This window comes from Lithobates pipiens, unplaced genomic scaffold (assembly GCF_037356315.1).
Source record: "Lithobates pipiens isolate NorthernLeopardFrog02 unplaced genomic scaffold, aLitPip1_a1.2 Scaffold_8, whole genome shotgun sequence".
Lineage (NCBI taxonomy): Eukaryota > Metazoa > Chordata > Amphibia > Anura > Ranidae > Lithobates > Lithobates pipiens.
Genome location: NW_027507903.1, coordinates 655,968,046 through 656,112,224, shown reverse-complemented (window position 1 = coordinate 656,112,224; position 144,179 = coordinate 655,968,046). Strand labels below are relative to the sequence as shown.

The 144,179-nt window shown below is 46.6% G+C and overlaps 1 protein-coding gene across 1 annotated transcript; it reads left to right on the top strand.

Moving 5' to 3' along the window:
- Nucleotides 1-32,822: 32,822 nt before the first annotated feature.
- On the top strand, nt 32,823-92,620 carry LOC143961736 (asialoglycoprotein receptor 2-like). The gene is made up of 9 exons (XM_077471077.1): nt 32,823-32,878; nt 39,099-39,179; nt 44,849-44,920; nt 55,434-55,505; nt 62,347-62,385; nt 67,329-67,397; nt 76,692-76,843; nt 87,448-87,554; nt 90,617-92,620. The coding sequence occupies exons 2-9, from the start codon at nt 39,131-39,133 to the stop codon at nt 90,762-90,764; spliced, it is 708 nt and encodes a 235-aa protein (XP_077327203.1). The 5' UTR covers nt 32,823-32,878; nt 39,099-39,130; the 3' UTR covers nt 90,765-92,620.
- The last annotated feature ends 51,559 nt before the right edge of the window (nt 92,621-144,179 follow it).

Below are 144,179 nucleotides of genomic sequence, written 5' to 3'. Positions count from 1 at the left end.
TGACTTCCTCCTGGGGGTTCTTATTATGAGGGGATCACACCATCCCTGTGCTGTGCTGATTTTATCCTGGGGGTTCTTATTATGAGGGCATCACACCATCCCTCTGCTGTGCTGATTTTCTCCTGGTCCTGCTTATTATGAGGGGATCACACCATCCCTGTGCTGTGCTGACTTACTCCTGGGGGTTCTTATTATGAGGGGATCACACCATCCCTGTGCTGTGCTGAGTTTCTCCTGGGCCTGCTTATTATGAGGGGATCACACCATCCCTGTGCTGTGCTGACTTCCTCCTGGGGGTTCTTATTATGAGGGGATCGCACCATCCCTGTGCTGTGCTGATTTTCTCCTGGGGGTTCTTATTATGAGGGCATCACACCATCCCTGTGCTGTGCTGATTTTCTCCTGGTCCTGCTTATTATGAGGGGATCACACCATCCCTGTGCTGTGCTGACTTCCTCCTGGGGCTGCTTACGGTGCTGCTGTCAGTGCTGTATATCATGGTGCTGGTGTGAGTGCTTAATGTCACGCTGCTGATGTCAGTGCTCTCTATCACGGTGCTGCTGTCAGTGCTGTATATCACGGTGCGGGTGTGAGTGCTTAATGTCACGCTGCTGATGTCAGTGCTCTCTATCACGGTGCTGCTGTCAGTGCTGTATATCACGGTGCTGATGTCAGTGCTTAATGTCACGCTTCTTATGTCAGTGCTCTCTATCACGGTGCTGCTGTCAGTGCTGTATATCACGGTGCTGGTGTGAGTGCTTAATGTCACGCTGCTGCTGTCAGTGCTGTATATCACGGTGTTGCTGTCAGTGCTGTATATCACGGTGCTGATGTCAGTGCTTTATGTCACGCTGCTGCTGTCAGTGATGTATATCATGGTGCTGGTGTGAGTGCTTAATGTCACGCTGCTGCTGTCAGTGCTGTATATCACGGTGCTGCTGTCAGTGCTGTATATCACGGTGCTACTGTCAGTGCTGTATATCACGGTGCTGATGTCAGTGCTTTATGTCACGCTGCTGATGTCAGTGCTCTCTATCACGGTGCTGTTGTCAGATGACTCTATCACGGTGCAGGTGTCATTGCTGTATGTCACGCTGCTGGTGATCATCTCCTGCAACCTCTTCTTTGCCTACCCTGGTCCCTGACCTTCCCTCTCCTCCATTGCCTTCATGCGCTCCACAGTCCTGAATTGTCACAACAATTTCCCATATAAAAAAAGAATGCTTGTAGTTGTCGATCCCAGATTCACCTCATACATGTGTTATGTCATTGGCCATGTGGTGGGACTATGTTAGCCCAGCTAATAATTATTTTGTGGCTGCAAATTTGACCTATAGGTTTGCGAAGTTCGCCTCCCATTGAAGTCAATGGGGCCCGCCGCAAACTTTCCGTTTCGCAAACTATCGGCCGCATTCGCGGTTCGCGTTCGCGAAACGTCCCGTCGGAAGTTCGTCCATCACTAGTGGTTATCAAAAAATAGATAAATAATCCTGATCACTCCCCCAGAGTAGTACAATGTCATTATGGGGACATTGGACTACTGTGATGGAAGTATGTATAAAAAAAAGTTAAAAAAATAAAAAAATGTTGAGAAATTAAATATAAAATTATTATTATTATTATTTTTATTATTATTATTATTTATTTTTCACATACAGTAGCCAGTTAGAATCCCTGATCACCGCCAACACCAGTCATATGCTGATGCTAAACTGCACTGGTAACAGTATGTAAAAAAGCAACAAAAAAAAAAAAAAACAATTTTATTTTCCCCAAAACTGTCCCTAAAAAAATGACAACTTCAGAAAACTCACCATAACTCTTATGTAATACCTTTGGCTTTCTACTTTCCAAAACGTGGTCGTTTGGGGGGTATTTGCACTCTCCTGACATTTTAAGGCCTCAAAAAAGAGATAGGGGGCCATGACTAAGCTCTTTGGATGGAGTGAAATGCGTTGGGGCGTGGCCTGGTTGGAGCTCAGGGCTGAGGCTGTTATACACCTTCTTATGGGGTTTTTCAGAGATGTGCGACCTTCCGGGACTTTTCTCTTTTCCATTAAATGGCCGGTGTCGTTACACTCTCTCCCAGTGCTCTGTGACCATTTACCCCTCCTCTCTCCACCCCATCATCCATCATGATCAGTGTCTGCTCTGCTCCTCACCCTGAGAAGATTCTCTCCCCCCTCCCTCACGTGACTAGTATAGGTGATGGTCCACACTTAACCACTTGCCGCTAAATTACGTACCTGTACATTATGGGCTTCAAGTGGTTGTACCGGAGTGATTATATTCAGCTGCAGGTATCGCCCCGATACCATTCTTTAGAGGCCGATGGTCAGATCTCTAGTAATAACAACCAATGAGGTATCACCCCGGTACCATTCTTTAGAGGCCGATGGTCAGATCTCTAGTAATAACCACCAATGAGATATCACCCCGGTACCATTCTTTAGAGGCCGATGGTCAGCTCTCTAGTAATAACCACCAATGAGATATCACCCCGGTACCATTCTTTAGAGGCCGATGGTCAGCTCTCTAGTAATAACCACCAATGAGATATCACCCCGGTACCATTCTTTAGAGGCCGATGGTCAGCTCTCTAGCAATAACAACCAATGAGGTATCACCCCGGTGCCATTCTTTAGAGGCTGATGGTCAGATCTCTAGTAATAACAACCGATGAGGTATTGGTGCGGTTATGTGGAGGTATTGTGGATGTTTGTGTTTGTAGACCTTGAGATACGTTTGGTGTGCAGCACTTACTGTAATGGCCTCAGGGTGGAAAACTGCGAGTGTTCTAGCATGCTTCGGTTCATTTTACATTAGTGCTTTAAGGATATATTGATGTGCTATGTGGGAGGGTTGTTTAGTGCTCCTAACGGTGGAAGATCTTAAACATCTAAGCCCTTGTACACACGGGTCAGACATTCTGACAACAAAATCCGTCGGATCTTTTCCGACGGATTTTGTCCGAAACTGTTGTGGCATACACACGGTAGGACAAAGTTGTTGGAATATCCGATCGTTCAGAACATGATGACGTTCATTCGTTAAAACGGGACTAAGTTCAGGCTAGTAGCCAATAGCTTTGGTCTTTGATCTGAGCATGCGTGGCACTTTGTCCGATCGGAATTCTCTACAAACGATCGGACAAGGTCCGATCGGATCATGTTGTCGGAAAATTTTATAGCCAAGCTCTCGAACTTTGTCCGTCGGGTATTCCGATGGAGCCCACACACTGTCGGATTATCCGACAACACGGTGCGATCGGAAATTTTCCGTCTGAATATCTGACCGTGTGTACAAGGGCTTAAACAGAAAAACATTTGTAACTAGTAAACGGTATTTGAACTTGGTTTAAACTTGTTTTAAGCTTGTCCACCTGGTAGGGTTGGACAGTGATTTGCAGGATACTTCCTGTCTCCCCTTTATGTGCTCGAGGGTAGTGATGGACGAACGTTTCGCCCGGCGGTCGTTTCGCGGCGAATTTCCGACATTCGCGGTCCGCACGTTCGAACGCCTTTTTCCGTCGTTCGCCGCGGCGGACTTACGTGTTTAATGTATACAAGAACTTTAACCTTTGGTGACACGTTTATCATGTGATACAGGACAGCCAATTGAGACATGACAGCACATGGACACTTGGACATTCCCCCTAACCTATAAATACACCCGATCCGGTGGCCATTTTACATTCTTTCTTCTGTTACGATAGGGACAGGTTCCTGTGTGGAGTAGGGAGAGATAAACCACTAGCTATTTGGTACACAAAAGTTCTTTTCAGGACTGGTATAGGTGTTAGGTGTTGATAGGTTTGCTGTGCTGCTGATTCTTGCAGCAGCCTGAGTGTCTTTTGTTAGTTTAGAGAAAGGGAAAGGACGGTGTATGCTACAGGGACAGCCAGATTAGTCTTTCATCATCATCATCATCATCATCATCATTAGCTGTTACTATCAAGGTCCACAAAAGAGCTGTTCCAGTAACCACTAATCGTTCTCTTTTTTTGCCAATTTGTATAGGGACAGGAAGGAAGCAGTGTTGTCAGGCAGTGAGGGTAATTTTAAAGACTTGCTGTTATTATTAGTTCCACAAAGGTTCTTTTCAGGACTGGTATCAGTGGTACAGTAATAGGCTTGTACATGTATAATATTCTTTCTTCCAAATATAGAAAGGATATTATACTTGACTGCTGCCCTTCTGCTGCAGTCTGCTAAACATTCACAACTCACTTGTTCCACAAAAGTTCTTATAAGGACTGGTAACTTGGTATAGGGTGCTACGGTACATAGGCTTGAGTGCGGTACAGTCTGCTGTTCTGTAAGGACCGCTATCGGTCCACAATAGATAGGGTTGACGTGCACCACTGCTGACCGCTGCCCTATACTGCAGCAGTCCTTCAGCGGTATAGGGACTGACGTACAGTCTGCTAATCACTAACACACAACCTGCTTGTTCCACAAAAGTTCTTATAAGGACTGGTAACTTGGTATAGGGTGCTACGGTACATAGGCTTGAGTGCGGTACAGTCTGCTGTTCTGTAAGGACCGCTATCGGTCCACAATAGATAGGGTTGACGTGCACCACTGCTGACCGCTGCCCTATACTGCAGCAGTCCTTCAGCGGTATAGGGACTGACGTACAGTCTGCTAAACACTAATACACAACCTGCTTGGTCCACAAAAGTTCTTATAAGGACTGGTAACTTGGTATAGGGTGCTACGGTACATAGGCTTGAGTGCGGTACAGTCTGCTGTTCTGTAAGGACCGCTATAGGTCCACAATAGATAGGGTTGACGTGCACCACTGCTGACCGCTCACCTATACTGCAGCAGTCCTTCAGCGGTATAGGGACTGACGTACAGTCTGCTAATCACTAACACACAACCTGCTTGTTCCACAAAAGTTCTTATAAGGACTGGTAACTTGGTATAGGGTGCTACGGTACATAGGCTTGAGTGCGGTACAGTCTGCTGTTCTGTAAGGACCGCTATCGGTCCACAATAGATAGGGTTGACGTGCACCACTGCTGACCGCTGCCCTATACTGCAGCAGTCCTTCAGCGGTATAGGGACTGACGTACAGTCTGCTAAACACTAATACACAACCTGCTTGGTCCACAAAAGTTCTTATAAGGACTGGTAACTTGGTATAGGGTGCTACGGTACATAGGCTTGAGTGCGGTACAGTCTGCTGTTCTGTAAGGACCGCTATCGGTCCACAATAGATAGGGTTGACGTGCACCACTGCTGACCGCTGCCCTATACTGCAGCAGTCCTTCAGCGGTATAGGGACTGACGTACAGTCTGCTAAACACTAATACACAACCTGCTTGGTCCACAAAAGTTCTTATAAGGACTGGTAACTTGGTATAGGGTGCTACGGTACATAGGCTTGAGTGCGGTACAGTCTGCTGTTCTGTAAGGACCGCTATAGGTCCACAATAGATAGGGTTGACGTGCACCACTGCTGACCGCTCACCTATACTGCAGCAGTCCTTCAGCGGTATAGGGACTGACGTACAGTCTGCTAATCACTAACACACAACCTGCTTGTTCCACAAAAGTTCTTATAAGGACTGGTAACTTGGTATAGGGTGCTACGGTACATAGGCTTGAGTGCGGTACAGTCTGCTGTTCTGTAAGGACCGCTATCGGTCCACAATAGATAGGGTTGACGTGCACCACTGCTGACCGCTGCCCTATACTGCAGCAGTCCTTCAGCGGTATAGGGACTGACGTACAGTCTGCTAAACACTAATACACAACCTGCTTGGTCCACAAAAGTTCTTATAAGGACTGGTAACTTGGTATAGGGTGCTACGGTACATAGGCTTGAGTGCGGTACAGTCTGCTGTTCTGTAAGGACCGCTATCGGTCCACAATAGATAGGGTTGACGTGCACCACTGCTGACCGCTCACCTATACTGCAGCAGTCCTTCAGCGGTATAGGGACTGACGTACAGTCTGCTAATCACTAACACACAACCTGCTTGTTCCACAAAAGTTCTTATAAGGACTGGTAACTTGGTATAGGGTGCTACGGTACATAGGCTTGAGTGCGGTACAGTCTGCTGTTCTGTAAGGACCGCTATCGGTCCACAATAGATAGGGTTGACGTGCACCACTGCTGACCGCTCACCTATACTGCAGCAGTCCTTCAGCGGTATAGGGACTGACGTACAGTCTGCTAATCACTAACACACAACCTGCTTGTTCCACAAAAGTTCTTATAAGGACTGGTAACTTGGTATAGGGTGCTACGGTACATAGGCTTGAGTGCGGTACAGTCTGCTGTTCTGTAAGGACCGCTATCGGTCCACAATAGATAGGGTTGACGTGCACCACTGCTGACCGCTGCCCTATACTGCAGCAGTCCTTCAGCGGTATAGGGACTGACGTACAGTCTGCTAAACACTAATACACAACCTGCTTGGTCCACAAAAGTTCTTATAAGGACTGGTAACTTGGTATAGGGTGCTACGGTACATAGGCTTGAGTGCGGTACAGTCTGCTGTTCTGTAAGGACCGCTATCGGTCCACAATAGATAGGGTTGACGTGCACCACTGCTGACCGCTGCCCTATACTGCAGCAGTCCTTCATCGGTATAGGGACTAAGAGTTTTGTCACAGGGTCATTTAAAAAATGACAGGCAGAGGAAGAGGCAGGCCCTTCCGCAGGGGTGGTAGGGGTAGGGCAGGAGCAACAGGCTTGAGCCAAAGTGGGAAGTTGCAGAAGGTGCGTTCAATTACTTTAAAGGATGCACCAGACTTGGTTGAGTGGCTCGCTCAGCCTTACTCTTCTGCACCCTCCTCATCCTCTCGATCTGCACCCTCTTCTTCACTCTCTGCTATGTGCACCCCCAAAGACACTACCACCAACAACACGACCACCACCACCACCACCACATACCTTCCGCTTGAGTCACTGGAATTATTTTCCGATCCATATCAAGAGGACATTTCTGATGCGCAGCCACTCTTGGTATTGGATCAGGAAGAGGAGGTAGCAACAAGCGCTACTCAGCAGTCTGACGCCAGTACCCAGATCAGCCCAAGGAGGAGGTTGGTCCCCGGTGTTGCTGCCTACTCCGAGATCTCTACTTATAGCGGTGGGGAAGGTGACGTTGATGATGACGTGTCTAGTGATGTCACGTGGGTGCCCACAAGAGAGGAAGAGGAGGGGAGTTCAGAGGGAGATATGGACCAGCAGATAGGGAGGAGAAGCAGCAATGACTTACATTGCACAGCAGGGACAAAGCAGACTGCAAATGTATCAGGAGCGAGTCATCGACCATGTACGGTCACATCTGGCGCTCCCAGGACACCGGCACATGGCTCCGCAGTGTGGGCTTTTTTTAACGTGTCCGCTGCTGACAATAGCGTTGCCATCTGCAATCTTTGCAGTCAACGCGTTAGTCGCGGTAAGCCCAATACTCACCTAGGGACGACCGCCTTAAGAAGGCACATGAGCAGCCATCACCGAGCCCAGTGGGAGCAACGGAACACACAAAGCCACACTGCAGGCTCTCACCGTCCAGCCTCGTCTTCTACTTCTCCTTCTCCTCTCTCCTCACAATTGTCCTCCACTCCACCTTCCATCACGCCAAGCTCACATTTTTCTGCAAAAAGGCAGGCTTCCGTGGGCCTAATGTTTGAGCGTAAAAAAATGATGACGCCGGATAACCCTCTTGCCCAACGGTTGGCGGCTGGCTTGTCAGAACTCATAGCCCGCCAACTACTGCCATATAAACTGGTGGACTCGGAGGCCTTTCGCAAATTTGTGGCCATTGGAACACCACAATGGAAGGTCCCAGGAAGGAAGTATTTCTCAGAGAAGGGCATCCCAGAGCTATATGGCCATGTTCAGCGGCAAGTGAATGTATCTCTGGCACACAGTGTCGGTGCCAAGATACATCTGACCACAGACACGTGGTCTAGCAAACACGGGCAGGGAAGGTATATCAGTTTTACTGCCCACTGGGTGAACCTTCTGACGGCCGTCAAGCATGTAACCCGTGGCACCCGTGTAGATTTGGTTTTACCGCCACGGATTGCATGCAGGCCTGACTCTTCTTCTCCTCCTCCTACTCCATCCTCCTCCCTCTCCTCCTCAGCTGCCTCCTCCTTTTCCGCTGCTAGCGTCTCTTCCACTGCACCGCCCAAGCTCCCCAGAACCTATTCCACATGCCAGGTGAGACGTTGCCATGCCGTGCTGCGTCTGTTGTGCCTGGAAGCAAAGAGCCACACTGGCCCGGCACTCCTTTCAGCTTTGCGTTCACAGGCAGATGAGTGGCTAACACCGCTCAATTTGACAGTTGGTAAAGTGGTGTGTGACAACGGTGCCAATCTGCTTAGCGCATTGAAACAGGGCAAAATCACGCACGTGCCGTGCATGGCACACGTCTTAAACTTGGTCGTGCAGCGATTCCTTGTCAAATACCCTGGTGTCCAGGACATCTTGCGGCAGGCAAGGAAAATCTCGGCCCATTTCAGAAGATCTTACACGGCCATGGCTCGCCTTGCTGACATTCAGCGGCGACACCATCTGCCGGTCAGACGTCTTATTTGCGATTGCCCGACGCGATGGAACTCAACCTTCTATATGCTTGATAGGCTGCTCCAGCAGAAACGTGCAGTTAACGTCTACCTGTATGAACTCTGCGAAAGAAACGGTTCTGGGGAGCTGGGTTTTTTTTCACCGCGCCAGTGGCTGCTCATGCGCGACACATGCAGACTTCTGCGGCCATTTGAGGAGATCACCAAACTGGTCAGTCGCAGCCATGGCGCCATCAGTGACATGGTACCTTATGCCTTCTTTCTGGAGCGTGCATTGCGTCGTGTCATTGATCAGGCTGTGGAGGAGCAGGAGCGGGAAGATGAGGAAGTCGCAATGCTGGATGAATTCCCAGGGGGGGCTACTCTATCTGAGACAAGTCAACAACAGGAGTCTGATGAGGAGTCAGAGGAGGATGGTGCCGGGGCGGATGAGCAGGAGCAAGAAGAGCATGCTTTAAACCTTTCTGGGATCCCTGTTGTGCGAGGATGGGGAGAGGAGAATGAAGAGGACGACATTATCCTGGATGATGAGCAGGAGCCAGGCCACCACACCGCTTCCACTTTAGTGCAAATGGGGGCCTTCATGCTCCAGTGTTTTAATAGGGACCCCCGTATAAAAAGCATGAGGGTCAAGGACCAGTACTGGGTGGCAACGTACTTAGACCCCCGGTACAAACACAAAATGGCGGAAATGTTACCGCCGTCGCAGAGGGCTGTCAGAATGCAGCACTTCCAGGCCTTGCTTCGAGAAATGCTGCATTCTGCTTTTGCGTGCGCTGGCAGAGGAGCAATTCCCACTCCCAGAGAAGGATTTGCGGGTACCAATCCAACAGCGCCTGCAAGAAGAGGCCGGTTTGAAGATGTGTTGGTGACTTCGGATATGAGGTCATTCTTTCAGCCGACCCATCGACAGGTGTCATCCGGATCCAGCATCAGGGAACGCCTAGACCGTCAGGTGTCCGACTACATTGGGTTAACGGCCGATGTGGACGCTCTGAGGAGTGATGAACCCCTAGACTACTGGGTGGGCAGGCTTGACCTCTGGCCAGAGCTTGCCCAATTTGCAATCGAACTGTTGGCTTGCCCCTCATCCAGTGTCCTGTCCGAAAGGACGTTCAGCGCAGCAGGGGGGATTGTGACCGATAAGCGTACTCGCCTAGCTCACCACAGTGTTAACTACCTCACATTTCTAAAAATGAATGAGGCATGGATCTCGGAGGAATTCAACACATGTGACCAGTAGACCATGTATATGTCTATAAACTATTTTTTTAATCAAGCACACAGACCTTCTTAATTCATTTGGCTCACTTCCTTGACCCAAAAAAGCACACCGTACTATATGCCCCTACCCTCCTCTTTGAAGAGGTTGAGCGGTGTCATATTTCTACTGGGGCTGCTTATGATATCCCTGTGCTGTGCTGACTTCCTCCTGGGGGTTCTTATTATGAAGGGATCACACTATCCCTGTGCTGTGCTGACTTCCTCCTGGGGGTTCTTATTATGAGGGGATCACACCATCCCTGTGCTGTGCTGACTTCCTCCTGGGGCTGCTTACGGTGCTGCTGTCAGTGCTGTATGTCACGGTGCTGCTGTCAGCGCTGTATGTCACGGTGCTGCTGTCAGCGCTGTATGTCACGGTGCTGCTGTCAGCGCTGTATGTCACGGTGCTGCTGTCAGCGCTGTATGTCACGGTGCTGCTGTCAGCGCTGTATGTCACGGTGCTGCTGTCAGCGCTGTATGTCACGGTGCTGCTGTCAGCGCTGTATGTCACGGTGCTGCTGTCAGCGCTGTATGTCACGGTGCTGCTGTCAGCGCTGTATGTCACGGTGCTGCTGTCAGCGCTGTATGTCACGGTGCTGCTGTCAGTGCTCTGTATTACGGTGCTGCTGTCAGATGCCTCTATCACGGTGCATGTGTCATTCCGGTATGTCACGCTGCTGGTGATCATCTCCTGCACCCTCTTCTTTGCCTACCCTGGTCCCTGACCTTCCCTCTCCTCCATTGCCTTCATTAGCTCCATAGTCCTGAATTGTTAGAACAATTTCCCAAATAAAATAAAAATGCTTGTAGTTATCGATCCCAAATTCACCTCATACATGTATTATGTCATTGTCCAGATGGTGGGACTACGTTTTACCCCCTAATAATTACCACGTGGCCGCAAATTCGACATGAAGGTTTGCAAAGTTCGCCTCCCATTGAAGTCAATGGGGCCCGCGGCGAACGTTCGGTTTCGCGAACGTTTGGGTCCGTTCGCATTTCGCTTTCGCGAAACGTCCCGTCGGAAGTTCGTCCATCACTACTCGAGGGGCAGTGGATTGTTGTCAGTTACAGGTATGCTTATGATGGTCTGTCCCGCTCATATGTTTAGCAGGCACTGGGCTGGGCCCACCTTTTGGTGGGGGTGGGGTAGGACGTATTTCTTGCAGCACACAAAAACCGGTTGTTATAAATACACACACTGAACATGGTATGAATTCCTAAGCTAGGCTGTCTGGCCACGTTATGTTTCAGACCTTGTTTTGACACCTTTTAAACGATTGCTGGATCCAGGTGTAGTATTCTTATAGAGGCTTTCTCTGCCTCTGGCGATGCGGACGCTTATGCGAGTCTCTACCGCTCTTTGACCTTGATATATGCGGATCGTTCATGGTAGTTGGTTTTGTGTTCTGTTTATTCTGCTGGTCAGCCTTGTGAGTTATTTGTAGTGAATGTTTTCTATGTCCATGTCCCTTTGCTTATAGCGTTTGTCCTTGGCATAGGTGTCTAAACAATCTCACAATACACCTTGTTAGCAGTCTGACCATAGCGCAATGACTCTCGAGATCATATAGTGTTTGACTGTGTGTGTGTCAGTATCCCACCTTGGTTTGGGTGTGTTTGTCAGACAATGGTGTGTTGGGTACATCCTTTCCATCTTTTAGCTTGTTTTAAAGGTGGTATGTGGTTATGGGCTTAATGATTGGTTATTTGTGTGTCTTTTGTATTTGCTATAGTTTGAGGGGGAGATATAGTTGGGAATCAGCAGACGGATAGGATGTACGCCCTGCTATATACCGTAGAGCATGTGTGATATATCTGCTCATTCCATATACACTACTTCTCTGTGTCTGCCTAAGCGAGTATGGCTATATCACACTGCTGGGCTTACAGTTCTAACTGGGTCAGGACACAACAAGGGGATTTATCTGACCATGGTGTATCGAACATGGAGGTTTGGGTCCTTGAGACTTATTTGCATAGTTCGGGGAGTCTGCTTTTAGGATCGTTCTCCAGGTGCCTATGTGGTGTTCGTGCCAGCGCGGAGGAGTACCTGTTCGTTCGGTGCGCATGTGGGTACAGAGGTGCCCATCTTCTAAGAGAGCTACAGGTTTTGTTCTTACCTCTGCACTAAGGGTTGTGTACCAATACTGTACCAGGTGGTTGTTATCGTGTTGATTGTTTTCAACTTCATGGCGGATGTGTATCGTGGAAAGTTATTGTGTGGATCTTCATGGCATTTGGGGGAGCTGGTTGCGTTGTTTAATCTGTTCTGGCTTTCCCGTGTGGCGGTGATGCTGGGACACTTCCTTCTCTTGGGGACCGGCAGGTAGGCCGGTGGAGGCGAGAGACGTGGGGAAAGTCGGCGTCTTCTGGTTGCGGGTAGGTTTTCTCTGTGGATGCTTCCATTGGTTCCTCTTGTTGTCTGCCTTCACCTTGTGGGTCGCGATTCCAGTCCTGGATTACGACTGTTGGGATCCCTAAATTGTCGCAGAATGCATTAGCTTCCTCTGGGTGATGCAGGAGACAAACTCTGCCGCCTGAGCCCACTTGTAGGCAGAAAGGAAATTTCCCCCTATAGGGGATGTTCCTGTCTCTCAATACATCCAGGAGCGGGCGCAAAGCTCTGCACTTTTGTAAGGTGATTTGGGACAAGTCGTGGTATAATTTAATTTCTGTGCCCCGGTATAAGATGTGTCTCCTGAGTCTTGCTTGCCTCATTATTTCTTCCTTTATTCTGAAGTTGGTTAGACATCCGATAATGTCTCTTGGGGGGTCTGTATCTCTGCCCCTAGGGCGTAATGCACGGTGTAGTCGTTCCATCTCCACCGGTGTGTCGGGTGGGTAGCCTAGCAGATCATTGAAGATGTTTGTCACGACATGAGGAAGATGATCAGAATCAATCGATTCAGGGGGTCCCTTGATTCTGATGTTTGTGACGGCGACCCCAGTTGTCTAAATCTTCGATATGTCTCTGCATCTCTCGGATTTGTGTGGAGTGGGTGCCAATGGAGTGGTGTGCTGCGTTTATCGCCTCCTCACGGCGTTCTGTGATCTCTTCCACCTCCTCTAAACGCCCTGCAACAGCCTACAAATCTAGTCTCAGTTCAGCTATTGCAGCTGACAGGGTGTTTTTTTTTTTTTTCCAAAGATTTTTTATTGAATAAAGAAGAGGGTACAATATCAGTAAACATACATGAAGATATAAAAAAAAAAAAAAAAGTTGGTACAGCCCGCATGGTACAGAGATAATACGGAGCATAATACAACGCAAGATAGAGTCTAGTATTGCATTAATAACAGTACATAACTAGTAAATAACAGACATATCTGTATAATAGGGTCCTGTCGGTACAAGTTGTTGGGACCAAAAAGAGTCAGCTGGTCGAGGTTCCCATTAGTTAGAACTCAAGGAACAGGACCAAACTAATGGTGGGAAGGGGGGTGTATCGGCTATATTCAATGCATGGAGCATAAAGTAGTACCCGTAACGTGAATGGGGATGGGATGGGTGGGAAGGGGAAAGACAGAGGGGTAGTAGGGGTTGGGAAGGGGGGGAATTAAGGGTCTGTTCACCGATGTTCTCCGTGGTAAGGATGGGGCATATAGAAATGTACATTATCATGCATCAGGTCAAATCCTTTGTGGCATAGGTCTGGTCAAAATTGGTAATAAAAAAACGGTTAATTATGGCATGGGTAACATGATAGAGTAAATGAGTACGGGTCTTAGTGGTACTGCCTGAATGAACAGCGAATGTCAAAACAAGGTTTGACAAATTATACTAAGTGACTTTGTATGCGGATATATTCGGGTGTAGTTTTAAAGTGTTTCCAACATGCCCATTTTGTGTTATATTTACCAGGGGTATCTCTTGCTATGTGGATTAATTCCTCCATTTCTGAGATTCTGTGTATTCTATGGTGCCAATCTTTAGTAGAAGGGACGGTCTGAGATTTCCAGTGGATCGGTATGCATTGTTTGGCTGCATTGATCAGGTGGATCGTTATTGATTTGCGATAGGACGCTTGCGGCAGAGTAGTGTGATGTAGCAGGAATTGGGCCGGTGTATAGGGTAGTTCGTAGGTCGTTATGTCCTTAATCAGCTTATGTATAAACCTCCAGAAAGGTTGGAGCAGGGGGTAGGACCACCAAATGTGAAGTAATGTACCTCTATTCTGGTGGCACCGCCAGCAACATTCCGGGGTAGAGGAGTCCCATTTGTGTAGTCTGTCTGGTGTTCTATACCATCTCGATAGTACCTTGTAACCATTTTCCTGAGTGGACACGTTTATAGAGCCTTTGTGGATATTGAAGAAGGCTCTTTCCCAGTCTTCTGTCGTAAGAGTGATATCTAGATCTTTCTCCCACGAGGTGCAAAATTTGGAAGCCGTGGGGTCGTGGTCCCGAAACAGTAGGGAGTGCGTCTGGGAGATAGTGATAGGGGTGTAGTCGAGGAGCAAAGGGTCTCATAGGGCGTCAGTTGACGGGAACAGTCTGTCTTTTTTCTTACTGACTGTAGGTAGTGGGTGATTTGTTGGAATGTCCAGGTAGGTATAGGGGGTTTCTGCATAGTGGTAGCTATTTGGGCTCGTGTCAGTGGGCTTCCGTTCTTGTAAAAGTGTTGCAATAGAATTTGTGGTTGTGACCAGTGTGGTTGAAGAAAAGTTTGGTGTAATCCCGGTGGGAAGTCGGGGTTCATTTTCAGCGGTGTCAGTGGCCCTGTGATGGTAGAAAGGGTGGAGTGTGTGCACAGTTTTCTGAAACAGTGCAGTGTTGGAGCTAGGAGTGGGTGTGTTTTGATTTCTTTGAGGTATAGAGAGGACTGGATCCATGGTAGAGATCTGAGTGGAAGAGTCATGAATGAGGATTCTAGGTGTACCCAGTCTTTGTTGGTCGCGTGGATATTCCAATCTATGATCCTTGTCAAATGTACTGCCTTGTGGTAGTTGGAGAGATCTGGGAGTCCTATGCCGCCGAGATGTTTGGGCAAGGACAGTTGGTCATAGTTGATTCTGGGTCTGTGGGAACTCCAGAGGAATCTGATGCACATGCTTCTATAAGATCTGAATAGGGTTTGGGGGAGGTGTATCGGCAATGCTTGTAGGGTGTAAAGGATTCTCGGGAGCACGTTCATTTTTAGTATTGCGGCTCTACCAAACCAGGAAAATGTTGGTTTATCCCAACGTTTCAGGTCAAGCGTGAGTTGTCGTATCAAGGTTAGGTAGTTCCGTGCATAAAGATCTTTTAGATCTTTTGTAATTTTTATACCTAGGTAGGTGATGTGTTCTTCCTGCCAATGAAATGGGAAGTTGGCTTTGCAAAGGGTGACGTCGTCTGGGGGGAGGGAAATATTGAGGGCATAGGACTTGGCGAAATTTATCTTGAGGTTGGATAATTGGCTGAAATTTCGAAATTCTTGCAGGAGGATCAGAATTGTTGTGTGAGGTTGTGTTAGGAATAGTAGAATGTCATCTGCAAATGCAGCAAGTTTGTATTCCTTAACTTTAGTTTGGATACCTTGTATGTCAGGGTTTTGTCGTATACTATTCAAAAGTGGTTCTAAGGTGAGTATGAAGAGGATGGGGGATAAAGGGCATCCCTGTCTAGTTCCATTGCGTATGGGGAAGGCATCCGACGGGGTATTATTGACTCTGACTTTGGCTGTTGGATTGTGATAGAGTGATTGAATGAAGGTAGTTAATCTAGGTCCGAGGCCAATGGTTTGTAGGACAGCTTGCATGTAATCCCATGCCACCCTGTCGAATGCCTTCTCCGCATCCAGGGATAGGAAGAAACCCTTTTGCTTGGAGCTTGAGATGAGCTGATGTAGGTTAATGGCTTTAATGGTATTGTCCCTGGCTTCTCGGCCAGGGACAAACCCTACCTGGTCGTTTTTGATGAGTGCGGGTAAAAGGGGAAGGAGTCTGTTGGCCAATATTTTCACGAAGATTTTGATGTCTACATTCAATAGGGAAATGGGCCTATAGTTGGCAGCTTGTGTGTGATCTTTGTCTTCTTTAGGGATAACTACAATGTGGGCCTCGAGCATATCAGCATTGAGATCACTGGAGGTGGATAGGGAGTTGAAAGCTTTCCTAAAAGGGAGTTGTAGAATGTCGGAGAAGGTTTTGTAGTAAATTGATGATAGCCCGTCTGGGCCAGGGTTTTTACCAGACTTAGTTTGCTTGAGTGCCGTATCCCATTCCGATTGTGAGATAGGGCTATCAATTTCCTGAAGTAGTTCTGTTGGTGGGAGTTGAGGACAGTATTTGCGCAGGAATGTCACAATGTCACGAATTCTGGCCTGAGTAGGATGGAGGGGTTTATGTGTCCCATCGAGGTTGTATAATTTGGTGTAGTAATTTTCAAATTCCCTAGCAATCTCTGTATTCTTCGTATAGGTATCACCTGAGGAAGAACACAGGCTATGTACAGTATGTTTCGTATGCCTAGAGTGGAGGGCCCTGGCCATGAGGCGACTGCTTTTATTGCAGAATTCATAGAATTGCTTTTGGGAAAGCATATCGTTTTTCCTGATGGATTTACCCAGTTCTTCCTTGAGGGATGACCTGGTTTCTAGTAACTCCTGAAGGGCCTGCGAGGCTAAAGTCCGTTTATAAGTTGCTTCTAGGATTTTTAGTTTGTCGAATAATTGTTGGAAGGCGATTTTTTTTTTCTTTTCTGATTTTAGCGGACATTGAGATCAGCTTTCCTCTAATTACACATTTATGGGCAGCCCATTGGGTCATATTGGATGTGTCTGGAGTGTTGTTTTATGTAAAGTAGTCTACCAGGCATTGTCTGAGTTCTGTCGTATGTATTGTGTCTGTAAGGAGAGTGGGGTCTAGTCGCCAAATTCGTGTATGTGTCTGCAATTCTGGGAGTGTTAGTGTGACCGAGATAGGGTGGTGATCTGATAAGGTCATTGGTTCTATACTCGATGTCGTCAAATATGAGAGGTCTGGTTGAGTCAAGAAGAGGTAATCAAGTCGTGAGTACCGGTTATGGGGGGTAGAGAAAAAGGTGTAATCTTTCTCTTTAGGGTGCATAGTGCGCCAGGTGTCATGTAGAGAGCTTTTGGAGGATCAGTTTTATTTGGCGGAGGGCACTGTATGGAAGGTGAGAAGTACCTGTTGAGGTGTCCATAAGTGGGTTTAACGGGGCGTTAAAGTCTCCACCTAGTAATAGTATTCCTGACTGGAAGTTGAGCAAATTAGTGAAGACTTCTCGGAAGAAAGGCACTTGTGCTTTGTTGGGGCTGTAAACATTAGCAAGGGTTATCGGTTTGTTGTGCCATGTGCCTTTGAGGAAGATGTATCTACCCTGTTTATCAGCTAGAGTATCTGAGATTTGTATGGGGACGTGTTTTGATAGTAATATTGATACGCCTTTAGATTTAGAATTTGGTGTTGTTGCATGGTAGCCGTGTGGGTAGTAAATATTGGAGAATTTTGGTGTATTTTGGGTGCAGAAATGCGTCTCTTGCAGAAATATTACATCTGCTTTCAGGCTTTTCATGTGGATCAACGTCTGTTTTCTTTTTTCCGGGATATTTAGACCCTTTGCATTTAAGGAAACGTTTTTAAGCGTAGGGTGGGTGGAGGTAGTGTGGGGTGAGGTCATTGTGGCAGACCGGTATCTTTACCTAATAGAGAGCAATGCTATCGGAGAACAGCGCAATGCTATCGGAGAACAGCGGAAAACAGTTGGGGGGAGGAGGTGGTGAGAAGTAGAGGGTGAGGTAAGGAAGGAGGGAGAGGGAGAGACGTGTCAGGGAGCTCCGCTGGAGCTAAAGAGGGCCCAACTGTGTATTCGGAGAAGTACACAGCTGGAGAAATATACAACTGGGGTCGGGGTAACTTGACTAGTTACACCCGACAAGGATTTTTCCAGTTTGGGTCAGGGAAATCTTAAATAAAGAACCCTGTGGGTGGGGGTCATTGGTGTTGAAGTCGAGTCAATTCGGTGTCTAAGTTCCCGTGAGGTCGAAGTGTTAATGTATACGACTTTCCAGTATACATAAATTGGATAATGTGGAGGGGAGTTTGGTGGTACTACTGTAGACAGGTTGTGGGAAATGGGGGCAATGAAGGTAGAGCCGTACAACAATAGAAAGAGGATACGGAGGTCTGAAGCTCAACATGTCTATGGTAAGTTTAGACCCCTGGGGTTACCGGGGGGAAAGGCCCGCCCATAGTTTATGAGTGTGGCTGAGGAAGGTATGGCGATAGGGGGTATACGTTTAGTTGCGGTCCAACAAGTCAGAGAAACCAGCATGGGTTCCGGGTATGTGGGTAGGGTGGGGTGGCATGTATGCGGCAAGAGGATGCCACTGTTTGGTGCACATCTTGTCAGTTAGTGCACATTAATAATAGGATCGTGGGAGAGTGTCGTGAAGTAGAAAGTTTGAGCAGAGCGAGGCAATCGTGAAGCCTGCAAACATAGCCGCATCTAGATTAAACAGCGGGATTCTTAATCAACGTATCTTAGTCACTAGGGATGCACCGAATGGGTTTTTTGGTGCCGAAACCGATATCGAAAATGAAAAATACACTAGGCCAAAAACCGAAACCGATACCGAAACAGCACCGAAACCGAAAATGGCTTTTTTTATATATAAAAAAAAAAAAAAAAGATATATAAAATCGCCTTATATAGTATTATTCATTATAGTATTCATATTCAACTGAATCATTAATTTTATGAATAAAAGAATAGTCCAGTAATGGAAAATAACAGTACTTTAATAAAGCAACCCAAATAAATTGGACAGTGGACACAGAAGATAAAATCATAAAATCAAATAAAATACAAAATTAAATGATAAATTACTACCGCATATCCTACAGTGTAGACTGCAGTCAGTGCACATTGAACCATAACAAAATAAATAAAAAAAATGAAATAAAATAATATAAAAATAAAACGACTAAGACTAAGTCTAAGAAGACTTAATGTCTTAGACTTTATTAATTTTCAACTTAAACCAGAAGAACTAGTAGTAATTCAGTTATCTCTCCCTAAGGTGTCAGCGGCTGCATGTGCGATAAAAGTGTATGTATGTAGCTGCGGGTTACACACACAGTCATACAGTAGACCACACTGTTTTCCGGCCCCCGGGTATGAGCAGAGACATCCTGGAACACAGTCTACAGTCTGGTCTACAGCAGCGGTGTTCGGGCAATCACAGCAAGCAATGTAGACTAGTCTGTTTCTGGAAGTCTCTGCCCATATCTGGAACATAGTGTGGTATAGTGTATAGTACTGGAATATGTAGACAGCCACAGATACAGGACATACAGTTTTGCACATGCAGCGGGCTGAAAGCTTAGGGAGAGACAATCAATGACTGACAGTTTTGTCCCAACAACAAACTATAAAGAATAACAATGGCAGAAGGCTGTTATTCTGTTTCACAGTAATATATAAGTATGCTAAATGCAATAAATATTTTCCAAACCGGGAGAACTGTAGTAATTTATTTTTTCCCCCCTAAGTTCTCTCCCTAAGGTGTCAGCGGCTGCATGTGCGATAAAAGTGTATATATGTAGCTGCGGGTTACATACACAGTCATACAGTAGACCACACTGTTTTCCGGCCCCCGGGTATGAGCAGAGACATCCTGGAACACAGTCTACAGTCTGGTCTACAGCAGCGGTGCTCGGGAAATCACAGCAAGCAATGTAGACTAGTCTGTTTCTGGAAGTCTCTGCCCATATCTGGAATACAGTGTGGTATAGTGTATAGTACTGGAATATGTAGACAGCCACAGATACAGGACATACAGTTTTGCACATGCAGCGGGCTGAAAGCTTAGGGAGAGACAATCAATGACTGACAGTTTTGTCCCAACAACAAACTATAAAGAATAACAATGGCAGAAGGCTGTTATTCTGTTTCACAGTAATATATAAGTATGCTAAATGCAATACATATTTTCCAACCTGAGAGAACTGTAGTAATTTATTTTTTCCCCCCTAAGTTCTCTCCCTAAGGTGTCAGCGGCTGCATGTGCGATAAAAGTGTATATATGTAGCTGCGGGTTACATACACAGTCATACAGTAGACCACACTGTTTTCCGGCCCCCGGGTATGAGCAGAGACATCCTGGAACACAGTCTACAGTCTGGTCTACAGCAGCGGTGCTCGGGCAATCACAGCAAGCAATGTAGACTAGTCTGTTTCTGGAAGTCTCTGCCCATATCTGGAATACAGTGTGGTATAGTGTATAGTACTGGAATATGTGGACAGCCACAAATACAGGACATACAGTTTTGCTGCCATGCAGCGGGCTGAAAGCTTAGGGAGAGAGAGATATAGTTTGGCCCAACAGCAACAAACTATGTATGATGTGTGTGACTGTGTACAGTACTAAAACTGGAGATCTCTTAAATTGAAGAAGTGCAAAAACTGTAGAACTACTACAATGAACAAACAACTAATGGCAGTATGGCACAACTAGACAACTGGAACATACTGGTAGTCAGTCATACTATGTTGTATGTTCCAATTGTCCAAATAGCACAGTCCAATGCCAATTCATTTACTATGTTCAACAACATGGTAAAGGAATTGGTCTATGCTACGGATTTATAAATCTATTTCAGTATAAGTGGCAGATTTCGCTTTAGGAACAAAAGTTGCTCCGCTTTCTCACAGGAGAGACGGTTTCTCTTCTCGTCAAGAATATGAGATGCTAGACTGAATAGTCTCTCACTCTCAGTACTGGTGCTTGGGGCAGATAAATATCTGCGTGCAATCTGTGCAAGCAAAGGAAAACGTTGTTTGTTGATGCGCCAGTACACAAGGGGATTGTCACTTCTGGCGATAGGCTGTTCAGCTAAATAAATGTCCAGCTGTTGGGTAGCTGCACTTGTTGTTGCACTGCTATGGACCGGGGTGCATTCATGTAAAATTTCTTCAAACATATCAGATATGGAGGGAGCGTGTTCCTCTTCACTTGTATGCAACCGTTTCTTCTCACGTTCCTCTGTGCTACACCTCAAAACTCCTTCACCGGATGCTTCCACCACCTCCATTTGTGCCTGTATCATTTCCCGTGCACGCTGCTTTTTCTCAACATTAAAATAATGCTCTTTAAATCGAGGATCTAGAACTGTTGCAATGCAGTACAGAGGGTTGGACTCGGTGTCTTGAAACCGGTTGGTAACAGCCTCCAGTAGAGTGGTTTTAGCCGTTTTTACGCCATGGTCTGTTTCTATCTCTTTTCCTAGCAGACGCTTCAGTGCGGCAATCAAGGGAATAACTTCAGAAACGGAAGCATTAGTTGAGCTTATTTCTTTTGTTAACTGTTCAAATGGAGATAGAAGAGACAAACTATTTTCAACTAACATCCACTGATGTGCACTCAGTGTTGCCGGCAGCTCGTAATCTGCAATGTATGCAGCTAAAACACGCTTTTGTTCAAAAAGACTTTGCAGCATATAGTAGGTGCTGTTCCAACGAGTGGCTACATCTTGCTGCAGTCGTTTCGGTGGCATTCCAAACTGTATCTGCAAAGCTTGTAATCTGGAATAAGCAAGTGGAGAATGCTTAAAGTGACCCACAATTTTTCTTCCTTTTGATACAATATCAGATATGGTGCGCTGACTCAGCAATCCTTCATTCACAGCCAATTGCAGCGTGTGTGCCATACACGGTATGCTTTTAAGTTCACTGTCCTCCATTGCCTTTGCCATGTTCCGCGCATTATCTCGTACAATCAAATGCACTTTAGACTTCTCAATGTGCCAAGTGTCAAGCATGGATTTTAAAGTGTCAGCTATTGCTGCTGCAGTATGTGATCCAACAAACTCACGTGCGTTAAGTAGGATGTTTTGCAATTGAAATTTGTCATCTATCCACTGCACTGTCAGGCTAAGCATGCTCGTTGGACTGACGTCTGAACTCCAAATGTCGGTAGTAAAACTGATTGCTATGATGTCGGTAGTCATGAGCTCTTGAACGTGTTTTCTAACACTGCAAAACAATTCAGGTAGACAGGTATCTGCAAAGTAGCGTCTGCTTGGTAGTGAGTAACGTGGCTCAATATGTTGCATAAGCCTACGGAATCCAATGTCCTCCACAACAGAGAATGGCTGGTCGTCTAATGCAATAAATTCCATAATTTTATCTGTTATGGCACGAGCTTTGGGACTGTCACTTGCAAATTTTTTAACCTTTTCAAAGACCGTGGCCACAGATGGTGTTGAGCCTGAGTCACTTTTTGGAAGTGGCACTGTTTTCTTGTAATCTGAATGCTGAACTGGATGTCGTGTTTTCAGATGGTGTATCAAACCTGTTGTTGAAAAATGCCTTGGCACTGTACCCCCTCTTGAAATTTCTGCTGAGCAAAGACTACAGATTGCAAATTTGGGGTCTTTATCAGAAACTTTAAAATATTTCCACACTGCAGACATGGTCCACCTTTGCTGGTAGCGCAGAATAATAGCATAGAATGATCTATAGTGGGAGTGAAATCTGAGGGGGAAAAGAAAAAAAAGGACGAAATTAATTTTAAAGCTAAACCCCAGGAGGCAGCTTTAAAAAATAACAAACTATCACTTTTTTTTTTAAACGCTGCAGCTCTTGCCATGCAAGGTAGTTAATATGTCTGCACTGCAGTATATCTCCTGACTTGTACCAAAAGATAATATAATTGCACTGATTAAATTTCATTGCAAATGGAAAGGATTGCTTGCATGCAAATTGCAATTGCAATTTCATGCTATATTTAATTTTTTGGGCGCTATTCTGCAGTATAATATAATACTATAACTTCATGTGCTTGTTGTTGTACAATAAAATATATAATATATATATAGTTGTTAAATATAATATATTATATTGCGTACTGTCATGTTTTAAAAAAATGATAAATCATGTCATGTCAGTGTGCTATACTATACCAAATGACAAATTCAATGACAACAAGGGCATACATTTTATAGTATACTAGTACTACAGAATAATGAATAGCATGCCATTCCATTTCAAATCAGTTTACATTTTTTTTTTTTTTTGCTACGATGTACTGTAAGACATTTAATTAATACCATACTGCATGGCACAAAAGGCACAAAGGCGTAAGTAATACATGTTGTTTGACTGCTATGACAGTTTCAGTAGTATAGTAAAATAAATTAGTTGGATTGTTTGGCAGTTTAAGGCAAAAAGGCAATGCATTGCTCACCGGCGAATAGTAGTAATGGTAGCCATCCAGGAGGGACAGTGCCCAGTGCCCACTGTTGTACTTTCGGAATGTGCAGCCCTCTATGAAGCCGTCTCGGGTCCCAGCAGCGTCTCTCGGGTCCCAGCAGCGTCTCTCGGGTCCCAGCAGCGTCTCTCGGGTCCCAGCAGCGTCTCACAAGCACGAGGAGCGTCCGCGGGGAAGGTGCCAGCGTCTCAGCAGGGAACGTGCTTACGAGTGCGGCGTCTTATCCGCGAGGAACGTGCAAGCCGCCCACAGAACGGGTGATGTCATCCGAAGTTTCTCCCACCGCTACTGCGCATGCGCGATTTTCGGCGCCATTATCGGCAAGAATTCTCTTTCGGCAAAATGCCGAAAAGGCCATTTTCGGCCGATATGTTTCGGCGGCCGAAATTTCGGTGCATCCCTATTAGTCACTAATCTAAACTATGAAACTGCATTCTTCTCACCACACCTGCTTCTCTTAGTTATGTCGCAGAAAACATTAACCCAAAACAAAACATCATAAGGCATTCAGAGTATATAAAAAAACAGTTAACATAGGATATACAACATGTAGCCTAGAGGCAGTCGGTCTCTCACTATAGGTAGGGAGTCGGTGGATCAAGGCTCTCCCCTAAATGAGAGAGCTGGAAAATTAAATTCCCAGAGAGAGGGGCTGTGACTCTGGGTGTCCGGTTCTAAAGCATATGTCCCGGTGTAAGACGGGCTAGTTATGAGTGCGGAAGTAAGGGCATGCTGGGGTCTGCAGTACATGGAGGGGAGAGAGACCGAATACCCCGGGGCTAGTAGCTAAGGGATGATTAAATGGAACTCAAGGGAAAAAGAGTTAAGAGGGAGTTGGAATAGCGAGGCATAGTGGAAGATGGTCGTGGCAGCAGTATGTCCGACAGATCCGGCATATTTCCACGAACGTTAACTGGATAGTCTCCTGAGATCATCGTATAGTGTCAATTGCCATCCCGAGGTAGGGCTGACCGAACGACTAGACTGCGTTCGCCGGGGGAACCAAGGAGGCGTCTAGGCTTTCTGAGAGGGGAGTCAGGATACTGGTGGGGAGCAGAAAGGCTTACTCACCGATCATGTCGGGGAATTTAGTGAAGGTTGTTCGGAAAATCTGCATCAAGAGGTGCATGTGGGAGGCAATGTAGCAATCGTGGAGGCGCTGTATTCTTATGTGGAAACCGAGTAATCGTGAAGACAGTCGAAGAGGAGAATGTGGATGGTCTGTTCTATCGAATTTATCGACGAGTGCCAGGGGATTTGTGGAAGTTCAGGTAGAGCAGACTTGCGTTGTGCATGGGATCTTCCTGAGGTATCTTACGAGCGTCTTTGTCTCCTATAGTCCGGAGAGGCCGAAGGGCTCTGGTTTCGCAGGTTGCCTGATGGACGTGGGGAAGTTGGTAGTGGGTGTGACCGTCGACGGCGGCCGATGTTGAAATTTCCAGCTTCATTTATACCATCCATGGAGATAGCCCTGTGTACGGTAGGTAAGCGAAAGTCACTGTACCAGTCCGAAACATCCACTGAAGGCAGGTTGAGGATGGTACAAAAGTGATCCAAATCCTCAGGCACCCGGAGATTCACAGTGTGACCGTTGGCTTAGGCTGATAGGCAGAATGGATATTTCCAACGGTAGGGTATAGCTCTGGTCCGGAGAACATCCAGTAGTGGTTTCAGTTCCCGCCTCCGTTGGAGAGTGATGGAGGACAGGTCCTGGAAGATTTTTATTTCAGCTCCATGGTGCAGTATTCTGCCTCTCTCTCTCGCTTTTCTCATTATTTCTTCCTTTACAAGAAAGTCCGTGAGGCAGCATATTACATCTCTCGGAGGTTCTGCTTCCCTTCCTCTGGGGCGAAGAGCTCTGTGAATACGCTCGAAGGCAATCACTGTATCCGGTGGTCTGTCTAGCAAGTCGTTGAAGATGAGAGACTCTTCGTGGGACAATTGTTGCGTCTCAAAAGATTCTGGGAGGCCTCTCACCCGTAGGTTGCGGCGTCTCCCGCGATTGTCGAGGTCCTCCAAATGGCGGTTAATTTCTCTGAGGTGAACCGCATGTGATTCCGAGACTTGTTGGACTTGGCAGAGTGCAGAATCTTGGCGGGCCTGTGCTTCTTCCACTTCTTCTACCCGCATAGCCATAGCATGGAAGTCCGCTCTGAGTTCAGAGATGGTCGCAGAAAGCGTGGATTTGATATCTGCCACTACCGCTCGCAAATCCGTAATGCTCAGAGCCGGGGATGTCGGTGGGATAGGGCAGGGGCCGGAGGGCTGCGGCTCCGTGATCTGTGTGCGGGCCTGCTCGCTTGTGGGGGCCTCATGCGCTGCGGCCTGTGGATCCGGCGCGGTGCCTCTGGATCTGGCCCTGAATATCTCAGGTATATGCTGGTTGAGCGAGGGTTCTTGGCTCCTGGGTGGTCGGGAGCTCGCCGGGGGGGTGTTTTGCTGTGTACTCCCCATGATATTAGTCGGGAGGGTGTCGTAGCGATAGGATGCTGGACCTCTGGGAATGGGAGAAGAGATTCAAGCGTCCATCTTCTTCAGGCACCAAGCCACGCCCCCGACAGGGTGTTTTTTATATCAGTGGCCACCGCTCTGAGGTCTTCAATGCTCAGGCTGTGTGCAGCTGGAGGCTGGAGCTCACATGCTGGTATTCCGGGCTGCCTCGTGGGGCTGTGGCTCACCTCCCTGGAGGCCTGCATGGCCACGGCTGTCTTCCGCGTTCTGGACCTAAAGATCTCCGGTATACTGCTGGAGAGTTGTGTGTCGGGGTCCCGCAGTGAGCGGGATCGGGTGGCGGAGGGATCCCGGTCCGTTTTGCCCATCTTCTTCTTGCTTATTCTCCCGTGGTGCGGATGTAGGGGCCGTTGAGTAGCAGAGCTGTAGGCTTAGGCTGCCATCTTCAGCCGCATCCAGGCCACGCCCCCATAATATTCAAATGTTAATCACAAGCGAATGAACTAATGAATTCAACTAATAAATTAAATGAACAAATTATTAAATAGTTTAAGTGAGTGCTATTACATCCATAAAGTTGAATAAATAAATAAGTACCTTTGTCCGTGTGTGAGTGTTGAGATAAGGCCCTTTGCCACACGGAAACAACCACTTAATAACCTATCTGTAAATAAATCGGTTATAAACCTCACTACATATCTCATAGTGTGTGTGAATAGACTTATATCGAGGCATATGAAGACATGTTGGAAGGCTGGCTGTAGGCCAGCCTGTATTTGTGGGAGGAGTCAGAGACTATATAACCCTCCTCCTCTGTCAGGGCCAGGGTTGGGGTTTTCTAGGTGGAGGCAGCTCATGGGGAAGGGCTGTCCATCTATCCCCCACCACTCGCTTCTCTACATTCATGCTGGTGGAGAGGGGGTGCGTTCCCCTGTCCTGTTCCAGTGTGGGGAGGGGGGGGGGGGGGTGAGCGGCGTTCGGCCGCCCCAGCTCCTCTCTCTCCCCACGTTTGCCATGTCAAGCCGCCTGTTTCTTCCAGTGTGGGGAGAGGGGGGGGTGTTATCGGTCGGCCCGGCTCCTCTCTCTCCCCACATTTGCCATGTCCAGCCGCCTGTTTCTTCCAGTGTGGGGCGAGGGGGGGGGTGATCGACGATCGGCCGCCCCAGCTCCTCTCTCCCCACATGTTGCTCCGTCCACCCGCCCGCCCCGTCGGGGGCGTCGGTCCTGTCGTCTCCCCCCCCTGCATGCAGTGTGCCCGGCCGGTTCTCCTGGCGGGGGGAGGGGGAGGTGGTCGGCCGTGCTGGCTCCCCCTCCCCCCCCCCCGCCGTGCGGTGCATCTGCCGGTTCTCCTGGCGGGGGGGGGGGGGTGGTTGGCCGCGCCGCCCCCCCCCGCCCACGTGGGCTGCGCGCCCGCCGATTCGGCCGTTCTTCGCCTGCGCTCTCCCTTCCCTCGGCTCTCCGGCGGGCTGTCCGCTTGGTGTTCCTGCCAGGGGGAGGGGGGTTGATCGGCCGTCCTTCGGCCGCATTCTCTCCTCCCTCTGCTCTCCTGAGTGCAGTCCGCCCCTCCCCCCGATTTCCCTCCGGGGGGAGGGGGGGGGTGGCGGTCGTCCTCCGCCTTGTGATCTCCCCTCGGTTCCGGGTGGTCAGTATGCAGCCGCCCGGTGCTCATGGGAGGAATGTTTCGTCCGCCTCCTCACACCTGCTTTCCTGGGCTCGGTCCTCTCCCCTTCTCCCCTCGCGGGTACGGAGCACCCGCCGTTTCTGCTCGTGGGGGGCAGGGGGTGGTGATCGGCCGCGCCGGCTCTCTTCCCCCTCACGTAAAAAATGAAAATGATGATGATGATCGGCCGATTCTCGGGGGGGGGGTATTCGGCCCCTCACATATGCCGGGGGGAGGGGGGTTGATCGGCCGTCCTTCGGCCGCATTCTCTCCTCCCTCTGCTCTCCTGAGTGCAGTCCGCCCCTCCCCCCGATTTCCCTCCGGGGGGAGGGGGGGTGGCGGTCGTCCTCCGCCTTGTGATCTCCCCTCGGTTCCGGGTGGTCAGTATGCAGCCGCCCGGTGCTCATGGGAGGAATGTTTCGTCCGCCTCCTCACACCTGCTTTCCTGGGCTCGGTCCTCTCCCCTTCTCCCCTCGCGGGTACGGAGCACCCGCCGTTTCTGCTCGTGGGGGGGAGGGGGTGGTGATCGGCCGCGCCGGCTCTCTCCCCCCTCACGTAAAAAATGAAAATGATGATGATTATCGGCCGATTCTCGGGGGGGGGGGTATTCGGCCCCTCACATATGCCGGGGGGAGGGGGGTTGATCGGCCGTCCTTCGCCCACATTCTCCCCTCCCTCAGCTCTCCTGCGTGCAGTCCGCCCTTCCCACCGGTTTTTCCCGTGGGGGGGGGGGGGGGGTAATTGGCCGTGCAACCTGTGGTAGCTTCCATCAGCAATTTTCTGTCATAGCATTCTGTTATAGTGTTTTGCCAGCGTTTTCTGTTATAGCGTTTTTTCCAGCGGTTTCTGTCATAGCGTTCTGCCAGCGTTTTCTGTCATATCGTTCTGCCAGCGTTTTCTGTCATAGCGTTCTGCCAGCGTTTTCTGTCATAGCGTTCTGCCAGCGTTTTCTGTCATAGCGTTCTGCCAGCGTTTTCTGTCATAGCGTTCTGCCAGCGTTTTCTGTCATAGCGTTCTGCCAGCGTTTTCTGTCATAGCGTTCTGCCAGCGTTTTCTGTCATAGCGTTCTGCCAGCATTTTTCTGTCACAGCGTTCTGCCAGCGTTTTTCTGTCACAGCGTTCTGCCAGAGTTTTTCTGTCACAGCGTTCTGCCAGCGTTTTTCTGTCACAGCGTTCTGCCTGCGATTTTCTGTCACAGCGTTCTGCCTGCGATTTTCTGTCACAGCGTTCTGCCTGCGATTTTCTGTCACAGCGGGCTATCCAGCATTTCTGTCACAATGTTCTGTCCAGCATTTCTGTCACAGCGTTCTGCCCTGCATTTTCTGCCCAGCATTTTCTGTCACAGCGTTCTGCCCAGCATTTTTCTGTCACAGCGTTCTGCCCAGCATTTTTCTGTCACAGCGTTCTGCCCAGCATTTTTCGGTCACAGCGTTCTGCCCAGCATTTTTCTGTCACAGCGTTCTGCCCAGCATTTTTCTGTCACAGCGTTCTGCCCAGCATTTTTCTGTCACAGCGTTCTGCCCAGCATTTTCTGTCACAGCGTTCTGCCCAGCATTTTCTGTCACAGCGTTCTGCCCAGCATTTTCTGTCACAGCGTTCTGCCCAGCATTTTCTGTCACAGCGTTCTGCCTAGCATTTTCTGTCATAACATTCGGCCCAGCATTTTCTGTCATAGCGTTCTGTCAAGCATTTCGGTCACAGCGTTCTGTCCAGGTTTCGGTCATAGCATTCAGTCCAGTTTTTTGTCACAGCATTCTGTTCAGCATTTTCTGTCATAGCGTTCGGCCCAGCATTTCTGTCATAGCGTTCCGTCTAGCTTTCCTGTCATAGCGTTCTGTCCAGCATTTCTGTCACAGCGTTCTGTCCAGGTTTCGGTCATAGCATTCAGTCCAGTTTTTTGTCACAGCGTTCTGTTCAGCATTTTCTGTCATAGCGTTCGGCCCAGCATTTCTGTCATAAGCGTTCCATCTAGCTTTCCTGTCACAGCGTTCTGTCCAGGTTTCGGTCAGCATTCAGTCCAGTTTTTCTGTCACAGCGTTCTGTTCAGCATTTTCTGTCATAGTGTTCTGCCCAGCATTTCTGTCACAGCGTTCGGTCCAGCATTTCTGTCACAGCCTTCGGTCCAGCATTTCTGTCACAGCGTTCGGTCCAGCATTTCTGTCACAGCGTTCGGTCCAGCATTTCTGTCACAGCATTCGATCTAGCTTTCCTGTCATAGCGTTCTGTCCAGGTTTTGGTTATAGCATTAGTCCAGTTTTCTGTCACAGCGTTCTGTTCAGCATTTTCTGTCATTACGTTCGGCTCAGCATTTTATGTCATTACGTTCGGCCCAGCATTTTCTGTCTTTACGTTCGGCCCACCATTTTCTGTCATTACGTTCGGCCCAGCATTTTCTGTCATACGTTCGGCCCAGCATTTTCTGTCATACGTTCGGCCCAGCATTTTCTGTCATACGTTCGGCCCAGCATTTTCTGTCATACGTTCGGCCCAGCATTTTCTGTCATACGTTCGGCCCAGCATTTTCTGTCATTCATTCGGCCCAGCATTTTCTGTCATAATGTTCGGCCCAGCAATTCTGTCATAGCGATTGGTCCAGCATTCTCGGTCATAGCATTCTTTCTAGCTTTCCTGTCATAGCGTTCTGTCCAGGTTCGGTCACAGCATTTAGTCCAGTATTTCCGTCATAGCGTTCGGTCCAGTATTTCCGTCATAGCGTTCGGTCCAGTATTTCCGTCATAGCGCTTTGTCCAGCATGGCGGTCATAGTGGTTTGCCCCTGGGTTCCTGTCATATCATTCTGCCCGGCATGTCTGTCATAGTGTTCCGCCCCAGGTTATCTGTCAGTGTTCTGCCCCTGGAGTTCTGTCATAGCGTCCTGCCAGCATGTCTGTCATAGCGTTCTGCTCCGGGATTTCAGTCATCGTTCTACCTAGGTTAACTTTTAGCATTTCTGTCATGGCATTGTCGTGACTTTTTTTCTGTCAGTATTTCTGTCATAGTGTTTCTGTTCAGTGGTTCTGTCATGGTGTTTCAACCTCTGTGTTTGGCTTCAGAGTTCGCAGAAGGGCGTTCACTTATGACATATTCTGGTTAGGTTTGTCTGCATTCATTGTCATGTCTTATCGTATCTGTGTTCATGTTTGTACCGGGGTCAGTTAGCTAGGGCTCACACATCGGGATCTGTCACGTCTACAGATCCATACGGGCTGAGGTTTCGTTATTAATGATTGTTGACCACAATCTTCTCGCCTGTATACCATACGTCATACGATGCATGTTCATTCACCACACCTGTACGTCTACCCACCACGGTCTGTGGGTACTCTAGGCCTGAGTTTCTGTTAATTACCTGTCTCTGCGCTGCAGGTTACTCGGGTTAACTCACTATTTCTCAACTCACACACGGGGGGGGGGGGGGGTTCATCATTAGGTTCATTCATGCGCTGTGGTCTTGACTTTTCTGCCATGTTCTCATTCTTAGGTAGGCAGAGGGGCGTTGTTGTTGTTCTCATGTCTGGTTGTCTGTCTTTCCTTCTAGTTGCGTTTTCAGGTTGGGCCGTCTTGGCATCCATACCAATATCAACCATGCCTGCACTCACGTACAGATGTCTTTTCGCCACTGGGCGCACCCTCAGGTTGGAAGCAGACAACAATTTTCTTTAGTGGACATCCTGTTGCATAGAGGCCCTGGTTACCGCCCTGGGATTCATACTCTCAGGGTGTGTCCAAGCCACGGTCCTTAGGTGGTAGGTTGGGCGACGTCGTCACCATTCTGGATTCCACTCTCAGCTCCGATCTCTTGTCTAGGAGGTTGCCTGGAGTACTGCTCAGGGACGTCGGTCCAGTCATCTTTGCTCCTCCCCGGTTTGTTCCAGGTGGGGAGGGGGGTGCTTTAGTCACTTTGGGCATGGCTGGTTCATGCTATGGGACTTATTCCCCTGGGTTGGAGTCTGTTTCTCCTTCCTCGGTTCAGGATTCGGTCTCGGTTGGGAGGTCTCGGGCAGTAGCATGACCTGCTCGCATCCGGTGGGACCAGTTTGTCTTGGTGTCGCCATGTTGATGATGCTTGCCATGGCATCTACTCCATCACATCCATCAGGCAGCCAGATTTCCTCTCCTATCACTGGTATTTTTGCCACTCACCCTCTCACATCCTCTTACCAGGTATGGGAAGGGGTGTTTTCACGGTGCTTCTTCTGGTGTCTGTTGTAGGGGTTCTTCGGGTCAGCCCTTGCTCTCTTTTCCCCACGTATCCTCTCATTCATAGCAGTTCATTCTCATGTCCGGGTCACCTTGGGCATCAGGCTCATCCTATCCTTCACGGGACGTTCAATTGGGTTTGCGTAGCTTGCAGGCTCTAAGGAGGTTCCTTCTCATCTCCAGGTCTGGAGTCGGTGGGTTCTACTCTCACAGCGGATACTTACCGGTTACTTACGGTTGGCGTTTGGGCATACGTCATTTTAGGGATGGGATCTCTACCTTCCCTCTCCCACCTAAACTTGTGTCTTTTTGCCCTCTTTTCAGGCATACTGACCATCCAGGCCATGGCACACCTCAGGCCTTGTTTCTTAAGTAATATTGCATTTCCCACTTGAAGACTCCGATTACAAGTTGGAAGGCTGGCTGTAGGCCAGCCTGTATTTGTGGGAGGAGTCGGAGACTATATAACCCTCCTCCTCTGTCAGGGCCAGGGTTGGGGTTTTCTAGGTGCCCACCCACCCGTTTCCCCCAGGTTATTCACTCATACTCATAGTATTTTTCTTATTCTTACATTCAGGGTATGCCCTCTTTTCAGGCATACTGACCATCCAGGCCATGGCACACCTCAGGCCTTGTTTCTTAAGTAATATTGCATTTCCCACTTGAAGACTCCGATTACAAATAGAAAAAACTCTTATATTTCTACTAAATAGAAAGTCCTCAAGACTAAGGTGCCAGGTGCTTGCATATTCATGGATGTCACAAAAACCCCAGTGCTCACACATAGTATGCATTAAAGGGGTTAATGTGTGTTGATTCCTTGAGGGTTCCGCTGACCAGCACTGGACAGTATACTCCAGGTGCGGCTGGACTAGAGTCTTGTAGAGCGGTGAGGATTATCGTTTTATCTCTGGAGTTGATCCCCTTTTTAATGCCAATATTCTGTTTTCTTTGTTAGCAGCAGCTTGGCATTGCTGAGCCCATCATCTACTAGGACCCCCAGGTCCTTTTCCATCCTAGATCCCCCCAGGGGTTCTCCCCCCAGTGTATAAATTGCATTCAGATTTTTGCCACCCAAATGCATTATTTTATATTTTTCTACATTAAACCTCATTTGCCATGTAGTTGCCCACCTCATTCATTTGTTCAGATTTTTTTGCAAGGTTTCCACATCCTGTGGAGAAGTTATTGCCCTGCTTAGCTTAGTATTGTCCGCAAATACAGAGATTTAACTGTTTCCCCCATCCTCCAGAGTAGTAGATTAGTAGTGCAAGCAAATATATTATAAACCAATCATAGTCCATAAATTACTGCAATTAAATAACAAGTTCATGAGTGGGCACACGTTTCTACAGAATATTACAGAAATACACACACTTCCTCTTTATTGTGGTATTTCTAAGTTCCTAAAACTGAAATGCAGTATGTGGTAACACCTTATTTTAGGAAGTACCTAACTATAAAATTAACAGGGATCGAAGAGGCAGACCGAGCAGCGCACAGAATCGGGTTTGTCTGCAGAGGGAATCAGGTAGGTTGTAGATGTGATCATTGATTAATATTAAGGGGGGAGGGGGGTAAGAATGGGGTCACTTTGACATAGTTGGCCAGCAAAGGGATTCATTTGATGTATTTGGCTAGTGAGGGATCACTTTGATGTAGTTGACCAGAAAGGGCTCACTTTAACACAGTTCACCAGGAAGGGATAACTTTGATGCAGTTGACCAGAGAGCCGTTATTTTGATGTGGTTGGCCAAGAGAGGGATCATTTTGATTCAGTTGGCCAGGTAGGGATCACTTTGACACTTTTGGCCAGAGAGGGATCACTTTGATGCAATTGGCCAGAGAAGGATCACATTAATTCAGATGACCAGAAAGGGATCACTTTGACACATTTGGCCAGAGAGGATCAATTTGATTCAGTTGGCCAGAGAGTGATCACTTTGACGTAGTAGACCACAGAGGGATCACTTTGATTCAGTTGACCAGACAGGGATCACTTTGACATAGTTGGCCAGCAAATGAACCACGTTGATGCCGATGGCCAGTGAGGGATCACTTTTATTCAGTTGACCAGAAAGGGGTCACTTTGACGCAGTTGACCAGAGAAAGACCACTTTGATGCTGTCGGCCAGAGAGTTGCGCAGTGTTTGAGCACCATGTCCATGTCGACACGCTGGACCCGTTTTCTCATCTAGAGTTTTTTGGTGCTCTCCACCTACCCAATGCTCTCCGCCGCCCTCCCTGTTCTCTCCACCTCCCCCCATGCTCTCCACCACCCCCCAGTGCGATCCAAATCCCCCATGCCCTCTGCCACCCCCCCGTGTGCTCCACCTGCCGAATGCTCTCTGCCACCCCCCAGTGCGCTCCACCTTCCCCATGCTCTCTTCCACCACCCCAGAGTGCTCCACATCCCCGATGCCCTCTGCCACCCCCCGTGCGCTCCACCTCCCCATGCTCTCTGCCACCCCCCCAGTGCACTTCACCTCCCCCATGCTCCTTGCCACCCCCCAGTGCTCTCCACATCCCCCATGCCCTCTGCCACCCCCCCCAGTGCGCTCCAAATCCCCCATGCCCTCTGCCACCCCCCCAGTGCGCTCCACCTCCCCCATGCTCTCTGTCACCCCCCAGTGCGCTCCACACCCCCCATTCCCCCGCCACTCCCCCAGTGAGCTCCACCTCCCCCATGCCCTCTGCACCCTCTAGTGCGCTCCACCTCCCCTATGCCTTCTGCCAACCCCAGTGCGCTCCACCTCCCTCATGCCCTCTGCCAGCCCCCCAAGGTGCTCCACCTCCCCCTTGCTCTCTGCCACCTCCTCCAGTGTGCTCCACCTCCCCCATGCTCTCTGCCACCCCCCAATGCGCTCCAAATCCCCCATGCTCTCTGCCACCCCCCAGTGCGCTCCACCTCCCCCATACCCTCTGCACCCACTAGTGAGCTCCACCTTCCCCATGCCTTCTGCCACCCCCCCAGTGCTCTCCACCTCCCCAATGCCTTCTGCCACTCCCCAGTGCGATCCACCTCCCCCATGCCCTCTGCCACCCCCCCAGTGCACTCCACTTCCCCCATGCCCTCTGCCACCCCCCCCAGTGCGCTCCACTTCCCCATGCTCTCTGCCACCCCTCCCAGCACACTCCATCTCCCCCATGCTCTCTGCCACCCCCCAGTGTGCTCCAACTCCCCCATGCTCTTTGCCACCACCCCCGGGTGCACCACTTCTACCATGCTCTCTGCCACCCCCCCAGTGCACTCCACCTCCCCCATGCCCTCTGCCACCCCCCAATGTTCTCAACCCCCCCAGTGTGCTCCACATCCCCCATGCTGTCTGCCAATCCCCCAGTCACTGCACCTCTCCATGCTCTCCACCACCCTCCCTGTGTTCTCCACCACCCTCTCTGTGCTCTCCACCTACCCAATGCTCTCCGCCGCCCTCCCTGTGCTCTCCACCTCCCCATGTTCTCCATCACCCCCCCAGTGCGCTCCACCTCCCCCATGCCCTCTGCCAGCCCCCCAGGGTGCTCCACCTCCCCCATGCTCTCTGCCACCCCCCCAGTCCGCTCCACATCCCCCATGCCCCCGCTGCTCCCCCAGTGAGCTCCACCTCCCCCATGCCCTCTGTCACCCTCCCAGTGCGCTCCACTTCCCCCATGCCCTCTGCCACCCCCCAGTGCTCTCCACCTCCCCCATGCTATCTGCCACCCCCCAGTGTGTTCCACCTCCCCCATGCTCTCTGCCACCCCCCCAGTGCGCTCCACCTCCTCCATGCCCTCTGCCACCCCCCCAGTGTTCTCCACCCCCCCAGTGCACTCCACCTCCCCCATGCCCTCTGCCACCACCCCAGTGTGCTCCACCCCCCAGTGTGCTCCACGTCCCCCATGCTCTCTGTCAACGCCCCAGTGCACTCCACCTCCCAATGCTCTCCACCACCCTCCCTGTGCTCTCCACCTCCCCCCATGCTCTCCACCCCCCCAGTGTGATCCACCTCCCAAATGCCCTCTGCCACCCCCCCAGTATGCTCCACCTCTCCCATGCCCTCTGCCACCCCCCAGTGTGCTCCACCTCCCCCAAGCCCTCTGCACCCCCCAGAACGCACCACCTCCCCCATGCCTTCTGCCACCCCCCAGTGCGCTCCACCTCCCCCATGCTCTCTGCCAACCCCCCAGTGCGATCCACCTCATCCATGCCCTCTGCCACCCCCAGTGTTCTCCACCTCCCCCATGCTCTCTGCCACCCCCCGTGCGCTTCACCTCCCCATGCTCTCTGCCACCCCATCCAGTGCGCTCCACCTCCCCCATTCTCTTTGCCACCCCCCAGTGTGCCCCACATCCCCCATGCCCCCTGTCACCCTCCCAGTGCGCTCCAAATCCCCCATGCCCTTTGCCACACCCCCAGTGCGCTCCACCTCCCCCATACCCTCTACACCCCCCAGTGTGCCCCACCTCCCCCATGCCTTCCGCCACCCCCCAGAGCTCTCCACCTCCCCCATGCCCTCTGCCCCCCCCCCAGTGTGCTCCACCTCTCCCATGCCCTCGTCCACCCCCAGTGCGACCACCTCCCCCATGCTCTCTGCCACTCCCCCAGTGCGCTCCACCTCCCTCCCCCATGCTCTCTGCCACCCCCCCAGTGCGCTCCACCTCCCCCATGCTCTCTGCAACCCGACAGTGTTCTCCACTTCCCCCATGCTCTCTGTCACCCCCCCCAGTGCACTCCAGCTCCCCCATACCCTCTGCCACCCACCCAGTGTGCTCCACCCCCCAATGTGCTCCACATCCCCCATGCTCTCTGCCAACCCCCCAGTGCGCGCCACCTCCCCATGGTCTCCACCACCCTCCCTGTGCTCTCCACCTCCCCCAATGCTTTCCACCACCCCCATGCCCTCTGCCACCCCTCGTGCGCTCCACCTCCCCCATGCTCTCTGACACCTCCCCCAGTGCGCTCCACCACCCCCAGTGCGCTCCACCTCCCCAATGCTCTCTGCCACCCCCCAGTGCGCTCCACCTCCCCATGCCCTCTGCCACGCCCCCAGTGCGCTCCACCTCCCCCATGCCCTCTGCCACCCCCAGTGCGCTCCACCTCCCCATGCCCTCTGCCACCCCCCAGTGCGCGCCACCTTCCCCATGCTCTTTGTCACCCTCCCAGTGCGCTCCATCTCCCCCATGCCCTCTGCCACCCCCCCAGTGTGCTCCACCCCCCGTGCACTCCACCTCCCCCATGCCCTCTGCCACCCCCCCATTGTGCTCCACCCCCCAGTGTGCTCCACGTCTCCCATGCTCTCTGCCAACCCCCCATTGCGCTCCACCTCCCTATGCTTTATACACCCCCCAGTGCGCCCCACCTCCCCCATGCCTTCCGCCACCCCCCAGAGCGCTCCACCTCCCCCATGCCCTCTGCCCCCCCAGTGCCCTCCACCTCTCCCATGCCCTCGTCCACCCCCCAGTGCGCTCCACCTCCCTCCCCCATGCTCTCTGCCACCCCCCCAGTGCGCTCCACCTCCCCCATGCTCTCTGCCACCCGACAGTGTGCTCCACTTCCCCCATGCTCTCTGCCAACCCCCCCAGTGCACTCCAGCTCCCCCATACCCTCTGCCACCCACTCAGTGTGCTCCACCCCCCAATGTGCGCCACATCCCCCATGCTCTCTGCCAACCCCCCAGTGCGCTCCACCTCCCCATGCTCTCCACCACCCTCCCTGTGTTCTCCATCACCCTCCCTGTGCTCTCCACCTACCCAATGCTCTCCGCCACCCTCCCGGTGCTCTTCATCTCCTCCCATGCTTTCCACCACCCCCATGCCCTCTGCCACCCCCCCCAGTTCGCTCCACCTCCCCCATGCCCTCTGCCACCCCCCCAGTGTGCTCCACCCCCAGTGTGCTCCACCTCCCCCATGCTCTCTGCCAACCCCCCAGTGTGCTCCACCTCCCCCTTGCTCTCTGCCACCCCCCCAGTTCACTCCACCTCCCCCATGCCCTCTGCCACCCCCCAGTGTGCTCCACCCCCAGTGTGCTCCACCTCCCTCATGCTCTCTGCCAACCCCCCAGTTTGCTCCACCTCCCCATGCTCTCCACCGCCCTCCCTGTGTTCTCCACCACTTATAGGTGGCAATGGTGGGCACTGTTCAGGCAACTGTGGCTCTCTGTGTGAGGGAATGATGTCCCTCTGACAAGTCAATGATCTGCTTTTTTTCCCCTCACTCTGACAGTGTGAGGGGAACAAAAATACAGATTATCAATCTTTTGTTTACATTGCGTGCTCAACTGTCATTGGCTGACAGCTGATCACGTGGCAAGGGGTCGTTATCACAGAGTACACCCCACGCAACCTACAGGGGCATGCAGGCAGCTCATGCATGGGAGGATGTATATGGATGTCCTCCCAGCAATTAAGGTCCGCGCTTTAGCTGTCTTTTGGCTATAGCGTGGGCGGCAAGTAGTTAAATGTCAGAGAGAACACTTTATCCCAGTCTCCAAGGGCCATATTTTTACCTAGCTCCCAGTCTCGGACATAGAAGGGGCGGTCAGGAAATGTGTGCGATAATAAAATGCCATATGTTATAGATAAAGCATGGGGGCATTTTGAGTCAGAGAGGCACAACTCCTCAAACCGAGATAAGTCCCTGCAGAGACTTGACCTACTCAGCTCTTTATAAAAATTGCATAGTTGAAAATATTGAAGCCACTCACTCAGCCTTGTGTTCCCAGTGTGTACCAGCCTGCTTCCAGCCTTGTGTTCCCAGCGTGTACCAGCCTGCTTCCAGCCTTGTGTTCCCAGCATGTACCAGCCAGCTTCCAGTTTTTTGTTTCCAATGCATTCCAGCCTTCTTTCAGCCTTGTGCTCCCAATGTGTCCCATCCTGCTTCAAGCCTTGTGTCCCCAGTGTGCCCCAGCCTGCTTCCAGTCTTGTGCTCCCAGTGTGTTACAGTCTGCTTACAGTCTAGTATTCCCAGTGTGTCCCAATCTGCTTCCAGCCTTGTATTCACAGAGTCTCCCTACCTGATTTGAACCTATCATTCCCAGTGTGTTCTAGCATGCTTTCCACATTGTGTTCCCAGTGTGTGCTTATCAGCTTCCAGCTGCTTGATCCATCATCCCAGTGAGTCCCTAACTGCATTTAGCCATGTGTTCCCAGTATGCCTTAGTAAGCCTTGCTATTTCCTTCAGCCTTATCTGCTGCCTTGTGATACCTGTGCTCCTCCAACACTGCCAGGGAGTTGTGGCAGTGCAGTTGTGATCTGCTTGGGTGAGTCAGAGGACCACAGCCTGAGTATCACCCGTAGAACGATCTCTCGACCTCTAGATGGACCTTTTCAGGGCTCTCGCTGTAGCGAAAGAAGCAGATTCTCCAAACATTCTGTGTCAGCTCTGTGACTTTGGCCCATCTGCACCGCTGCCTCAACCAGTCCTGGTCATCTACTCCGACCCTCGTGGAAGATGAGTCTTAAGTCGTGATAGTAATAATACAATTAAATTCTAATGATCCCAAGGTTTTTCTGTTAAATGCTTAAAATGCTTAATTATACATTGTTATGTAAGTCGATATATTATAGAATTTATCATTGGCGTCAGTAACTTTTACAATTCTCCAAGAATAAATTCCCGATAGGTCACAATAAATGTCAATAGCATCATATTTCAGAAAAGCTCCATCTCTTATTGATAAAATGCTGTGTAGAGTGCCACTATATGTGAATTACATTACCTGAAAATCCTCCCTGGTATCTACAATATGTATATTAAGGTCTGTGTTCTTCTTCAGGGCGCTTTTATGAGAAAAATACATATGCCAATATGGGTGATCTTCATTTAAAAAAGATGAAGAATGCATCAACAGCCGAAGGTAAGTTATTATAATGAGGGGGTATCCTCTTAATCTATTATGGACAGCTGAGGACCCGAGTCTTTATTTATAGAACACATGTCTACTAATACTAATACTGCTATACTGGCTCTACCAATCAGAAATCACCTTTTACTATATCTGTATTGAGGTAATAAAAAACAGAACCTCATTGGTTGCCCTGATTTAGTATACATTTTATACTTAAATACGATATAAATGGTGATATACAATATATCTACATATTTTGTGTGAAATTAACTTAAGTGTAGAGATCATAAGGACTCTTCTTATAAGGTTTCTTCCTGACCACTATTATTAAAAACACAGATGTTACCCTGGTAGGGGGTATTGGGAATTGTTCAGCAAACAAACAATTATTAGCAGCTTCCTGTTTTGTGTATGCAGATCTGTTGCTCTGGCCTCAAACATAGACTCTTATCTGTTCCTCCAGACAGTACCCTCTAAAACTGGACACGTGTTTCTAGCTGCCCCCTTGCAGTCATATGGACTCCTTAGGGAAGGCCAGTCTCTCCCAAAACAAAATAGGATTGCACAAGCTGGTTGCTAAAGTTAAAGTTAAAGTTACTCTGGCGGAGAAATCATACATAGAAGCTCCATCGCTTGCAAGACAGAAGGTATGGTTGGCCAGTCAACAAGTTTATAAAATGGCTCTTTTAAAAAAGGCAGAGAACAGGCGCATATTTCAACGCCAGCATTACTTTGGCGAAGGAGAGAGGGTGGGTAGAGCCCTCTCCCTATTGGTCCAAACTAATGGCGCCCCAACAGTTGCTCAGGTAAATTAAGTCGCCAAAAGGCGATCTTGTTTCTAGTCCCCCTGCGATCATGAGGGTACTCCAGGATTATTATAAAAATTTATATAAATCAGTTACACAGGGTCGAGGCAGTCCTGTTACTGACTTTTTACTTTAAACAGCAATTCCAACACTATCAGAACAGGACAAATTGTCCCTCGAATTACCACTCACGCTGGAGGAGCTAAAAAATGCAGTAGCTGCAATGCCCAACGATAAATCCCCAGGTCCAGATGGTTTACCATCAGAAATTTACAAACGCTATGGGGAAGCGCTACTGCCGGAACTCTTGGCGACATTGAATTATGCATTAGAGGTGGGGGAACTCCCTGCCTCGATGCTAGAGGCCAATATTATTTTAACTCTTAAGGAGGGGAAGGATCAACAGGAAGTCTCATCATACCGGCCGATATCCCTACTATGTTCGGATATCAAAATACTAGCCAAGGCCCTAGCAATCCGTTTAAACAAATATATTCATAAACTAATACATCCAGACCAGTCGGGCTTTATCCCGGGTAGGGCAACTAGCACTAACATCAGAAGAGTGTTTCTTAATACTCAAATACCCAGGGATAATGTTGGGCTGGGAGCTATTCTAGCACTGGATGCTACTAAGGCCTTTGATAGCCTGGAATGGGGCTACCTGTGGAGCGTGTTAGAGAGGTTTGGTTTTGGCCCCTTATTTATTCAATGGACAAAATTGCTGTATAATAAACCTAGGGCCAAAATCAAGATGGGAACTGAATTTTCTGAAACATTCCAGCTGGAGAGGGGAATAAGACAGGGGTGCCCGTTGTCCCCCCTCTTATTTGTATTAGCTATGGAGCCCCTGGCGGTCCTGGCAAGATCCTGCCCGGACATTCAGGGATTCCGGCGTGGAATTGTAGAAGATAAAATCGCTCTGTTCGCGGACGATGTCCTGTTTTTTATTGGAGACATGGACTCTACCTTGAATAGAGTTGTGCAGTTGATGGGGGAGTTTGGTCAACAATCTGGTCTAGAGATCAACTGGAGTAAATCAGCCCTCCTGCCACTGCCCAGACCTGGAGATCAAAGGGTGTTGCCAATGATCGCAGGCCTGGAGACGGTGACTAGGCTGAGGTACTTGGGTATCTGGATCTCTGGGGAAGTAAACCAATATGTTAACAAGAATCTAGCACCATTATTGGTGAAAATGAAGTTGAAACTTAACAGATGGTGCAGCCTCCCTCTCTCCGTGGCGGGACGCTGCAACCTAATAAAAATGCTTTGGCAGCCACAAATACTATATATTCTACACAATTCCCCAATTTGGATTAACCAGAAATGGTTCCAAAGAATGGACTCACTTTTCCGGGATTTAATTTGGAAAAAGGGGCACGCCCGGATAGGGTTACATACGCTGCAGCTCCCCGTCATGGAGGGAGGTTTGGCCATACCCCATCTAGGTGCATATTTCTTGGCTGCCCAACTCCAGCATCTAGCAGGGGCGGGGCTCCAAACGGGAGGGTCCACAAACCATAAATTGATGTTGGTAGGGGTACCCCATAAGTTATTACCTGAAGTCTTAGAGGCCAATTCATTCGCCTACAGATGCCCCACCAATGTTTTAATGAGGAAGGTATGGCAGAAAGCAAAGCAAAAGATGGGTTATGTGGGAGTAACTGCCTACACCCCCCTATGGCATAATCGTCACTTGAGCGAATTAAACAAGATAGATAGATCTCTGGAATGGGACAGACAGGGGATTAATAGACTGGTGCATCTATATGAAGGGAATGTAATGAAATCCTTCGAAGTTATTAGACAGGAATTCAATATTTCTAACAGGACGTTTTATAAATATCTACAGCTGAGACATGGAATTCAAGCCCAATATGGATCACTCGCTATTGAGCGAACTGAAATCCCCCTGCTTCAGGGTCTTATGGACCGAAGGCAAGCAAAAGGCCAGATTTCTCGGTTATATATAAAGCTCAGAGGAAGGATTCTGAAAGGTGAGGGCCCAGCTAAGAGCAGGCAGGGCTGGATAGGGGATGTAGGCCCGATAACCCAAGAACAATGGGATAAGACGCTTGAGCAGGGGCACTTGGCCTCTATATCCCCATCTCAGCGTGTGTCCCATTTGCTCCTTATATATAGGGCATACTATACCCCCTATAAGATGTGGAAAATGGGCAGGAAACCTAGAGACGAATGCCCCAGATGTGGGGCACCGGGAGACCTCTTCCATATGGTATGGAAATGTCCAAAATTGTATAGTTACTGGCTAGAAATAGTTCTTAAAATAAATAGGGTTTTTAAGACCACTCTGAAACCCGAGGCCAGGGTTTGCTTATTGGGGATATTTGAGGAGGCTAGAATTTCTCCTCCAATTAAGCCATCTGTCCTGAGGTGTTTGTACCAGGCCAGGCGGCTGATAGCAATAAATTGGCAAGCCAAAAATCCCCCGGTATTCGGACAATGGGTTAACGTAATCAACTCTACAGTATGGTGCGAGAGAGCAATGTTTATAAAACTAAACAACTTAAGAAAATTTGGGACATTATGGAACCCCTGGCTGATTAGCATGGGTTACCCCCCTGAGTGAGTTTACTGTGAGGGTGGATTAGCACCTCCTTGGTAGGCGGGAGGCGAGGGGTGTTTTCTCCCCCCCCCCCCCAGGTGGACTTTCTTATGGAGAGCCCGTGGGGAGGGGTGGGGGCCCTCTTTGTCCGTTTCTCGCCCTTACTTTTTTCCCCCTCCATATTGAGTGGGGCCCATTGCTATCCAGCTAGGATCGGCGTGACCAGTGCCAGCAGTGCGTGCTCGAAGTGGGGAGGGAGGGTGGGTAGGAGGGCTGGGAGGGGAGGGGGGGTGGTAAAGGCGCATGGCGTGTTTGCGTCAACGTGTGTGTTGGACACAGCCTCACTATTGCATTACTTTGTATGAAATGAAGCCCTTTTTGTATTTCGTATAACATTGTTATTCTATATTTGAAAAAGCTTTAATAAAAAAGTATTAAAAAGTAAAAATACTGCTATACTGGCTCTACCAATCAGAAATCACCTTTTACTATATCTGTATTGAGGTAATAAAAAACAGAACCTCATTGGTTGCCCTGATTTAGTATACATTTTATACTTAAATACAATATAAATGGTGATATACAATACAATACAAGTGTAGAGATCATAAGGACTCTTCTTATAAGGTTTCTTCCTGACCACTATTATTAAAAACACAGATGTTACCCTGGTAGGGGGTATTGGGAATTGTTCAGCAAACAAACAATTATTAGCAGCTTCCTGGTTTGTTTTTGCAGATCTGTTGCTCTGGCCTCAAACATAGACTCTTATCTGTTCCTCCAGACAGTACCCTCTAAAACTGGACACGTGTTTCTAGCTGCCCCCTTGCAGTCATATGGACTCCTTAGGGAAGGCCAGTCTCTCCCAAAACAAAATAGGATTGCACAAGCTGGTTGCTCAAAACACACGGAGCCGGGATTGGAGAGTTCATCCCTCATAAGTCTCTACAAAGTCTCCGGGCTCCAGGACCCAAAGAGGGTTTTTCTAAACTCAGAGGAAACTGAAAATCCAGTTTCCTCCATATGACCTAAACCCCTTCGGAGCGCCTCAACCTGCCTGGGCAAGAACCCTGGGTGAGAAAAAGTCTGTGATAGAGTGTTGTAGTACTGTCACTACATATATATATATATATATATAACACTGACCCTGAAGGAGCTGCTGGTTTAATTTGGGCTTACCGTTACCTCACCTGCTTCCTGGCCTAAAAATGTTGAAACTGACACTGAATCCTCTTTTGGATTATTTATTTAGAAAAAAGACAAAGTCTCTTAATAAAGGGTAGAGGGTTAGGGGTGAGTTCAGGCACTTCAATTGCAGGGTGAAGGTATTAGAAGAATCCAGAGGATAAAACTGTTCCACAAACTGGATTCAACAAACCCCGGATAGACCTCTCTCACTAGGCCTAGCAGCCGGTGGGATGCTCAGTAAAGTCTTTGCCACAGACTTGTAAGTTACACTTGAGCGTTACTGAGGGATTGGGATGAATTTAAAGAACTGACATACAGAACCAGCTTCTCTCAGCCGACCCGGCGATACCAAAGGAGTGTAGATCCAGGTTGCATCCTTCAACTAAGCCTCCAGGCTCCTTCAGAGAAACCAGCCTTGCGCATGGTCTCCCCCCGAAAGAGTCCTCCCCTGGGGTTCTTCAGTTGAGGGGCCTCTCCCTTCAGATGAGATGGCACCGGACCATCCTTGGATCAGTAGGCTCCGAAGTTCGCTCAAACCTATCCCTTCAGTTGCGTCGCCTCGGGCCAGCCAGCCCCGAGACACAGAATGCATAGTTTCGCACCCCAGACCAGGAGGGCCACAGAGCTGGGTCAGGAGGACCACCAGTACCAAACAGACAGAAAATAATCCCCCCTAACATGGCATTGGTACCTTAAATACCACCCCCCAGAATGCACAACAGGAAAACACTCCCACTGGGCTGGATCCGAGGGAAATCAGTGGCATTCAATACACCCAGCTAGACTGCACTTCTAACCTTGCCGGCGGTGACAGCGACACCTGTGGCCAAGGAGAACCCAGTGCAACCCAGCTGGATTGGTACCGAAACCAGAAATTTAACAAATTAGTCCCAAAATCCAACTGTGGTTTCAGGAAATGTAACTTTGAAAAAAAACCTGCTCGTCAGGAGCCAGCGCTACATACAGTTATAATAGAAGATTACAGATTTGTATGCAGGGAACGAGCACACAGATGATCCGAGATGAATTTAAAATGTCTTTACATGAGATAAGAATTCTGTAGGATTATTATACCGCCTGATACATGCAGGATTATTCACTATCCTCTCTGTCTTCAGAGATTCCGGCTGCCAAGAATACACCTCACCGGGTGATACTGATCCTGGGGATCCTCCTAATGTTCATTTCCTGTGAGTATCTCTAATATATTACAATACTTTACCCAAATGAATTTTATATACTTTTTTTCATACACAGGATAATACGTCCCCTTCACAGACTCAGGCGGTATATATAAAAAAATACAAAAGGATCCATAGCGTAATACTGATTTTTAGTGATGGCCGAACGGTTCGCCCGGCGGTCGTTTCGCGGCGAATTTCCGACTTTCGCCGTCCGCGGGTTCGAACGCCTTTTTCCGTCGTTCGCCCCGGCGGACTTACGTGTTTAATGTATACAAGAACTTTAACCTTTCGTGACACGTTTATCATGTGTTACAGGACAACCAATTGAGACATGACAGCTCATGGACACTTGGACATTCCCCCTAACCTATAAATACACCCGATCCGGTGGCCATTTTACATTCTTTCTTCTGTCACTGTAGGGAAAGGATCCTGTGTGGAGTAGGGACAGAGAAAACGCTAGCTATTTGGTACACAAAAGTTCTTTTCAGGACTGGTATAGGTGTTAGGTCAGCAGCCTGAGTTTCTTTTGTCAGTTTAGATAAAGGGACAGAGCGCTGTATGCTGCTATTTTAGGGACAGCTCAGCCAGATTAGTCTTTCTTCATCATCATCATCATCATCATCATTAGCTGTTACTATCAGGTCCACAAAAGAGCTGTTCCAGCTAATCGTTCCAGCCTACTCTTTTTTGCCAATTTGTATAGGGACAGGCAGGAAGCAGTGTGTCAGGCAGTGAGGATAATTTTAAAGACTTGCTGTTACTATTAGTTCCACAAAGGTTCTTTTCAGGACTGGTATCAGTGGTACGGTAATAGGCTTGTACACGTATAATATTCTTTCTTCCAAATATAGAAAGAATATTATACTTGACTGCTGCCCTTCTGCTGCAGTCTGCTAATCATTCACAACTCACTTGTTCCACAAAGCTCTTTATCAGGACTGGTAACTTGGTCTGTCTAGGGTGCTACGGTACATAGGCTTGGGTGCGGTACAGTCTGCTGTTCTGTAAGGACCGCTATCGGTCCACAATACATAGGGTTGCCGTGCACTACTGCTGACCGCTGCCCTATACTGCAGCAGTCCTTCATTGGTATAGGGACTGACGTACAGTCTGCTAATCACTAACACACAACCTGCTTGGTCCACAAAAGTTCTTATAAGGACTGGTAACTTGGTATAGGGTGCTACGGTACATAGGCCTGAGTGCGTTACAGTCTGCTGTTCTGTAAGGACCGCTATCGGTCCACAATACATAGGGTTGCCGTGCACTACTGCTGACCGCTGCCCTATACTGCAGCAGTCCTTCAGCGGTATAGGGACTGACGCACAGTCTGCTAAACACTAACACACAACCTGCTTGGTCCACAAAAGTTTTTATAAGGACTGGTAACTTGGTATAGGGTGCTACGGTACATAGGCCTGAGTGCAGTACAGTCTGCTGTTCTGTAAGGACCGCTATCGGTCCACAATACATAGGGTTGCCGTGCACTACTGCTGACCGCTGCCCTATACTGCAGCAGTCCTTCATTGGTATAGGGACTGACGTACAGTCTGCTAATCACTAACACACAACCTGCTTGGTCCACAAAAGTTCTTATAAGGACTGGTAACTTGGTATAGGGTGCTACGGTACATAGGCCTGAGTGCGTTACAGTCTGCTGTTCTGTAAGGACCGCTATCGGTCCACAATACATAGGGTTGACGTGCACCACTGCTGACCGCTGCCCTATACTGCAGCAGTCCTTCAGCGGTATAGGGACTGACGTACAGTCTGCTAAACACTAATACACAACCTGCTTGGTCCACAAAAGTTCTTATAAGGACTGGTAACTTGGTATAGGGTGCTACGGTACATAGGCTTGAGTGCGGTACAGTCTGCTGTTCTGTAAGGACCGCTATCGGTCCACAATAGATAGGGTTGACGTGCACCACTGCTGACCGCTGCCCTATACTGCAGCAGTCCTTCAGCGGTATAGGGACTGACGCACAGTCTGCTAAACACTAACACACAACCTGCTTGGTCCACAAAAGTTTTTATAAGGACTGGTAACTTGGTATAGGGTGCTACGGTACATAGGCCTGAGTGCGTTACAGTCTGCTGTTCTGTAAGGACCGCTATCGGTCCACAATACATAGGGTTGCCGTGCACTACTGCTGACCGCTGCCCTATACTGCAGCAGTCCTTCATTGGTATAGGGACTGACGTACAGTCTGCTAATCACTAACACACAACCTGCTTGGTCCACAAAAGTTCTTATAAGGACTGGTAACTTGGTATAGGGTGCTACGGTACATAGGCCTGAGTGCGTTACAGTCTGCTGTTCTGTAAGGACCGCTATCGGTCCACAATACATAGGGTTGACGTGCACCACTGCTGACCGCTGCCCTATACTGCAGCAGTCCTTCAGCGGTATAGGGACTGACGTACAGTCTGCTAAACACTAATACACAACCTGCTTGGTCCACAAAAGTTCTTATAAGGACTGGTAACTTGGTATAGGGTGCTACGGTACATAGGCTTGAGTGCGGTACAGTCTGCTGTTCTGTAAGGACCGCTATCGGTCCACAATACATAGGGTTGCCGTGCACTACTGCTGACCGCTGCCCTATACTGCAGCAGTCCTTCATTGGTATAGGGACTGACGTACAGTCTGCTAATCACTAACACACAACCTGCTTGGTCCACAAAAGTTCTTATAAGGACTGGTAACTTGGTATAGGGTGCTACGGTACATAGGCCTGAGTGCGTTACAGTCTGCTGTTCTGTAAGGACCGCTATCGGTCCACAATACATAGGGTTGACGTGCACCACTGCTGACCGCTGCCCTATACTGCAGCAGTCCTTCAGCGGTATAGGGACTGACGTACAGTCTGCTAAACACTAATACACAACCTGCTTGGTCCACAAAAGTTCTTATAAGGACTGGTAACTTGGTATAGGGTGCTACGGTACATAGGCTTGAGTGCGGTACAGTCTGCTGTTCTGTAAGGACCGCTATCGGTCCACAATAGATAGGGTTGACGTGCACCACTGCTGACCGCTGCCCTATACTGCAGCAGTCCTTCAGCGGTATAGGGACTGACGCACAGTCTGCTAAACACTAACACACAACCTGCTTGGTCCACAAAAGTTTTTATAAGGACTGGTAACTTGGTATAGGGTGCTACGGTACATAGGCCTGAGTGCGTTACAGTCTGCTGTTCTGTAAGGACCGCTATCGGTCCACAATACATAGGGTTGCCGTGCACTACTGCTGACCGCTGCCCTATACTGCAGCAGTCCTTCATTGGTATAGGGACTGACGTACAGTCTGCTAATCACTAACACACAACCTGCTTGGTCCACAAAAGTTCTTATAAGGACTGGTAACTTGGTATAGGGTGCTACGGTACATAGGCCTGAGTGCGTTACAGTCTGCTGTTCTGTAAGGACCGCTATCGGTCCACAATACATAGGGTTGACGTGCACCACTGCTGACCGCTGCCCTATACTGCAGCAGTCCTTCAGCGGTATAGGGACTGACGTACAGTCTGCTAAACACTAATACACAACCTGCTTGGTCCACAAAAGTTCTTATAAGGACTGGTAACTTGGTATAGGGTGCTACGGTACATAGGCTTGAGTGCGGTACAGTCTGCTGTTCTGTAAGGACCGCTATCGGTCCACAATACATAGGGTTGCCGTGCACTACTGCTGACCGCTGCCCTATACTGCAGCAGTCCTTCATTGGTATAGGGACTGACGTACAGTCTGCTAATCACTAACACACAACCTGCTTGTTCCACAAAAGTTCTTATAAGGACTGGTAACTTGGTATAGGGTGCTACGGTACATAGGCTTGAGTGCGGTACAGTCTGCTGTTCTGTAAGGACCGCTATCGGTCCACAATAGATAGGGTTGACGTGCACCACTGCTGACCGCTGCCCTATACTGCAGCAGTCCTTCAGCGGTATAGGGACTGACGTACAGTCTGCTAAACACTAATACACAACCTGCTTGGTCCACAAAAGTTCTTATAAGGACTGGTAACTTGGTATAGGGTGCTACGGTACATAGGCTTGAGTGCGGTACAGTCTGCTGTTCTGTAAGGACCGCTATCGGTCCACAATAGATAGGGTTGACGTGCACCACTGCTGACCGCTGCCCTATACTGCAGCAGTCCTTCAGCGGTATAGGGACTGACGTACAGTCTGCTAAACACTAATACACAACCTGCTTGGTCCACAAAAGTTCTTATAAGGACTGGTAACTTGGTATAGGGTGCTACGGTACATAGGCTTGAGTGCGGTACAGTCTGCTGTTCTGTAAGGACCGCTATCGGTCCACAATACATAGGGTTGCCGTGCACTACTGCTGACCGCTGCCCTATACTGCAGCAGTCCTTCATTGGTATAGGGACTGACGTACAGTCTGCTAATCACTAACACACAACCTGCTTGTTCCACAAAAGTTCTTATAAGGACTGGTAACTTGGTATAGGGTGCTACGGTACATAGGCTTGAGTGCGGTACAGTCTGCTGTTCTGTAAGGACCGCTATCGGTCCACAATAGATAGGGTTGACGTGCACCACTGCTGACCGCTGCCCTATACTGCAGCAGTCCTTCAGCGGTATAGGGACTGACGTACAGTCTGCTAAACACTAATACACAACCTGCTTGGTCCACAAAAGTTCTTATAAGGACTGGTAACTTGGTATAGGGTGCTACGGTACATAGGCTTGAGTGCGGTACAGTCTGCTGTTCTGTAAGGACCGCTATCGGTCCACAATAGATAGGGTTGACGTGCACCACTGCTGACCGCTGCCCTATACTGCAGCAGTCCTTCAGCGGTATAGGGACTGACGTACAGTCTGCTAAACACTAATACACAACCTGCTTGGTCCACAAAAGTTCTTATAAGGACTGGTAACTTGGTATAGGGTGCTACGGTACATAGGCTTGAGTGCGGTACAGTCTGCTGTTCTGTAAGGACCGCTATAGGTCCACAATAGATAGGGTTGACGTGCACCACTGCTGACCGCTCACCTATACTGCAGCAGTCCTTCAGCGGTATAGGGACTAAGAGTTTTGTCACAGGGTCATTTAAAAAATGACATGCAGAGGAAGAGGCAGGCCCTTCCGCAGGGGTGGTAGGGGTAGGGCAGGAGCAACAGGCTTGAGCCAAAGTGGGAAGTTGCAGAAGGTGCGTTCAATTACTTTAAAGGATGCACCAGACTTGGTTGAGTGGCTCGCTCAGCCTTACTCTTCTGCACCCTCCTCATCCTCTCGATCTGCACCCTCTTCTTCACTCTCTGCTATGTGCACCCCCAAAGACACTACCACCAACAACACGACCACCACCACCACCACCACATACCTTCCGCTTGAGTCACTGGAATTATTTTCCGATCCATATCAAGAGGACATTTCTGATGCGCAGCCACTCTTGGTATTGGATCAGGAAGAGGAGGTAGCAACAAGCGCTACTCAGCAGTCTGACGCCAGTACCCAGATCAGCCCAAGGAGGAGGTTGGTCCCCGGTGTTGCTGCCTACTCTACTTATAGCGGTGGGGAAGGTGACGTTGATGATGACGTGTCTAGTGATGTCACGTGGGTGCCCACAAGAGAGGAAGAGGAGGGGAGTTCAGAGGGAGATATGGACCAGCAGATAGGGAGGAGAAGCAGCAATGACTTACATTGCACAGCAGGGACAAAGCAGACTGCAAATGTATCAGGAGCGAGTCATCGACCATGTACGGTCACATCTGGCGCTCCCAGGACACCGGCACATGGCTCCGCAGTGTGGGCTTTTTTTAACGTGTCCGCTGCTGACAATAGCGTTGCCATCTGCAATCTTTGCAGTCAACGCGTTAGTCGCGGTAAGCCCAATACTCACCTAGGGACGACCGCCTTAAGAAGGCACATGAGCAGCCATCACCGAGCCCAGTGGGAGCAACGGAACACACAAAGCCACACTGCAGGCTCTCACCGTCCAGCCTCGTCTTCTACTTCTCCTTCTCCTCTCTCCTCACAATTGTCCTCCACTCCACCTTCCATCACGCCAAGCTCACATTTTTCTGCAAAAAGGCAGGCTTCCGTGGGCCTAATGTTTGAGCGTAAAAAAATGATGACGCCGGATAACCCTCTTGCCCAACGGTTGGCGGCTGGCTTGTCAGAACTCATAGCCCGCCAACTACTGCCATATAAACTGGTGGACTCGGAGGCCTTTCGCAAATTTGTGGCCATTGGAACACCACAATGGAAGGTCCCAGGAAGGAAGTATTTCTCAGAGAAGGGCATCCCAGAGCTATATGGCCATGTTCAGCGGCAAGTGAATGTATCTCTGGCACACAGTGTCGGTGCCAAGATACATCTGACCACAGACACGTGGTCTAGCAAACACGGGCAGGGAAGGTATATCAGTTTTACTGCCCACTGGGTGAACCTTCTGACGGCCGTCAAGCATGTAACCCGTGGCACCCGTGTAGATTTGGTTTTACCGCCACGGATTGCATGCAGGCCTGACTCTTCTTCTCCTCCTCCTACTCCATCCTCCTCCCTCTCCTCCTCAGCTGCCTCCTCCTTTTCCGCTGCTAGCGTCTCTTCCACTGCACCGCCCAAGCTCCCCAGAACCTATTCCACATGCCAGGTGAGACGTTGCCATGCCGTGCTGCGTCTGTTGTGCCTGGAAGCAAAGAGCCACACTGGCCCGGCACTCCTTTCAGCTTTGCGTTCACAGGCAGATGAGTGGCTAACACCGCTCAATTTGACAGTTGGTAAAGTGGTGTGTGACAACGGTGCCAATCTGCTTAGCGCATTGAAACAGGGCAAAATCACGCACGTGCCGTGCATGGCACACGTCTTAAACTTGGTCGTGCAGCGATTCCTTGTCAAATACCCTGGGGTCCAGGACATCTTGCGGCAGGCAAGGAAAATCTCGGCCCATTTCAGAAGATCTTACACGGCCATGGCTCGCCTTGCTGACATTCAGCGGCGACACCATCTGCCGGTCAGACGTCTTATTTGCGATTGCCCGACGCGATGGAACTCAACCTTCTATATGCTTGATAGGCTGCTCCAGCAGAAACGTGCAGTTAACGTCTACCTGTATGAACTCTGCGAAAGAAACGGTTCTGGGGAGCTGGGTTTTTTTTCACCGCGCCAGTGGCTGCTCATGCGCGACACATGCAGACTTCTGCGGCCATTTGAGGAGATCACCAAACTGGTCAGTCGCAGCCATGGCGCCATCAGTGACATGGTACCTTATGCCTTCTTTCTGGAGCGTGCATTGCGTCGTGTCATTGATCAGGCTGTGGAGGAGCAGGAGCGGGAAGATGAGGAAGTCGCAATGCTGGATGAATTCCCAGGGGGGGCTACTCTATCTGAGACAAGTCAACAACAGGAGTCTGATGAGGAGTCAGAGGAGGATGGTGCCGGGGCGGATGAGCAGGAGCAAGAAGAGCATGCTTTAAACCTTTCTGGGATCCCTGTTGTGCGAGGATGGGGAGAGGAGAATGAAGAGGACGACATTATCCTGGATGATGAGCAGGAGCCAGGCCACCACACCGCTTCCACTTTAGTGCAAATGGGGGCCTTCATGCTCCAGTGTTTTAATAGGGACCCCCGTATAAAAAGCATGAGGGTCAAGGACCAGTACTGGGTGGCAACGTACTTAGACCCCCGGTACAAACACAAAATGGCGGAAATGTTACCGCCGTCGCAGAGGGCTGTCAGAATGCAGCACTTCCAGGCCTTGCTTCGAGAAATGCTGCATTCTGCTTTTGCGTGCGCTGGCAGAGGAGCAATTCCCACTCCCAGAGAAGGATTTGCGGGTACCAATCCAACAGCGCCTGCAAGAAGAGGCCGGTTTGAAGATGTGTTGGTGACTTCGGATATGAGGTCATTCTTTCAGCCGACCCATCGACAGGTGTCATCCGGATCCAGCATCAGGGAACGCCTAGACCGTCAGGTGTCCGACTACATTGGGTTAACGGCCGATGTGGACGCTCTGAGGAGTGATGAACCCCTAGACTACTGGGTGGGCAGGCTTGACCTCTGGCCAGAGCTTGCCCAATTTGCAATCGAACTGTTGGCTTGCCCCTCATCCAGTGTCCTGTCCGAAAGGACGTTCAGCGCAGCAGGGGGGATTGTGACCGATAAGCGTACTCGCCTAGCTCACCACAGTGTTAACTACCTCACATTTCTAAAAATGAATGAGGCATGGATCTCGGAGGAATTCAACACATGTGATCAGTAGACCATGTATATGTCTATAAACAATTTTTGGAATCAAGCACACAGACCTTCTTAATTCATTTGGCTCACTTCCCTGACCCAAAAAAGCACACCGTACTATATGCCCCTACCCTCCTCTTTGAAGAGGTTGAGCGGTGTCATATTTCTACTGGGGCTGCTTATTATGAGGGGTTCCCACCATCCCTGTGCTGTGCTGACTTCCTCCTGGGTGTTCTTATTATGAGGGGCTCCCACCATCCCTGTGCTGTGCTGACTTCCTCCTGGGGGTTCTTATTATGAGGGGATCACACCATCCCTGTGCTGTGCTGACTTCCTCCTGGGGCTGCTTACGGTGCTGCTGTCAGCGCTGTATGTCACGGAGCTGCTGTCAGCGCTGTATGTCACGGAGCTGCTGTCAGCGCTGTATGTCACGGAGCTGCTGTCAGCGCTGTATGTCACGGAGCTGCTGTCAGCGCTGTATGTCACGGAGCTGCTGTCAGCGCTGTATGTCACGGAGCTGCTGTCAGCGCTGTATGTCACGGAGCTGCTGTCAGCGCTGTATGTCACGGAGCTGCTGTCAGCGCTGTATGTCACGGAGCTGCTGTCAGCGCTGTATGTCACGGAGCTGCTGTCAGCGCTGTATGTCACGGAGCTGCTGTCAGCGCTGTATGTCACGGAGCTGCTGTCAGCGCTGTATGTCACGGAGCTGCTGTCAGCGCTGTATGTCACGGAGCTGCTGTCAGCGCTGTATGTCACGGAGCTGCTGTCAGCGCTGTATGTCACGGAGCTGCTGTCAGCGCTGTATGTCACGGAGCTGCTGTCAGCGCTGTATGTCACGGAGCTGCTGTCAGCGCTGTATGTCACGGAGCTGCTGTCAGCGCTGTATGTCACGGAGCTGCTGTCAGCGCTGTATGTCACGGAGCTGCTGTCAGCGCTGTATGTCACGGAGCTGCTGTCAGCGCTGTATGTCACGGAGCTGCTGTCAGCGCTGTATGTCACGGAGCTGCTGTCAGCGCTGTATGTCACGGAGCTGCTGTCAGCGCTGTATGTCACGGAGCTGCTGTCAGCGCTGTATGTCACGGTGCTGCTGTCAGCGCTGTATGTCACGGAGCTGCTGTCAGCGCTGTATGTCACGGAGCTGCTGTCAGTGCTGTATGTCACGGAGCTGCTGTCAGCGCTGTATGTCACGGAGCTGCTGTCAGCGCTGTATGTCACGGAGCTGCTGTCAGCGCTGTATGTCACGGTGCTGCTGTCAGCGCTGTATGTCACGGAGCTGCTGTCAGCGCTGTATGTCACGGAGCTGCTGTCAGCGCTGTATGTCACGGAGCTGCTGTCAGCGCTGTATGTCACGGAGCTGCTGTCAGCGCTGTATGTCACGGAGCTGCTGTCAGCGCTGTATGTCACGGTGCTGATGTCAGTGCTCTGTATTACGGTGCTGCTGTCAGTGCTCTGTATCTCCTGCACCCTCTTGTTTGCCTACCCTGGTCCCTGACCTTCCCTCTCCTCCATTGCCTTCATTAGCTCCATAGTCCTGAATTGTCAGAACAATTTCCCAAATAAAAAAAAAATGCTTGTAGTTATCGATCCCAAATTCACCTCATACATGTATTATGCTATTGTCCAGGTGGTGGGACTACGTGCTACCCCCTAATAATTACCCCGTGGCCGCAAATTCGACCTAAAGGTTTGCGAAATTCGCCTCCCATTGAAGTCAATGGAGCCCGCGGCGAACGGTCGTTTTCGCGAACGTTTGTGTCCGTTCGCGTTTCGCGTTCGCGAAACGTCCCGTCGGAAGTTCGTCCATCACTACTGATTTTAATAAGCATACGCTTCCTGAGGACGTTAACAACCTTATCTTACCTTAGGAAGGAGGCAGATCAGGCAGACATGGATCCGGGATGAACCTCCTCTCCCCGGGTCCATTGCTTCTCCTTCAGGCCGGACAGGAAATTAGTCCCGACTGAGACCTGATTGGCCAGAGAGTTCTAAGATTCCCTGACCAATCATGTCTCAGGAACTGTTTCCTGATTGGTTGGTATCTATTCTAGGGTGGGAAAGTCAATGTTATACTGTGAAACAAGTGATTTTTTTATTGCCTCTACATTGTGGATTCTGTAAATAGGTCGGGTGTGGCTCTCATGCGCTGTACTTTTAAATTTTTTTATGAATGCATTTGTATAATTTTATTAGCGGTTAACTGTATATTATCAGGCACCTATGAAGTTTTGTGTAATGTTCTGTGGGTGTATTGGGGTTTAGATCCGCAGTAATCTGAGATGAGCCACCATTGCTATCATTACAGGTTCTCATTCCAGTGAAGTTCAGAGCATTCGGAGAACTGTGAGGAACCTGGAGAAAGTCCAGACAGCGATCAGTAAGATTATCTTATTCCAATCACTGGAACACTTACCCATCAAACCACCTTTCCCCACAGTGTACAAACGGGATGTAGATATCACAAAGCCTCTCTCTGTCTGTTTGTAGAACGATGTATCCAGATATCAAACACATTAGGTGAATTTTAATAACAAAAAAACTGACATTACAGGTCCATGACATGATGGGTCCTCTTCTCTCCTCTGCAGTGGGTGGTTCGTGAATCCTGACATCATGGCTCTGTGACATTACAGGTCCTCTTCTGTCATCAGAAGTTAGTGGGTCCTGACATCATGGGTCTATGACATTACAGTTCCTTCCTCTTCTGTAATCAGCATTGGAGGGGGGTCTTGACCTCATGAGTCTTCTTCTGTCCTCAGCAGTGGGTGGATCCTGATGTGATGGATCTGTGACATGATGGGTCCTTTTCTGCCTTAAACAGTAGGTGGGGGCTGACCTTCTGGGTTCTCTTCTGTCATCAGAAGTGGGTCCTGACATCATGGTTCCTATTCTGTCCTCAGCAGTGGGTGGGATCATTACATGGTGGGTCCTCTTCTGTCCTTAGCAGTGGCTGGGCCCTGACCTCATGTGTTCTCTTTTGTCCTTAGCAGTGGGTGAGTCCTAACCTCATGGTTTCTCTTCTATCCTCCGCAGAGAGTAGGCTCTGATCTTATGGCTCCTCTTTTGTCCTCAGCAGAAAGTGGGTTCTAAGCTCATGGTTCCTCTTCATTCCTCAGCAGTGGGTGGTTCCTGAACTCATGGGTTCTCTTCTGTCCTCAGAAGTAGGTGGGTCCTGATGTCACATACCCATGACATGATGGATCCAATTCAATCCTCAGCAGTGGGTGGGACCTGACGTCATGGTTCCTCTTCTGTCCTCAGCAGAGGGTAGGTTCTAACATTTTGGTTCCTCTTCTGTCCTCAGCAGAGGGTAGGTTCTAACCTCTTGGTTCCTCTTCTGTCCTCAGCAGAGGGTGGGTTCTGACCTCATGGTTCCTAGTCTGTCCTCATCACTGGGTGAATCTTGAATGCTGCAGAGAGCAGACCTTACAATGACAAGGTGTTGCCCTCAGCAGCATGCTCCCGTGAACCCATGGATGGCATACCCACGAAGGGGTAGGACTTTGACACCCTTAGTTCACAGGAAGTGGGTTAAGCGACACTGGACATCATTCAATCTGGAAAACTGTTAAACTATAATTATTACTGCAAGGGAAATATCCAGAGATAAATGCAAAAAACTAATGCGCTCCACCTGGCTATTAATAAATGTGTAGAAAAATGTCTGAAAAAAATGTGTAAACCTAAAAATATATCAGAATACGTGTAAATGTGTGGAAGCCGCCAGCAAAAAAATAGTGATTTCTACACCAAAAGAATAATGTATAAAATGAACAAAATTGCGGCGCTACCTGAAAAAAAACTACTATAATAAAAAAATGAAACACATATAGTGCAACGGTGAATCCACCTCACTAAAGTGATAAATGTGCAATGTTAAGCCGTGAATAATGTTGCATCCGATGAAATAATAAATGTGCATAAATACTCAAAACATCATGCGTGAAATAATAACAGAATACTAAGTATAAAAGTTGCTGAATAAATACTCATAAATGAACAATACAAAAATAAATGAATAGTGCTTCTCTAATAAAGTCCATGCAGCTAATCAGTGAGCATATATCACAGTCCATGCAAAAAATATATATAGTGATCTCCAAATCCGTGACTGTCCACCGACCAACTTCAGTGCCCAACTTCAGTACCACACTTCAGTGCACCACCAGTTTCCCCCAGCCTCTCACCTCAAAAATCTAGTATACAGGCACTGTAAATAACCAGATGTTCACTCGTCCTTAGCAGTCCAGCTTCAATGGTATACCACTGTGCATATATGATTAGTCTTTCCCCAGTATCTTCAAATAGGTGCAATTAACGTTGGTGGTACATAGAGCATAGAGGAAAGACAAGGGGAGGCTCTCATGGGTAGTAATCAATAACAGCGATTTAATAGATAAAATATCCACTTACATTAAAGCAAATGACAGCAAACTTCGTAACACAAAACGAACTTCCGGTCTCGGCCGCGACCGGAAGTGATGAGTGCAACACCAAAGCTCCTTCCCTGACGCGTTGCGTCACGACCTCGTGACTTTTTCAAAGGGTGAAGGGAGAATGGTGTTGACGGAGCATATATGCGGTCAGCGCCGTCGTCATGGCAACCACGGCGGCGCCTCCGCATATGTAAAACGAATCAAATCTTCAATACCATTTATTTTTACTAATAGCTGCCATACTTAGAATAAAAACATATTCTTATCTCAAGACATAAGGACAATATATAAAAATTCCTAAAAAATAAACAGTCATAAATACTAATATATATATATATATAGAGCGACATCTAGTGGTTATAATTCAAATCTGCTCTTCTGATAATCTAAACCTGTTATATATATAAAAATATATAAAAAATGTATATATATATATATATATATATATATATATATATATATATATATATATATATATATATATATATATATATATATATAAAATTCTATAAAAAATATGGTGTATCACTTTTTAATCGATATCGCAAAAATAGAGACCAAATCATATAAAATGAAAAATGAAATAGAATAAAAGGAGTAAAAATACAAAAAATATATGTATAAAAATATATGTATATAAAAAATAGTAAAAAATAATAAAAATATTGTCTCCCCAAATTATTACTACCATCAATTATTAAAAGAGTACCGTCTCAATCTATCAGTAGATATAGAGAATAATAGAATATAATATTATGCATCCTTAGATATTAAATAATGAAAATCATAAAAAACATATTTTAAAATGTATAAGGTGCAATTATATCTCATCAAATACTAAAAAGAGGGCATATTAAAAATTGGAGATAAAACAATTGAGATCAAATTCTACATTGTGACCTAAAGGTGTCAAAGTACGGAGTTCGTGTATCCACCGAGATTCGGCCTGACTAATTTTGATCACCTTGTTATCGCCCCTCTAGTGTGGTTTGTACTTCTGGATACCACAGATAATTAGTGATGAAGGATCTTTTTTATGGAATTTTGCATAATGTCTAGACAAACTATGTTTGTCAAAACCTTTTTTAATGTTCTGTACATGTTCTCTAAGTCTTTTCCATAACTGTCTTTTTGTCCTACCCACATATTGAATGTGGCATGGGCATTCCAAGAGATAAACTACCCCTTCACTATAGCAGGTAATTAAATCATCTATCATATATTCTTTCTGAGTTACTGTGGATACAAACGACTTCTTTTTGTTTTTTTCATTTACATGTCTACACGCGTAGCACCTTTTGCACGGGAAAAAACCTTTTCCTTCAAAAAAAGAAAAAGGCTTTTTGGGAGGATCCAGGACATTCTTGGCCAGATTATCTCTCAAAGTGGGAGCTCTCCTATACACAAACTTTGGTATTTCTGGTAAAATATTTCCAAGATGTCGATCCATTTTAATAATCTCCCAATGTTTTCTTATGATTTTCTCTATCTGTTTGTGCTGAATGTTATAATCCATAATGATGGATACCATATCTTGTTTTTCTGAATTAATGATATTATCCTGTATTAATTTCTCTCTATCTAGTAGTGCCACGCTTCTTATTTGATCCTCAATAAAATCCGTATGGTACCCCTTTTGGATAAATCTATCACCAATCAGTTTAGCTTGCTCAAGAAACATTGATTCATTAGAACAGTTACGTCTTAATCTAATCAATTGCCCTCTAGGTATATTATCAAGCCATCTATGATGATGGCAACTGTCCAGGGGTAGGTAACTGACCTGACCAAAAATATGCCCAAACAAGTTACATTGTATAAAAGATACATTGATGACCTTATTTTAATCTGGTCAGGTGATAAAGAAAGTCTAAATGACTTCTGTTTTTATCTTAATACGAACGATAAAAATATTAAATTGGTATGGAAGATTAACGAAGAAAAAATAACCTTTTTATATTTAGTGATTGAGAAGAAAGAAAACTCACTGAATACTTTTACCCATTTTAAAACAGTAGACAGAAACAGTTACCTACCCCTGGACAGTTGCCATCATCATAGATGGCTTGATAATATACCTAGAGGGCAATTGATTAGATTAAGACGTAACTGTTCTAATGAATCAATGTTTCTTGAGCAAGCTAAACTGATTGGTGATAGATTTATCCAAAAGGGGTACCATACGGATTTTATTGAGGATCAAATAAGAAGTGTGGCACTAATAGATAGAGAGAAATTAATACAGGATAAGATTACGAATGCAGAAAAACAAGATATGGTATCCATTATTATGGATTATAATATTCAGCACAAACAGATAGAGAAAATCATAAGAAAACATTGGGAGATTATTAAAATGGATGGACATCTTGGAAATATTTTACCAGAAATACCAAAGTTTGTGTATAGGAGAGCTCCCACTTTGAGAGATAATCTGGCCAAGAATGTCCTGGATCCTCCCAAAAAGCCTTTTTCTTTTTTTGAAGGAAAAGGTTTTTTCCCGTGCAAAAGGTGCTACGCGTGTAGACATGTAAATGAAAAAACCAAAAAGAAGTCGTTTGTATCCACAGTAACTCAGAAAGAATATATGATAGATGATTTAATTACCTGCTATAGTGAAGGGGTAGTTTATCTCTTGGAATGCCCATGCCACATTCAATATGTGGGTAGGACAAAAAGACAGTTATGGAAAAGACTTAGAGAACATGTACAGAACATTAAAAAAGGTTTCGACAAACATAGTTTGTCTAGACATTATGCAAAATTCCATAAAAAAGATCCTTCATCACTAATTATCTGTGGTATCCAGAAGTACAAACCACACTGGAGGGGCGATAACAAGGTGATCAAAATTAGTCAGGCCGAATCTCGGTGGATACACGAACTCCGTACTTTGACACCTTTAGGTCACAATGTAGAATTTGACCTCAATTGTTTTATCTCCAATTTTTAATAAGCCTTCTTTTTAGTATTTGATGAGATATAATTGCACCTTATACAATTTAAAATATGTTTTTTATGATTTTCATTATTTAATATCTAAGGATGCATAATATTATATTCTATTATTCTCTATACCTACTGATAGATTGAGACGGTACTCTTTTAATAATTGATGGTAGTAATAATTTGGGGAGACAATATTTTTATTATTTTTTACTATTTTTTATATACATATATTTTTATACATATATTTTTTGTATTTTTACTCCTTTTATTCTATTTCATTTTTCATTTTATATGATTTGGTCTCTATTTTTTCGATATCGATTAAAAAGTGATACACCATATTTTTTATAGAATTTTATATATATATATATACATTTTTTATATATTTTTATATATATAACAGGTTTAGATTATCAGAAGAGCAGATTTGAATTATAACCACTAGATGTCGCTCTATATATATATATATTAGTATTTATGACTGTTTATTTTTTAGGAATTTTTATATATTGTCCTTATGTCTTGAGATAAGAATATGTTTTTATTCTAAGTATGGCAGCTATTAGTAAAAATAAATGGTATTGAAGATTTGATTCGTTTTACATATGCGGAGGCGCCGCCGTGGTTGCCATGACGACGGCGCTGACCGCATATATGCTCCGTCAACACCATTCTCCCTTCACCCTTTGAAAAAGTCACGAGGTCGTGACGCAACGCGTCAGGGAAGGAGCTTTGGTGTTGCACTCATCACTTCCGGTCGCGGCCGAGACCGGAAGTTCGTTTTGTGTTACGAAGTTTGCTGTCATTTGCTTTAATGTAAGTGGATATTTTATCTATTAAATCGCTGTTATTGATTACTACCCATGAGAGCCTCCCCTTGTCTTTCCTCTATGCTCTATGTACCACCAACGTTAATTGCACCTATTTGAAGATACTGGGGAAAGACTAATCATATATGCACAGTGGTATACCATTGAAGCTGGACTGCTAAGGACGAGTGAACATCTGGTTATTTACAGTGCCTGTATACTAGATTTTTGAGGTGAGAGGCTGGGGGAAACTGGTGGTGCACTGAAGTGGGGCACTGAAGTTGGGCACTGAAGTTGGTCGGTGGACAGTCACGGATTTGGAGATCACTATATATATTTTTTACATGGACTGTGATATATGCTCACTGATTAGCTGCATGGACTTTATTAGAGAAGCACTATTCATTTATTTTTGTATTGTTCATTTATGAGTATTTATTCAGCAACTTTTATACTTAGTATTCTGTTATTATTTCACGCATAATGTTTTGAGTATTTATGCACATTTATTATTTCATCGGATGCAACATTATTCACGGCTTAACATTGCACATTTATCACTTTAGTGAGGTGGATTCACCGTTGCACTATATGTGTTTCATTTTTTTATTATAGTCGTTTTTTTCAGGTAGCGCCGCAATTTTGTTCATTTTATAAAATATCCAGAGATGCTTTTTTATTTTATTTTATTTTTGATATTAAACTAGAGTTGGGCTTGAAGCAGACCTTTTATCAAATAGGATTTCTACTGCCTGGTCCTCCATGTTCCATAAATGGTAACAGTCCTGAAACATTGTATTACGTATAGAAACCGCTTCTTCAGAATCATGATATGGTCACATGACTAAATGCCTAGGATCAAAGTTCAAACTGGAGGATTTTTCTCTTTAGCAGAAACCATGTGAACCCAAAAGAGATGGGTAATGTAGTGGGTGCATCTTAAACGAATGTATGTAGAGTAAGAGAGGCATATAATGATAAACCTGATCATACTAATTGATGTTGGTTTTCCTCTCTTTCTCAGATTTCGACGAGAATCCTAATTTACCATATGAAGTCATGGGTAATTATTTCATGCTCAATGTACTGTATATTAGAATGAATAGATAGATACAATTTATTGTTATTATATAGGATTTATATAGCCAGCAGCAATAGAAAAATCACAAGCTTTGATATAATCAGTAAGGATGAGCCGAACATCCTCCAGGTTCGATTCACACCAGAATTTGCTAACAGGCAACAAATTCGGACGAACACCATTAAAGTCTATAGGACACGCACATGAAAAAACAAAAGTGCTCATTTTAAAGTCTTATATGCAAGTTATTGTCATAAATAGTGTTTGGGGACCTGGGTCCTGCACCAGGGGACATGTATAAATTTTTTTTGGAAGCAGTGAGTTTAATAATGCTTAAAGTGAAACAATAAAAATGAAATATTCCTTTAAATATTGTGCCTGGGGGGTGTCTATAGTGTGTCTGTAAAGTGCCACATTTTTTCCATGTTTAGAACTGTCCCACAGCAAAATTACATTTCTAAAGGAAAAATTGTCATTTAAAACTGATTGCGGCTGTAATGAATTGTCGGGTCACGGCAATATAGATAACATTCATTGAAAAAAATGGCATGGGTCCCCCCCCCAGTCAATTACCAGGCCCTTCAGGTCTGGTATGGATATTAAGGGGAACAAATAAATAAAAAAAGGAGTAGGGGTCCCCCCCCAAAATCCATACCACACAATTATCCAAACACGCAACCTGGCAGGCTGCAGGAAAAGAGGGGGGAAGGAGAGAGCGCCCCTCCTGAACCATACCAGGCCACGTGCCCTCAACATAGGGGGGGGCTTTGGAGTCACCCCCAAAGCACCTTGTCTCCATGACGATGGGGACAAGGGCCTCCTCCACAAAACCCTTGCTCGGTGGTTGTGGGGGTCTGCGGGTGGGGGGCTTATCAGAATCTGAAAGCTCCCCTTTAACAAGGGGACCCCCAGATCCGCCCCCCCCCCCCCCATGTGAATTGGTAACGGGTACATTGTACCCCTACCATTTCACAAAAAAAGTGTCAAAAGTAGTAAAAATGACAAGAGCCACTTTGGAACAAAAAATCGAAATGTCCCGCTATATAAATCCATCTCACGCCGCCCGACGGACCAAAAAAAGAAAAATGAAACTGCAACAGCTCCACCTCCATGCTCACTGCACACTTCTTCTCGATGACAGCTCTTATAAAGATGAGGTGGGGCCACCCGGTGACATAAACAGGTGACCCCACCCCCCCTGATACCACGTGACATCAGAGGAAGGTGGGGTCACCCATTTATGTCACCGGATGGCCCCGCCCTCAGCTATATAACAGCTGTTATGGAGAAGAAGCTTCACTCAGCGGGAGCCTCCCATGGAGGCGGAGCTTGTGAGTTTTTTTTTCTTTTTTTGGTCCGTCGGGTGGCGTGAGATGGGTTTATATTGCAGGACATTTTTAATTTTTGGATTTTTTAATAAAGGACTTGTCCCAAAATGGCTCTTGTCATTTTTACTATTTTTTGGTGAAATGGTAGGAGTACAATGTACCCATTACCAATTCACATAGGGGGGTAGGCTGGGATCTGGGGGTCCCCTTGTTAAAGGGGGCTTCCAGATTCCGATAAGCCCCCTCACCCACAGACCCACACAACCACTGGGCAAGGGTCGTGGGAATGAGGCCAGCGGAGCTGTTGCAGTTTTTTTTTTGTTCGGCTTGTCGGGCAGCGTGAGATGGATTTACATTGTGGGACATTTTTATTTATTTATTTTGTTAATAATTACAACAGGGGGACCATTGTTGGGGGTCTGGTATGTATATATATATTTTTTTTTGGTGCAGGGTTCCCCTTAATATCCATACCAGACCTGAAGGGCCTGGTAATGGACTGGGGGAGGAACCATTTTTCAATGAGTTTTATATATATTGCCAAGACCTGGCAATTCATTACAGCCGCGATCAGTTTTAAATGACATTTTTTCCTTTAGAAATGTAATTTTTCTGTGGTATTGTTCTAAACACGGGAAAAATGCACCACTTTACAGGCATACTATAGACACCCCCAGACAGATATTTAAAGGAATATTTAATTTTGATTGTTTCACGTTAAGCATTAAAATCATCACTGCTCCTGAAAAAACTGAAGTTTTTAAAACTTTTCTTTGCATTTCATATCCCTTGGGGCAGGACCCGGGTCCCCAAACACTTTTTATGACAATAACTTGTATATAAGCTTTTAAAATGAGCACTTTTGGTTTTTCATGTTCGTGTCCCATAGACTTTAACGGGGTTTCCGCGGCTTTCAAATTTGCCGTGAACACCGCAAAATCTTCGCTGTTCAGTGATCAGGCTCATCCCTAATAATCAGAGAAATGTCAAATGGCAGGTAGGTTAGGGATGCAGATCATGTCTGACTATCCATGGAGTGATCTGCATCCCTAACCTACCTGCCATTTGGATGACACTTCTCTGATTATATCAAGGCTTGTGATTTTTCTCTTGCTGGTGAGTTTGAACCCTTAGGGGTGAGTGACCCACGTGGTGAAGATCTTGGTGTACGGTGCACACTTTATTATCAGCTAGGATCACCATCTACTCTCCAAACTTTAACCCCCTTATGCCATTCAAATGTTTCTCATATGCTTTAACATATGAATACAGGTCAAGATATGGATTGACAGGAGTGCTACTGTAGTATTGGAAGGTGCTTTTTTTCAATGCTTCTGGACTAGATACTATTAGTTTATTAGGTTTTATACATTATTTTAGTGGCTGCTTTTTTATGTTAACGATCATTTTAATTGATTGTTGGTTATTCGCCTGTTTTAACTCAATACTAACAGAGCACTGAGTTGGTGTAAGTAGGTCCATAGATACATTCAGTTTATTACTAGGATTTATATAGCGCCAACAGTTTAGGCAACCATTTACCACGTGAGGGCAGACAGTACAGTTAAGATACATTTCAATACAGGAGAAATCAGAGGGCCCTGCTCATTAGAGCTTACAATCTAGGAGGGAGAGTCAAGTGATACAAAAAGGTAATAACTGTGGGGGATGAACAGACGGAGAAAATAAAAGTACAATTGTTAGGTGTGGGCAGGATAGGCTTCTGTAAAGAGGAAGGTTTTCAGGGATTGTCTAAAAGCAAACAGAATAAGGCTCCATGCACACTGAAGCTGATAAACTGCAGTTTATTGGAGTTTGGGCGTTTTTTGTAAAAGCCCATAAACTCCACTCTATGTTAGCCTATGTGTCCATGCACACATGGACGTTTTTCAGCTTTAATGAGCAGTGGAGTTTATGGGCTTTTTTCTGAACGCCAGAAATTCGCGTTTAAAGTGCCGTTTTTCAGCGCCAAAAAACGACAAACGCCGATAAACGCTCATAAACGCTTGTAAACGCTCATAAACGCTCGTTCATTAGTGTTCGGCATTCTATTATTTAATGCATTGTGGGATTTTTGGAATGTCCTCTGTGTATTTTTATAAAAAACGCCCATTAATGCTAACGCTGTAAAACGCTCATAAACGCTCATAAACGCTAGTATAAAACGCTGTTAAAAGCAGGTTTTTAAACCAGCGTTTTGTGCAATCTGGCGTCCAGAAATAGCTTTTTTGAGCTTCAGTGTGCATGGAGCCTAAGAGATAATCGGACAGATTGGAGTAGGGAGTTCCATAGAATGGGATGCTTTGGAAAAGTCCTGGGGACGAGCGCATGGGAGGAGGTGATGGGGCAGCTTGAGGGCAGGAGGTCTTGGGAGGAATGAAGAGAACGATTAGGTTGGTATTTTGAGAGTAGGTTAGGGATGTACCTGGGGGCAGAGTTGTGGATGGCTTTGTAAGTTGTTGTTAGTATTTTAAATTGAATTTGTTGGGTCAGCGGGAGTCAGTAGAGGGATTGACAGAGAGGAGTAGCGAACACAGAGTGGTTGGCAGGTTAGATTTGCAGTAGTCGAGGCAAGAGATGACCAGGGAGGAAAATAGGAGCTTATTAAAGGGGGCTCCCGGATTCCGATAAGCCCCCCGCCCGCAGACCTCAACAACCAACGGCCAGGGTTGTGGGAAAGAGGCCCTTGTCCTCATCAACATGGGGACAGGGTGATTTGGGGTGGGGGGCCACAGGGCTCCCCCTTCCACAAAGCACCCATCCCCATGTTGAGGGCATGCGGCCTGGTACGGTTCAGGAGGGGGGGCACTCGCTTGTCCCCACCCCCTTTCCTAACCGGGGCTGCGCGCTCAGATAAGGGTCTGGTATGGACTTTGGGGGACCCCCACACTTTGGGGGCCCCATGCAGTTTTTCCAGTATAGGGGGTTCCCCTTAAAATCCATACCAGGCGACGGGGCTCACAAGGTGTCAACCTAGCTGATGAAATCGACGAGATTGACTTCCTTCTCTAGTCCCGTCGTACCTGGAGTCACGTTCAAAATGAACAGACTTTAGTCCGTATGGGGGCAAGTCTGTTTATTTTGAAAGTCCATCGGAACTCTGCCGGAAGTCTGTCGGAACTCTGCTGGAAGTCCGTCGGAACTCCGCTGGAAGTCCGTCGGAACTCCGCTGGAAGTCCGTCGGAACTCCGCCGGAAGTCCGTCAGACCTAGTCCACAAGGCCAAGTCTGCCGGAAAGTCCGATCGTGTGTACGCTGCATAACCTCACACACTTACAGGGTGGCTGGGAGCCTGAGAGGCCGGGAGTGTGGATGTAGCAAGTCTATGGAGGAACAAAGGTCCTCCTGTAAATGCTGGGGCAAGCACTTTATTGGTTGTTAAGACACTAGCAGCCCTAGCAACCAATGACTGTATACTGACAATGTAACCGGAGGAACCTGCACTGGGGACCAGGAAGGGTGGATGTTGCATAGAAATAAAGACTGTAGGAATGTGAGGGACCGCTAACCCCTAGATATAATCTTGTAGTAGCTTGTAGTTTGGAGACCTCTGGTATAAAAGGAGGCCAGCTCTCTCCTAACATTTTGTGTATTTCAGCTTCTTTTTCCAGCGACATTCAGAGGATTTTGGGATTTATGGGGAAAATGGCAGAAGAGCTCTATAAAAGTAAGTTTATCTTAAATTATTTCATCCAAAAATATTCCAAGGGTCCACAATACATCTACTGATGGCCGCACCTTTGTAAGTCCAGATAAAGATTAAAACCTCAATAATTTATACTAGAGTTATAATTGTACGTTTTACATCACAAAAAGGATCAGAAAAAATTTCCAAAAATATTTCACCTCAAAATGATATGTGGAGCCCTGTATCAGGGGGGTTGTGTGGGGTGATCCTCACCTTGGAACAAGTCCATCCCAATGTTGTAACTCCAGTGTAAAGGGAAGCTGAGCCTCCTCTAAGTGGGAGTTCCAGTTACTTTCCTGGGTTCTTTTTTTTTTTTTTTATTCTTTATTTTAAAGATGTGACACAGATACCAGCAATAAGACAACTTCACATTACATATAAACACTGCACATAGGCTATGGTAAGCTTATCCAGTAAATCAACTATACAAAATAAGAGCAGGTAAGCGAATGAGGCCATGTAGTCTGGCCCATATCACTAGTTGAAGTCTAATACAGGGTGGATAGAAGCTTCTGTGCCCATCACTTTTTGTGTTTTCATTGAAAAAGTAGAGATGGAAACGAAAGAGAAAGATAAGAAAGAAAGAGAGAGAGGGAAAAAAAAAGAGAAAAAAAAAAGGGCTAAAAAGAGGTGGGGGGGGGGGGGGGAGACAGACAGGTTGGGGGTCACCCCCGGGGAGTCAAGATCAATAGTACTGGACAGGCGGTGGGGATTCTAGGTAGTGGGTCCTAGAGCGTATTGGTGGAACTCGTCAGAGAAGCGAAAGAGATCCCAGTGGAACCATCTGGACTTATGTTCCTCTGACTTATCCCGCAAGGCAGAGGTCATGTCTTCCATTCGCTCAATATCCTTCACTCTCGCGAACCATTGGGCCAACGTTGGCGCAGACTGTTGTTTCCATAGGGGTGGGATGCCTGCCCGTGCAGCATTAAGGAGATGTTTGAGAAGGGATTTATGATAACGTTTCCTTGATAGGGGGGTAAGGTTGAGGAGGACCGCAGCTGGGTTATCATGTAGGGAGATGTCTGTGAGTTTCTGTATGAGCTTGAGCACTGGCTGCCAGAAAGTTTGAAGCACAGGGCAATCCCAGAAAATATGTAAGAGGGTACCTGAGTGTAGGCCACACCGCCAGCAACGGTCAGTTTGCAGAGGGAATATCTTAGCCAGCACAGAAGGGGTTCTGTACCAACGCGTCACTATTTTATACGTAGTCTCTTGATATTTACTGCATAGGGAAGATTTTTGTGCGAAAAAGAGAATACGATCCTTTTGGGGTTCTGTAAAGGTGACTTGCAGGTCCCTCTCCCATTTTGCTAAGAATGGGGGGTCTTCAGTGGCGTGAAGGTCTAGTAAGGATTTGTAGGAGGTTGACAAGGACCTCCGAATCGGTCCCTCACCCAAACATGATTCCTCAAAAGGGTGGAGCTTTCTGCTGAAATGGGTTGGTTTAGGCAGAGAACCGAGGAAGTGAGATAGTTGGTTAATCTTCCAGCGATCTAATGAGGAAGGGGTGAGCCCACCGAGCAAATTCTCCGCAGTGAGCCATCCGGAAGAACCCACTAGCGAAGAGGCTCTCATGAGTCCCTGCGGGGCCCGCAAGAGAAAAAATGGGTCAGTGAGGCCAGGTATAAAGTCCGGGTGCCCGATAAGTGGCGTCATTGGGGATGGAAAATCTCTTAGTGAAGATAGACGGAAGAACCTTTTCATTCCATAAGAGTTGGTCCAATCAGTGGATGAGTAGTCAAGTGGGTGGCAGAAGTTTTCCCTGCCCAAGGTAGACCTTCGAGTGGGGCACGAGCCGCCTCTCATTCCAGCGACACCCAGAGTTTCGAGTTGCTGTGCCGACACCAGTCCACCACCCTGGTCATATGTGCTGCCGTGTAGTATAGAGCAGGATCCGGAAATCCGAGTCCGCCCTTGGTCTTTGGTCGTAGTAGCAATGCTCTGCCAAGACGTGGGCGTTTACCGCGCCAGATGAATCTGATAAATATTGAGCGCACAGCGTGAAAGAACGTCTGAGGTATCTTGATGGGCAGAGCCTGCAATAAGTACAGAAGTCTGGGCATTGTATTCATTTTCAGTACATTACAACGGCCGAACCAGGAAAGGGCCAGCGAGTCCCACTTTTTAAGGTCAGCAGTGAGCGTAGACAAGAGGGGCTTGTAGTTAAGGGTAAAAACCTCATGCAAATTTGCAGGAATTTTTGTACCCAGGTATTTAATTGAGTGAGTAGCCCATTTGAGCGGGAAAAAGGGGCGTAGATTGGAGATGGTAGAGTCTGCTATGGAAATATTCAGGGCTTCTGATTTTTGTAGATTAACTTTAAAATTAGAGAGGGTGCCGTAGCGCCTTATCTCTTGTAACAGGGAGGGTAAGGGAGGTAAGGGGCTCAGAAATGTAAAATAGAAGGTCATCCGCATATGCAGCAACTTTGTGTTGAGATTTGCCTGATTGAATGCCTCTAATGGACTGATTGCCTCAGATATGGTGTAAAAAAGGTTCCAGGGAAAGGACGAATAGCATTGGGGACAGGGGGCAGCCCTGTCTGGTGCCATTCGAGATAGGAAAAGGGCAGGAATCATATCCATTTACTCTGACTGTTGCTGTGGGATTATCATAGATGGCCGATATCCATGACAAAATGGGATCTGGCATTCCTATGAATTTAAGTGTCTCCTGGAGAAAAGACCAGTCCACCCTGTCAAAGGCCTTCTCAGCGTCTGTGGATAGAAGCAGCAGGGGCACCTGGGATTGTTTTGCTTTTTCTATAATATTTAGTGTCCGAATGGTGTTATCTCTAGCCTCTCTAGTCTGGATAAAACCGACTTGGTCTGGTACAATGAGGCGCGGTAATAAGGCATTCATCCTAGAGGCAAGGATTTTAGTGAATAGTTTCAGATCACAGTTCAGAAGTGAAATAGGCCTATAACTGGCGCATAGTAGTGGGTCCTTGTCTGGTTTAGGGATCACAGATATAGAGGCACGTAGCATGCCTGTAGGGAGGCTGTGACCTTCGTTCACCGCATTGAAGGCCGCAAGAAAGAAAGGCGCCAGAGAGTCCTGGTACATTTTGTAGTAAAGGGGGGTGAATCCGTCAGGTCCGGGGGCCTTACCGGCCTGAGTGTCTGCTATGGCGGATGTGAACTCCTCCGTAGTAATGGGCTTAGACAGTTCTTCTCGCTCCTCTATTGTCAATGTAGGGAGGTCAGTTTCTTGAAGGTAATTGCGGATATCTGAAGCGTTTTGGGGCCTCGGTCGGGAGGTGGACAGTGGGTCCAAATTATATAAATTGGAGTAAAAGGCGCGGAAAGTATCCGCTAGTTCTGGGGAAGAATGGATTTTGGAGCCCGATGATGAAAGAAGAGCGGGAACGTACGTCTGAGAACGCTTGGCACGTAAAGCATTGGCCAGAAGATGGCCACATTTGTCACCATATTCATAGAATGAACGACGGGCTTTCAATAGTACATGTTTCGCCTCGTACATGGAATGATCTCGAATAGCCTCCCGGAGCCGGGCCAGTTCCACCTCCGTGCCATTATCTGGTTGAGTCTTGTGTTGACGTTCCAATGGACGGGAGAGTAAAAGGTGTAGTCCCGCTCTTGTGGATGGACTATTCTCCAGATGTCGACTAGCTGATGTGAGTGTAGAAGATCTTTGAGGAGAAGTCAAGTTCCCCGTGGAAGGGAAGACAAGTTCGAGGAGGAGTCTTTGTGTGGGTCCAAAGTCAAGTTAAAGTCACCTCCTAGGACAAGGGTTCCCTCCAGGAAGGAGTCGAGGGTGGACAAAAAAACCTCAAGGGTGGGAAGTGGGTTAGAGTTCGGGAGGTATATGTTCGCAAGAGTGAAGGTCTGGGAATAAATTTTCCCCTTTAGCAGCAGGAATCTGCCCCCTTGGTCGCGGTACTCGTCAATATATTGCCAATGGAGGGACTTAGAAATGAGTATGCTCGTCCCTTTAGACTTAGAGGATGAGGATGGACTATGATAAGCCGTCGGGAAGTGTTTGTTTGTTAGTTTGGAGATCTTATCTGCCCTAAAATGAGTCTCTTGGAGAAATGCAATGTGCACCCTCTGCCTCCATAGCTCGGCAAGACAACTGGTGCGTTTCTCTGGAGAGTTCAATCCCTTAATGTTCCATGAGAGGAACTTGACAGTCATGTTGCCCCCCTTTATGCCTACTCGCCCTGACTCCCGGGGTGTAATAGAGAGAGGGGGAGAGAGGGAAAAAAAAGGGTGAAGAAGTGAAGAAGAGTAAAGGTTAAAAAGATCTAGTCAGGAAGGTAGGCTCCGCAGAGAGAAACTACTGCCACCAGGACAGAGCGTGCCTAGTGTGGGGAGTGGTAAGGCACAGCTAAGTTCTGGGCCCCGGTCATTGGATCCCCCGCAGCCATCATAACCGTACGTAGTAAGGCACTAAAGTAACCCGGGAGGGGAAGAAAAAAAAAAAAAGGGAAGAATAATATCGACATGGTGAAGACAGATCCACAAGCCACTACCACACAGTAGTTGCATCAGCAGCAAACTGGGAATCCCCATGGGATTAGCACTGATCCAATGCACCAGTCACGAGACGGCCCGGCACCACGACGCCCAAAATCAGGATGCCGCATGGCGCCGGGCCTCCCCCGGGGCGGGACAACCCGGTTCCACTTGAAAAACTGAACACCCCAATGCCCCTTTCAGTTTCAACTTTAAGGTAAGGCATTGGTTAAAAGATCATGTACAAATATACACAAATACCCACACATATATATTTGCTCCCAGACCTACCCACTCGTATGAACAATACAAACATTATAACAAGAACTTTAAGTGAGTGTAGCCGATAGTATACTGGCAGGTCGTGGTTATAAGAGCAAGCTACCGCTATTCCCTCATTGGTGAAATACTCCGAGCCCGGGGGGGAGAACGTCAGCAAAATACCATGGATATGGGGATATACGGCATCTGAGCCCAACCCCAGAAAGGGCTACCGCCCTTAGGTATAGCCTGGTAGCCATTGTTCCAACAGGACGTTCGGAGTATACCAGTGTGAAGATGTTATTCTGAAAATGAGGACGGTAGGCATAACACAGAGTCTGGAGGAGAACACAAAAAAAAACAAAAAAAAAAAACACCAACACTCGTGTGGAACATTTGTAGCATAAGGGAGGCCTTAGGACCTGGGTGAACAAATGTAAACCGGTAGCTAAGCCAGAGGTTCCTCAGATTTCAGGCCCATCAAACGTTGTTCCTGGCATGTCATCTGTGGCTAACAATAAAGGCAATTTGACTCTACGTTCCATATAACAAAACAAGAAAATCGAAACGCTGAGCTGGGTATGTTAGCAAATTGTGCGTAAGGGATCAGCCAGCCCCCTCTTCATTCGGCGGTTGTGGACGAGGATTACCCACCCGCCTTGCACGTGAATAGCTCCCACGGCCACGGTTGCTATAACGGGCTCTTTGTGGTCTACCCGTGGGGGCTTGACGTTGCGGATCCTTGGCGACAGCTGTCGTCAACCAATTGGGTACTGAGATTGGATCCATGTCAGCAAAGGCGAACAGGTCTGGAAGCTCCGAAGGGTGACGCAAAGGGAAGGTATCCGGGCCTTTGCGGACAATGAGGTGGAATGGGTGACCCCACTTGTATGTGAGGCCTTTCTCTCCAAGGCCATCTAGGAGAGGCTTGACCGATCGTAGCATTAGGAGGGTCTTCCTAGAAACATCCGGTAGGAGGTGGACAGCTGCGCCGTCAAATTCCAAAACCCCCACCTGCCAAGCCCGCTGTAAAATATCCTCCTTAAGGGTGAATGAATGTAAACAGCAGAGGACATCTCTGGGTCTGTCAGATGGGTTTGATCGTGGGCCCAGGGTTCTGTGGACTCAGTCAATAATAATCTCAGTGTCCGGCGGGCGGTCAAGGTAGCGGTTAAAGATATTAACTACTGTTTGGCGTAAATCTGAGTGTGGGACAGTTTCAGGTACACCCCTTAAGCGACTGTTCTGCCTGCGACTGCGATTCTCCAGGTCATCCTGAAGTAAGTGCAGCTGTAAAATTTGGTCAGTGAGTTCAGAGTGGGAAGTTTGCAGGGTTTGTACAGATTGGGATACTATGCCCTGTTCCTGTGCTATTACAGTGACCTGGGAGTCCAGCACAGACACTTCCTGCCTGATAGTGAGTATCTCACTCTTCATGGCTGTTTCCATTCTCTGAACAAGGGACTCCATATCAGATCTTGTGGGTAGCGGCTGCAAAAAAGCCCATAGCCTCTGTTCAGAGGAGGCACTGAGAGGGAGTCCCTGTGTGTGGTGTGGGTTACTGAATGTACTCACTGCGGTCTGATGTGCAGGTGTCATCCTCTGCCCCTCCATGTCTGTCAGGCTGAAACACAGAGCGCTGGATGGGATGGGAGCTGAAGGAGAGGCTGTAAGCACTGGGCTGAACAAAGCATCTTCTAGCTCTGGGGAGGCTGCCAGCGATCTGGGGAGGCAAGGAGAGAGGTCACTGGAGGGTGAGAAGGGCGGCATTGTGTGATCTTCCGTCGCCTGTGGAGGAAGGTGAGGCACGCTGGGGGCCTCCGCGGCATCTGCATGTGGGGTAGGTGCCATCTTGGCAGCTGCTGGAGTAGAGACTGCCGGCTGATGTGGCCGCAAATATCGATCCATGCCGGTCTTAGAAGCGGGTGGATGGCGGTCGGGTCCCCCTGGTGTCTGCGGAGGCTAGTCAGTGCGGTTAGTGCTCGGTATTGTGACCCGTATTTGCTGCGGGAGAGCCGCCGGCCGGGAACCCTGTAAGAACGCGTCTTCACGCTGCCATGCCTAGGCCACGCCCCCTCTTTCCTGGGTTCTTAAAGAGACCCTGTTATCAATTTACAAAATGCAGGTAAAAAACTCACAAAAAAAAGCATTGTATGGCTCCCTCCCTCGCAGCGGCCGAAAGGCGCAGGGCCGTGTATGGCCCACTTGCTTCGCATCTGGGACTCGATAAAATATTCGGCTGGTCTCATATCCCCTCACCTGCCTTTTCTACGCCTCTCCTATTGCCCATTATTCCCCCCTAGTAGAGACAATCCTGGTCAGTTTTCTTGGTGGGCTACTAATGGATTCACGGATGTCCATTCTTTGCTCACTCCCATGAGAGTAGTTACGTTTGCTATGCTTCGCTCTTCTCACGACATTCCCCTACGGGAACATTACAGTTACCTACAATTCAAACATTTCATACAACAGCTCCTTCGGGCTCAGCCAACCCCGTATTCTCTAACTCCCTTCGAAAAGGTCTGTAGGGCTACTCCTCATTCCCCGGGGACAATATCATTGATATATTCCTCTATTATTTCTACCAACAAACCCCCAACAACCAAATATCATCTCCAATGGGAAAAAGAATTAGGGACGCGGTTGGACCCGGCAGATTGGCAGATTATGACCACAAATCTCATGAAAAGTTCCAGGAATGTTCTCATATTAGAAAATGCATATAAGGTCTTTTATAGGTGGTACTACACGCCTGAGAGGGTGGCAAGATTCATTCCTTCACATTCCCCTAATTGTTTTAGAGGCTGCCCGGTACCAGGGTCCATGGCCCACATTTGGTGGACCTGCCCTAGAGCCTGCAGATTGTGGGTTCGGGTATACGCCCTGTTACGAAATATGTTCCATACCAACCTGAGAAGAGACCCTTATGCAGCTCTGTTATGTAAACCTATCCCGGAACTTCTCCGCCCAGAGCGTCAACTAGCCCAACACCTTTTTAATGCAACAAAATTGATCATTGCTAAGTCTTGGAAAACGCCTACACTCAGCTTCGAGGCAGTTAAAAACCGTATGAACGACATCATGATAAATGAAAAACTTACCTCCTTGGCTTTCGATACCCATGACCAGTTTCTCAGAACCTGGGGGCCCTGGATATCCTCTGTCCAACCTTCCAGATTCAACAACCAACTTTTGTCTATCTAGGGTCTCCGTGTGCATCCCCCGCTCCCTTTAGTGGAATGGACTCCTCCTCCCCTCCTCTGTTCTTTTCTTTTTACTCTTTCTGCTCTCTTTCTGTTTCCTACTTTCATTTACCTCTTCTTTTCTGCCTTAGTCTTTTTTTTTTCTCTAGAAGACTTTGGCCGAGACGGAGCCAAGTCAATTCTGATGGTTATGGTGGACTGAAATATCCGAACCCGACGGGCTATATTGCACTTCTTAATTATCTTATTTTACGATGTGTACTTCTTTTTTCTTTTTCTTTTGTTTCTTTTTGTTTTCATACGCTTTGTCCACAGTGACTATTTCTTGTCGATGATTAAGTCCTTCAGAATCGTTTAGGATTTTCATTTCCTCTTCATGAGCATTATGTACACAGCTTACTATAGCCAACGTTTTGATGTCGGGTCTTTTTTGTTGTTTTGTTATTTTTTATATCAATGATGCTGTCTGATGTCTACTGTAACCAGTAATTTTTATTTTTGTACACTTTTGTTATACTTCATTTGCAATAAAAACCTTTGTAAAAGAAAAAAAGCATTGTAAATATTTTGTTTTTCTTTTCCACAAACTTTTTTTTATTTACTGGCCCCCCACAGCCCCCTGACTTCTTGCATGGTACAGGCAGAGGTAGAGGAATGAGGTTGACGTGTTTCACGCGATTTAAGTGCTTTGTAAAAACCCAAAATCATGTGAAACGTCTCAACCTCGTTCCTCTACCCATCCAGTGGTATTATGATGCTTTAATAAACTGATTGAACCGATGCATTTGTGTGGGTGTGCAGCCTATCCAATTATTTTGGTCTACATGGTGCGTGTCTCACATTGTCTCTCTCGCTCTCTCTCTCTCTCTCACCCCCCTCTCTTTTGCTCAGCCCCCCTCTCTCATGAATTTCCATGTTGGCACTTTGCAACACAAAACCTATTTTATTTTTTCAGTTTGGGCACTCGGGCTCAAAAAAAGTTCACCGTCACTGATCTAGGACGTTTCCAAAGTAATATTTTATGCCCTACTTATATGTTTTTAAATCTTTGTATGATGTTGTACTAATAAACATATTACATCATTTTAAATCAATGTGTTGTGATGATAAGTGTCCTTTAAAATCCCATTAAGGGAAATTTACATTTTTTTTCAGTGATAAAGGGATGTTGGCATGTAGTAGAGTACCCCCATTGCCCCCACAAAATGTATGTCTGCATGCTGTGCCTGATTCCCTTTTATTATAATTTTACCATCTTGGCTAAACTGTATGGCTATAACCATAACAATCCAGCGTCACCCACCCAATCCTCTTTCCTTCTCCCTCAGACTCCTCTAATCCATTATGCAGTGAGGGATGGAGCCACTATGGACTCAGCTGTTACTACTTGTCTTCAGACAAAAAACCATGGAACGACGCCAAGGAAGACTGCGAGAGCAAGGAGGCCCACCTGGTGGTCATTAACAGCGAGGGAGAGCTGGTATGCACAGATATACACTTCTTATTGTATTAGTCCCATTGTCTGATCACATCACTGCCAGCAGTATTTGATTATTATGCTCCCAGCCTCACCCTGGGAAGAGATTGTCCACTTTAGACATGTGAAATTCTTTTCGTTCCAAACTCGTTTTTAACAAATTTTGACAAATTCATTAATTCAGAATTTCCAAATTTCTGAATTTTTCAATTTGTGAAATTTCTGAATTTCCGGATTTCAAAATTTCCGAAATTTAGAATTTCCGAAATTTAGAATTTCCGAAAAATTTAGAATTTCTGAATTTCCAAATTTCCAATTTTCGGATTTCTGAATTTAGAATTTTCATATTTCCTGAATTTCCGATTTTGGGATTTCCGAATTTAGAATTTTTGGATTTCTGAATTTCAGATTTCTGAATTTTTGATTTTTGAATTTCCGAATTTCTGTTTTTCAGATTTCCAAACTTTCGAATTTCCGAATTTTGGATTTCTAAATTTCGGATTTTCGGAATTCCGGATTTTTCGGAAATTCAAAAATCAGTAAAAAAGAAAGAAAATCTGTTTAATTATAAATAATAACTAACTGTTAAATTATAGGTATTGGAATTTCCTTTCGAATTTGTCTGTTAGTGAATGTAACGAATCCGAATTTATCCGAAGTTACGAATTAAATTATCTGAAAATGTTCATACATATTTGACTTGTGTTTGAACACTAGGCATGAGCCGAACACCCCCCCCCCCCCCCCCCCCCAGTTCGGTTGGCACCAGAACCTGCGAACAGACCTAAAATTTCTGTGAACTTTAGAACCCTATTAAAGTCTATGGGACTCGAACGTTCAAATCAAAAGTGCTCATTTTAAAGACTAACATGCAAGTTATTGTCCTAAAAAGGGTTTGGGGACCTGGGTCCTATCAATGCAAAAAAAAAAAACCTTTTAAAAACTGCAGTTTTTTTAGGAGCAGTGATTTTAATAATCATTAAAGTGAAACAATAAAAGTGTAATATTACTTTAAATTTTATACCTGGGGGAGTGTGTATAGTATGCGTGTGAAGAGGCACATGTTTCCCATGCTTAGAACTGTCCCTGCACAAAGTGTCATTTCTGCAGGAAAAAAGTAATTTAAAATCACTCGCGGCTATAATGAATTGTCGGCTCCCCGTAATACAGAGAACAGTCATTGAAAGTCATTGATAAAAAAAAAACATGCGTGGGGTCCCTCCAAATTCAATTACCAGGCCCTTCAGGTCTGGTATGAATTTTAAGGGGAACTCCACGCTAAATAAAAAAAAAAAAATGGCGTGGAATTCTCCCCAAAAATCCATACCAGACCCTTTATCCGAGCACGCAACCTGGCAGGTCGCAGGAAAAGAGAGGGGGACGAGAGATCGCCCCCCCCCGAACCGTACCAGGCCACATACCCTCAACATTGGGAGGATGCTTTGGGGGTCACAGACCCCTCAAAGCACCTTGTCCCCATGTTGATGAGGACAAGGGCCTCATCCCCACAACCCTGGCTGGTGGTTGTGGGCAGGGCCGCTGTTAGAAATCACGGGGCCCCATACAGCGTACCTGACAGGGCCCCTTGGCCCCGCCCACAACCCCACCCCTGGCTCCGCCCCTGACCCCATGCTGTCACGAAATCTGGGGGAAAGGTGGCAGGAGCTGAAACATGTAAGATGTTCCAAAAGGTGAACCTTTAAAGTGGTGTTACGTCCCCCAAAAAATAAACATTAAAAGCCAGAAGCTACACATACTGCAGCTGCTGGCTTTTAATAAATGGACACTTACCTGTTCTGGAGTCCAACAATGTCGACACCCGCAGCGGATGTTTCCATCAGCTGTTGGGTGCTCCACCACCATTTTGGGTAAGGGAACCCGGCAGTGTAGCCTTTCAGCTTCATGCCGGAAACCCTACTGCACATGCGCGAGACCACGCTTCTCTCCCCTTTTGGCCCAGGGGCCATGGGAGGAGGAGGGAGCCCCATGGTGACATCACAGCTCTGTGGCAGGAAATCCTGGAAGTGGAAAAGCATAGCTGATACCTTATCCCCCCCCATTTCCCCCTCAAAAGGTGCCAATTGTGGCACTGGAGGGGGGGAGGAATAAGATGAGCAGAAGTTCCACTTTTGGGTGGAACTCCGCTTTAATAACCATTATTATAAGTCAATTCATATCTGGACTCCTGTAGACCTACATGGGGCTTTCAATCATTCCACATCAGTGGCAGGTGGTGCTCAAAATTTATGAGGGGGCGCAAACAAACTGAAAATCATATGAACATCATATGCAGCTGTACCCATCAATTGCCGCCACTGTGCCATCATATGCAGTTACTGTACCCATCAATTTCTGCCACTGTGCCATCAAACATAGCTACTGTGCCATCAATTGCTGCTACTGTGCCATCAATTGCCGCTACTGTGCCCATCAAACTTAGCTACTGTGCCCTCAAACTTAGCTACTGTGCCATCAAACTTAGCTACTGTGCCCATCAAACTTAGCTACTGTGCCCATCAAACGCAGCCACTGTGCCCATCATACACAGCTACTGTACCCACTGGTCCACAGGAAAAACTGACAGGCAGACCTGATTGCAAGGCTTGGGTGAAAAATTCTTAAAGGGGAGTGATTTGGGGGTAGTAAAAATGCATCTTGGCTGCGTGTTTTTACTGTCCCTTCCCCCCATCACATGTGTAAAGTAGCATCTCACTATGTGCTCATGGTCATTATGATGATCAAAGCACAGCAGGTGCTCTATGGCTCTGTCAGTGTAACATGCTGTGTGGTGCTGACTTTCTTATGGCTGTGCTCTGTTATATAGTGTGTAACGCACAGTACAGCCATATATTAAGAAAGTCACCACCACACAGCATGTTACACTGACAGAGCCATAGAGAACCTGCTGTGCCCTGATCATCATAATGACCATGAGCACACAATGGGGAGTCAGGGGACTAAGCCTCAGCCTGTGTGATGTGTGATGTGTGTCAGTGTGTGTGATGTGATTTGTGTAGGGGAATTGCTTGCCTGTGGGACCAGGTAGATTACTCTCTCTTTCAGCCTCTTTCAGCCTCTCCTTCAGGCTGCAGCAGCCCGGCACTTATTGAGGGAAGGGAGCCGCATTACAATTGAATCCATCCGCCCAGGAAAGCATACAGTGAGCACAAGGTACACAGATGCAGAGCAGGGATTGTATGCCTCCACCCAAAAAATGGAGAAAAAGTCCCTCTTCTTCTCTCACCTCCTGGGCCCCTCTATTAACCTGATGGGGCCCAGAAAGGTACTATATACCTTGCCAATCAAGTAGGAGCAGGTTAATAAAGTTATTTAGCAAATCGTTTTTTTTAGCTAGAAATCTGCTCGGGCCCCCCCTGCTGGCTTGGCCCGGTACAACAGGGCTGGTTGTACTGCCCTATCAGTGGCCCTGGTTGTGGAGGTCTGTGGGCGGGGGGCTTATCAGAATCTGGAAGCCCCCTTTAACAAGGGGACCCCTATTTCCCGCCCCCCCTTTTGAATTGGTAAGGGGTACAAAATTACCCCTACCTGTCAGGTCACCTAGAGCCCAGGTGACAGATGCACACAGTAGGGCTTAGGAGTGCACAGCAAGGTTGTCGACCCTACGGCTGACTGCTGCAGACGGGGGTCAAGGTGATAGGAAGGCAGGGCCGCCAGAACACCAAGATGAATCCCACCGGGTTAGAGAGTAAGATTCCCTGGGGCGTGGAGTCTAACAGCCAGCAGGTGTTCACCAGAGCCTCGAGTGGTGAGGATGGACTTGGCTGCAACTGGCTCCAGGTCGCGACCCCCAGGGTCCCCCAGCTCACACCCACAGTAGGCAACAGGAGGATAGGGATGGTGAGGGACAAAGCCAAGGTCGGGGCCACAAGCAGACAAGAATAGTCAGGGACACGCCAAAAGGTCAGGATCACAGGCAAACAGGGATAGTCAAGGACACGCCAAAGTCGGTAACGGAAAACAGTAGAAGAGCACACGGCAGGTAACAGGAAGCTAACACACAAAGGTTGATCAGCAGGATTGGCTTGCAGTGCAAAGGTTAATGTAGAGTTCTCTGATAGGAGCTAGGGTGGACAGGGCCGCTGATAGGCCAGTACAACTGGCCCTGCTGTACCGGGCCTGACCAGCAGGGGGGGCCCGGGCAACCTGAACTGCAAAGTAAATAAAAAATTAAAATTAAAATTAAAAAAAGATTCTCCTCCACCGATCATCGTCCGCACAACCCCACCCCCGTTCGGTAAGGTTTTTATTTTATTAGATGCGATTAGTCTGTGCTGTATGAGGCTGCAGGGGAGGGACTATTTGTTGTATTTCGGGCCCCCCGTGAGAAGCTCAGCATTTGGAATCCATACCCCCGAGTCTCTTATCTGGTGCTGTGGCTGTGTTTAAATGGGAGAGAGAGAGAATCGCTCGCTATTCTCCAATTGGGGGAGGAGGCTTCCGCCTTCAATCCACACCCCTCGTCTCTCGTTGGCTCCAGAGAAGCTGAATTTGTGGCGCCAAATCTGAGTCCTGAGCAGGAGAGGAGCTAGCTGGAGGAAGCATGGGAAATGTCAGCGCTGACAACTAGCGCACATAGGACACTGAGCTGAGCCGACGGACGGAGTGAGGGAGGGGGAGAGCACCACCCCAGGAGCCTGGACATTGTCACTAGTCTGCTCGTATAAGACACCCTCGGGTCAATGGATAAAGGTGAAGCTCGATCTCTTCCATGCTTGTGTGTGTCAGGCAGCACCTGAGCCTCTTCCCCCCCCCCCCTCCCGGGGGGAGAACAGAGCAAGCAGGACAACACAGTAGCGATCATGGCTACCCATAAAGTAGTCACTGGAGCTCCCCCAAGACAAGACAACAGGACGGATGGCAGACTGCATTCTTCTACTGTGAGTCACGATTGTTCTGCCTTCCACACTGTATAAATATGTGCTTTAAACTTGTCCTGTACCTCAGCAGGACAGATCCTGGTGAAAGTAAAATTCTTGAATATGTTAAGAATCAACTGGGACTTTTCAGGTACTACATACATCACATGCATTTTCACAAAATAATTATTTTTAATATATGTGTATGTACAATATTTCTGTAGCACCTGAAAAGGCCCAATATATTTCTAACGTATTCATGAATTTGTGCAATAACAGCAAAGGACGTGGTGCCACAATACAGCCCATCTCCAGGAAATTAAGATATAGTCCATTTTTGCAGTGTGTGTGTGTGTGTTTGCTGTTTTCATGCTCCAGCCAGCTGCACTGCTCTCTTCCTCTAAAACTCCAGCCTCATCACATACCATAAAGTAACATTAACCCTGTATGGTATGATGAGGGGGGCTGGAGTGTCCTCTGCACATGCACCGCCGCCGCGTGGGCAAGCCCTTACACGCTCAGTCATTTTCAAACATGCATGCGCAGTGACATAATGGCACCGGGCGGCACCATTTTTAAATGTAAGGCAGCAGTGGCATTTTGTGCGGTTTCAGGAGTGGCACGCACCTCTCATCACAGCCTAGTAAGACCCCTCCGCAGCCTCTGACCCCCTGTACCATGACCGCAGCCTCTGACCCCTGTACCATGTCCGCAGCCTTTGCAGTGTGTGTGTGTGTGTGTGTGTGTGTGTGTATATTATATATACTTTCTTTACTTTGCTGCTATGGGCTCTAGCCTCAGAATCTAATTTCTCCATCAGTTTAGGTCAATATGTATTTTCTACATGTTGGTAAAAATCCCAATATGCTATGGGATATTTTTATAGAATTTTTTACTAGTAATGGTTAACTATACTAATGACACTGGTAGGGAAGGGGTTAACACCAGGGGAAGATCAAAGGGTTAAATGTGTTCCTAGGAAGTGCTTTCTAACTGTGTGGGGAGGTGCTTTTAAATGTGGGAAGACATATCTGTGTTCCTGTTTAGCAGACACACAGGATCTCGGTTTTCCTACTAACAGAATGGCAATCTAACTTGTTTACATCGGCAGACCACCGTTCTGCCTCTGATGGAAACAATCGTCTGGACCCAGTGGACATTGGGTCCACCAGACCCACTAATTAGCTCTCAGTGTGTCCAATCAAGGCGGGAGTGGGTCAGACAACGCACGTACCCGCAAGTGTAGAAGTACCGTACCTGTACGTGATTCTGCTCACAGGAGACGCAGCCCCACAGAAAATGTACGTGGTTATATGTGTGTTTTTTGTTCTTTATTTTCTTAACTCTTTAAACATTTATTTTGAACATACAATAGAGAAATTATGTGACCAATGCATGTAATGTAACAGTGCAATATATAGGTGTGGCTTGTGCGTGGGTGGGTGGTGACAAAGGGGGCCCCATGATCCCCTATTGCCCGGGGGCCCCATGAGTTGTCAGTCCGCCCCTGCCTATAGTGTTGCGGAGTGATATTCCTCTCTCTCTCTCTCCGTGTGAGAAGAAGTAGCAGAGTGAGAGGAGCAGAGAGTGCAGGGGTCGGGCGATCGAGCTATTGTGGACACTCAGGAAGAGGGAGGAAGTGATCTCTGCTGCCCTGCTGGAGCTAACAAATACACAGGTGAAGTGTATGCTTGAAGTTCAACATCTACTCATACTCTGCAATACATACTCTGCAATACATACTCTGCCAATACATACTCTGCCAATACTCTGCAATACTTTATACTTACCCTGCCAATACTCTGCAATACTTTATACCTACCCTGCCAATACTCTGCAATACTTACCCTGCCAATACTCTGCCAATGCTCTGCAATACTTACTCTGCCAATACCCTGCCAATACTCTGCAATACATACCCTGCCAATACTCTGCAATACATACCCTGCCAATACTCTGCAATACATACCCCGCCAATACTCTGCAATACTTACCCCGCCAATACCCCGCCAATACCCTAGCAATACCATGACAATACTCTGCAATACTTACCCTGCCAATACTCTGCAATACATACCCTACCAATACTCTGCAATACATACCCCGCCAATACCCTGGCAATACTCTGGCAATACTTACCCTGCCAATACTCTGCAATACCTACCCTGCCAATACTCTCCAAAATACCATTTTATTTATTCATTAATGGTTTGTATTACATATAGATATTAAAGAGGTATATTCTCATCTGAAAACAGTATTTCTTTTGGATAATCAAACCTATAACTGACTGGAGAAAAACAAATATCACTTGTAGACAAACCTACACTTTGTTTCAAGGCGGGGTCTGGGGAGGGGCAATGGGTGGGGTCAGGGGTGGGGCTAAAGGAGGGACCAGGGGCGGGGCCAGGGTGGAGCTGAAGGGGGCCCCGTCAGGTAGGCTGTACGGGGCCCCATGATTTCTATCAGCGGCCCTGAGGGTGGAGTCATGCCAGAGGATGGATTATAAAAGCAGTCAGGTGAGGCTCGGCTGGTCTCTAGAAATGAACACATGGAGACAGGTAAGCATACGAACTCTATTGCATAACCATGACACTACCATTTCACAAAGAAAGTGTAAAAGAATGTTAAAAAAGACAAACACACTTTTGAAAAAGTCCTTTATTAAAAAAAAAAAAAATGAAAAAAAAAAAGATTCCAGCGGTGGTAATCCACGGTTCTAAGCACGGGAAACATGCGCCCCTTTACAGGCATACTATACACCACCCCCAGGTACGGCCGTTTTTAAAACTTTTTTTGCATTGATCCATGTCCCCTGGGGCAGGACTCGGGTCCCCAAATGCTTTTCAGGACAGTAACTTGCATATTAGCCTTTAAAATTATCACTTTAGATTGTGAACGTTCGAGTCCCATAGACTTTAATAGGGTTCTAAAGTTCACACGAAGTTTAGGTCTGTTCACAGTTTCTGGTGCGAACCGAACCGGGGGGGTGTTCGGCTCATCCGTAGTGGTGCAGTAGATCTCTACTACACACAGGGATCGTTCTGACCAACGTGCGTTGATCCTGTGTGCGTATACGTGAACCTCAGGAAGCCACAGTGCAGAGGTCAAACACATTTTGACACTTTCATTTTATATGAAAAAAAAACGCACGAAAAAATGATACATTGATGTTCATAAACGATTTATTGTTCGAAAATCATTACTTACCTGATGGCGTGATCGTTTGCTCCCACGAACGTATGTTCGTTTTTCGAAAGCCCACTCGGCCGATTTTTCGTATAGTGTATGGCCAGCATTAGTCCGTAGTTCAATATTGAGTTGGCAAACCCTTTGCAGCTTCAACTCTTCTGGGAAGGCTGTCCACAAGGTTTAGGAGTGTGGCTATGGGAATGTTTGACCATTCTTCTAGAAGCACATTTGTGAGGTCAGGCACTGATGTTGGATGACAAAGCTTGACTTGCAGTCTCCGATGTCCAGAAGGTTTTGAAGTGTGTCTATGGGAATGTTTGACCATTCTTCCAGAGCATTTGTGAAGTCGGGCACTGTTGTTGGATGAGAAGGTCTGTTTTGCAGTCTCCACTCTAATTCATCCCAAAGATGTTCTATCGGGTTGAGGTCAGGACTCTGTGTAGGCCAGTCAAGTTCCTCCACCCCAAACTCGCTCACCCATGTCTTTATGGACCTTGCTTTGTGCACTGGTGTGCAGTCATGTTAGAACAGAAAGGGGCCATCCCCGAAATGTTCCCACAAAGTTGGGAGTCCGGAATTGTCCAAAATGTCTTGGTATGCTGACGCCTTAATAGTTCCCTTCACTGGAACAAAGGGGCCAAGGCCAACACCATAATCCTCACTCCGCCAAATAATTTGGACCAGTGCACAAAGAAAGGTCTATAAAGACACTGGAGATTGGGGCCAGGTGCATTGATTAGGGGGGCGGTGCCCCTGTACCCCTAATGGATCGGCCGCCACTGCAATCCAGTGCTCCTCATCTCTTTTAGTGTTACAATGACAACTTGATGGAGGTTCTAGTTCCTTCCCAGTATATTAAAAAGTAGAAAGAAAAGGTTTTGGATGGAGTTCTAGCCAGGCCACTGGCATGTTTAGGAGGTCAGCAAGGAAAACCTACATTCTTCTCTAATTATAGGTTTCCTTTAGGGAAAAAAAAATACTTTCTTATGAATTTCCTTTTGGCTTCATGGTTCAAGTATTACCAATACACCTGAGTAATAAAAAAAACCTCTTTATTCTATGAATGGGAAATGATGTCTGAATGGAGGATAAGTGGATGATCGTTAGGTCTGCCCCACCCATTCATAGTTGGTGTTCCATTCGTAGAAGCTGTAGTATAGCTTCTATGAATAGATGAATGGAGCAGCTGGGTGGAAAAGGAGGCCATAGTCAATGAATGCCTTTAATTGTGTTAACGCCTACCATGGGGGGCGGGGGGCATGAATGGTGGTGGTCGCACAAGGTGGAGGAAGTTGGTGGCACAGCATTGAAACTTTCACTACCGTGGCGCGTTTGTGACTCTTGGACTCACTTGTTTATATTATTTATTTACTGTTTATTTCATTTAAGCGCAACAAACTTGTTCACCTGATTGTAAGTATTTCAAGCAGATGCAGATAACAGGGAACAGGACAAATCACAGAATGCTGTAGATGAGACAGCACTGATCCTGGGTGCTGATCCAGCTTAAATAGCCCATTTGGTGCCTTTATCTGTCCCGAGATGCTCCGCGCACATGTGTCCACGCACGCACATATTTGTTGAAATTCCGGACATGCACATATACGTTTGTGCATTACCACGCACTAATGCACCTCTTCTTCCAGATATTCGAGGAACAGGGATTTGTCTACTGCTAATATTCTGTTTTCTGGCAGAGCCTTCCTGACAGCTCCCAAACTGAACCACAGCTCCGTGTGTCCATTCAGACATGGAGCCGTGGCCCAGCACCACCTCTCTCTCTCCTCATTGGCTGGCTGACTGACTTTAATTGATAGCAGAGGGAGCCAATGGTGCTGCGCTGCTGTCTCAGCCAATGAGGAGGGGAGTCCCGGGCAGCAGAGACACTCTTGCAACATTGTTGCATAGAATGCACCTTCTGCCTTTACAATCACTGATTTTAATATCAAATTCCATAAAACCATAGTACCATCATTAAAATCAAGTCAACAGAATAAACTGGTCACATCAAACAGGTAGCAATTGTAAAATACTGTACAAAGAAGCATATAGAACCAACACGTTTCACAAAAAATTGCTTCCTCTGGGGTTCACGATTGATGATGACCTGCTGAGATATATGAAAAACACTCAACACCACAATATGAATACAATCTACTCATTGGGGGGAGAACCTCACGGGGGAATCTAGGATGAAAAAGGACCTGGGGGTCCTAGTAGATGATAGGCTCAGCAATGGCGTGCAATGCCAAGCTGCTGCTAACAAAGCAAACAGAATATTGGCATTAAAAAGGAGATCAACTCCAGAGATAAAACGATAATTCTCCCGCCCCCACCATGACGTTGCCTCTGGGGGAAGATTACATTTGTGTTGGGGTGTGACGTGTTCTCATCATTTTAGTGGATTTCCTCCTGGTTCCCCGGTTTCCTACCCAAACCCTAAAATATAAAGGTAGCCCAACTGTCATGTGACCTAATCAGCCATTGTGTGTATACTAATTCACCTTCTAACAACTTCTATATTTTGTCTTTCTTAAGAAATTTCTACGTGGGATCGCAAACAAACAAACCTTGTGGATCGGTCTAACAGATGGGGATGGAACCTGGAGATGGGTGGATGGAACGTCTTATGACATATCTCCAAAGTAAGACATAGAAACCCCAAATATCGGAATTCTTCTCACATATCTCTAAGATCTGGCAAAATGATCTGAAAAGGTGGCACACCGATGGATCCTTGAGCACATTGTTAAGACTTTAATTCACTCCACCCAGTGCTGTACAATACTTTGCCACCCAGAAAACAGTAATGAAATTAGATAATACTGATAAGACTCAGGGGTAGATGTGTTTTTTTTTGTGAAGTCCATGACAGTTTTAAGGAACTGGTAGCCCACTTTCATGAAATCAGATTAATGTAAAGTCCATAAACTTTCCCAGCTCACAGCATAAAGAGGCAACAAATATCAAGTCACCTGGATCTTTCTTCAGCAGTACTTCTGCTCTTAGTAATCTGTCCCTCAGACCAACGTCTCTTCAATGTACATATCTTCAATCCCATCAATGCACACAGCTCCTCATTAAGGCACACAGCTCCTCATCAATGCACACAGCTCCTCATTAAGGCACACAGCTCCTCATTAAAGAGGAAGTAAACCCTGATGAGTTTACTTCCTCTTTTTTTCCCTGCAAAGGTAAAGCATAATGGACTACTATGCATCGCATAGTAGCCCATTATGTGTCACTTACCTGACACAGGAGCCAGCGAAGTCGCCGCTGTCCCCTGTAGTCCGCCGCATCCACCTTGCTGGTGGCGTCTCGCAGCTCCGCCGCTGTCATTCGGCGAAGCCGCGATGACGTCACTCCCGCGCATGCGCACGGGAGTCGACAAATGCGGCAGCTCCATTTTTGGAACTGCCGCGTTCAGTGCGCCTGCGGGCCGCTGTCTACGGCGCATGCGCCGTAGACAGCGGTGCCCGTTTTCGGGCAAATATCTCCTAAACCATATAGGTTTAGGAGATATTGCTTGGACCTACAGGTAAGCCTTAATCTAGGCTTACCTGTAGGTCAAAGTGGTTTGTAAGGGTTTACAACCACTTTAAGGAGCACAGCTCCTCTTTAATGCACCCAGAGATACTGGCTCACACCCGTCTCCTAAGGTGAAGCCCCGTCTCCAGAATGGGAGCGCACCTCCCTCCTGGCTGGAGCCCTGAAATGTTCTCAGTCCTTCACACACACCCTGCTGGTCTTCAACAAAACCCGGACACTGGGTTGGAGATTTCTTCTCTCCCAAGGCACTTTGACATCTCCAAACGTTCAGGAATACCAAAATCCCGGGAAAGCTGTAAAAATTTCTCAGCTCAAAATCCATACTCCGGAGTCCCGCACTCTGCACATGTGCGAACCCTGTGCTGTTTTTCAACCATTTTTCCAGTGGCAGGGCCTCAGTACATGTTTATTAATAATCTATGAGTCAGTCTTTATGAGCAAGACCTTTTGAGCAGAACATACCAGTGGGGGGATGGGTAGAGGGACTGACTCTGTAATAAAAGGATCCAGCGGGGTGTTGCCTCTTCTCCTGATCGATGTACTTGATTTTCACCCTCTTGCCTCTTTGTGTGAGTGAAAGGTGAGCATCATAAAACCTGTGGATCCTATTGGAAATGCTTTCATGTCCTTAAAGTCATACTAAAGTCTCAGTTTTTTTCTTTAAAAATAACATGTCATACTTACCTGCCCTGTTTAATGGTTTTGCACAGAGCAGCTCAGGATCCTCCTCTTCACGGGTCCCCTATCAACGTCCTTGGCCCCTTCCTCTTGTTGAGTGCACCCACAAGGGGGCAGACACCGAGGAATTGTTTATCCCCACCCCTCTCTCTCCTCATTGGCTGACTGACTTTGACAGCAGCAGGAGCCAATGGCATCATACTTCTGTCTCAGGCAATGACGAGGGAGAGTCCCAGGCAGCCAAAACACTCCTACAGCATCACTGGTTGGAGATGGGGCTCAGGTAAGTATTAGGGGGGCTGAGGGAGGCTGCTGCACAGAGAAGGCTTTTTATCTTAATTAGCGATGGGCGGAACGCCCCCCGGTTCAGTTTTTTCTCTCCTTCCTGAGCCATGCAAGACCACATGATCTTAACTTGGAGGGATGCCATGCCAGGGAGGACCCTCTGGAAAAGCACCTAATCCTCATGTTGATGAAGATAAGGGTCTATTCTTCATGACCGTTGCCAATGGTTGTGGGGGTCTGTGTGGGGATCTCATCAGAATTTGTAAGCCTGTTAAAAATATGGGGGCCTACATATATCACCTCCCCTCAATGAGTAGGTGGTGCATATTAACTGTTTAACTCATAAATAAAGACACCCAAATAAAAATTAAAATACCCAAAAAAGAGCCCCTCCTTGTAAATCCATCATCAATCAGGATGCCCTACGCCTGCTGGCTTGTCAGAATTAAAAACTGGGTTGACCTCATGTACATGACTAATCCCAATGGTACTGCTTGCTGAATGACAGCTCCCTGAGCTGTCATCAGCTATATAAGGGAAGGGGAGGGCAAAGTAGTGACATCATTGACAAAATATGGCCAATGACAGTTGCTGTTACCCATGTGAGTAATATACCAGAGATGGTTGCTAGGCACGCAGCAGGCACCAGCACTTGCCGCTTTTTTAGGAACCACTGACAGCAGGAAGCTGTTATATATAGAAGCTGTAGAAATACCACTTCTATAGATGATGCTCAGCTCCCAGGGCAGAGGGGACCAAACGTTTGGCCATTCTTCCAAACACCCTAACAGCCTAGGTTTAAGCCAAACTATTGGCTCATCCCCACTCCTCACGCCAATGTAGGAAAGAGATGAGGGAAAGAACTCCTCACATAGATCAATAGGTAAAGGAGTGAAGGAGAAGAACTTCTCACATGAAGGACTGGAGGAGAAAACTTCACATATTCAATCAGGGAAAGAGGTGGGAGGAAGAGATCATCACATAACTAGGGGCTATGTATGAATGGGGTTGGCCACCACTGATCTAACCTTAGTAGATTGTACCATTGAGTTGTAGTGTGTGGTCAATTCTCTTGCAGCCGATCACAGTTGTTGGGCTCACACCTTTTAAATCTCATTTTATAGCATTTCTGAGGTCCCAGTTCTGCTCAGTTCCTGTATTGATCTAAAACCTTATTGTCACTTCTATCCTTCAGGTTCTGGGAGAAGGATCAGCCTGATGATTGGCAGGATCACGGTTTCGGAGGAGGGGAAGACTGTGCTGAGTTAAGGAATGGATATGAATGGAATGATGGTCACTGTTCTCAAATAATAAAGTACATCTGTGAAAAGCAGATCTTCTGATATGGACTGAAGGACACCAGAGGACACCTTATATCTTTATCTATTGTACCTTTTTGCTCCTCCATCATACTTCAGCCATATAGAATATACGACTGTATAATAAAATGCTGCGGGACATGCTGGGACTTGTTGTTCTAGAATTGACGGATCTCAGAGCGTCCAATCTGCTGTTTTCCAACCTTTTCTTTAGTCTTGCACAGTTGTATAGGGTCTTGTATTTCACCACATGCTATGAGCGTCTCCCAATGTGCATTAGAAGCTACCAAGAGTCAGATAGAGCCCTGCCTGATTTCTTGGCTGGAGGAGGTCCAGTGTCACCTAGGTCTCTTCTCCCCAGCCTGAGTGTCCCTGACCCACCATAAGTCATTCACTGAATTTCAGGTCTTTCAAACATGGAGGGTCAGCATCACATGTGGGTGTTATCTAGGGTGATCTGCATGCAAACCAGTGAGTCACCCTCCTTCTTGAGACGTACCATTTCACATGTTATCAACATGGGGGGGGGGGGTAACTTGCCAGAGGGGACAAGGTCTTTAACCAATTTCATACCAGGCACTTTCACCCCTTTTCTGCTCAGGCTGATTTTCAGCTTTCAGCGCTCTCTCATTGTCAATGACAATTGTGCGGTCATGCAATGCTGTATCTAAACGAAATTTTTATCATTTTTTTCACATAAATAAAGCTTTCTTTTGGGGGTATTTTATCCCCACTGCGTTTTCTACTTTTGTCTAAATAAACAAAAAAAGATGGAAAATTCTGGAAAATAATGTGTTTTTCTTCATTGCTGTTATAAAACTTTGCAAAGAAATAATAGTTTTTCATAAATTTAGGCCAAAATGTATTCCGCTCCATTTCTTTGGTGAAAATAACACAAATCGGTGTATATTATTTAGTCCATAGGAAAGTTATAGAGTTCACAATCACAAACTATGGCATATATATCTGAAAATTGATCAATCCTGATTTACTGACGGCCAATCTCGTTTCCTAAGGCCCGAAGACATCAGGACAGTACAAATACCCCCCAAATTACCCCTTTTTGAAAAGTAGACAGTCTAAGGTATTTAGTAAAAGGCATGGAAGGTTTTTTGAAGTTGTAATTTATGACAATTTTTTTGGAAAATTAAGAAATAAAATAAAAAATTCAAAATTTTTTATTTTTACATACTACATAGAAACTTTTTGTGACCAGAACAACCCAGTGTTACTATAATAACACTATAGTACTCTGGGAGGTGAACGGGATTTTTTTTTCTACACACTATGATTGCTTATAACAGTGAATATTACTGTTATAAACAACCATTTTTTGTAAATGAAATCTATTTATTCAGTGTTTACTATTGTGAACCGCAGTAAATGTAGGCAGGTGCAGCAGTCTTTTCTCTCCTCTGCAGGGAGCGCTCCCCCCGCAGTGGCATTACAGATAGAGAGGAAGTCAAGAGGGACATGGTTCCTTTATGGTTTCCTGGGTCACTGGGGAAGCTACCCGATTGGATGCTGCTGCCCCATGTGACTCCAGCAGCCATCATGGGTCAGGCAGAGCCTATTTAAGGCTCTGACTCCCAGGTTTGGCGTGCATTTGAGAGTGGATAGCATTGGGACAGGTTAGGGACAGAACTAGCGGCAGGGAAAAGTTCCAGGTGAGGAGGGAAAGTGTAGGGCTCGCAACTTCTCTGGACATCTTCCCACTTGGGCACGAGGCTCTGTCCCTCCTAACAGGTTCTGTTAGTAAGGCTGTAACCTGCTCTCTACAAGCTGTTGGGACCCATGACTGTTCCTGGTTGGGCCGTCTTCCCACCGGGTTTATTGTGAACTGTCTCTGCATTGTCTCAATACAAATTCTTTTCATCGCACTTAAGACTGTGTGTGTTATTACTGTGGCACCACGCTGCACCCCATCTACATACAGATAAAGATAACAAATTTAGTAATATTGGAAAATGTAACAAGAATACTTAGTTATAGATGGTTTTTCACCACTGAGTCCCCCGTCTTTACGACATGGCATGATGATCAAACTAGACGCGTGCTCGCCCTAGTACAAGGCTCACTGGGATTGATTTACTAAAACTGATGTGCCAAATCTGATGTATCTCTGCTTCTAGATTTTATTGTCAAAGCTTAATTGAACAAGCCAACATTAGAAGCTGATTGGCTACCATGCACAGCTGCACCAGATTTAAATAGGAGTTTATGTAACGCCTTTCTAAACTCTGGTAGGTTACAGTCTTGTGGAAAAACATAGTTTTGAGGCTTCTGTTGGTCAAGAGAGGAGCGGTAACGAAAGGGACCGCCTCAGTGATGCATTTCAATTTTTTTAGTCCTCAACATCCAGGGCTGTGAGCTTCCACATCCCATCGGCAGCGTCTACATCATATGGTGGGAGATTATTTAGGGTCAAAAACAGACATGGAGAGCTTTCCAGTTGATGATCCACTGGGTTACTGGGTCATGAGAATAGACCACTGGTCAGAACGTGCCCAGTATGCTGCTAGGCTAGGCCCTGCATCAAGCGTGCTTTCCAAATAGGCATTCAGTGCTGCTGGAGGTTTTGTGACAGGTAAGAGAGCTTGTCTGTCCACAGACTCCGTGGTCCAGCTGACATTTATCAAAATGAATCAGTCCTGTATTAGCAGCAGCTAGTAAACCCCTGATGCTGATTTCGCTGATTAAGTGATTTCTGAATCTGGAATCTCTGAAAGACTGCCTAGGCTGCCTAGCTTTGTGGGTGTTAATGCCATCTGGAAGAATTTTTTTGATGTAGGTTTTATGGGCACAATTAACACCCAAGGACCAATTTTTCCACACCTGTTTGATAGGTGCATGTCATTTAAATTTTTGACAGCAAGTCCAATTATTCATCAAGAGTACCTCTGTAGGATAACTGTGTGAAGGCACCACCAACACACCCATTGTTCCCTACCTGTTACTTCTATCCAAAGTCAACAAAAGAGACACTAGACTTAATCCAAAAAATCTCTAATCTTGTACCGAGTGTACTACATTGTGGCCTCATCATACAGACTGGCTCCCCAAGCCATTTCTTATAAAATAAAGAAAGCTGGCAGGTAAAATTAAATTTTTTTGGCTTTATAAATGTCATTATTGCTGCAGCAGGTTCCTTACACTGGTACAGATGTGCCACTTTACAGGCGGACTAAGGGGACTCCCCAGACACTATATTTAAAGGAATTTTTAATTTTTATTGATATTTTTCATTTTTGTGGTTTCACTTTAAGCCATAGTAAATCACTTTGAACACTGTGGTGGTAGCTATGGCGCTCTCCTGAAACAGCAAAATGTATATATATCTCTATCTCCTATAATTCAGAATTCACCATGATGATAGTTAATTAATACCACATGCAGATTGCAAATTGGAAGTGCTAATGCTAGTAAACATCTGTAAAAATCAATATATGTATTGAAAGTGCTAGTGCTAAACTAAATCTGTAATAATTAATTCAATGTGCAATGTGCAAATTTCAAACTGGCAGTGCTGGTGCAAATAAATATAAAAAAAAAATAAAAAAAACAAGTTTATTCTATATTACACAGCTATGTGCAGTATAAAGTGCTTGCGCTCTTTGTTCAAAAAAAAGGTGGGTATAAGTCTTCTATTATCTTCTCCACATATTAAAGTCCATTTGACTCAAAAGCAAAAATCTTTAAAAGTTCCACATAGATCAAAGTGACTGGTGCTCGGTGTTCTGGTGTATCCTGAATTGCAACCGGTGCGTTTTCCGTGCATAAGACAAATTACCGCACTCACCAGCTCCCCCGCCCCTGCAGGGGTTAATGCGCCTCCACAGTGTGAGCCCCTGTGTCGCTATATGAAGCTGGTCCAGTTATTATTCATAATAACTCATTTAAAAATTATGTTTTTTACAAACTGCGTTCATTGATACATGTCCCTCAGGACTTCAATGGGGTTCAGTATCCTGTTCCAAACTTTTTCGATGTTAGAAAGTTCTGCCGCAAACCAAATCGGGGGTTGTTCAGCCCATGTCTATACTGTGTTAAACATGCAAAAATGCACTGAAATTTACTGCAGTAAACCTACAATAACGCACTCATATAAACCGCGGTAAACGTGCTATATATATATATATATATATATATATATATATATATATATATATATATATATATATTAGCAAAAACCTTATAGAATAAAATGGTGGTTGTTGTAATTTGTTATGTTGCATAGTGTTTGCGCAGCAATTTTTCAATCGCAATTAAAAAAAAAACACTTTAAATGCAATAAAAATACAATTTTACTATTATTATTATTTTTATTATTATTATTATTATTATACAGGAGTGTAGCCAATATGTAAACCAATTTTTTGTAAAATATAAAAGATGATGTGACGCTGAGTAAATAGATACCTAACATGTCACACTCGTGGTATGGTGACAAACTACAGTACTTAAAAATCCCCACAGGCTGGGGTTTACAATTTCTTACAGGTTACATGTTTCGCATTACAGAGGAGGTCTAGTGGTAGAATTATTACTCTCATTCTAAAGTTCATGGCGATATCTCACATATGTGTGGTGCGAACGCGTTTACATATGTAGCCGCAAACTACATATGTGTTCGCTTCTGTATTCAAGCACAAGGGGACGAGGGTGCTTTATTTATTTATTTTTTATTATTCTTTTTTTTCACTTATATGAGGAATTATATAAACGCGTGTTATATGTTGATGGTTGACATGAGTGCTACCCATTTTAGTATGACATTGTTCCCCTGTAGAACCAAAATAAAAAAAGAGAAATACTACCAATAAAAAGGGGAAGGAATTACCAGAAAGGTCTCATATCCTCTATATACAAGATCCTCCATAACTCATCACCACCCACGTTAGAATCTCATCTCTACATGCGGAGGTGGGCCAAGACTTTACCCACTCCTTTATCTCTTCCTCAATGGCAGGAGATCTGGACTTCCATTTCTAAAGCCTCTAGGTGCGTGGAGCAGAGAGGGACAGCCTACAAGGTTTTGATGTTTTGGTACAAAACCCCTGAAGTTTTGCATAAATATGACCCCTCGCTATCCCGATTATGCGGGAGGTGTTTGCGCGATGTGGGTACGCATTACCATATCTTTTGGGGTTGTCCATTAATTATATCTTTCTGGTCCTCGGTTCAATCCCTGCTCCAATCAGTGTTGGAGATAGATATTCCGTTGAACCCAGCACACTACTTATTGGGCCTCCCGGTCCCGGGTATACCTAAACATGCCAAGAAACTGATGGCATTTATTCTTTTAGCTGCCAAGAGAGTAATATCTACCCACTGGCTGTCTCCTGCTCCTCCTGCGCAAACCCAATTAGTCTCAACCATTGCACAGATACGCAGGATGGAGCATATGACGGCAGTGGTCCAGACTCCTTGCCCCAATTCTCTAAGATATGGGATTCCTGGGACAACTCCTTATTTAAACCGGAATCCATATCCTGTTACATTGCCCCTAGGGCGATTTACTGCGGTTACGCCTCAGTATTTATATCACCTACCTCCATTGCATGTTTTATCACTATGCAGTTACTGTATCCAGATCCGTGGTGTACCCCCCCCCCCCCCCTTCCCGTTATTGTTATCTTTATGTGCCTTTCTTTTCTTTTGGTTACATGAAGCCCACTCAAGGATGATTCTTATGCTGTGATTATGATGACAATAATGATTGTTTGTAACGTATTTGTTTTCTTTATGTCTTGCAAAAACGTTTTCAATAAACGCATTAAATAAAATAACAAAACGGGGAAGGAAAGAGGGAAGAAATCATATTCTATATCAGTGTCACGTGTTGTTATGTTTGTCAGAATTCTATTTCTTGCGGTAATCTCTGAACTTCCACAACTGAAGGTTTTAGAAGTATCATGGCAAAATGCCAGAGCTCTGACATAACTGCCGAGGATGGTTAACCGCAGACCCAAGAAAGAGATGTGGCTTCTGCTGACAGATGTCTACAGATGGGCTGGGTTTCCATAATGGAAGTCAATCATTGGCTGTTATTGGAAAGAATAATATAAGATCCTAATACATTACTATCGTAATTAACTAATTACTGTATGTGCTGGAGATTCAATCTTATCTGCTTTGACTTGATGGAAACTTCTCCCAAAATGAATAATAATTATATAGCAATTTTAGACATTGTGTTCCCGGGTCTGTACACCTGCTTTGCCCATTATGAGAGTCCCCATCATCCCTGTGCTGAGTTTCTGGGCCTGCAAATCCCTTGTGCCCATTATGAGGGGTTCATTTTGTTTATTGAAAAATCTTACAAACAATAACTTATATACAATAAAACCATAATAAATAAATAAAACAAATTTACAGAATACTGTACAAAACAAAAAAGCAAAAAAAAAAAACAAGAATGTAATAAATGGTGCAAACCAAATTGCATACAACATAATCCCTACGGGAGAGCCAGACTAAGGAACATCACCGTCACCATGCATGTAGCCTTTTATCAACAATATATTTGATCTGAAAATCTAGGAGAGTAAAATTAGAATACAAAGAAAGCCCACACACCCTGAGATCAACAGTTAGCAGCTACAGAGTCCTGATATTCCTCAACACCCTTATCCAGGCCTCCTGCTGCCACCTGTCTTTCTCTGGACCCTGAATCTTCCCAACCTCACCTAGCGTCCTGCATCACCACTTCGACAGGGAGGATTTTACTCCGTAAGGATACCAGACACTGTGCACTCCACGTGAAATAACTGACTACTAGACTAACTAAAGAAAGTGTTTCCAAATCATAATCCTGACAAGTCTGGAATGCCCCATACCCCCACTCTGCATAACTCTCCACCCTCTTTTACACCTCTATATTTAAAGGGCACTGAAGTAGAAACTGATCCATGGACTCCACCACTCCTCCACACTCCACTCTCAGGCAGCCCCGATCAGTCATGGAAAGAAACTTCAAGTTACTGTCAGAAACCATCAATCAGACTGAGACAGAAGTACAGTTAAATCACACTTGTTTAATAATAATAATGAAAAAGGTACGTCTCTAGAGATGTGACCAAGGCGACGGCAGAGATCATCTGGACTGGACGACTTGAGTAGGCAGGATTGACAAGCAGGATATCATCAACAGGTCAGTCAGTGTGGAGAGATAGGAGCTGGCAATTAGCCAACAGCTGAGTGGCCGGCTTTGAGAAGGAAGGGCTGAGCCCAGCCCTGACAGTACCCCCTCCTCAATGACCCCTCCCCCTCGGAGGACCACTAGGCTTGAGGGGAAAATGTCTATGAAAATCATGGAGTAGGACAGGGGCATGCACGTCTGAGGATGAGACCCAAGAGTGTTCCTCCGGACCCTCCGCACAACTCAGGAGTTTTTGTAACGCCATGGCAAACTGATCCATGCAGTGATCCTGCTCATCCAATCTGGAAAAAATATTACCAACAAGTGGATTGACTGAATCTTCTGAATTCATGGCCTTTGCCTACTGTCAGAAGCCATGAATCAGACTGAGACAGAAGTACAATTAAATGACACTTGTTTAATAATAATAAAAAAAGGTAAACAGATTAAACATAGTCAAAAAATAGCCAGAGTTCAAGAACCGGAATGGATAGTCAGACAAGCCAACATTTCAGGGAGCCAGAGATGAGCGTAGTTGAAAAGCGAGCAGGATCTGGAGCCAAAATGAAGGCCAGCCAAGCAAGCCTTTAACAAGAACACAAGAGAGCGTTTCTAGAGACTTTGAGCCTGACTCCTCCTGTTCTCACTTTCAGGGGATTCTGGAACTTAGGGAAGCCCTCTCTCCATTGGCCTGCAGCACCAAGTACGTGATACCCACACTGCACTCCATAGGCTGAAAATGTGGCAAACTACCGGTCACATGACCCACACTGTGCTACATAGGTAGAAAATATGTCAGTCCACTGGTCACAAAACAGGAACACCCAAGATCAGAGCAGATTAACAGCCAAACATCATATAAATAAACAAATTATACTAAAAGATAAAGTGAAAATATTCATCAGAAACAGCTTCATGAGTGTTTGGCTATAATTAAAGAACAGTTATAAACAATGAATTGTTTGAAGGCAGTGCCATCTTCTGGGGATATGTAGAAAAATCAACTTTCCACCCGCATGTATCATTCAGTGCATATAATTACATTAAAAACAGGAAGTTCATAAGAAACCACAAATTACATAAATAATAACAAATAACATAAAAAAGCACATAAAAGAAAAAAGAAAAGAATAGGAAAGAAGGAAAAATATATAAGTTTATTACTCATTGCTCAGGAAACAGTTCACGTCTTATTCAATATTCATGCCAACTGGGACATAAGTTTTGAGGTCATAAATCCAGCTGCTTTCCAGCCCCCAAATTTCCCACCTGACATGACTCCCTCTCCAATGTGGAGAAAATGTATCTATTCTCAAAAAAAGGGAGCCCCCAGGATTCTTGCTATGGCAATGTGCATTAGACATTTGCATGATTAAAAAAAAATGTTTACCGGTAGTTTTGTTTAGATTCAGTAATCCATTTTTGTTAAATTCAGTTGATTTGTTGAATTTGTATTCAGGCTTCGTTTGTATATCGTATTTGGAATTCGTCTTTTTTTGAGTTTGCTTCTAATTTACCAATTTTTTCCAATTCAAAACTTTCAAATTGATACATTTTGAATTGGTCGAATTGAAAATGTTTTTTTTTTTTTTTTCTTTCAATTCGAATGCGGCAAAGTGAACAAGCAAAAGAAAAATCTTAATCAAATGATTCCAATGACTTTTTAAAACACCTTTGGCTTAAGAAAAACAGCGTTATTTCAAAATTGTACTCAAATAACACACACAGTCTTTGATTTCAGAAATATGTTTACAGTTCGAATTTGAATGGAATGCAATGTAAAATTCTATTCAAATTTCAATTTGATTCTTGGAAATTCAGACACATTTGGTTTTGGTATTCAGAACATTCGCTAATCTTACTTTATGGTGTAATTTAGGTATTTGAATCTATCCGAATCTCTGAATAACAAAGAAAAAGAAACAAAGAGGCGCCTCCAGGTTAGATCCAGTTGCATTTATTATATATACAGGTGCATAAATCCAATTGCATGTATTAAAAGAGATTTCCAGCACAATGACCTCTTAATGTGGCATCCATCCAGTGCTTTTTAGCCTGTTTGCACAAATCCATGTGTGAGGAGTCCTGTCCAGCAGGATTTCCTGGATGATCTATGGGAGCTGGGACCAAGGCTTAGCTCTGGTCAGCGGTGGAACGCAGGTGTCAGGCGCGGAGATGTCACATGCAGTAGTAGCGGTGGAATGCCTGCGTTCTACCGCTAACCAGAGCCAAGCCTCGGTCCCAGCTCCCATTGATCGTCCAGGAAATACTGCTGGACAGGACTACTCACACATGGATTTTCTGCAAACAGGCTAAAAAGCACTGGATGGAGGCCACATTAAGAGGACATTGTGCTGGAAATCTCTTTTATTACATGTAAGTGGATTTATGCACCTGTATATATATTAAATGCAACTGGCTCTAACCTGGAGGAGCCTCTTCTGTTCTTTTTGCATGTTCTGGAGTCTGCTCTCAACTTCCTCCTGAAGGCTTGCCCTGGTGCACGGACTTGTTGTTAATTAATATATAGGTTGTTTCTCCCTTCTCTCCCCCATTTCCCTATAGTTTTTACCCTTTTCATCTGCACTGAGAATTTTATGACAAGGACTTGCTTGAATGGACATTTTTTTATCATTTCATACCAAGTGACAGCATCACTATCCCCTGTGTTTTTTTGAATAACAAAGAATTTGTCTGAATATTCATTTGGAACAAAATTAACTGCACATGTCTAATATGCATAATGTTTGGACGCGCTATGTCCAGAGGACCCATGTCTGATATTTCCTATGAGTTCTTTTATCCTAACTTGCATAGTTCTTATTGTGCAGCCCACATATTGAAGGCCACAAGGGCATTGAATGAGATATACAACATTTGTGGAGAATTAAGTAATAATGTAAATGTTTTTGATATCATAAGTTGTAGAGCGTGACCAACGACTGAAAGTTGCACACCAATCTGTTGGAGACAGCACATCTCCAACAAGGGAAATAAGCTTTTAATTCTTGAAGAAATGTGGTCCTATTGGGTTATCAATCACATTGGGAGCTACATAGGGTCTGAATGGTTAATCCAACCCACAAGACCACTTGGGGAGAATTAGGAATTTTAGTACCCAAACATTTGTCATTCTTTAGAACCATCCATTGTCTATGGAAAATTGTTTTAATGTCATAGTATTGATTGGAGTAAGATGTGATAAACAAAAACCCAAAGGTGTTGATATCTCTCTATCTTAGGCTTGTCTCTCAACATGCTGGCCCAATCCAAATCACCTACATCAGAAATTATTCTATCCAACCCATTGATCCTATATCCCCATCAGTAAATCTAGATCTTAATACTGAGGGCTGTTTTAGATAGTCCTTCCTAAGAGCACAATTATGTCTGATTCTGAGGAACTGATTCCTCAGGACAGACCTTAGCCAGGAGGGATGATGACAACCTCCTTGGCTAATACAGCTGTCTTACGATCCGTCTCCTTGAAGTAAGTGGTAGTAACAATAGAACTGCCCCTTACTTCTATATGTAAATCTAGAACGTGCATTCTCACACTACTGGTCTCCTGCTGTAAAATGATCCCAAAAGTGTTCTCATTTAGATAGGTGTTTATCATTCAATGACTGTAAATCACCATCCTACAAGAGGAGCACATCATCTATGTACCTCCTCCAGGCGATATGTTCTGACCTATGGCACCCAAGACAATGTCCCCCTCCCACTTAGGCATGAACAAATTTGCCAAGCTGGGTGCAAACTTTGTACCCGTGGCTACTACTCTATTCTACTGTAAATAGAAAGAACCACGGAACCAAAAGTAAGTATGTACGATGGCAAATGGCACTAGTTGCAAAACAAAATTTCTCTGAAAAGGTACCAAACTGGTATTCCTTCTAAGGAAAATGTCAACTGGCTCAATCCCATGATTGTACAATGTAACTGTCCTTCCACTGCATATTACTAAGAACAGTTATGACCTTTGTGGAATCTAATGGCAGCCCATCCATGCGGGGTGCATGGGGTGCAGCCACCCTAGTCCATGTGCCCGGCCCCTAATCTACATGGATTCCGATGGGGTATTTTTTTGTAGAAGCACATGATTAGAGCCTGAGGCTCTAATTGGCTTAAAAAAGGGTAGGCTCGGGGCACAAAGCATTGAATTTCAATCTCCAAGCCAAATATCGCTCAGGTGTAAATAGGGCTTAAAATGTATGCCCAGTCAAAACAAAAATTTACTTCCACCACCATTTTAAGCCTATTCTATCTACCCTTCAAAAGGAAATATATCTACACCATGTTCCAAGTTATTATGCAAATTCTATTTCAGTGTCACAAAGATTAAATATTTCGTTTTTCAGTTTAACTCATGGATGGCATTGTGTCTCAGGGCTCTTTTGATCACTGAAGACAATCTCGGACACCTGTGATAATTCGATTGCCAGGTGAGCCCAATTAAAGGAAAAACTACTAAAGGAGGGTGTTCCACATTATTAGGCAGAGCACCATTTTCAAGCAACATGCAGAAGAAAAAGGATCTCTCTGCTGCCGAAAAGAGTGAAACAGTTCAATGCCTTGGACGAGGTATGAAAACATTTGATATTTCATGAAAACTTAAGTGTGATCATCGCACTACTAAAAGATTTGTAGATTCAGAGCAAACATGGGTTTCGTGCAGATAAAGGCACATTGAGTTCCTGACTGACCACTTCCTTCCCTGGCACAGAAGGAAGAACTATGCTTTCCATAATGAAATCATCTTCATGCATGACAATGCTTCATATCATGCTGTGAAGAATACCTCTGCATCAATGGCTGCTATGGGGTTAAAAGGAGAGAAAGTCATGGTGTGGCCTCCATCCTCCCCCGACCTCAATCCTATTGATCTATGAGGGTGGGAGACATTGTTTACATCAATTATTTAGGTAAATGAGAAAAATATAATTTGCATAATAATTTGGGAACAGGGTGTATACTTCTATACCTACATAATAATTCTATATCTATCATATATACAGTTCCTATTAGCGCTACAAACTATTAGTCATGTTCATTGGCATGTACAACCTGAAAAATATAAAGTAAACTAAGTTCCAGTGGAAAAATAGATATCAGGATACAGAAAACAAAATGTAGTGCTGGTGTTCTATAATACAGGCATCTGCAGGAGTTAGTGGGTGTTGTGTGCCTCCTGCAGATGCCTGTATTAGAGAACACCAGCAATAAAAGGTAGATACAGGTGTATACTGTGCTGTGCTGGAGGCACACAACACCCACTAACTCCTGCAGATGTATTTATTATAGAACACCACCAATAAAGGGTAGATACAGGTGTATACTGTGCTGGAGGCACACAACACCCACTAACTCCTGCAGATGGCTGTATTAGTGAACACCAGCAATAAAGAGTAGATACAGGTGTATACTGTGCTGTGCTCTGTCCTCGGAACCAGCGGTGCTCCGTAGGCGTTCAAGGGGCTACACAAGTACGCAGGTAAAAAGATGCCATGCTGTACTTGTGCTGGTTTGTTTGGGGGACAGGAGCCACACTGGGGCAGATATTTTATCAGCTCTGCAGGAGCAGGCCGAGAGGTGGTTGATGCCATGCCATATTAAGCCAGGAATGGTGGTTTGCGACAATGGCACCAACCTCCTCTCCGCCCTCCAACAGGGACAACTGACCCATGTGCCCTGTGTGGCTCACGTCCTTAACCTGGTGGTGCAGTGGTTCTTGGGCAAGTACCCGGGCTTACAGGATGTCCTGAGGCAGGCCAGGAAAGTCTGTGTGCATTTCCGCCAATCATTCAAAGCCAGTGCTTGACTGGCTGAGCTCCAAAAGGAGTTGAACTTGCCCAAGAACTACCTTATATGTGAAATGCCCACCAGGTGGAACTCAACGTTGGCCATGCTGCAGCGACTGCTCACACAGCAGAGGGCCATCAATGAGTACTTGTGCGACTACGGCACCAGGACAGGGTCAGGGAGCTTGGTTTTTTCTCACCACATATGGGGCATAATCAGGGATGCATGCACTATCCTGTCACCATTTGAGGAGGCCACAAGGATGGTGAGCAGTGACAGTGCATGCATCAGTGACATTGTACCTCTTGTCCACCTGTTGGAGCATACGCTGCGTGGAATAATGGACAGGGCATTTGAGGCAGAACAGAGGCAAGAAGAGGAGGACTTTCTTGCCTCTCAAGGCCCCCTTTATCCAGATAGTGTTCCTGCTCTCCCACCCATCACACAGGAAGAGAACGAGAAGGAGGAGGATTGTGTCAGCATGGAGGTGGAGCCTGGCACTCAGCATCAACAGCAGCAGTCTTTTAGGGAAAATTTACAGTTCCAAGAAACCCGTAGACTTCTATGTGGCTGGGAGGAGGTGGCTGCATATCATGTTGTCCTTAGTGACCCAGAGGACTCCGGACTGAGTGCCTCAGCTAACCTACGCTGCATGGCCTCCCTGATCCTGCAAAGCATGCAGAAGGATCCTCGTATTCTTTGTATCAAGCAGAGGGACCATTACTGGCTGGCCCCTCTCCTTGATCCACGGTACAAGGGTAAGGTTGCGGACCTTATCTTTCAGTCACAGAGGGAGCAAAGGATGAGACATCTCCAGGAGGCCTTGCAGAAAGGTCTGTGCAACGCGTTCCCAGAGACTGGGAGGTTCCAAACTCCTGGTCCTGGACAACGTGTTGCTGAGGCTTCGGTTAGTCACAGAAGGAGCGGGGGAGAAGGTGGCCGTCTGACCGAGGCGTTCAGACAATTTTTTAGTCCGCAGCCCCAAGGTATGATCGGTTCCAGCAACCATCGCCATCATCTGATTTACATGGTGCAGGAATACCTAGAGGCATACCTAGAGGAATACCTAGAGACTTGGACACCTTTCCCATCGAAAATCCTCTGGCTTACTGGGTCTTGAAGGATGGATCACCGACCAGAGCTTTCACAATATACAATTGAGCTACTGGCCTATCCTGCATCCAGCGTTCTTTCGGAACGCACCTTCAGTTTCAGTGCTGCTGGTGGCTTTGTAACCGATTACAGGGTTCGCCTGTCCACTGACTCAGTTGATCGACTGACCTTCATAAAGTTGAATCAGTCTTGGATCACCACCAGCTACCAAGCACCTGAAGCTGATGTAACCAAATCATTTTTTTGGAAATGTCACATCCCTTCAAGACTGCCTATGCTGATGCTGAGTGACTGTTCTGTTATGTTGACTGACTATCCTCTTCCTCCTCAATGATCCTGCTGATATCTTGGAAGAACATTTATGGTTCTGGGTGATGCCACCAGCCCAATTTTTCAGCCCCCATTTAACAGGGGCATGTAATACAATTTTTGATGCAATGCTTTGCAGCAGGGCTCATTCCTGCACTCCGACTAGAGTACATGGTAGAGGTTGCAGTGTCGTGGCACCAGTACCAGTGCCTAAGGCCCAATTTTTTCAGTCCCTGTTTAACAGGGGAGTGTAATTACAATTTTTGATGCAATGCTTAGCAGCAGGGCTCATTCCTGCACTCCAACTAAAGTATCTGGGAGAGGTTGCAGTGTCATAGCACCAGCAAGCAGTGCCTAAGGCCCAATTTTTCAGTCCCCATTTAACAAGGGCATGTAATTACAATTCTTGGTATAATATTTCACAGCAGGGCCCGTTCCTGCGCCCACTGAGAGTAACTGTGAGGACTTATAGTGTTGTGGCATCAGCACCAGCACCAGCACCAGCACCACAACCACCAAAGCCCCAATTTTTCTACCACTCTTTAACAATGGCATGTAATTACAATTCTTGATATAATCTTTCACAGCAGGGCGCTCCAGCACCCACCAAGAGTCATTTTGAGGGCTTACAGTGTTGTGGCAACACCAACACCTTAGGCCCCCATTTCTGCAGAGCATATAGGGCAGATCCATAGTTTCAAACATCCAACTTACAAATGTCTGCTACTGGCAAACGGAAGGAGACAGCAGGAAGTGAGATGAAAAAAGACAGACGCCAAAAAAAAAATTATACAGGGGTGATAACCCTTCGCTATGTTTTCCAAAAATCTTAAAAATAGATTTTTTGACTGGAGCTACACTTTAAAAATGTACCAGTTCGAAATTACAAACAGATTCTACTTAACACAACAAACCTACACAGTCCCTGTCTTGTTTGCACTACCTGTATACTGCTGTTCTGAGTATATAGGGCCTGGGGGCCCCACACCTTTCCTTTTATTTAATATGGGTACGGGGTTCCCCTTAATATACATACAAGACCCAAAGGGGCTGGTAATGGGTGGGGGGGGGGGGGAACCCATACCATTTTTCTCAATGATTTTCATCCATATTGCCGGAACCAGATATTACACTAAAACCGCAAGCAGTTTTAAATGACTTTTTTTCCGTTAAATGTCAATTTGTGCAGGAACTGTTCTAAACACGTGCCACTTCACAGGCATACTATAGACACCCCCCAGGCACGATATTTAAAGGAATATTTCACTTTTTTTTTTCACTTTAATCATCATTAAAATCAGTGCTCCCGTAAAAACGTCCATTTAAAAAAAAAAAAATTGCCATTGACCCATGTCTCCTGGGGCAGGAGCCAGGTCCCCAAACCCTTTTTAGGACAATATCTTGCATATTAGCCATTAAAATTAGCACTTTTTATTTCGATGGGGTTCTAAAGTGCACACGAATTTTCGGTCCGTTCGAAAGTTTTGGTGCGAACCGAACCGGGGGGTGTTCGGGTCATCCCTACTTTCAACTTCCGAGCATATTATATCAAAATCCTTGGTTTCTGGTTTGGAGGTGAGGGCATATGTTGTTTTAGGAGAAGAAATTGATATAATGAACCAGAAATTCACACTGTGGAGCCTCAGAAAACTCATCTTTGAAGGTACTGGTACTCAGCTGGTACTCAGGTACTCAGCAGCAAGATCCTCCCTCTGTTGCAGCACCTTGCCCAGGCCTGGCCCCCTGTGACAATGCCTGTGCCAGTACTGAGACAAGGTCACCCAGAGCCCAGGACGAACATGCCAAACTGCCCCCCCAAGATGCATGAACATTATGTGTCATGCTCAAAACTCAGAAAGATTCTGCATGATTAGCCCCTAATCACAAACTCCCCTCCTCCCAGTACAAATCCACCCCCTGCTGAAATTTCCTCTCCCAGTACAAATCTTTGCCCTCAATCCTCCAAATCCCCCAGCACAAATCCCCCCCCCCCCAAAAAAAAAACACCCTTCCTAGCACGAATCCTCTAACCCTAAAATTTCAACTCCAAGTACTCCTGTCCCCCCACAAATTCCTTCGAATCCCCCCTCCTAGCACAAATTCTCCACAATCATACCTATTAGCACAAATCCTCCCCCTGAAAAACAACTCCCCTCCTTGCATAATTCCACCCCCCCACCATTTCACCTCCTCTAGCACAAAATCCCCCTATTCCCCCTCTGAGCACAAATCCTCTTTCCCCATCCCCCTTCCCAAAACATATCCCCCTGAATTAGCACTTGTAGCACACACACACCCCCAAATTTCCCCTCCTAGGACAATTCTTACCCCCAGCTGCCCCCCCCCCCCAAAACCTCAATTTCAAACTCCTAACAGTGCCCTCCCACCTCACATGATACCACAGTGCCCAGGGCAGCCGCCCCTCCTGCCTACCCCTTGTGCCAGCCCTGCCTGAGCGGTGTTGAACTTCACCTGGGGCTTCAAGGTGGACAGGGTAAAGTGGGCAGACATGTTCAAGCAACACATCAAAGGTGGTAAGGGTGTGCCCAACATTACTACACAAGTGAGGATGTTCTTTGCTTGCAACCGCATCCGCAAGACTTTAGTCAGTCATATAGCAGACTCTGGTGGACACTCCATGTCTGATTTTTTTCCTCCTGCCTCTTTAGAGGTCCCTTGGATCTTTTGATCCTTTTGGATTTCATTTTCCCTTCTTTTGTCTGTGAGGGGTCCCTTATTAACATCTATAGTAGACCCTCATCTAGGATAAGGGCCTGGTATAGAAGAAATAATGTTAACCAAACCCAGGAATATTTGGCTCACCCCTATCCCTGACACAAAAGATGGGATTCTGTAACTAGAGGAGGATGGTTGTCCCACCTTCGTGCTTTCTATCATGTTCTTGAGCAATCAACATCTACACATTCCATGGTGATTGGATAAAGATGTTGATGCTACATGTGTGCATATAAATGTTGGGGTATCTTCCTGACACTCATTAGAACTGAAGAAGTGACATGAAGAAGCCACAAAAGGTTTTCAACATTACAGAAGTCCACTTTAATGTGAGCAACTACTACTATCTGTACCAATAATATACAATGTCCAACACTCTGCGATGCTGAACTGCCATGAAGTGTCTGTACATGCACGGGGCCCCAGATCTTTATTCTACATGTATCACATGTTGTTTTTTCTGTCAGGCTTCTAATGCAATTCTATTTAAATGGTATACTTCCACAATTGCAGTAGATAGAAGTATCATGGCAAATGGCCAGGACTCTGACATAACTAATGAGGATGGTTAACCACAGATTTGAGGAAGAGATGTGGATTCCTCTGATAGATGACCACAGACAGGCTTGGTAGTATCCGTGTAATGTCATCATTTCCTCCAGTGCTGATCTAGCAATCTGGTAAGTGGGGGATAACAGGTTTCCATAATGGAAGTCAATCAGTGGCTATAGATAATATAAGATCTTAGTGCATTATAATTATAATTATTAGTAACCATTTACTGTATGTGTGGGCAATTCAATCTCACCTGCTTTGGCTTAATTCAAACCTCTCCTTCAAATAGAAATACATATACTTTATACTCATATAGCAATATTATACATTGTTAGTGCCTTTATGAGGACCATCTCTACTCTGGGTCCCCAGCTCTGTGCACCTACTGTGCTCATTATGAGGGATTATCACCATCCTTGTGCTTAATTCCGGTGTCTACATATCTGATGTGCCCATTTATGAGGGGACCCTGACACCCCTCTGTTGAGTTCATGGGTCTGTATACCTGTTGTGCTCATTATGAGGGGTTTCCACCATCCCTTTGCTTAGTTATTGGGTCTGTACACCTGCTATACCCATTATGCGGGGTTCCCTCTCTCCCTGTGCTTAATCCCTGTGTCTACATATCTGATGTGCCCATTATGAGGGGTTTCTGTCACCCCTGTGTTGAGTTCATTAGTCTATACACCTGCTGTGTCCATTATGAGAGGCTCTGACCATCCCTTTGCTTAGTTCCCAGGTCTGTACACCTGCTGTGTCCTTTATGTGAGGTTCCCATCATCCCTGTACTGAGTTCCCAGGTCTGCACACCTGCTGTGCCCTTTATGTGAGGTTCCCATCATCTCTGTCCTGAGTTCCCAGGTCTGTACACCTGCTGTGCCCATTATGAGGGGTTCCTACCATTTCTGTGCTGTGTTGCTGGGTCTGTACACCCGATGTGCCCATTATGAGGAGTTCTCACCATCCCTGCGGAGTTCCTGGGTCTGTACACCAAAATTGTTATTAATTCCATACAATGGGGAATGTAACAAGTATAGCTGGAACACACAAAGGCGGTGGGGGATATTTAAAACTCCTAGGTGGGTGAAAACAGAGCTGGGATTATTAAAAAGAGATATCGCTGCTGGGAGATTGAAGTCAGCCAGGCTCCACTTAAAGTCTCATTTTTTAATGGACTGGCCCATTAATGAAATCTTGAAGCACCAATTTTTCCTGTCTATCATGTTAGAAAAGTTGACTTTCTTTTATATCTGGTTTGCAGTTGGAGTTCAGAAGGTCAAAGTGGTGTGGGGTAATCTCTCCTCATCAGAAGCCTCTATCAGAAAACATCTCTGGTCCCCATGAGGCCGCGTACACACGGGCGGACTGTCCGCCCAACTAGGTTCGTCAAACAGTTTGACAAACAGTCCGTTCAAAATTAGCATGAACGGACTTGACCACACACGACGAACGAACAGTCCGCTGAAAACTTGCGCGATGACGTGAACGGCACGTACGACAGGACGAGAAATTCGAAGTCCAATACACTGCAATGCAACCTTCGCCGTGTAAATTTTTTCTGAGCATGCGCGAGACTTAGTTTGTCGAACAAGCCTACACATGAGCGGACTGTCCGCTCAAACCAAGTTTCAGCGGACAGTCTTACGGAAATTCCGAAAAACTTTGTTCGTCAGACTGTCCGCTGAAACTGTCCGCTGAAGCCCACACACGAGCGGACTGTCCGCTGAAACACTGTTCAGCGGACAAAGTTGGGCGAACAGTCCGCCCGTGTGTACGCGGCCCAAAGTGTACAGCACAGAGCACACGTTTCCACTTCTCAGTAAAAAGCACTAAAGGGGAAGGAAGATCTTTAGTAGGGATGGCCGAACTGTTCGCCCGGCGGTCGTTTCGCAGCGAATTTTGCGTGTTCGCGATCGGCGGACTATTGCTGCTGTTCGCCCGGCGGACATATGTGTTTACAGTGTGAAAGAACTTTGACCCATGATGACACATCCATCACGAGGTACAGGACAGCCAATTGAGACATTTCAGCACATGGACAATTGGACATTCCCCCTACCTTATAAATAGACCTGATCTGGCGGCCATTTTACAATCTGTCTTATTTCAGTGTAGGGACAGGACGCTGTGTGGAGCAGGGAGAGACTGTAGTGACACAAATCGCTAGCTATTAGGTCCACAAAAGTCCTTTTAAGGACTGGTATGGTATAGGTGTAGTACAGTATATAGGGTTGAGTGCACTGCTGTGCTGGTGATTGCAGCAGCCTGTCGTTTTTCAGTGTAGGGAGGGACAGGATGCTGTATGCAGCAGGGACAGTCAGTTTAATCACTAGCTATTAATATTGGGTCCTCAAAGGTCCTTTTAAGGACTGGTATAGGTGTACAGTATATAGGATTCAGTGCACTGCTGTGTTGGTGATTGCAGCAGCCTGTCTTTTGTCAGTGCAGACAGGACCAGGACGCTGTGTGCAGCAGGGACAGTCAGGTTAATCACTAACTAGCTATTACTATTAGGTCCACAAAGGTCCTTTTAAGGACTGGTATAGGTGTACAGTATATAGAGTTGTACACATATAATATACTTTCTTCCAAATCTAGAAAGAATATTATACTTGACTGCTGCCCTATTCTGCAGCAGTCCTTTATCAGTGTAGGGACTAAGGTACAGTCTGCAAATCACTAGCTACTTAGTCCAGAAAGGTCCTTGTAAGGGCTGGTATAGGTGTACTATTTGGAGGGTTGTGGTGCACTGCTGCAGATTACTGCCCTATTCTGCAGCAGTCCTTTATCAGTGTAGGGACTGAGGTACAGTCTAAAAATCACTAGCTACTTGGTCCACAAAGGTCCTTGTAAGGACTGTTATAGGTGTACTATTTGGAGGGTTGTGGTGCACTGCTGCAGATTACTGCCCTATTCTGCAGCAGTCCTTTATCAGTGTAGGGACTGAGGTACAGTCTGCAAATCACTAGCTACTTGGTCCACAAAGGTCCTTGTAAGGACTGGTATAGGTGTACTATGTGGAGGGTTGTGGTGTACTGCTGCAGATTACTGCCCTATTCTGCAGCAGTCCTTTATCAGTGTAGAGACTTATGAACAGTCTGCAAATCACTAGCTACTTGGTCCACAAAGGTCCTTGTAAGTACTGGTATAGGTGTACAATATATAGGGTTGTGGTGAACTGCTGCAGATTGCTGCCCTATTCTGCAGCAGTCCTTTATCAGTGTAGGGTCTGAGGTACAGTCTGCAAATCACTAGCTACTTGGTCCACAAAGTTCCTTGTAAGGACTGGTATAGGTGTACATCTTGGTGTGCAGTATATAGGTGTGTAATACATGTATAAAATAGAAAGGAATGCAGGGCCAGTGTGGCTCTTGGCTTCCAAGCACAACAGATGGAGCACAGCATGGCATGTCAAATAGGTTCTGGGGAGCTTGGGCGGTGCAGCAGAAGAGACGCTAGCAGCGGAAAAGGAGGAGTCAGCTGAGGAGGAGAGGGAGGAGGATGGAGTAGGAGGAGGAGAAGAAGAGGCAGGCCTGCATGCAATGCGTGGCGGTAAAACCAAATCTACACTGGTGCCACGGGTTACATGCTTGATGGCCTCTGAACTCCTCTCCTCTTCCTCTCTTGTGGGCACCCACGTGAAATCACTAGACACGTCATCATCGACGTCACCTTCCCCACCGCTATAATTAGAGATGTCGGAGTAGGCATCAACACCGGGGACCAACCTCCGCCTTGGGCTGATCTGGGTACTGTGGTCAGACTGCTGAGTGGCGGTTGTTGCTACCTCCTCTTCCTGATTCAATGCCAAGAGTGGCTCGGAAATGTATTGATATGGATCGGAAAATAATTGCTGTGACTCAAGCGGAAGGTATGTGGTAGGAGTGGTGGTGGTGGTAGTGTCTTTGGGGGTGCACACAGCAGAGAGTGAAGAGGGTGCAGATCGAGAGGATGAGGAGGGTGCAGAAGAGTAAGGCTGAATGAGCCACTCAAAAAAAGTCTGGTGCGTCCTTTGACGTAATCGAACGCACCTTCTGCAATTTGCCACTTTGGCTCAAGTCTGTTGCTCCTGCCCTACCCCTACTACCCCCACGGAAGGGCCCGCCTCTTCCTCTGCCTGTCATTTTTTAAATGACCCTGTGATAAAAGTCTCTAGAGAAGTGCAGTATGTATGTGGAAGAAGGTATATAACACCCCGCTTCAATCTGTTGTTTTTGGGGGCCACTGGTCTATCACACCAGTTAAAATACTTTTTTTTTTTTTTTTATTGCTTTTGTCACTCTTTGTAGTATCGCTGCAGAACCGCTCAGCAGTCACAATGCTGCACAGTGGAAATGCACTATAATTTGCTTTCTATATATGCAAGTATTTTATACATGTATTACACCCCTATATACTGCACACCAAATATTACACCTATACCAGGCCTTAAAAGGACCTTTGTGGACCTAGTAGCTACTGATCTGCAGACTGTCCCTCAGTCCCCACACTGATAAAAGACTGCTGCAGAATCGGTCAACATTCAAGTATAATAGGCTTTCTATATTTGAAAGAAAGTATATTATACGTGTACAACCCTAAATGCTGTACACCTATACCAGTCCTTAAAAGGACCTTTGTGGACCTAAAATAGTAATAGCTAGTGATTAAACTGACTGTCCCTGCTCCACACAGTGTCCTGTCCCTACATTGACAAAAGACAGCTACAGAATCGGTCAGCAGTGCACTCAGCAAACAGCAGCACAGCAGTCAGCAGCAGTGCACCAGAACCCTATATACTGTACACCTATACCAGTCCTTAAAAGGACTTTGGTGGACCTAATAGCTAGTGATTTGTGTCACTACAGTCTGTCCCTGCTCCACACAGCAACCTCTCTCTATACTGATAAAAGACAGAATGTAAAATGGCCGCCAGATCAGGTCTATTTATAAGATAGGGGGAATGTCCAATTGTCCATGTGCTGAAATGTCTCAATTGGCTGTCCTGTGCCCCATGATGGATGTGTCATCATGGGTCAAAGTTCTTTCACAATGTAAACGCATATGTCCGCTGCACGAACAATGCCAGAAGTTCGCCGGTTTCACAAATCACGAACACGCAAAATTTGGCGCGAACTGACCACCGAAAGAACCGCAAGGCCATCCCTACTTCTAAATAAACTCCACTGTCTTGGCCTCCAAGATGTTGCTCTCTCCTGGTTCTCATCCTACCTATCAGTGTTAACTATAATCCCCTGTACACACGGTCGGACATTCTGCCAACCAAATCCGTCAGATTTTGTTCGTCGGATTTTGTCCGTCGGATCTCGTCCGAAACTGTTGCATACACACGGTCGGACTAAGTTGACGAAAAATCCGATCATTCAGAACGTGATGACGTAATTTCGTTACGATGGGACTACGTTCAGGCTAGTAGCCAATAGCTTTGATGTAGGAATTTGATCTGAGCATGCGTGGCACTTGGTCCGATCAAAATTCTCTACACATGATCGGAGTATGTCCGATCGAACCAGTTGGACGGAAAATATTTCCAACAAGTTGGAAAATTGGGTCCGACGGATATTCCGACGGGATCAGTCCGATGCAGACCACACACAGTCGGATTATCCGACAACACGGTCCGATAGGACACATTCCGACGGATTCTCCGACCGTGTGTACAAGGGCTAATTCTGTCTCCTCCTTTCCATTTCCTCTTTCTGTAGGGATCCCCCAAGGCTCTTTACTTGGACCGCTTCTCTTCTCTATTTACTACACCTCCTCCCTTGGTTACTTGATAACCTCCCACGGCTTACAATACCATTTCTACATCGATAACAACCAAATCTACCTGTCTACTCCTCACCTCACTCCTTCAGTCTCCTCTTGCATTACTAACTGACATATCAGCATGTATGTGACACCACTTCCTCAAACTAAATCTCTCTAAAACCGAGCTGGTAATGTCCCCCCCCCCCCCCCACCCCACGGTACCCTCCTCCATGACTTTTCCCTAAAGATCAATAATACAGCTATTAGCCCCTCTTCTTACACCAGGGTACTCGGTGTAATCCTAGACACTGGCCTGTCCTTTTATCCCCAAATCCAATCATTGTCAAAAGCTTGAAAACTTCACCTCCTTCACATCTCTAAAATTCTCCCCTTTTTACTTGATGAAACCACCAAGCTACCCATGTTGTTATCTCTCGCCTTGACTATTATAACTCCCTTCTCTATGGCCTACCTCTCCATAGGCAATCCCCTCTTCAGTTCATCATAAATGCTGCTGGCACACTCATCTACCTTACCAACTGCTCAGTGTCCTCCAGCCCTCTCTGCCAATCCCTCCACTGGCCTCCATTCAGTGTCCTCCACCCGTCTCTGCCAATCCCTCCACTGGTCTCCACCCACCCCTCTCTGCCAATCCCTCCACTGGCCTGCATTCATTGTCCTCCAACCCTCTCTGCCAATCCCTCCACTGGCCTCCATCCAGTGTCCTCCGCCCCTCTCTGCCAATCCCTCCACTGGCCTCCATTCAGTGTCCTCCGCCCCTCTCTGCCAATCCCTCCACTGGTCTCCATCCACCCCTCTCTGCCAATCCCTCCACTGGTCTCCATCCACCCCTCTCTGCCAATCCCTCCACTGACCTGCATTCAGTGTCATCCACCCGTCTCTGCCAATCCCTCCACTGGCCTCCATTCAGTGTCCTCCATCCTTCTCTGCCAATCCCTCCACCTGCCTGCATTAAGTGTTATCCACCCCTCTCTACCAATCCCTTCACTGGTCTCCATCCACCTCTCTCTGCCAATCCCTCCACTGGCCTGCATTCAGTGTCCTCCATGCCTTTCTGCCAATCCTTCCACTAGGCTGCATTCAGTGTCATCCACCCCTCTCTGCCAATCCCTCCACTGGCCTGCATTCAGTGTCCTCCACCCCTCTCTACCAATCCCTCCACTGGCCTGCATTCATTGTCCTCCACCCCTCTCAGCCAATCCCTCCTCTGGCCTGCATCCAGTGTCCTCCACCCCTCTCTGCCAATCCTTCCACTGGCCTAAATTCAGTGTCCTCCACCCTTCTCTGCCAATCCCTCCACTGATCTCCATCCACCCCTCTCTGCCAATCCCTCTACTGGCCTGCATTCATTGTCCTCCACCCCTCTCTGCCAATCCCTCCACTGGCCTGCATTCAGTGTCCTCCACCCCTCTCTACCAATCCCTCCACTGGCCTGCATTCATTGTCCTCCACCCCTCTCAGCCAATCCCTCCTCTGGCCTGCATCCAGTGTCCTCCACCCCTCTCTGCCAATCCTTCCACTGGCCTAAATTCAGTGTCCTCCACCCTTCTCTGCCAGTCCCTCCACTGATCTCCATCCACCCCTCTCTGCCAATCCCTCTACTGGCCTGCATTCATTGTCCACCACCCCTCTCTGCCAATCCTTGTATTGGCGTGAATTCAGTGGCCTCCACTGGTGTCCATCCACCCCGCTCTGCCAATCCCTCCACTGGCCTGCATTCATTGTCCTTCACTCCTTTCTGCCAATCCCTCCTCTGGTCTTTCCTTAACTATTATAATTCCCTTCTCAATGGCCTTCCTCTCCATAGGCTATCCCCTCTTCAGTTCATCATGAATGCTGCTGTTAGGCTCATCTACCTTACCCTCTCTGCCAATCTCTCCACCTGTCTCCATTCAGTGTCCTCCGCCCCTCTCTGCCAATCCCTCCACTGGCCTCCAATCAGTGTCCTCCGCCCCACTCTGCCAATCCCTCCACTGGCCTCAATTCAGTGTCCTTCACCCCCCTCTGCCAATCCCTCCACTGGCCTCCATTCAGTGTCCTCCGCCCATCTCTGCCAATCCCTCCACTGGCCTCCATTCAGTGTCCTTCGCCCCCCTCTGCCAATCCCTCCACTGGCCTCCATTCAGTGTCCTCCGCCCCTCTCTGCTAATCCCTCCACTGGCCTCCATTCAGTGTCCTTCGCCCCTCTCTGCCAATCCCTCCACTGGTCTCCATCCACCCCTCTCTGCCAATCCCTCCACTGGCCTGCATTGAGTGTCCTCCACCTGTCTCTGCCAATCCCTCCACTGGCTTGCATTCAGTGTCCTCCATTCTTCTCTGCCAATCCCTCCACTGGCATGCATTAAGTGTTATCCACTCCTCTCTAACAATCCCTCCACTGGTCTCCATCCACCTCTCTCTGCCAATCCCTCCACTGGCCTGCATCAGTGTCCTCCATCCCTTTCTGCCAATCCCTCCACTGGGCTGCATTCAGTGTCATCCACCCCTCTCTGCCAATCCATCCACTGGCCTGCATTCAGTGTCCTTCACCCCTCTCTGCCAATCCCTCCACTGGCCTCCATTCAGTGTCCTCCGCTCCTCTCTTCCAATCCCTCCACTGGCCTCCATTCAATGTCCTCTGCCTCTCTCTGCCAATCCCTCCACTGGCCTCCATACAGTGTCATCCACCCCTCTCTGCCAATCCCTCCACTGGTCTCCATCCACCCCTCTCTGCCAATCCCTCCACTGGCCTGCATTCAGTGTCCTCCACCCGTCTCTGCCAATCCCTCCACTGGTTTGCATTCAGTGTCCTCCATTCTTCTCTGCCAAACCCTCCACTGGCCTGCATTAAGTGTTATCCACCCCTCTCTGCCAATCCCTCCACTGGTCTCCATCCACCCCTCTCTGCCAATCCCTCCACTGGCCTGCATTCAGTGTCCTCCACCGGTCTCTGCCAATCCCTCCACTGGCTTGCATTCAGTGCCCTCCATTCTTCTCTGCCAATCCCTCCACTGGCCTGCATTAAGTGTTATCCACCCCTCTCTACCAATCCCTCCACTGGTCTCCATCCACCTCTCTCTGCCAATCCCTCCACTGGCCTGCATTCAGTGTCCTCCATCCCTTTCTGCCAATCCCTCCACTGGGCTGCATTCAGTGTCATCCACCACTCTCTGCCAATCCCTCCACTGGCCTGCATTCAGTGTCCTCCACCCCTCTCTGCCAATCCCTCCACTGGCCTACATTCATTGTCCTCCATCCCTCTCTGCCAATCCTTGCATTGCGCTGAAAACGGTGGCCTCCACTGGTCTCCATCCACCCCTCTCTGCCAATCCCTCCACTGGCCTGCATTCATTATCCTTCACTCCTTTCTGCCAATCCCTCCTCTGGTCTTGCCTTGACTATTATAACTCCCTTCTCAATGGCCTACCTCTCCATAGGCTATCCCCTCTTCAGTTCATCATGAATGCTGCTGTTAGACTCATCTACCTTACCCTCTCTGCCAATCTCTCCACCTGTCTCCATTCAGTGTCCTCCGCCCCTCTCTGCCAATCCCTCCACTGGCCTCCATTCAGTGTCCTCTGCCCCTCTCTGCCATTCCCTCCACTGGCCTCCATTCAGTGTCCTCTGCCCCTCTCTGCCAATCCCTCCACTGGCCTCCATTCAGTGTCCTCTACCCCACTCTTGCTAATCCTTCCACTGGCCTGAATTCAGTGTTATCCACCCCTCTCTGCCAATCCCTCCACTGGTCTCCATCCACCCCTCTCTGCCAATCCCCCCACTGGCCTGCATTCAGTGTCCTCCACCCCTCTCTGCCAATCACTCCACTCACCTGCATTCAGTGTCCTTCACCCCTCTCTACCAATCCATCCACTGGTCTCCATCCACCCCTCTCTGCCAATCCCTCCACTGGTCTCCATCCACCCCTTCCTGCCAATCCATCCACTGACCTGCATTCATTGTCCTCCACCCCTCTCTGCCACTCCCTCCACTGGTCTCCATCCACCCCTCTCAGCCAATTCCTCCTTTGCCCTGCATTCAGTGTCCTACACCCCTCTCTGCCAATCCTTCCACTGGCCTGAATTCAGTGTCCTCCACCCTTATCTGCTAATCCCTCCATTGGTCTCCATCCATCCCTCTCTGCCAATCCCTCCACTGGTCTGCATTCATTGTCCTCCACCCCTTTCTGCCAATCACTACACTGGTCTCCATTCAGTGTCATCCACCCCTCTCTGCCAATCCCTCCACTGACCTTCTGTATAATAATAATAACTTCATCTTTCTGTTTTCTACATTCAGTTGCCAACATAATGGATGACCTGAACAAGATAAAAAAGAAAGGTGGACGTTCTTGAATATTCCACATCCTTTATTATTATAAATCAGGAGGCCAGAACACAGTTGGCTTTTCCCTCCATTTTACTCCCCGGGCCCCTCTGTTGAATATGTTGTGTTGGATTTAAATAAAAAAAAAATGTGGAACAAATTTGCATTTTGGATTTTGTTTTAAAATGTTAAACAGACATTACCTGTGGATACTTGTGGGCCGAGACCATATTAATTGTAGTGGTAGAGCTGATCTGACAATATAATCCACATGTTATACAGACAAAGGAGATTTACCTTCAATCACTTGACACCCGGGCCAATACTGACGCCTCTCAAATACAGATTTTTTTTCATTGAAAATTACTTAGAGTCTCCAAACATATATATTTTTTTTAAAGCAGAGAGCCTGGAGATTAAAATAGTGGATATTGCAAGTCGTGCAGCCATTTTTAAAACACACATTTTTAGTAGAAAATACACCTTAATGAATTTTAGTGCACACAAACTCAATATAATACCAAATTTTTTTTGTAAAATACAAAATATGATGTTACGCTGAGTAAATAGATACCAAACATGTCACCCTTTAAAACTGCTCACATCCATGGAATGGAACAACGTTACCTAAAATACAACATAGGTGATGCTTTAAAAGCCTTTACAGATTACCAGCTTACAGTTACACAAGAAATCTGGTGCTAGAATGATTGTTTGTATCTTGCTCTGACATTTGTGGCGATGCCTCACATGTGCGGTGCGATCATCATTTACATATGTGCGTGGGACTTACGAATGCGATCACATGTGAGCGCGGGGGGGGGGGGGGGGGATGCAGGGCAATTTACTTTTTTTTATTATTTTACATTTTATTATTTTTTTTATTTTTTTTGAAAGCCATGGAGGAGAGGGCAGCACAGTCCTGTGCCAGTGTCCCAGTATGCCAACCTGTGCTCGAGCCCCTCCCTCTGCTCGGCCCTTACCCCCACCTATGCAGGGCTCCACTGTGGTGGTCCGGAGGTGCCAGTCCAGTGCTGATCCTCAGCCATGGTGCTGGCACTGCCTGCTGATTGACTTCTCCGCTGCTATCTCCCTCACTGACACCAGCACTGAGATAGAACACTGACACCAGCACCATGATTGAGACTGAGCACTGACACCAGCACCGAGATAGAGAGCACTGACACCAGCACCGAGATAGAGAGCACTGACACCACACCAGCACCATGATAGAGAGCACTGACACCAGCACCGTGATAGAGAGCACTGAGACCAGCACCGTGATAGAGAGAGAGCCCTAATACCAGCACCGTGATAGAGAGCATTGAGACCACACCAGCAACGTGATAGAGAGTATACAGAATATACTTTGTATCTTTGAAAGAAAGTACATTATACATGTACAACCCTATATACTGTACACCTATACCAGTCCTTAAAAGGACCTTGGTGGACCTAGTAGCTAGTAATTTGTAGACTGTCCCTCAGTCCCTACACTGATAAAAGACAGCCGCAGCATCGTTCAGCAGTCAAGTAAAATAGGCTTTCTATATTTGAAAGAAAGTATATTATACGTGTACAACCCTATATACTGTACACCTATACCAGTCCTTAAAAGGACTTTTGTGGACCTAATAGCTAGTGATTTGTATCACTACAGTCTGTCCCTGCTCCACACAGCAACCTCTCCCTACACTGACAAAAGGCAGAATGTAAAATGGCTGCCAGATCAGGTCTATTTATAAGGTAGGGGGAATGTCCAATTGTCCATGTGCTGAAATGTCTCAATTGGCTGTCCTGTACCCCATGATAGATGTGCCATCATGGATAAAAGTTCTTTCACAATGTAAACGCATATGTCCGCTGCGCGAACAGCGCCAGAAGTCCGCCGGTTTGGCGAATCACGAACATGCAAAATTTGCCACGAACCGGTCATCTCTACGTGTAACATGTTCCCAAAGATTAATTTATCCTTTAATCTCAATTGGACAGTCTTTGAACAATATTGTCTCTGTAACAGTACAGTGTTTGTAGAATCGAGTACATTGGAGCTCCTATCCATGCATGTAATATTTTTTTTCTGCTTTCTATCAAATGTTTAATTATTTCTAACATACTCAACCAACCTTCTCGTATTCATACTGTAGCTTTCACTATTCATGCGTCTGTCTTAAAGCGGAGGGCCGGTTATAAAAAAATAAAAAAAAGTCAGCAGCTGCAAACACTGCAGCTGCTGACTTAATAAACACACTCACCTGTCCAGGGCGCCCGCGATGTCGGCCGCCCGAGGCCGACCCGTCCCTCGGTTCTCGGGTCCCCGCGCCGCCATCCCTTGTAAGGGAAACAGGCAGCGGAGCCTTATGGCTTCACTGCCCGTTTCCTACTGCGCATGCGCGAGTCCCGCAGCTACTGCGCATGCGCGAGTCCCGCAGCGCTTTCTGAATGGGACGCGCTGTGTTCTGGAACACACAGTTCCCAGAACACAGCGCGACTCATTACCCAGAAGACGCCGCGACGAAGACAGAAGACAGAAGATCTCCGCGGAGGAGGAAGAGGAAGATTAGGATAAAGTGCCTAGCAACAGGCATTTCTGGTAAGTAAAAAAAAAATTTTTTTTTCATTTTTTTTTTTTTTAGATTTTTTGTAATTTTTAACATTTTTTTTGTTTTTCAGGGTGGCCCTCCCCTTTAATTGAACTTTCAGTGATGTTCCTTTATGTATATGAGCAGTATTAATTTTGTTAAGTTTCAATCTAAACATAATTTTTGGAAAAAAATAACATAAAGAATGTTTAAAAAAATAAATAAATTGGTATATTAGTTTAGTCAGCAGTAATAATATACAGAAGTACACACATTTCCTCCTTATTGCAGCATTTTTAAGTTCCTAAAACTGAAATACAGTAAGGGGGGCGAAACCTTCTAATAAGATTCTGAAGAAAACACCAACAGATATTGAGGATGCAGATTACACAACATGTAGACTCGTGTTTGTCCGGAGCAATGAGGGGAGCTAAACATCTGGAGATGGAACGAGATAGGTTGTAGATAATAAATACAGAGGGAGGCAAGAATCCTGACAAAATCACATTAAAGGGTGCGTAACAGTGGCAGACGTTCCATTAGGGGTGCGGGGGTGCTGCCCCCCTAATCCATGTGCCTGGCCCCTAATCTACATGCAGGGTGGGTCAAAACGCATGGATGTCAATGTTTTTTTTTTTTTTTTGAAGCACATGATTAGAGCCTGAGGATCTAATTGGCTTAAAAAAAGGGGAAAGTTGCTTCTTCTCTTGGCCATTCAGGAAGCGAGACCTGAGACAGGATTGGCCAGGGAGTCTTCAGACTTCCAGCCAATCAGGTCTCAGGACCTACTTCCTATACGACCAGGAGGAGAAGCAAAGTGTCACAAAGCAAGGTCCATAAAGACATAGATGAGCAAGTTTGGGCTGGAGGAAAATGACTGGCCAGCACAGAGTCCTGACCTCAACCCAATAGAACACCTTTGGGATGAATTAGAGAGGATACTGTGAGCCGGGCCTTCTTGTCCACATTAGTGCCTGACCTCAAAAATGCGCTTCTGGAAGAATGGTCAAACATTCCCATAGATACACTCCTAAACCTTGTGGACAGCCTCCCCAGAAGAGTTGAAGCTGTTATAGCTCCAAAGGGTGGGCCAACTCAATGTTGAACCCTACTGACTAAGGCTGGGATGCCATTAAAGTTCATGTGTGTGTAAAGGCGGGTGTCCCAATACTTTTGGTAACATTGTGTATATGAGAAAGTGCAATAACAGGCTTGGATATAACCAATATGCATAGTCCACATCCTCAATATTGTGCATGTGAGAAGGGAGATCAGTACAATAGAACTCATGAATGTACAAATCACCATATTAATGTAGACATACGCATACGGAAATCTGAATTCATACACTTTGAACAAGGAAACAATGGGATTGGGGGCTTACACAAGTGGGGGAATCATACAGGTATAAAAATATATATAAATAAAGATAAGTATAAATAAAATAAATACATGTCTTTCATAAGAGAAGATTCCCTCGTTCAGGCCCCCAGGGGCTAGGGTGTCTAATTTATAGATCCAGTAATTTTCTCTTTCGCATAAACATTTATAACGTTCGGCGATTGGAAACGTTGAAGGAATAGATTCTATCACCCAGACACGTAAACCTGTAATAGATTGCTCATGATATTCTTTGAAGCGTCTGGGGTTCACTATGTTTATCCTTTCCTTTCTCAATTAGATTGCGATGTTCGCCAAATCTTTTCCGAAGTGCACGTATGGTGCGGCTTACATATAGTAGGCCGTAGGGACAAGTAAGGCAATATATTACATACTCGGGAACTACAATTAAAGAATTCAGAAATGGGGTATTGTTTCCCCTTATGAAAAAAAAAATTTTTGTTTGTGGTTGACATGGGCACAGGTGAGGCATAGCCAATTGTTGTCATGACTACGTTTATGTTTCTCTTTCCCTCCTGTGTTTACCAAGTCCCCCCTGCCGCTACCGCGCATGCCCCGTTCTTATGGAGTTTCCTCTGTCTCTGTTCCCATAGTCACTCTCGCTCCTATTGATCCGCCGCTACTGCGCATGCCCCGTTCCCATAACTACCCTCCCTCCTCTATCCTACGTAATTGAATGACGCACAAGCCGCACAGGGAATCCCCGCCGGGCCACTGCGCACGCTTCGTTTCCACGGCAACCCCCCTCCATACAGCGCGCTATAGCCACACTCACGCCGCATCTCGGCGTCCTAGGCATACCTCCGTGCACGCTCTGCAGTTAATCCACACACACACAGTTAATACATACTGACATCTCTGTATATTCCTGCTTACATGACATATATCCTCTTACTTTATGTTACAACCCCCCCACCCCTCCCCCCCTCACGCCCCTCCCATTTAGCATTTAAATTTGCCTCCATCATATGACTATTATCAAAGCCTGATGAAGGAGCATGCATGCTCCGAAGCGCCGCTTATCCCAGCCCGTCTCCTGAGGACACAGACTCCCCGAAGGTTAGATCCAGGGCACTACAGTGACCAGCACTACCTCGACCACTCTGACCATCCCGAAGAATTCCATGGAATGGACTAAGTCACTAACCATCGTCCAAAAAGTCAGATGCTGTGAACACTGCACTAAAGCCCTGCGAGTCGTGCCTATGGACATACGGATGAAACATTGTATCTAAGATGTGCCTTTACACCACTAATCTAATGTCAGTGTTTTGAAAACGTTTTTAATAAATTTGAGTAACTTTATTGCTGCACTTTAGAGGGCGCCGTCTCTTTCTCTATTCATTGTTTCCTAGAGCTACTTCTTGCTTTACGACTGGCAGCCCATTAGGGTACAGCTTGTACTATGGACCCTCCTCACGGACCACCTTGATGATCTACATAGACCCTGAACCCTTCATCGTGGACACTGGTGTGTGGATATATTTAAAACCCACACAAATAAATCTATATACGCTTGCTATATAAACACGATTTATTATTGTTCATTTTATATCTTAATATTTTTATATCTTAATATTTTAAACTTATTGCACTACAACCTTTTTTATTTTTTTTTATTTCCAGTGAGCGCCATATTACCCTCCTCTGCTTGGTTGAGAGCACAACCAATGGGAGTGTTATATATCTGGCACATGCTGGAAATGTAACTGTTTTTTTAAACTGTTAAATGGATGGGTCTACTTCCGCTTTAAACAGATCCATCCCACATATTGCCCCAATCATCACCTTGAAAGTTGGGAAAAAGGGGCATCCAAGCATCTTTGGACCTATGAAGAGCTTTTGTACGGACTGTGAATATTTCCTTATACACTTTGGACAATGGCTTAACCGTAGATTCCGCACCCAGAAGTTGTTCCAAACTGGAGGATTTGGTGACCAGGGCGACTAAACCAAACTGCGTAACAAATGCGTGTCTCAATTGTAGGTATCGAAATAGGTAAACGTTTGGTACATTGAATTCGGTTTTTCAGTTGATCAAAAGTAGACAGTTTCCCCTTTCCCACTATATCTTTTACATGTTTACCACCAACTCTGGCCCATAGTACAGGATCTGGGATGTCACTCAAATTAGTAAATCTGGGATTGAACCATAAGGGAGAATACGGAGAAAGGAGATCCCCTCTGGTTACATAATCACATGCACTCTATCCCAAGCCTGGAGAGTTGGCCGCATGGAGCCAATCAAGGTCAACGAAACTTGGGGGCCTTTGTATTCCAGATTGGAAAGATCCTCATATTATTCCAGGATAGCTGCCTCTATAACCATGGCTACATCTTCATCATCTCTGAGCAACCAACGCCTAGAAAAAAACATTTGTCAGACAGAAAATATATCATTTTTTTATAATCAAAAGAAATCACTGCTCACATAAAGGTTAACATCAGCAGGTATGTAAAGAACCAGGTAAAAGAATATAATTACAGCATAGCATAAAAATACAGCCAGAAAATATTTATAGAGATCGGGTGATGCCAGACCTCCTTGCTCCAGTGGTTCTTGTAAAGTATTTATACCTATCCTAGGATGAGGCCAAGGCCACAAAAAGAAGCTTAAGAGACTATCAATATGTTTAAAATACACCCAGGTTACCCAAATTGGAGAGTTAGGAAGGAAATATAAGAAAATCTGCAGAATTTTCATTTTAAGGAGATTAAATGGATGGATTGTTAATACCGTATTTATCAGCATATAACACACACAATTGGGTGCAAATAATGTGTGTGTGTTATACACTGATATTTGAATTTGGCTGCCTCGGAGGGGGGTGGGGGGTATGGGGACTAATCAGGGTGAATTGATGGGCAATGGTGAAGCTGCAGATGGGCACTGATCAGGCTGCATTGGTGAGGCTACAGATGGGCACTGATCATGCTGCATTGATGGGCAATGGTGAAGCTGCAGGTGGGCACTGATCACGATGCTTTTATGGGAAAAGTTTAGGCTGTATATGGGCACTGATCAGGCTGCAATGTTGAGTCTGAAGATGGACACTGATCATGCTACATTTATGGGCAATGGTGAAGCTACAGATGGGCACTGATCAGGCTGCAATGGTGCTACAAATGGGAACAGATCAGGCTGTTTTGATGGACACTGGTGAGGCTGCAGATGGGCACTGATCAGGCTGCAATGGTGAGACTACGATTGGGCACTGATCAGGCTGCAATGGTGAGGCTACAGGTGGGCACTGATCATCCTGCACTGATGGGCAATGGTAAGGCTACAGATGGGCACTGATCAGGGTGCATTGATGGGCAATGGTGAGGCTACAGATTGGCACTGATCAAGCTGCAATGTGGAGGCTACAGATGGGAACTGATCATGCTGCATTGATGGGCAATGGTAAGGCTACAGATGGGCACTGATCAGGCTGCGATGGTGAGGCTACAGATGGGCACTGATCAGGGTGCATTGATGGGCACTGGAGAGGCTGCAGATGGGCACTGATCAGGGTTCATTGATGGGCACTGACCCTTATTTTGCTTCAAAGTTCTTATTTAAAATGTAAATTTTTTTCCTGTAATTTCCTCCTTAAAATGAAGGTGTGTGTTATCCGCCTTTGTGTGTTATACGCCTTAAATATTTATTGAAGATGCATAAGTACAAGTAGAGCCAATGCATTTTGGGGGAACATAAGCAATAGAAAAAACAGGCAACACTGGAGTCCTTGAAGTGTAGTTTATTGGTTACATTGAAGTGACAGTAAAACAATAGCACTGATGCGTTTCGGCAGAAGCTTTAGTCGTAGCTAGTTTAGGACAGAAATGGCAAGATATATATATACTAAGCAAACTCCACCTCAAAAAGAATAGCATATTAAATTGGTACAGTTAGTCAATTATATGGCGGTTGCACTAGTGAAAAAAGACAGAACTTGGATCAAAATAGGATTGCAAATAGAAAAGTGAAAGAAAGCTTTATGATTATAAAGCAGGCTGGAAATATACTGTATTTATTGGTGTATAACACTCACTTTGTCATCATGAAAATCGGGTGCAAATAGTGTGTGCATGGTATACGCCAATACTTCAATTTTAGCTGCCTCGGAGAGGACAGGGAGGGGGGCCGGGATGAGCGCCATCAGATTACATACAGTGAGAATCTCCTGTTTACTTGGCGGCCTCTGTAATAGGAAGTCCCATCTCCTGGGCCGCCATTGGACCACTGTTCTGTCTATCATAGGAGATTCTCACTGCATGTAATCTGTTGGCGCTCATCCCGCCCCCCTCCTTGTCCCCTCTAGGCTGCAGATGAGCATTGATCAGGCTGCATTGAAGGCAATGGTGAGGCTGCTGCACTGATGGCAATGGTGAGACTGATGCATTTATGACATTGGTGAGGCTGCTGCATTGAAGGCAATGGTGAGGCTGTTGCATTGAAGGCAATGGTGAGGCTGCTGCATTGATGGCGATGGTGAGGCTGATGCATTGAAGTCAATGGTGAGGCTGATGCATTGAAGGCAATGGTGAGGCAGCTGCGATGATGGCAATGGTGAGGCTGCTACGCTGATTGCAATGGTGAGACTGATGCATTTATGGCATTGGTGAGGCTGCTGCATTGATGGCAATGGTGAGGCTGATGCATTGAAGGCAATGGTGAGGCTGTTGCATTGAAGGCAATGGTGAGGCTGATGCATTGATGGCAATGGTGAGACTGCATTGATGGCACTTGTGAGGCTGCAGATGGGCACTGACCCTTATTTTGTTTCAAAGTTCCTTTTTTAAAATGTATGTTTTTTTTCCCTCTTAGCCCTTGCACACACGGTCGGAGAATCTGTCGGAATGTTTCCTATCGGACCGTGTTGTAGGATAATCCGACTGTGTGTGGTATGCATCGGACTGATTCCGTCGGAATATCCGTCGGACCCAATTTTCCAACTTGTTGGAAATATTTTCCGACCAACTGGTTCGATCGGACATACTCCGATCATGTGTAGAGAATTTTGATCGGACCAAGTGCCACGCATGCTCAGATCAAATTCCTACATCAAAGCTATTGGCTACTAGCCTGAATGTAGTCCCATCGTAACGAAATTATGTCATCACGTTCTGAATGATCGGATTTTTCGACAACTTAGTCCGACCGTGTGTATGCAACAGTTTCGGACAAGATCCGACGGACAAAATCCGACGGATTTGGTTGTCAAAATCTCCGACCGTGTGTACAGGGGCTAAACATGAATCTTCGTGTTATACACCAATAAATACGGTACAGAAGCAAAAAGTATAAAAATAAAATTAAAAATAAATACACAAAAGAGTGATACATATATCTACACACAAAGTACTGAGGTATATGAGGCACATGCCTGATGAAGGGGTCCTGCGCTCCAGGGTCTTTGCACCTGTTGTGTCCATTTTGAGGGGTTCCCATATCCTTATGCCAAGTTCCTGGGTCTGTACACCTGCTGGGCCCATTATGATGGGTTCCCACAATCCCTTCATGATTTCTATTTATTTCATACAAAGGTGGGTGCGAACAGAGCTGGGATTATGACTGAGAGATCTCACTGCTGGAAAATGGACCATAAAAGACATAAAAGAAGCCAGCCAGGCTCCACCTGTAATAAAGTCCCATTTTTGGTAGGACTCACCCATTAACCAGTTCCCGACCAGCAAACGCCGATGTACGTCGGCAGAATGGCACAGGCAGGCATATTGTCGTACAGGTACGTCCAATCTTTACTGCTGCCCTGCCATTGCGAGCACACTCACGTGCTCGCCTGGACCCCCGTGTGTCCGGTCGCGGGTACCTCGAACTCGACCGGCGTGGGCATACCCGCGATCGTCTCACGGGGCGGCTGAATGGAGAGATATCGTTGTAAACAGCATCTCCCCTTTCTGCCTAGCAACAAGTGACGCTGATCTCTGCTCCATGTGATTGGAGCAGAGATCAGTGTTCACTAAAAGAAAGCCCAGCCCCCAACAGTTTGTGACACACCCCTAGGAACACTTAACCCCTACACTACCACCCCCTGGTTAACCCCTTCACTGCCAGTGTCATTTACACAGGAATCACTGCATTTGTATAGCAGTGATTGCTGTATAAATGACAATGGTCCCAAAAATGTGTCAAAAATGTCCGATGTGTCCGCCACAATGTCACAGTCACAATAAAAATCGCTGATCGCCGCCATTACAAGTAAAAAAAAATTATTAACAAAAATGCCATAAAACTGTCCCCTATTTTGTAAACGCTATAACATTTGTGCAAACCAATCAATAATCGTTTATTGTGTTTTTTTTTACCAAAAATATGTTGAAGAATACGTATCGGCCTAAACTGAGGGAAAAAGTGTTTTTTTTAATATATATTTTTGGGGAATATTTATTATAACAAAAAGTAAAAAATAATGCGTTTTTTTCTAAATTGTTGCTCTATTTTTGTTTATAGCACAAAAAATAAAAACCGCAGAGGTGATCAAATACCACCAAAAGAAAGCTCTATATGTGAGAAAAAAAGGACGTCAATTTTGTTTGGGAGCCACGTCGCATGACCGCGCAATTGTCATTTAAAGCGACGCAGTGCCGAATCGCAAAAAGTGGTCTGGTCTTTGGCCAGCAAAATGGCCCGGGGCTGAAGTGGTTAATGAAACCCTTTAGTGCTGACAACATGTTGATTTTTTGTTTCTTAGTCAAAATGTTTCTTTCCGCTCTGGTCTGTGGTTGGAGATCCAGAAAAGGCCAGTATGAGGAAATCTTCTTCAGAAGTCTTTATCTGAAAACATCTGATGTATGCGTTCCCTTCTGCACCCAAGCTTGGTGGGTCGCGAAGAGTTTACATTTTTTTTGTTCTTATTTATTTTACCTTTTTTATTTATTTTTTAGAAAAAAAAAAATTGTGTCACTTTTATTTCTATTACAAGGAATGTAAACATCCCTTGTAATAGAAAAAAAAGCATGACTATAGTATAACTGAGGTTTACATTACTGCTGCACCAACCACCCAACTCCGATTCCTATCCCATTACCATTAAATGGGCCCACACCTTTTTGGAGTCATTAGTGGCCGTAGCAGCCCCTTTATTAATCAAAACAAATAATTAACATATTATCATTTAACTGATCAAACTGAACTCGTTGGTCTTCTGCAGGGCATTCCCCCTCCCCACCCCATTAACATAACGAGCAACATGCACTGCGGTCGTCTTAACTGTAACTAGGCCTCAAGCTGACGTGCTAGCTCAGAGACAACTAACTCTTGACCGCAGTGCACCCATTCACCATCTTCCATATAACCATCGTTATATGGCATCCCAGCAACGAGCCCATATCTCCAATGGGTCCCGCATCAACTTCTCAGTGGGGAGGGGTTATCTTCCTTTACCTGCACCAACCAACACCCGCCAACCGCTACGACATCCAGCACCCCTGTGAAAGCAAAAGAAGTTAGCACCTAACAAACCACAGCCCTCTGGACTAACCAGCGCCCCACAAACCGCCATGTATTGGCTGCTTAGATAAGGGAGGGAGGGTGGAAATCTTTCTCTGCGCCGACTGACGCTGGGGCGGGATGTGCGCTCTACTCCCGCACTAAACCCCGCCCCCTGAAACTTCCTAACCAATCCTGTGCTTGCCCAGTTAACTCTCTCATGCCATCCCTTCGCCTACCCCGTGGTCCGTCTCCAGGCTGTCCTTGACTATAGTATAACTGAGGTTTACATTACTGCTGCACCAACCACCCAACTCCGATTCCTATCCCATTACCATTAAATGAGACCACACCTTTTTGGAGTCATTAGTGGCCGTAGCAGCCCCTTTATTAATCAAAACAAATAATTAACATATCAAAACAAAACATCAATAGAATTATCATTTAACTGATCAAACTGAACTCGTTGGTCTTCTGCAGTGCATTCCCCCTCCCCACCCCATTAACATAACGAGCAACATGCACTGCGGTCGTCTTAACTGTAACTAGGCCTCAAGCTGACGTGCTAGCTCAGAGACAACCAACTCTTGACCGCAGTGCACCCATTCACCATCTTCCATATAACCATCGTTATATGGCATCCCAGCAACGAGCCCATATCTCCAATGGGTCCCGCATCAACTTCTCAGTGGGGAGGGGTTATCTTTCTTTACCTGCACCGACCAACACCCGCCACAGCAAGCAAAGATAACACCTTATCCTTGGGCGCACCTCCACACCCTCAATGCTCGCTCAATCCCATCCTGTAGACCTAAGGCCCATAGATCAATCCCCACGGCATTAAGATGCACTCCATCATCTCGCAGATACCGCCATGTGTCAATCTCTAACTCCAAATGCCGAACAGCCAACCCCCCATTCCTTACGACAAAATGACTAATCTCCTGGTTCACCTTCCTCCTGGCCTTGTTAATCCGGTCCACCGACCTGGCTAACCTCCATGTGGTCCTGGCAATCATGTCCGACCACACAATGATCATTCCGGGAAACGCTGCCCTAAGGCGCAAGAAATCATACTTGATGTCCCGCGTTATGTCTAACTTAGTGCGAAGGCCAAGATCATTGCCCCCCACATGTAAAACCAACACATCAGGGGGCCTGTCAAAACCCGCAAAACGGTGCACCTCGTGCACCATCCTGCTCCAGAGCATACCCGGGAATCCAAACCACTTCAAGCATGCCTCCCACCTTGAAATGCCCAGCTGTCTACTTTCCGGCCTAGCATCACCCCTCCTAGCCCCCCAGCAGACATAAGAGTGACCCATGATCCAGACCAACCCTGCTGGAGCACCTGAAAGAAAAGAAAAACACAAACCAAGTAACAGTAAATGTACAGCTGTAACACAAACCCATCCCGACAGCCCCCGTTTCACCCCCACTACACTCCCACCAGCTCCGGCCTAACGTAAGAATGAAACCTCCTCGATTCCCACCGGCCAATCCTCTTTACCGACTCCTCGTCCAACCCCCATCTGACCGCCTCCGTTGCGGCCCCAATCCTGAACGAATGGGAGGAAAACTTTTCCCCTCCCAAACCCAAAGCCATCAAACATTTCCGAAAAACCCCTATAAACTGGAATCGTGACAAAAAATCCCCATTTGCATGCATCAACAACGGGCCCGGCAAAGCCGGCCGACGATCCAAGAACTCGAGCACCACGAAAACAGGACAAAGCTTACAATCCGGAATTGCGAATACCACAACTTCCTTGCCCTTGCCCCCTTGGTCCGTTTTCGATCTGCGCACCAGCATGCGCAACCTGTCACCCGTACAAATGACGTCCTCAAACAACAACCCCCCCGCTCCCGTTTCGCCGGGCTGACCAATTCCCCTATCCGGAAAGCGCCAAAGAACGCCAGTACAAACGCAGCTTTAAACAAGATGAGTTCATAAGTCGACAAACACACCACCGCCAGCTGATCACAAAGCCTGCCCAACAGATCAAAAGACACCGGTCTCCTGTCATCCTTCACCTGTCGACCCTTCCGATACCCCTTCACCCAAAAATCCTTTGTGTAATCCTGTTCCCCCCACAGCTTGAACCAGAACGCCAAGCCGGCTAACTTTCGCCCCAGGCTAGAAATTGATATGCCATTCTCCAATTGTCGGGACACAAAGTAAAGAACCAGCAACCTCCGATCCTGAACCCCCGCCCTTACTTGCATCCCCAAGGCTTCCCACTCCGCCCAAATCTTCTCATACGCCGCCCAAGTACCCGCACTCACTGATCGCCGGATCCAGTCGGATACTCTTCCAACGCAATCTTCCACAGTCCCTCCGGGCACGGAACCCCTGCCACATCCGCCGTCGGTGTCAGCTCCCGAAACCTGTCCCACTGAAAACGAGACAGCGCGTCAGCTATAACGTTTTCAACCTCCGGCAGATGCACTGCATGTATGAAGATGTTCAATTGCATACATCTCAGAACCAAATGCCTCAGCATCCTTACCACCGGCGGAGAAGATGCCGATATCCGGTTCAGAACCTGCACTACTCCCAAATTGTCAACATGAAAACGTACGTTCAGGTCCCTGAAGGACTCCCCCCAAAGTTCCACCGCCAGCACCACTGGAAAGAGCTCCAGGAGCACCATGTTTTTCAGCAAGCCACCCGCGCTCCAGGAATCAGGCCATGGGCCCGCACTCCATTTTCCCTGGAAAAAATCCCCAAACCCTGTCGACCACCCTGCCGCATCAGTATAGAGTTCCAGATCGAAGTTACTCACCGGCCTCGACATCCACAAAGCTCTCCCGTTGAAACGTTCCAAGAACACATGCCAAATCCGAAGATCCTCCCGAAGATCCCTCGACAATCTCACAAAGTGCTTTGGCGAAAACACCCCCCCTGTGCTAGCCGCCAGCCGCCTACTGAAAACCCGCCCCATGGGTATTATCCTGCAGGCAAAATTAAGCTTCCCCAGCACAGACTGAAGAGTCCTGAGCTGTACCTTACGCATGCCCACCAACCCACGTATCTCCATCTGCAACGCCTCCAGCTTGTCCGCCGGGAGACGACACTCCATGGCCTCCGAATCCAAAACAATACCCAAAAAACTAATCCCCGTAGTCGGTCTTTCCGTCTTATCCGTGGCCAAAGGGATACCGAAACTTTCCGCCACCCGCTCCAGCGTTGTCAACAGCACCGCACACACCGCCGACGAAGCCGGTCCCACGCACAAGAAATCATCCAGGTAGTGTATGACGGAATTCACTCCCGCGACGTCTCTGACCACCCATTCCACAAAGGAACTGAAACGCTCAAACAACGCACACGAGACGGAGCACCCCATTGGCAGACACCTATCCACATAGTACTCGTCCTGCCAACAGCAACCCAGAAGACGAAAACTGACCGGGTGCACCGGGAGCAGCCGAAACGCCGCCTCGATATCCGTTTTTGCCATCAGGGCCCCCCGTCCATAGCGCCTGACCCAGAAAACCGCCGCATCGAACGACGTGTAGGACACCGCACTCAACCGGGGGTCAATGGCATCATTGACCGACCCCCCTTTCGGGTGCGACAGGTGATGTATTAGCCGATACTTACCTGGCTCTTTCTTGGGAACCACCCCCAGCGGAGAAACCACCAGATCGGGAAGGGGCGCACCCGAAAACGGGCCCGCTATCCGACCCAAAGCCACCTCCTTCCGCAGTTTCTCCGAAACCACCACCAATTTTTAGACGCCACCCCTAGCACCGCCGGGATCCGAAACTCTTCCGCAAACCCCTGTCCCAAAAGCCCAGCCGCCTCCCTATCTGGATATCGATCTAGAAATGGCCGCATCTTTTCCAGTCTCACCGGCGTCGTCCCTCTTGTTCGCAGGCTCTCCAACCTTACCCTTTCCTTGCTTAAAACACAGCGAAACCGGGTGGGCTCCCCCACAACCGGAACACTCGTGTTTGTACTTGCAGCTCCCTGCGAATCTACAACTCCCCTCATTATACTGCCAACAGACTCCCTTCCTTCTTGTGGCCGATTGACCGGAAAGAGGTCGATGGTCAGATCTCTAGTAATTACAACCGATGAGCTATCACCCCAGTATCATTCTTTAGAGGCCGATGGTCAGCTCTCCACTAATAATAACCAATGCGGCTAAGCAGCCGCTCGGCTGTTATTACAAGCAGCGGGGGGGGGATATACCCCCTTCCGCCACCTTCCGCCGCTCACCTAGGCTCTCACATCCCACCGGAAGACCCGAGCAACCAGCCGGCGCGGCTTTGATTGGATCTCGGATGTAGTAACCTGGAAGTGACGTAACAATGTCACAACGTCACTTCCGGTTTACTGGGGAGCCAACGGCGCCAATTTTCAGAAATTGAAAGCATTCAAAAATGCTGATCTTGGTGTTTTGAATACTTTCAAGTGCAAAGGAGGTATTTGGGGTCTTATATACTCCAGATCTCTCCATAAAGAGTACCTGTTGCCGCCTATTACATTCCTTCTGACAGCAATAAAAGTGATAAAAAAAATTAAAGCGACAGTGTAAAAATAATATATATTTTTTAAAATAAATACATTTTTTTTTTTTTTAAGGCGCCCCATCCCTCCGTGCTCGTGCACCAAAGTGAACACATACACAAGTCATACACAAGTCACACCTGCAAATGTAAACAGCGTTCAAACCACACATGTGAGGTATCACCACGATCATTAGAGTGAGAAAAATAATTCTAGCACTAGACCTCCTCTGTAACTCTAGGTAACCACTAACAGGTAACCACTAAATAATTGAAAGTGTTGCCTATGGAACTTTTTAAGTACCACAGTTTGTCGCTATTCCACTAGTGTGCTCAATATTAAAGCATGTTGGGTATCTATTTACTCGGCAGAACATCATCTTTCACATTACAAAAAAAATTGGGCTAACTAAAAATCGGGCGCGACATAAAGTTTTGCAATGTCCACCCATCTTATTCCCTAGGGTCTCTGCTAAAAATCTATATATAATGTTTGGGGGTTCTAACGTAAATCTTTATGTGCTCAAGGGGCAGTGGATTGTTGTCAGTTACAGGTATGCTTATGATGGTCTGTCCCGCTCATATGTTCAGCAGGCACTGGGCTGGGCCCACCTTTTGGTGGAGGGGGGGGGCAGGACGTATTTCTTGCAGCACACAAAAACCCGGTTGTTATAAATACACACACTGAACATGGTGTGAATTCCTAAGCTAGGCTGTCTGGCCACGTTATGTTTCAGACCTTGTTTTTTTTTTTTTTTTTTTTTTTTTTTTTTTTTTTTGAAATATAGATGTTTATTGGGTTTTAACATGAAATACAGATGACTTTACGGTATAATATCATCAAAAAGTATACATTCGTTGACAAATCAAGCAATAACAGAATTGACCTAGAGTGGGTCATAAGCAATACAAAATAAACAGCAAAAAGAAAAGTGAAGTACTGTACTATACAGGAATTAGCAAGTAGTAGAGAAGGTGTCTTGTTGTATGTGTAATCCTAGGGGACTTTAGAACCTCCTCCCGGGCACCCCTTACGGGAACAATGCTGTGCCCGAGAGGAGACCCCATCCCCCAATGTAAAATAGAATACTAATGGCTAGTACATAAGGCACATGTAAAAGTATAATACCATAATACGTGTGATTGACAACAACCGTGGCGTAAAGAGTAGTAATGTTAGTATTCCTGTATTTAAAAATCTGCAAGCGGGTTTACAACGGTACCTTCAGAAGGTAGCGGGAGGTTAGTTTGGTGGTCGACCCATGTTGACCATGGTAACCATGCCCGGGAACTTCGGGCTAAAGTGCCCTGGCAGCGGGCTATCGTTTGTTCATAGGTGAAATGCAGGTGGGTCATTCTCACCACTTCTCCCACTGTGGGTGGTGAAGGTTTCCTCCATAGTCTAGTGATACAAAGTCTGGCTGAGAGTAGGACATGAACGATCGTATGTTTGAGGTGACTGGGGTAAATATCCAGGTTCAAGGAAAGAAGTGCTAAGCCGGGTTGAGAGATTACTGGCATAAGAGCTATTTCAGAGAGCAATTGGAAGATTGACTCCCAGAAAGAGGTCAGTTTGGGGCAGCTCCAAAAGGTGTGAAGCATGTCCCCTTTGTTGCCACATTGTCGCCAGCACCGGTCATCATGGGGTGCACAAAATTTCGATAATCTCGTGGGAGTTAGGTACCAACGTTGTGTCATTTTGATAGTAAGTTCCCAGAGATTAGAGCACTTGGTGGCCTGAAAGGTGGAGTTATAAGCAGTAAGCCACTGTTCAGAGGAGTACGTGTTGCCTAAATCTGATTCCCATGCAAGCATGGAGTTGCTCTTGGTGAAAATGTTTTTTTGTCTAAGTAAGTTGTAAAAAAGGGAAATGCCTCGTTTGGTGGTGGGATGGGACGTAAAGAATTGCCCTGCAGGATGAGGGAGTGTGCAAGACCATTCCGAAGTCGTAAGTAGGTAATGTCTCGTCCGGAGATAAAGGTAAAGGTCAGTATGAGGTAAATGGAATTCTGCTTGTAGAGCAGGAAAGGATTTAAGTTTGTGGTTGGAGAAGAGATCATTTATGTGGAGGATGCCTGCTTGTTGCCATTGAGTAAAGGAGATTAGGTCAATCTTGTATTGGAGAACTTGTAATGGGATTCGTAAGGCGGTTTTGGTAGGGTATGGTTGGCTGAGGAGTATAAATTTTTTCCAAACTTGGGCTGTAGCAGTCATTGTAGGAGGGATATGAGAATGAGGCGATGGAGATCTGGGATTAGATAGAAGCCATGCAGATAGATTCTTACTATGAACATAAGAAGCTTCGATTTGTCCCCATTCTGTAGATGGGGAGGGTGAGAACCAGTCTTTAGTCTGGGTCAGAATTGATGCCATATAATAGTCCTGAAAGTCAACATATCCAGCCCCCCCAGCCTTTCGGTGTTTGATTAATTTTGTGTGTGCGCTTCTACTTTTTTTACCCTGCCACATATATGAGGACAGGAGGGACTGCAGGGACCTAAAATAGTGAGCGGGAATGGGTATAGGCAAGGTCCGGAACAGGTACAATATTTGGGGGAGGTGTAACATTTTAAAGGCCGCTAGTCGCCCCATCCATGACAGCTCGAGAGACGCCATTTTGCGTAGATCTTCCTGCAATCTGGCTTTAAAGGGAATAAAATTATGCGTAAAAAGTTCTGCAGTTGTTTTGGTCAGTTGGACGCCCAGGTAAGTTATACTTTTATCGGCCCAAGTAAATGGTGTTTGTTGTTGTATAAGCAAACTAGTAGTTGAGTCTACTCCTAAATTCAAAATGCAGGATTTGGTGTCATTAACTTTGTAGTAGGATACCTTGCTGAAGGAGGCTAGCGTCTCTCGGACCGCCGGGAGGGAGGTGAGGGGATCAGATAATATGAGGATTACATCGTCCGCAAATAAGCTAATTTTATGTGATCTGTCTCCTACGTTGATACCCTTGATTAGAGGATTAGTGCGAATCGATTGTGCCAATGGTTCCATAATTAAGTTGAATATTATGGGGGATAGGGGGCAGCCTTGTCTGGTGCCATTGGATATGGCAAATGGGGAGGATAGAGCTGCAGCAGAGTATACTTGGGCTGAAGGGGAAGAATATAATGCCATAATAGCGTTGTAAATTGGACCATGAAAACCAAATTTGTGTAAGGTGGAAGACAGGTACCCCCAATGCACTCTGTCGAACGCTTTTTCAGCGTCTAGTGACAAGAGTACAGAGGGGGTACCTGAGCTCCCGGCATGATGGATGATGTCAATCATCCTTCTAGTGGCATCAGAGGATTGACGGCCTGTTGTGAAACCAGATTGGTCTTTTTGTATAAGAGTGGGAATGATGGTAAGTAGTCGATTGGCCAATAATTTGGCATAAATTTTTACATCCACGTTTAATAAGGATATAGGGCGAAAATTTTGGGGGACATTTGGCGCTTTACCAGGTTTTGGGAGTGTGACTACTATTGCGTTTAGCATCTCAGGTGGGAAGGAGGAAGAGGAGACAGCGGAGTTGAAGACTGCGCAAAGTGTGGGAGTCAGGAGGTGTTGAAAGGCTTTGTAATATTCACCGTTGAGACCATCTGGTCCCGGGGATTTATGATTTGGAAGCTTGTTGATAGTCTTCAGTATTTCAGGAGCTGTGAAAGGGGCATTAAGAGAATCTAGTTGTTCCTGTGAGACGGAAGGCAATTTGATTCGTTCTAGGAATGTATTTATTACCTCCTGTGATGGTTGAGGTGTTTGATTATCCTCCCTAAGATTGTATAAGTCCTTGTAGTAGGTTCCGAACGCATTCGCTATGTCGTGAGGTTTCAGGAGTTTTTGTTTGGAATGAGGATGAATCAAAAACGGAATTTTGGATTTAGTTTTGTACCCTTTTATTCGCAAGGCCAATAATTTCCCCGCCTTATTACCCGTGGAATACGTAGTCGCTTTAAGTTTGGTAAGTGTCTTCCCATATGATTCTAGGAGAAGTGAGCGTAGTTCGTGGCGTAGCTTAAAAATTTGCGTTTGAAGTGCAGGGGAGGGGTTCTGTTTATTTTGGGAGTCAAGGGATTCAATGGCGGTCGTGAGTTGGTCAAGTTTCAATGATCTCCGTTTTTTTTCCCTAGCTGCCAATTGGAGAAAGATCCCTCTAATAACAGCCTTGTGGGTTCTCCACACCAGCACCGGGTCAGACACCGATTGGGAATTAATAGAGAAGAATTCCTCTAAATTTTTTTTAAGAGAATTTGCAGTGTGTGGATTATGAAGAAGGTAGTTGTTTGTTCTCCAAAGATAGGAGTTAGGCACACGTAGCTTAGAATTGATAGTTATGCTGATGGGGGCGTGGTCTGACCAGGTGGTGGCGTGGATCTCCGAAGCCGACACTTGTTGTAATAAACATTTATCAGTAATAAACAGATCTATTCGTGAGTAGGTGTTGTGGCGCGGTGACAAGTACGTATAGTCGCGTTCAGTCGCGTGACAACACCTCCACACGTCGAACATTTCATTAGAATACAGGAAACTACTCAATGGTGAAGTAATTCTTTTGGTCCCAGCGGAAGAGTCAATACTATAGTCTGGCACTATGTTAAAGTCTCCACACCATATAAGGTTGCCCTGCTTGCAAGAATTCACTTTCTCCAGAAGGTCCCTTAGAAAGGACATCTGGCGATAATTCGGTGCGTACAACGAAACTAATGTATATTGGACGTTGTCTATTGTGCAGACCAGAATAATGTATCTTCCTTCTGTGTCGGTAATGCAGTTCTGTAGCTGGAAAAGGACAGTGTCCCGAACAGCAATCATTACACCTCGTTGCTTTTTAGAATAGAAGGCTTGGAAGATATGAGGAAATGCTTTGTGCTGGCAGCGGGGTGGGGAATCTCTCATAAAATGCGTTTCCTGGACACAGAGCAGATCGCATTTGAGTGACAAGGCCGTTTTCCACAGTGATGTGCGTTTGGCCGGATGGTTTAGGCCTTTTGCATTGAGAGAGACAACAGTAATTGACATTTTTAGTCCAGTGGATGGAGCAGAACAGTTAGTAGACTTACAGTTGGGAGAAGCGAGGTATTGTCGGCAAGGATATCTCTAACTCCAGCGGAGAGCAGATACCGGGCAAGATGATGAATAGAGGTTCCGTGGCGTCAGTCAAATATTCAAAATACTAGGCGAAGTTGCTTTGGATACTCTAGGTGATACTCTACGGGTATAAATCACAGTTATAATGCAGAGCAGCGATACAGCACGATGTGAGGCAGTGAAAATAACAAAGTAAACAAAACAAAACAGCTTAACTTGAAATAAGGGAACCAGTAGTGTAGAAAACAGGTCAGCGATGAATATCCCTAATGGGCGCTGACGTAACCAGGGGGAAAGTTCGGGCTCTAGAATCAATGAAGGAAACGGTCAGCCGAACCGGATTCTAAAGGTAGCTCTACTTGAGACACGGAGGGTTATACTCAGCATAGCATCAAATCAGCTGTGGGTGATGGTTTCTGCGGATAGATCCCCGATGAGATCCCCGATGAGGGGAAACACCTCCCCTGGGTGGTGGAGGATGGCTAGCCGGCGTCTCCGGGCCAATGCCCCATGACTGTAGAAGTTTCGTGCCACCTTCCACCGTAGAGATGGAATGAGGAATGCCGTTGTGTAGGACTAGAACAGTGGCGGGGTGGCGCCATTTATAGGCGATTTTATGGTTAAAAAGAGCTTTAGTAATGGATTTCAACTGTCTGCGTAGTTGAAGAGTGTGCTGGGAGAGGTCCGCGAAAAGTTGAATCTCTGAATAAGGGGCTGGCAGGGTGTTGAGGGTTCTAGCTTTAGAAAGGATTTGTTCCTTCGCTTGGTAAAAGTGGATCCTTAGTAATACATCTCTGGGAACCGTGTCCGCTAGATGGCCTGGTTTAGGGATCCGGTGTATGCGGTCTATAGTGAGTTCAATGGGCGTCAGCTCAGGTAGCATGGTAGAAAACATGGTGGTCGCAAATTTATGCAGGTCTGTGGGAGGGACCGATTCCGGAATACCGCGTATCTTTATGTTATTGCGGCGGGAACGGTCTTCAAGGTCTGCGATTTTGGATTTGATCCAATCAGTATCATCTTTCTGGGCCATACATGAGTCAACCAAGTCGTTAACAGTAATCGTGCACTCCTCCATTTTCTCTTCCATATATTGCACCCTGTCCCCCATTTGCCTCATATCAGTGGTAAACTTATGGATCAGTGATGATAGGTTGGTCATGAGGGATGATTGTAAAGAGAGGAGCATGTCCTTCATCGTGGTGTCAAGGACCGGCTGGCCTGAGGTGGGGAAGGCCGCAATGGAGGATTGCAGGGATGAGATGGCGTGTGAGTTATGCAGTTCTGTACTCACTGTGGCCTGGGCCTTGTCCGCTGTATCCAGGCGCATCCGCGCTTTTACTGGGCTTCTGGAGGATGGAGATGCTGGAGGTGAGCGGACGGATGGACATGGAGATGTTTCCCCATCCGGATCTCCAGGATCGCAGCTAGGCAGGTCTGTGTACGCTGAGGCCTGGCGCGCGGCGGTCCCGCCGGCGCCATCTTGGCTAGGCCTCTCGCGCAGGAAGGAGAGAGCTGTAAGCTTTTGGAGGTTCTTTTCCTCCTTTCGTTTGCGGGACATCGCGGCGTGTCGGTCCGGAACCTCTCCGGGGTAGGATGCCGGTTCGCCGGGTGTCGCTGGGGTCCGTGTCGCTGTGAATGTCCGGCCGGCCGACGGGAGCTCCAGGCTTAGGCTGCCATCTCGCTCGCGCGCAAGCCACGCCCCCGTTTCAGACCTTGTTTTGACACCTTTTAAACGATTGCTGGATCCAGGTGTAGTATTCTTATAGAGGCTTTCTCTACCTCTTGCGATGCGGACGCTTATGCTAGAGTCTCTACCGCTCTTTGACCTTGATATATGCGGATCGTTCATGGTAGTTGGTTTTGTGTTCTGTTTATTCTGCTGGTCAGCCCTGTGAGGTATTTGTAGTGAACGTTTTCTATGTCCATGTCCCTTTGCTTATAGCGTTTGTCCTTGGCATAGGTGTCTAAACAATCTCAAAATACACCTTGTTAGCAGTCTGACCATATCGCAATGACTCTTGAGATCATATAGTGTTTGACTGTGTGTGTGTCAGTATCCCACCTTGGTTTGGGTGTGTTTGTCAGACAATGGTGTGTTGGGTACATCCTTTCCGTCTTTTAGCTTGTTTTAAAGGTGGTATGTGGTTATGGGCTTAATGATTGGTTATTTGGGTGTCTTTTGTATTTGCTATAGTTGGAGGGGGAGATATAGTTGGGAATCGGCAGATGGATAGGATGTACGCCCTGCTATCTACCGTAGAGCATGTGTCTGCCTAAGCGAGTATGGCTATATCACACTGCTGGGCTTACAGTTCTAACTGGGTCAGGACACAGCAAGGGGATTTATCTGACCATGGTGTATCGAACGTGGAGGTTTGGGTCCTTGAGACTTATTTGCATAGTTCGGGAGTCTGCTTTTAGGATCATTCTTCAGGTCCCTATGTGGTGTTCGTGCCAGCGCGGAGGAGTACCTGTTCGTTCGGTGCACATGTGGGTACAGAGGTGCCCATCTCCTAAGAGAGCTACAGGTTTTGTTCTTACCTCTGCACGAAGGGTTGTGTATCAATACTGTACCAGGGGGTTGTTATCGTGTTGATTGTTTCCTCGTCGACTTCATGGCGGATGTGTATCGTGGAAAGTTATTTTGCGGATCTTCATGGCATTTGGGGGAGCTGGTTGCGTTGTTTAATCTGTTCTGGCTTTCCTGTGTGCCGGCGATGCTGAGACCCTTCCTTCTCCTGTTAGCCGGTGGAGGCGAGAGACGTGGGGAAAGTCGGCGTCTTCTGGTTGCAGGTAGGTATTCTCTGTGGGAGGCTTCCATTGGTTCCTCTTGTTGTCTGCCTTCACCTCGTGGGTCGCGATTCCAGTCCTGGATTACGACTGTTGGGATCCCTAAATTGTCGCAGAATGCATTAGCTTCCTCTGGGTGATGCAGGAGACAAACTCTGCCGCCTGAGCCCGCTTGCAGGCAGAAAGGAAATTTCCACCTATAGGGGATGTTCCTGTCTCTCAATACATCCAGGAGCGGACGCAAAGCTCTGCACTTTTGTAAGGTGATTTGGGACAAGTCGTGGTATAATTTAATTTCTGTGCCCCGGTATAAGATGTGTCTCCTGAGTCTTGCTTGCCTCATTATTTCTTCCTTTATTCCGAAGTTGGTTAGACATCCGATAATGTCTCTTGGGGGGTCTGTATCTCTGCCCCTAGGGCGTAATGCACGGTGTAGTCATTCCATCTCCACCGGTGTGTGGGGTGGGCGGCCTAGCAGATCATTGAAGATGTTTGGCACGGCATGAGGAAGATGATCAGAATCGATCGATTCAGGGAGTCCCTTGATTCTGATGTTTGTGACGGCGACCCCAGTTGTCTAAATCTTCGATATGTCTCTGCATCTCTCGGATTTGTGTGGAGTGGGTGCCTATGCAGTGGTGTGCTGCGTTTATCGCCTCCTCACGGCATTCTATGATCTCTTCCACCTCCTCTAAACGCCCTGCAAATCTAGTCTCAGTTCAGCTATTACAGCTGACAGGGTGTTTTTTATATCAGTGGCCACCGCTCTGAGGTCTTCAATGCTCAGGCTGTGTGCAGCTGGAGGCTGGAGCTCACATGCTGGTATTCCGGGCTGCCTCGTGGGGCTGTGGCTCACCTCCCTGGAGGCCTGCATGGCCGCGGCTCTCTCCCACGTTCTGGACCTGAAGATCTCTGGTATACTGCCGGAGAGTTGTGTGTCGGGGTCCCGCAGTGAGCGGGATCGGGTGGCGGAGGGATCCCGGTCCATTTTGCTCATCTTCTGCTTGCTTATTCTCCCGTGGTGCGGATGTAGGGGCCGTTGAGTATCAGAGCGGTAGGCTTAGGCTGCCATCTTCAGCCGCATCCAGGCCACTCCCCCATAATATTCAAATGTTAATCACAAGCGAATGAACTAATGAATTAAACTAATAAATTAAATTAACAAATTATTAAATAGTTTAAGTGAGTGCTATTACATCCATAAAGTTGAATAAAGAAATAAGTACCCTTGTCCGTGTGTGAGTGTTGACATAAGGCCCTTTGCCACACATGAATCTCATATATATATATATATATATATATATATATATATATATATATATATATATATATATATATATATATATATATAACGGAAACAACCACTTATTAACCTATCTGTAAATAAAACGGTTATCAACCTCACTACATATCTTATAGTGTGTGTGAATAGACTTATATCGAGACATATGAAGACATATAGAAAAAAACTCTTATATTTCTACTAAATAGAAAGTCCTCAAGACTAAGGCGCCAGGTGCTTGCATATTCATGGATGTCACAAAAACCCCAGCGCTCACACATAGTATGCATTAAAGGGGTTAATGTGTGTTGATTCCTTGAGGGTTCCGCTGACCAGCACTGGACGGCATAGTCCAGGTGCGGCTGGACCAGAGTCTTGTAGAGTGGTGAGAATTATCGTTTTATCTCTGGAGTTGATCCCCTTTTTAATGCCAATATTCTGTTTGTTTTGTTAGCAGCAGCTTGGCATTGCTGAGCCTATCATCTACTAGGACCCCCAGGTCCTTTTCCATCCTAGATCCCCCCAGAGGTTCTCCCCCAGTGTATAAATTGCATTGAGATTTTTGCCACCCAAATGCATTATTTTACATTTTTCTACATTAAACCTCATTTTCCATGTAGTT

Excerpts from the sequence above, each read along its gene's own strand:
- LOC143961736 (XM_077471077.1), top strand. The coding sequence starts at position 39,131 with ATGGGTGATCTTCATTTAAAAAAGATGAAGAATGCATCAACAGCCGAA. Across the intron at positions 76,844-87,447 it reads TTAACAGCGAGGGAGAGCTG|AAATTTCTACGTGGGATCGC; the intron begins GTATGCACAGAT and ends GTCTTTCTTAAG. Across the intron at positions 87,555-90,616 it reads TCTTATGACATATCTCCAAA|GTTCTGGGAGAAGGATCAGC; the intron begins GTAAGACATAGA and ends TCTATCCTTCAG.